This window comes from Rattus norvegicus, chromosome 11 (genome assembly GCF_021556685.1).
Source record: "Rattus norvegicus strain SHRSP/BbbUtx chromosome 11, alternate assembly SHRSP_T2T, whole genome shotgun sequence".
NCBI classification, from domain to species: domain Eukaryota; kingdom Metazoa; phylum Chordata; class Mammalia; order Rodentia; family Muridae; genus Rattus; species Rattus norvegicus.
In genome coordinates this window covers 30,616,408-30,760,586 of record NC_141544.1, presented here as the reverse complement: position 1 = coordinate 30,760,586, position 144,179 = coordinate 30,616,408, and the positions used below count along the sequence as shown (strand labels likewise).

Here is a 144,179-nt window from a genome sequence, read left to right as displayed (position 1 = left end):
GGAGTCAAAAGAGATTCTCTCTCCCTCCCTCCCTCCCTCCCTCCCTCTCTCCTTCCCTCCCTCCCTCCCTCCCTTCCTCTCAATCCCTCCTTCTCTCTCTTTCTCTCCCTCTCTCTCCTTCCCTCTCCCTCTCTCTCCCTCCCCCTCCACCTCCCTCTCTCGTGTGTGTGTGTGTGTGTGTGTGTGTGTGTGTGAGTGTACATGTCTGTCTAGTGTCTGTTTGTCTCTTTCCCTTCCTCCCTCCTTCCCCTCCTCCCCTCACCCCTTCCTCTCTTTCCTTGGCTTATATGCATTAAACATTTGACTACATGCTACATGCTACAAGAGTCATGGCTGACACCCCTAAATACATGTACCAGAGTTTCTATCTTGAATGTCCCCCAAAGTTCTATTTCTTAAATGTTGGATCCCCAGATAGTTCTTCTTGGAATGGTAGAAGTATAAGCTCTTAAAAATGAGGCCTAATGAGCTTGTGCCTTTGAAAAGGGTTTCTGGTCCCTAGCCCCTTTGGTTTTGCTTGCCAATGGTGAGGTAGGCAGTTTCGCTGTGCTTTCACTGCTGCTATGATATGCCCCCTTGACACTGGCCTAAAATATGGGGACCATCAGACCACGCACTGAAACCTCCAAGACTGTGAGCCAAAATAAGTCTTTTCCCTTAAGGTCATTGTCCTTGTTATAGTAACATAAAATTAATATACAAGTCTATAAAAGAAAAAATAACACATTTATTTCATCACAATTTTTTATGGCAAAGAACCATCAGAGAAGAAAACCCAAAGCATGGTTTGGTCCATGATGAAGCATGAACACCTTCGTGGAAATATAATTGTACCCTAAGGAAATAGTAATCAACTCTGAGGGAAACTTAGCAAGCTTCATGGGTTCAAATTCTTCTTGCTACTTTTTACATCAGTCTTTTTTCCAGACATAGGACAGGATCTCTTCAGAACATAGAGATCTTTGGAGAGAAGGGGTGAGGTATTGTGACTTGTTTTCATGGGACAAGTTCCTATCTCAGAGGAGAAGAATTCTGGTTCCAATGACTTGCCTTGAAGGGAGAAAGTGAACATCCAGAAAGGATGGGAAAGGATCCTAGAGACATTGCTTCACAGACCCTTTGGATCTCATTCAGTTCAAACATTCCACATACCAATACAATTCAAACTCTCTGCATACCAATACCTTCCTTTGGGGTGACAGATTCTTAGCCCCAGAAATGGCTAACCATAAGATTTTATTTTACCTTAATCACTCCATGTTGCCATTTGAGTTTCCTGAAAGACATATTTTGAGCACTTCCTCCTCAGTTGGTGACAGTATTTTGAGAAGTTATATAAACCTCAGGGATTAGAACCTAGGTGGAGGAATGTCAGTGGGGATATGTCTTTGATGGTTATATAGTTTTCTCGATCCCTTCTGCTCTCTAGTTCCTGTCTGCAGTAAGGTGAACAGGGTTTCTCACCCATACACTGCCTTGAGGTTCTGCACAAGTGTATATTTAGAAGTAAGACCTAGTGGGAGGAATGAACCTTCTGAAACTGTAAATAAAACTCCCCACCTCTTATCATATAACTTTACTATCACATCTGTAAATTGAGAATCACTCTCCTATCTAGAAGATACGATATGAGCCAATTCATGCAAATGTTATCAGTTTTACTATAATTAGCCTTTCTCAGGAACTATATATAGTATTACATTATATATAGTAGGTATAGTATATACATATATTTGTATTGTATATCTTAGGCCTTTAAGCTTTGGTTTATGTGCCCTATCTTTTTTTTTTGTTTTGTTTTTTTTTGTTTTTTTTTTATTAACTTGAGTATTTCTTATATACATTTCGAGTGTTATTCCCTTTCCCGGTTTCCGGGCCAACATCCCCCTCCCCCCTCCCCTTCCTTATGGGTGTTCCCCTCCCAACCCTCCCCCCATTGCCGCCCTCCCCCCATAGACTAGTTCACTGGGGGTTCAGTCTTAGCAGGACCAAGGGCTTCCCCTTCCACTGGTGCTCTTACTAGGATATTCATTGCTACCTATGGGGTCAGAGTCCAGGGTCAGTCCATGTATAGTCTTTAGGTAGTGGCTTAGTCCCTGGAAGCTCTGGTTGCTTGGCATTGTTGTACTTTTGGGGTCTCGAGCCCCTGTGCCCTATCTTTTTATTCAATCCCATGGACTATAAATCATTAGCTCCAGCATCATAGTATCCCACTGCCCCTTGAGATACTGAGTACAAATCCCATGGGAAAACTCATAAGGACGTACAATTTGCAACTGACAGAGCAATTAAAAATCTGACTTCCCCTTCTTAGATTGTGCATTCTATCCTTGAACACCCGATCTTCTAGTACAGTTCCTATGACAATATCTCTGCGATGCTTCTCTGCTCTTTCCAAATATCAATAGTACTGTGTTTCTTCCTGTTCCCAAATAAAAAAAAATATATCAAGTAAGCACACAAGTGAAAGGCTGCCTATCTTTAGTAATGGCAAATTTCAAAACGGATCTGCAACACTTCATGAACCAAGACAGCAAATTTCCTTTGGTGTGTTTCCTTAAGTGTTAGAAAGCCTCATCTGCACACACTCAGTTGCCAGCACAGCTATTGGTAACGTGTACAAAGATTAGGCACAGCTCAATGCAACAGTGACAGGTCCATTTGAATGCTGAAGCTCAAAATCTTTTTCTTGACATGTCTTTTCTCTTTACTATCTGGTGTAATTTTCATAACCATATTGTAACATGTCAACAGTGGGAACTTTCTGTGTACAAATGAACTCTAATTTATGGTCAAGGGATGAAATGGCATTTGAAATGTGCTAATAGAATTAGTATTCTAAGAACTGACTAGATAGTATTAAAAGTTAATTTTCAGAATGTAGATTTCATATCTAGTACATACACAGAGAGAGAGGGGGAGGGAGAGAGAGAGAGAGAGAGGGAGAGAGAGAGACAGAGAGAGGGAGAGAGAGAGAGAGGGAGAGGGAGAGGGAGAGAGAAAGGTTCTAGCATTTAGATTTTTTTCTGGTTCTTTTTTGTTTTTTCATCTTTACTAACTTGAATATTTCTTATTTACATTTCAATTGTTATTCCCCTTCCCGGTTTCCGGGCCAACATCCCCCTAACTCCTCCCCCTCCCCTTCTATATGGACGTTCCCCTCCCCATCCTCCCCCATTACCGCCCTCCCCACAACAATCACATTCACTGGGGTTTCAGTCATGGCAGGACCAAGGACTTCCCCTTCCACTGGTGCTCTTACTAGGCTATTCATTGCTACCTATGAGGTTGGAGCCCAGGGTCACTCCATGTATAGTCTTTGGGTAGTGGCTTAGTCCCTGGAAGCTCTGGTTGCTTGGCATTGTTGTTCATATGGGGTCTCCAGCCCCTTCAAGCTCTTCCAGTTCTTTCTCTGATTCCTTCAATGAGGGTCCCGGTCTCAGTTCAGTGCTTTAATGATGGCATTCACCTCTGTATTTGCTGTATTCTAGCTGTGTCTCTCAGGAGCGATCTACATCCAGCTCCTGTCGGTCTGCACTTCTTTGCTTCATCCATCTTGTCTAATTGGGTGGATGTATAAGTATGGGCCACATGTGGGGCAGGCTCTGAATGGGTGTTCCTTCTGTCTCTGTTTTAATCTTTGCCTCTCTCTTCCCTGCCAAGGGTATTCTTGTTCCCCTTTTAAAGAAAAAGTGAAGCATTCGCATTTTGGTCATCCCTCTTAAATTTCATGTGTTCTGTGCATCTAGGGTAATTCAAGCATTTGGGCTAATAGCCACTGATCAATGAGTGCATACCATGTGTGTTTTTCTGTGGTTGGGTTACCTGACTCAGGATGATATTTTCCAGTTCCATCCATTTGCCTATGAATTTCATAAAGTCATTGTTTTTGATAGCTGAGTAATATTCCATTGTGTAGATGTACCACATTTTCTGTATCCATTCCTCTGTTGAAGGGCATCTGGATTCTTTCCAGCTTCTGGCTATTATAAATAAGGCTGCTATGAACATAGTGGAGCACGTGTCTTTGTTATATATTGGGGCATCTTTTGGGTGTATGCCTAGGAGAGGTATAGCTGGGTCCTCAGGTAGAATTTTTAAATTGGAAAAATGACTGGGGCCTAAGTTATGTAACATAAGAAACTAGGTGCCTCTATTTTTGCAGAAGTAGCATAAGCAAACACCCGCCTGGTGCCGTTGTCCAGAGGGGATGTGTGATCTGTCCCTCGGAATGCACCTGTCTCTTTAGGGAGATCCCTTCAGAAAGATTCTGCTCAAGGTTTCAAATGAAAGGTCTCCAAGTATTTAGGATATATGACGGTGGTCCACCTGCTTCCTAGTGACACCTGTTTGCTTAATGATACAGCCTGGGATGCATCTTCTCTGTCACTTCCTGCTAGTAATGATGACAGGTAACCATGCAGCAGTCTCGGTGACTAGAGCATCCCAATGCTGTCCACACCTAATGACATTTGCAGAGCAGTCACTGCCGATTCTCACTCTGCTCTTTAGCACACTTGTACGGAGAAGTGTACCTAAGTGTCCTTCTGCCACACTGGTGTGTGTCTTTATTGATGTGCTCATGGATATGTAGGCAAATATTCGTGCTAACTTCCAGACCCACCCCCCAATGTTGAATAGACTTGAATTTTTTAGGGCAGTTTAAAGCTCACATTCAAACTGGGTAGAAAGTACATTGTTCACATATGTCCCTAACTTTCCTATTTCCCATTATCTATATTCTATTGTGTATGTGTGTGTGTGTATATATATATATATATATATATATTCTACTATCTATATTTTGCCTAGAACATAGAATATAGAGCTATCTATATTCTACTATAAAGAGGTATACTTGTTAAAACTGGTGAGTCTCATTGTTCACTTAAACTCCTGGTCATAAAAACTCCTGTGATCACCACAAATCAAAGACATTGTGGGCATTCAACTGAATTTTCATAACTGGGTAATGCCCCATTCTATAAAACAGAATGCCGTGGTAAATAGAGAAGTGGGGATTGTCTTCATCTGCAGAAAGGTATTAAAGAAAGAAGAAGCAGGGACTGAGAAGAGTAAATATGAAAATCACCTTCTTAATAGCAGATCTCTTCGTCATGCTGACTCCCAGTGACTAAAACGTATTGTTATTAGGGAAAATTGCATCATTTTAAAATTCAGTTTGATTATGTTAAGCACTCGTGCTGATCTCTGGTTTGATCTGATCTGCTTGGGCTTAGGAAACTCATCAAAACAATATTTCTTTTAAACTTATATATGACCCACTGTCTATGGCTTACAAGAGGGTCCATTCGATGGGTGTGCACTCTGAGTGTTTTATGACCTAAATCCAAGAGTAATGCCAAACCAAAAGTTTTCTCTGCTTTGCTACAAATTCTGTGTGCTTTTCCGAATCTACTCTTTTCCCCATCTCCTGGCAACCCCTGATCTTTCTATTACTTCCTTTATAATTTTACAGAATTAATATGCAGACAGCACCCTACTTTTGATGGTTTAACTCACAATTTTTGAATTTACAGTATTCTGAAAATATGTGCATTCAATAAAGACAGAATTCTGACCTTTTCCTGGGCTACTAAGTATCAGGACACGTTCTCTTGCTGTGGTAGGGAGCTCATGGGCAGGCACACATCGTTAAATAAAACAACTGATACTCTTCAGTGTGCTATGATTATAAATGAAGTTACTTGTTGGTGAGGTACAGTAAAGACACTTTCGTTGTTTATCTTCAACTCACAAGGGTCTTATTGGGCCATAACTCATCACAAAGCAAGGAGCACTTACAGTTAGAGTCATACAGGATGGAACATCTTCCAATTTGTTCATTTTGCTTAATAATACACATCTGCTTTCTCTGTGTCTTTCCATAGCTGGATAACTCTTTTTCTCCAAATAATAATTCCATTGTTTTGACATATCACAGTTTGCCTTTCAACTCATTGTTCTCTGAGTCTTGTTTATTATGAATAAAGCTGCTACTAACATCTGTGTGGAGTTATGATGTGGACAAAAGTTTTTGACCCAAGTAGAAATGCAAAAGCATGACCATTGTACTATACAGAAGGAACTGTTCCTTCAAAGATTTCTGTGCCATTCTTCACACACACCCCAGCCCTGCAGCAATGATCAATAGCTCTTGTTGCTCCAATTCTGTTATTAGTGTTCTGGGGTTTGGCCATCCTAGTAGATAACCAGTGGCATCTCACATTTAACTTCGCATTTTCCTAATCTCAAGAAAAATCAACATTTCCAAAGATTGTGGTGTCTGTCCTACACATTTGCTTTTTTAATAGAGTAATGTGTTGTCTCATTTATTCTTACAATCATTTGTCTGAGATAATAGGCCTTTATAAGGTCTATCTTTTGCAAAGATTTCCTGATAGTCTAGTTTCTCATTCTTTTCTTTGTGTTTGGCTTCGTCTTTGATTTTTTAGATAGCATTTCTCTTTGTAGCTCTGGATGTCCTGGAATTCACTCTGTAGACCAGGCTGGCCTCTAACTTGGAGATCCACTTGCCTCTCTGTCTCCCAGAATTAAAGGCATGTACCACTGCAGCCCGGCAGTTTCTCATTCTTGTTGACCAGATTCATGCTTTTTCCCCAGTGTCTGAGTGATCTTCTCACAATGTACTATGTGTGCACCACCTGTGCCTGTTGCCTACAGATGCCAAGAACGGACATCTTGAAACTAGAGCTACAGATGGTTGTGAGCTGCCACTTAGCTACTGGGAACTGAATCCAGGTCTTCTGCAAGAGGCCCAGACTGGATCCATTTCTAATGTAAGAACTTGCGGCCACTTGTGTATCAGAATTATTCATTTATTTACATTTTCATTTATTAAATGTGTCTTTATTGGGGAGCTGGTAATACCAAGGACCGTGCACGAAATGTAGACTACAGCATGAGAGGTGTGCATTGGCCTCCAAGCCACATGGCCAGAAGTGTCATGTCACCTGCCTTCTCTGGAGTCACTGAACTGCACTAGGTCTGACTGGGGCAAAGCAATGAGTGTTTCCTCAATGTTGAGTTCACTTTCCTGTTGCTAGGATAAAATACTCCAAACAAAAGCAACTTGGGAAGGAGAGGATTTTGGTTTTGTTTTTGTTTTTGTTTGTTTTATTTTCAGCTTATACATCTAGGTCAGAGTCAACCACTGAGGGAGATCAAAGAAGGAACTCAAGTAGGAACAAAAGCAGAAAACATGGAGGAACACTGCTTACTGGCTTGTACCCTGGCTGATGCTCACTACCTTTCCTATACAACCCAGGACAACATGCCCGTGGATGGTGCCACCTCCAGTGGGCTGGACGCTCCCACATCAATCATCAAGACAACCCCTCACATACAAGGCCACAGGCCATTCTGATTTGAATAACGTGTCAACTGAGATTCCCTCTTCTCTTTAACCTTTTCCTGAGCTATTAAGCATCAGGACTTGTCTTGGCCCTGATAAGGGAGAGACAACCTCCTTCCCTCCCTCACTCCTTGCTGCATATGGCAGGCAAGAGGGCTGATCCCTGGGGCTGGGGTCACGAGATTGGAAGAACTGGACCTGTTCCTCACCAGCTATAGCACATGGGAGAGCAAGCCCTGCACCTTGCCTGGACAATAGGATAGAAATTACCTTGACTGTGGGGGTTTCCAGTGAGCCAGCCCCTAGGAAGTAAAAGTAGGAGAGTCATCAAGCTGATACCCCTCAAACCCAAATACAGAGCTTTGAGCTGGTCTACCCAACATCTACTCCATCAGTGAACTGCTGGAGTACATGAAGAATCCAGTCCTACAGATCCAAAACTGTAGAACTGACAAAAGAGCAGAAGCAGAGGCCTTGTACCAGACCAACAAGTCATTGCAATGAACATTTGCAAGCAAAGACAAATGGACAAAAGGGTATATGGTGGGACACACTGTGACACACTACAGCTTCCACTCGTGGCTTTTTTTTCCTCTGTTATGGAGGAGGTTGTAAGGGTAGAGGGAGGCTATAGGGGAAGAGGGAGATGAGTGGGATTGGAGTGTATGATGTGAAATTCACCAAGAAACAAGAAAACTTTTTTAAAAGAATACTTTGAGATTCATAGCACTATTAAACAGAATATTCAAGAATAGCTCTCTCCTGTTATGCTACAATGTACCCTCTTATTTTTTGCCTTGACCATATCCATACGGCTCTATAAAGAAAGATGAATAGAAATATTTGAGAATTGCTCAGAAGAAAAAAATTAGAGAACCAAGATATGGGGTTGGACAGATAGCTCAGCACTGGCTGCTCTTTCAGAGGACCTAGGTTCAATTCCCAGCACCCACATGACAGCTCATAGCATTCTAGAACTCCAGTTCCAGAGGCTCTGACATCCTTACACAGCCCTATATGAATATACAACACCAATGCACACAAAATAGAAATAAATAAATCATTAAAAATGGTTTTTAAAGATCCTAAGATACAGAAAAATAAAAGTTAGGAACCTTTTAATGAGTAAAATAAAAATATGTAAACAGTAAAACAAAATCACTAATTAGTATTTCAAGTTTTCCTGCTTTGTGCAGTGATCCCAAATTCCTTGGCATGGCTACTTAGACATAGCTGTACTTCTTAGTTTTGCTGCTCTGTTGTCTGCTGCAGACAGTTCCTCTGACTCTTACGAGGTAGGCACTGAGTTTTTAGAGCCACTTTTTAGATGGAGCTATTATGAAAAACGAAATGATATAAATGTCCCCTGCTGGTCTGGCATGGCGCTGCACACCTTTAATCTCAGCCCTCAGGAGGTAAATGCAGGCTGATCTCTGTGAGTATGAGGTTAGCCTGGTCCACATTTTGAGTGACTGGCCAGCTAAGGCTGCACAGTGAATAAAGCCCTGTCTCGAAGAACCAAAATGAAAAAAATAATAAGCTGCCATCATTCTCCTTCATCTTACTGAAGAAATCCTACCCCTACTTGGGATTCCAAAGCATTTGCAAGCAGGTGTGGTGATGCAGTGAATCAGCCACGGCTTCTGCTTGGTGGCCTCACCCCAGTACTGTCCAGCCTATGAGCTCGTCAATAAGGTTTCTTCTTCTCCTTCGCTGCTCTTGCTAGTTGAAGGCTTGGCCCGGGGTAGGGATTCAATAATAATTTTGTAAGTGAATGGAGGCGAAAACATTTTCCCTTTCCGATCTCTTTACATCATCCCTCTACCCAGAAGCACTCGATTTTTTTTCCATGCTTCACCCCCACCACCATCCCCAAATCTTTATACTCCTAGAAACCTGAGCCCTTCTGTCCTTGGATCAATCACCATCATGATGGTTTTGGTTCCCTCCCAAAGGGGTCCAGCTTTCATTATCCAGGGCTCTTTACTGGAGAAAGTCTTTGAAATGCAGACAAAAATAGAATAAGGAGAAGTGGCCTGGAGAGCTGGTTCACTGGGTTAAGGCACCAGCTGCCAAGTCCAACGACCCAAGTTCAATCTTGGGACCCACACAGTGAAGTAAAGAGCAACACCCAAAGTTATCCTCTGACCTACACACACACACACACACACACGCACGCACACGCACACGCACGCACACGCACACGCACACACACACGCACACGCACACACACACGCACACACACACGCACACGCACACGCACGCACACGCACACACACACGCACACGCACACACACACACGCACACACACACGCACACGCACACACACACACGTACACACACGCACACACACGCACACACACACACGCACACGCACGCACACGCACACGCACACGCACGCACACGCACACACGCACACACCATACACACACACGCACACACACACACGCACACGCACGCACACACACACACGCACACGCACATGCACGCACACACACACGCACACGCACGCACACGCACGCACACACACACACGCACACACCATACACACACGCACACGCACACGCACGCACACACACGCACACACACGCACACACACACACGCACACACACACGCACACGCACGCACACGCACGCACACGCACACGCACACACCATACACACACACACGCACACACCATACACACACACACGCACACACACACACGCACACACACACGCACACGCACACACACACACACACGCACACGCACGCACACGCAGGGTATGTGTGTGTATAATTGTGTAATTAAAACGTCTTAAATGCAAGAAGTTTAGAAAGAAAGGAAGTTACAAATTTCCTCATGTATAGAAATCGAATGGATTACAATGAACTGGAGGTTAGGCAGTTAACAGTGATGCACTTTGATACACGAGCCTGAAAGGGAAGGTCCACTGGTAGGAAAACCCACAGAGGGCTCTTTTCACTTCAGTTGGCATTTTAAATAAGTAGTGCTTATGGGAACGGATGACGTGTTTCATTGTTAACTGAGTTGCTTAATGGAAAATTGGCCAGGAGAGTTGCCCATCGCCTGCATACACCTGGAAAATATTTTTTTTAATACCTTTAGAATGTTCTGGGTGATTCATGACATAAATGTACCAAGCACTGGAAAAACAAAACAAAACAAAGGTTGAAACCCATTCCTTTTGATTTCAGACTATCCAACCTCAGACAGAGAGCTACTTGACCTAACTTCTGATTCCACAGACAGCTTTGGGGAAATAGCTATTGCTTTGCCCTAGTCTTCCTAGAACAAGAACCAAATGTCCCAAAGGGCACCAAATGACACCACCACCCCACTGCCAAGCTGGCATCAGCAAAGAGATAGGCTATTTGCAGAGCGTGCCCGCCTCTGCTGTGAGTGGGTAGAAAGCTACCAGGAAGACGAGTGCGCCTGCCTGGAGACAGGGTTGCTAGGTGCCTCTGAAGTAGTGAGGCGGAGAGGTGTGCAGTATTGCCCCCACGCTTCTTATTTTACACAGTGACAGTTGCAGCCTGCAAACAAAGGTGAGAGCAGTGTTTACGGGTTGTTCGGAATAATGGCCAGCCAAGGGCCCCGTGGGGCCGAGGGAGTGGGGTTGAAGCTTTCATTGGATGGAGCAGGAGAAAGAAATGACATTTGGTTTCACCATAATTGCTTTCAGCAGCCTGTGTGAGAACTAATTATGAGGTCATCTGGCTCCAGAGAAACCCCACCTCTTCCCTTCTCTAGAATGCTACTAAAATATCAGCATTGCGTCACCACACTCACTCCCGTTGGCAGCCTTTCTTAAAGAAGTCGGCATGGTCTGTCTCTCAGTGCCGCAGAGATCTTCATAGACCTAGGAATTCACATCTTTCCGTTACACACAAAATATCCCTGACACTCATTTCATTGGAAACTCGGTGCTGGTCTATTATTTTATCATTATTATTTTGTTATTTTTATGTCTCTCATTGGTGATTTTAAAATGAGTGATGAATTACAGAGAAAGAAATGAAACATAAGTTATAAGCTCTGCTCTATGACATTATAAGACTCCTGCTATTGGAAGATCCAGGAAGGGTTCTAGATTTCAGAGAAAATGCTTACCATGTTAATGCCCCTAAAGAGACAGATACTGTTGCCCAGCAAGTTGAATGCATACTTCTCAAACGGACAGAATTATCATTGCAAGTCATCAGGATAAGACTGGGATTCCATGACAATTTTTAATTCAAATTGAAAACTCTATGTGAAAATTAGATAAGATACTTGCTGTGTATGCCTGCAATGCACAGGCTCAACATCAGGTCCGAGAAGGAGGTAAGTTGGCGGATGGTGGTAGAGGGAGCAGGACTTCAGACTGGACATTCAGACTGGCCTCAGGTCCTGATTCTGATGCTTAGTATGCAATATAGATCAGAGAATATACAGTAGTTGCATGAATTGGCCTCTCTATCTCAGATTTAACCAGCGAGTCAGGGGGGAATAATAAATGAGGAGTTTCTCTGTCAGGATGAGGAGCAGGTAAATGTTTACACGGTACTTGCCGGAAGTGACACAAGATGAAGGTTGGCAAGTGTCCTAGAGGTGCCTCTGTGCTCAGCGTCTCAGAGCCTCCATAAGCAGCACCATGGGGGGTGGGGGTGGTTACAAAGAGGTACACTGCGTGACTTTCCTTTTTTACGCCATCATAATTTGGTGAAATGGAGGCGGTGAGGAGTGTGGGGGTGGGGGGAGTGGTTAGTACTGTCTGAAAGAAACAGCAATAAAAATGACACTACTTAATGAAATCACAGCTCTCTCTGTGCAACTGTTAGTTGGGGTAGGGACTCAGGAGAAGGGAAAAACAATGAGACCCAAACAATAGCTTAGGCCACTAGGGAAACACCATGAGACCAAACAACAGCTTAGGCCACTAGAGAGAAAAATAAACACTGGTCACAAGTGTGACCTGGCCACTGTGAAGATTTACCCAGAACTCAGACTTAACAAACTAATACACTGAAAAGAAGCTTGTCATATTTGACACAGATTTCTGATTGTTCCTGGAGGGATGGATTCTAAAATAGTTGGGGGATCGCCATAGGTCAGATCTGAGATGTCCCCCAAAGATGCATGTGTTCACAGCTCACTGTCTAATAGGCAGTCCTCTAGTCAGTGGAACGCGGCTTAGAGGAAGATGGTCCTCACGTCTTTCTCTGCCTTTCCTTCTGGGTCACAGGAAGTAAGTAACTCTCTCCCACCATAAATTGCTCCTGGCTCAAAGGCTGAGGCCTCCAAAACTGAGCCAAAATAAAAAACGTTCTCTTTCAACCATCAGTGGGCCCAAGACTCCTGTAGGTCTGCAGTTTTCCAATAAGATAGGCAGGCCCACGTGGAATAAGAATAAATGAAAAAATTCTAGCTGGGTGTGGTTCTCATATAAATAATCTCAGAATGCAGGAAGCGAAGGCAGAAGGATGTAAAATTGAAAGCCAGGCTGGGCTACATAGTAAGTTCCAGACCATCTTGGGTAATGGAGAAAGAGGGGGTTGGGGGGAGACGGAGAGACTGTGTCAGGAGCAAAAGCAAATAAAGCAACAAAAACAGAAAAAGGAAAAAGAAATTCTCTTTCTCAGATGATTATCTCTGGTATTTGTTTTAAAGACAGATACATCAAAGGTTATTTATTTGCATCAACTTAAGAAGTACGATACTACAGGGTTACCTCTGAAAAGTCATAAGCATGGAGTCATGTGAGGCAGGGGGCGGGAGGGGAGAAAGTTAATTATGGCACAAAAATGACTGACTGGACATACTTGATTTTTCAAATCCCATTAAACATAAGGGAAATTTTAGCAAACAAATCATAACAATAGTGTGGAAAGACGTGGGTGAAAGCCTATAAATGCAGCTGATTGAAGAGGGCTTAATCCAAGAAGATGGGCGCAAAAGGTGGGATGACACTAGCGACACCGGAGTCTTGAGAATCGTTGGCGCTGGGTACAGCGAGACTTAAAGCAAACACAAGGCCAGTGAATTAGAGCTTTGGCTCCCCTGTGTGTTCTCTAAAACACAGTACAGAGGTCTGTTTTGGAGGACAGCTAAAACAGAGGACTCTAGGAGACAGGAGAGTAGAAAAGCAAACAGAAAAAATGACATGCTCAAGACGAAACTCATTCTTGCTCCCTGACTCCTCCCCTGACTTTCAGCATACTAGGAACTACAGCTGGCTTTCAGAGAGGGGCTCAAAGCTCTTTCTCCAGTGAATTCACCCCAATTGGATTAAAGAAATGTCAATGCTTTTGTAACACATATGGCAAGTAATCTGATCTTAATCTTCCTGCCTGGGCCAAGAAGCCTTATGACAGCCTGTTCGTGTGGTATACGGACTGACCAAGCTTCAGTTTCTTCTTCTATAGGCGTGGCAGAACTGTCTCCCGAACTCCTTCTTCAAAGAATGTCTGTAAAGTAAGTGAAAGTGTCAAAGATCAACAATGATTTATATGCCTATAATCTGTATTTTATGGCCTAAGGTATACTTTTCATACTGGACTCCAAGATACCTACCACAGAGATACTTCAGTGTCTCAGAGATTCTCACTACAACATTATTCACAGCAGAAAAGCTATGGAATCAGCCTAGGCATACAACAACAGAGGAGAAGATAAAGAAATGTGATACAGTATACAATGGGCTTTTTCAGCCATAAGGAAAAAAGCAAACTCAATTTGCAGGAAAATGACTGCAGCAGGAGATGATGACATTAAATGAATTAAGGCAGTCTAAGGGGGACAAAGTTCATCTTTCTGCTCAACTATTGATTGTAAACTTTTTATGTATACATAATGCATGCCTGCATAACATATGAAAGTAGAAGAGAAAGTCTCCTGTCTAGGAAATAAAGAGGTCTGATTTAAAAAAAAGGGGGGGGGATGGAAGGGAATATTTTCAATGTGCATTGTATACTGGAATGAAAATAACCTAATGCAACACAGTATAATAAAAATGTTACAGCCCAAATCATACAGTATGTATACCCAAATACTCATGAGCCAATGAGAGATAAACTGTTGTGTAATAAATGTGGAACTATATAGTAAGTAATCAAAAGGAACAAACAATCAAATAAATAATCAACCATAAAAATAATAGGTTTCAGAATATAGTCTAGTGGTAGACCATGAGGAGAGCATTGTAAAGCCCTTAAAAAAATACAATAATTATTTTTAAGATTTCAAAACCTATGCAACCAAAAAGGTGGGTCAGCAGTTAAAAGTACTCCCAAAGGACACAAGTTCATCTCCCACGAGACTCACGACTGTCAGTAACTACAGCTCCAGGGGTCCTATACCTGTGTTCACCTGCAGTCATGGACAAAGGCAAGCACGCACACACGCACACACACACACACATACACACACACACACACACACACACATACACACACATACACACTTTAAAATAAAATAAATACTTAGCATTTCAAAAAATAATAAAAGAAATTAAAATATAATGGCATACATTAAAATTAGACAGCAGGTCTGGAGAGTTGGCTCTGCATTAAGAGCACTCGTTGCTCTTACTGAGGACCTGAGTTCCAGTCCTACCACCCATCCGGTGCCTTACATCCATGTGTAACTCTAATTCTAGGAGATTGGATACTCTCCTCTGAACCTCTCAGGCACTAGGCACGCATGTGGTTCACAAACACATGTGAGCAAAACTCTCACACATAAAAAAAATGAATAAAATTTTAAAATTCTCAAATACCAATGTAAAAAATAAAATTAGAAAAATAATCTTCTGGGGGGGATAAGAAAAAGAAAAAGATACAGAAGTAGAAAAGATGGGGATGAAAATCAGAAAACTAGAAGATAAATTCACAAACTGAACAAACAAATAGAAAGAATGAGGAGGCAAAATTACTAAGAAACATGACCAGTAAATTTTTCAGAGCAAAATAACCAAAATTGAAGGAGTTCAGGGTACTTGGCTGATGGCTCACAATGAATCACACTTAATCACAGTCCTGTCACACTGGGACATGCACAGGCTGGGAGAGGGTGGACGCTACGGCTGCAGATAGATATCAGAATAATGTTTTAAAGCTTCTGAAAGGAAAGTATTTCCTAAGACAGATGTCTGTATTTTGGCTTGAAGGTGAGGAACTAAGGACATTTTCATCATTCACAACACTGAAAATTCTATGTCCTTTTCAGATACCCGAAGAAGTAGTAAAATAAAATTTTTCAATTAAAAAAAAAATGTGAGAGTCCGGTGACACTGAGAAGGGTGGAAAGGTTATACCATGTGCAAGAGCAAACTCATGGCCAGCGCTCTGGAGAAGAATCTGAGGTCAGACTTTCCGCACTAAAGCACTTATCCTTTCTTCTTGGGGATCTGCAATGGCCGATTACATGTTTGACCACGTGCACTGAGAAGACCAGAAGATAATTAGCAAATGTTGGAATAGATAGAAAAACAATGAAAAAAATCCCAAAGATTCAACCCAAGAAGGACATGGCTGTGATGGAAAGAATAATACTTATACAAATAATTGTTCTATAGGCCTTGGCTATACATAACACTAATATCATCACCATAATTCAGTAATTCTGCTCAGTCAGATTATGATATAGCTTCACTAGAAGAAGCACACAGATGAATTCAGGAGATAAGGTATGAGTAGGATATAGGGATGAGAGATAGAGAAAATCATCCTGTTCTGAAGGAGGAAGTAAGTTGTAATAGATAATGACTGGGGGGGGGTAGTAAAACACAAACATAGTAGTTGGTGTAGAGGTATTTTAATCCAGCATCGTGGCTGCTTTGATCACATCCAAGGGCTGGATTGGCTGGAATGCAGACATGCCCTTGGTACAACACACCTTTAATCTCAAACAATGAGAATAAAGCTAGTTTGTAGAGGGAGCACCCACATTTGAAAGTGATGTCTAATTGAAAGGTAAACAAAGTGATGAATCAGAGAAAGATTTAACAAAACAGGATATGGCCCAACTCTCACAGAAACAGAGAGGCAACACAAGAGGGAGCAGGGCAGAGGGAGGTAGGGAGAAGACAGTTTTACTGGGACAGTTGTACAGAGACAGGTTCCAGAACTTGAACAAGCCTGACACAGGTGAAGACAAAAATGAGCCAGAGAATGAGAGGGAGCCAGAAGATTAGAACATATTGCCAAAGTTAGTTTGAGGCCAAGCAGAGCAATTTGATCAGAAACTGAGAGAAGCCATATTGAATCAGTCAGCTTAGAGACTAATATTAATTTAATATTCATATTCTGGGGGGAGGGGTTGCCCACTTTTATCCCTTAATATCTATAGGGGACTCTCTACCCTACTTTTGTTCATATAATTCCCAAGTAATCGACACAGAAACACTATAAATGTATTTATAAGCCTAGACTGGGCAGGTTCTGAGCTATTGTGACCTACACCCAAGCCACCGGCCTTGTGATACTTGCAGTTTATGACGCGCCCAGCATGATCTGTTCCATTGTCCTTAGGACCAGCGTCTCTGGTTTACATGTTCATCATCCATCCATTCTTCTGGCTACCTCTGTCCTCCATCATCTTCCCCTCCTTCCTCTCACGTTCTCCCCCCACCTCTCTCTCAGACCAGGGATTACTGGGGAACATTCTGCACTACAGTACATAGGTTCATATAGCATATGCCCCGGGTTGCAGTCTGGACCGGGGCACAGACCTCAGCTTCTGAATACATAGCACACAAGACCCACCCTAACAGAAATGAGTTTGGGTCAGAACAGCTGAGTTCAAACAGCCAACAGCATTCAGAAAGAACTAGAAAGTGTGAACGTCTTTAGCAGCAAGTCTCAGAGGAGGATTGTGTGAAGGTTAGAGGCTTCCGGGTCTAGGCCTAGGTTAGCAATGGAGGCAGTAATTCTTGGAGACAACAACCGCTACAGGAGAATAAAAGTTCCATTTACAATTTGGAATCGCAACTTTGACGTGTCTTAGGGAAGAGCATCAGAAGGTGGAAAGGGGTTGGTTCTGAGAAGAGACTAATGGATGAGAGCAACTGAACGGACTTATTATTTTATAGCAGTCTGTATTTTATTCTTTAAACTCTGTGTGCCTTTAATTTCAATTTTTGAAAATATTCAGTGGGATGGGGAAAAAGCATAACGGAAAAACCTTGCTGTCCAAATTCTGCATGAGTGTCTACTTACTGCTTGGAGAAAATTCTCTGATGGTGGTAGCATCTTACTCCAGTTCCTCCCAGTCCTCAAGTTCTCATCTCAACTCCATGACTCTCCATTGCACAATGGGACATAAAATTCTTGAGCACTGAAGGCATGTCTTGTGTTATTTGAAAACCTCTAACACCGGATTCCATTCTTCTTTAGTATTTTTTTTTAACCATGCACGTATGCTTTGAGAGTGACGGGTATGTGCATGTACGTAGTAAGCTGAAGAGTTCAGATGAGAGTATCAGATCTCCTGAACCTAGAGTTACAGGCAGTGGGTGGCAGGAATTGAACTTGAGTCCTCTGAAAGAGCAGTAAGCACTGTTAACTACTGAGCCATCTCCCCAGGCCTCTGATTTCGATCTTGCAGCAGTATGGATGCATTCCCGTGTTCACTTGTGACCATGTGCAACGTGAGTCAACGTAATTAACAGTAAAATGACTCTACAAGATGACTGTTTTTCCACATGGTGAGGAAAAGAGAAAACAGTGAAAATTCCACCTTAGCTTTGGCTAAGAAGAAGTATCACATTTTTCTCATGCATGCAGGCAGCCTGAAGTGGTAATTAGCCGGCTTTAAATTCTACTTCAGTCATTTGTGAATGCCCCTCCTCCCCTACCATTTCCAAATGAAAGAAGACAAAACCAAAGAACAACAAGAAAAACAGAGATGGTAATGTCTCCTGCAGTTTCAGACACTTAATGGAATCTAAAGCCCAGCTGGTCCCACTGATGTCCACATTGTTGCCGAGATCACTGGTGCTCAGACAGCAGCCTTGTCCTGGAGGCTCCCCAGGCAGCCTTGACTACATTCTAAGGACAACTCAGCACCTCTCTGGACAAATGCATACCGCCCGGCATCACACCCACAGCACAGGCAGATTATTCATTCCTAGGAGTAGAAAGAGTATTAAGTCTCTAAACTTATCAGACTGAACTGGGACGGTAGGAGCACATTGGCATGTAAAATCCTATCACAAGAACATATCAGACATAAAATTGAAAGGGTGTATTCCTTCACCTGGGCCCCATAAAGACACGGTCTCTCTCAGACCCCACTGAGATGTCATCTGACCTGGGTGTGTGTAACAATAAATCCCAAAGGAGAGAACTCCTCAATGTCCCTTCCCAGGGCCTTAATCTGAGTTCAGTCCCTGCTGTTGACAAGGTCTACCCGACTAATGTCTGTCCTTCCTGCTATTCATCTGTCTATACCTTCCATTCACCTTTATGCTGTTCAAATATCTGGACCTCGTCCTACGCTTTGCTGTATCTCGCTCTCGCAGCTTGCGTCTGCGCCTGCATCCTGACCATGTGTAGCCAGCGAAGGCAGTCAGATTACCTTCCCCAGCCTCTGCAGCTCACCCATGTTCACCATCTTATCAGGACAGACTCGATTTGCATTTCTATCCGCTTCTCTGACTTCTGAGCCCGTCAATTCCCTTTCATTGTGAATGTGTGGTGTGAAAACTAATATTAATAATTAAGATAAGAATAAAAGAATTGGTACTCATCTCAAGAAAAGCGAGACTGTCTGCCAAATTGCTGCCGCTGCAACCCCCCTCGTCTATTTAGCGTTGTGACATTGCAGAAAGACACAAATGCATGCCTCCCACAAGAGCTGATTCTTGAAGAGAGCAGTGCTTCCAATCGTCTTAGAGAAGAGTTGTGGGCTTTGTCACAGAAGACACCATAGCCACTAGAGTACTTGTTTTCTAAGAGACTGGGGCAAGTCACTGCCAAGGGAGAAGAGACAGGACCTTGTCAGTGCCCTCTCCAGAAACTACCCAAATCCCTGTCAAATGCTCTCCTTTCCTGTCTGAAGGAATGGCCACCTGGACTTGTTGCTGCTATCACTTCTTGGTGTCTGGCCAAAGTTGCTTCTCCTCCACTCTCTGGGCTCACAAGAAATAGTCACCACCAAGATCCTAATCTCTCAAAACAAAATAAGAGAAAAACTTTTCTATGGCAACCCTTTGCTTTCTGTTTAGCAACCCAAAGCCCCTGGGGCAAAGAACACAATGGCTGGGCTTCTTTCTTGGAAGGGGAAGGGGAAAACACCATTTAGCAGTGAAAACAAAGCACAGATCTGTCCCACAGAGCAGGGGGAAAAGAGAGCATTTGAGTATTGGGGCAGGGGGAGAAAGTTAATCAAAGGGTGTACAGTACAATTGGGAGGAATAAGCTTCGAGATCTGTGACACAGCAACAAGATATGGCAGCCAATAACAGAAAATAATGTATTTCATATTTCAAAATACTTAGCAAATTTCAAGTGTGTCACTACAAAAAAGGGCAAAAAGTGAACAGATATGCTAATTAGCTAACCATTCCATACTGTATATAAATATAGGCATCACATAGTACCATAAAATACATAATTATAGCATCAATTATAAATATTTGTACTTCTATACTCCAATACAGACATGCACGTACATATGCATACAAGCATAAAGATGGAAAGTATATATACGTATATAAAATTATATTTATGAAACAATTTAAAGAGTGCTGTGAAAAGTGAGGTTTCTTTGTTGTAACAGAGCTTTTATTAAAAGAACCTACTGCTTCCTCTAATCCAGTACCATTGCCTTTGAACTGCATTCCAAACACAGGGAAAAACATGTTTATGAAACTGCTAAGGTCAAGGCCAGTAATGGAAATTGATTTTACATGCTCAGCAAAGTGTTTTTAAAAACCATGGAACAGTACAAGGAGAAAAAGAAATCTATTTAATTACTCGACGGTCTTTTGTTGTCCATTAAAAAGGCTCCATGATTGTCTACTACTCTGAATCAACTTAATATAAATCCTTCCCGTTAAAGAAGTGCTTCTTAGAGATGGCACAGGATGACCTCTCTGAAGAGGTGGAAACTCCAGAGGATGAACTCAAACAGAGAAAAATGATTCCTGCACTGAGATAAGCTCTTTCCTTTAAATGTTTTTAATCAGCCAGAAATTTTCATTTGAAGTTCCTGCCTGCTACCTGAGTACCAGGCCCTTTGAACTTGTATTTTTTGTTCCTTCATTTTTCTCTTTGATGAGATAATGGAGAAAAAAATCAATAGCCTCTGCTCCAGGAGCAATTATAGTCTATTTTTTTACCTATAATTTTTGTCTATCGTATTCAACACTAAATTTTTCTCTATATTAAAAAGTCATGTTTTAAAATAAGATTTTACGGTTAAGAACTTACTGCATTTTAAATTCTTACCGTCTTAGACGGGATCTAAGTACACACATTAGTTTTAAGGAGCTGTGGTTGTGAATGACCAGTTGGCTATACAAGAAAGGATATGTCCCGTGACAGATCAATATGCAAAACAGTCCCCAGGGGTAGCATCCTAGGGAAGTCAGACTGTATGCTCTTCGACAGATCACTGTACTCATGCAACCTTTATTCAGTTAATTCCATTTCATTAAAATGTCCGAAGTGCCTGCCTAGTCAGGTACTACACATATGAATTTTAGTCATGTGTCCAAATCAGCCCCCATTCATTAATCATGCATGAACTGTAATATGTAATACCTGGTCAAGGACAGTAACATGGAGACCATGACGAATGGCTTCTGCTGCCACTATTAGTTTGAAAGACATAACAGTTGCAGGTTGATGGATAAGAGTCAAAGACTACTTTCATAACGACTTCGCCAAACTGTCATACCAAAATGAGTTTTTACCTAAACACACTGGAATGACATCTACTTCCTGTTCATCATCCCAAGCCTGAGAGTTACCATGTATTCTTCTGGAGGACAGTTTCCAGCCATTTTTATTTAAGCACCCTCAAAACTTTATACTGCTCTTTTCAGATTCATTAATCAGGGCTTTCAGCTCGCACAGCTTCCAGGAAAGCTCTGAATTTCTTTGGTACTTTCATTCTTCAATGTGAAGATGAAAACTGCTATGCCAGAAGACAACAGAAGGCTTCCTGTCCCAGAAGCCTTGCTACCGTTACCTATCTGACCAGACTGGGGCTCTTAAGCTGAAATGACTCGCCTGGATTAGCTACGTAGACCTTAAGGCAGGCACGTGTGTCCTCATAAGTAAAAGGCAAAGAGAGTTCTGACACATGTGGAGGTGGTACCAGGGAGACAAAATGAAAGGAGACAGGAACATGTTGCCCTTGGTGATTGAAGTAAGCCGGGCAACAGTGTCAACTGCCAACGGTGGACAACAGCAAGAACAGACTCTTGCCAGCAGCCTGTAGAGAAAGCTGACATTTTTGACTGCAGCCCACTGATACTAACTCTTGACTTCTGGCCTTCAAAACCACTACAGAATAAACTGTCAAATCACATAGAACAACACACACCATCAACCTTAAAGCTATCACAGAGTGAGAATTCTTTATCTTTGGTTTTGTTTTTGTTTCTTATCCAGGAGGGCTGGAGCTCAAGAATTTGTCTAGAGTTGAAGGTGATCAGTATAGACGTATAGGATGGGGTGTGGGCTGGAAGTCAAAAGTGGTGAAGTTCACGCGGGCAGGAGCCTGATAGAGCTGTCTCCTAAGAGGTTCTGCCAGAGCCTGACAAATACAGAGAGGCAAATGCTCGCAGCCAACCACTGAACTGAGAACAGGGTCCCCAATGGAGGGGTTAGAGAAAGGATTAAAGGAGCTGAAGGGGCTTGCAACCCCATAAGAACAACAATACCAGCCAACCAGAGCACCCAGGGACTAAACCACTATCCAAAGATTGCACATGGACAGACCCATGGCTCCAGCTGAATATGTAGCAGAGGATGGCCTTCCTGGGCATCAATGGGAGGAGAATCCCTTGGTCCTGCCAAGGCTTGATGCCCCAATGTAAGGGAATGTCAGGGCAAGGAGGCAGGAAGGAGTGGATGGGTGGTTGGGTGGATGGGGAAACACCCTCATAGAAGCAGGGAGAGGGGGATGGGATAGCAGGTTTATGGACTGGAATGGGGATAACACTTGAAATGTAAATAAATGGGGAGGGAGAGCTAAACCTTCAGAGAGGTAGACACACCTGGGAAGCCAGAAGAGACTACACTCTGCCCCCATTTCTGACTCCAGAGGAAAACACCAAATGCCATCTGGGACCCTGGTTCACGGGGGCTCCTGGAAAACGCAGCGCAGTTCCCCTTGGTTGCTGCCCTCACGGAGAGCTCATAAGCAACACCCAACGAGCAAACTTGAGCCTCGGGACCACAGGTAAGACGAACTTTTCTGCTCCAAGTGACCTGCCTGGTGAACTCAGGACACAAGCCCACAGGAACAGCTGAAGACCTGTAGACAGGAAAATCTACACGCCCGAAAGCAGAACACTCTGTTCCCATAACTGGCTGAAAGAAAACAGGAAAACAGGTCTACAGCACTCCTGAAACACAGGCCTATAGGACAGTCTAGCCACTGTCGGAAATAGCAGAACAAAGTAACACTAGAGATAATCTGATGCCGAGAGGCAAGCACAGGAACCAAAGCAACAGAAACCAAGACTCCATGGCATCATCAGAGCCCAATTCTCCCACCAAAGCAAACACTGAATATCCAAACACACCAGAAAAGCAAGATCTAGATTTAAAATCATATTTGATCATGATGCTGGAGGACTTCAAGAAAACATGAAGAACTCCCTTAGAGAAACACAGGAAAACATAAATAAACAAATAGAAGCCTACCGAGAGGAATCACAAAAATCCCTGAAAGATTTCCAGGAAAATACAATCAAACAGTTAAAAGAATTAAAAATGGAAACAGAAGCAATCAAGAAAGAATACAGGGAAACAACCCTGGATTTAGAAAACCAAAGGAAAAGACAAGGAGCAGTAGATACAAGCATCACCAACAGAATACAAGAGATGGAAGAGAGAATCTCAGGAGCAGAAGATTCCATAGAAATCATTGACACAACTGTCAAAGATAATGTAAAGCAGAAAAAACTACTGGTCCAAAACATACAGGAAATCCAGGACTCAATGAGAAGATCAAACCTAAGGATAATAGGTATAGAAGAGAGTGAAGACTCCCAGCTCAAAGGACCAGTAAATATCTTCAACAAAATCATAGAAGAAAACTTCCCTAACCTAAAGAAAGAGATGCCCATAGGCATACAAGAAGCCTACAGAACTCCAAATAGATTGGACCAGAAAAGAAACACCTCCCGTCACATAATAGTCAAAACACCAAATGCACAAAATAAAGAAAGAATATTAAAAGCAGTAAGAGAAAAAGGTCGAGCAGCTCTCTGCTCCCAGACCGCGTGGGAAAGAGACCTCACCGCCTGGTCAGGTGGGCACTCCTGAGGCTGCAGAGCGGAAGAGACCACCAACACTGCCCACCCCTGCCCACATCCCTGGCCCAAGAGGAAACTGTATAAGGCCTCTGGGCTCCCGTGGGGGAGGGCCCAGGAGCGGCAGGACTCCTTCCTGAGACACCGCAGGAACCTGAAGGAAACAGACCGGATAAACACTTCTCTGCACCCAAATCCCGTGGGAGGGAGAGCTAAACCTTCAGAGAGGCAGACACGCCTGGGAAACCAGAAGAGACTGCTCTCTGCATACACATCTCGGAAGCCAGAGGAAAACACCAAAGGCCATCTGGAACCCTGTTGCACTGAAGCTCCCAGAAGGGGCGGCACAGGTCTTCCTGGTTGCTGCCAATGCAAAGAGCCCGTGGGCAGCACCCCGCGAGCGAACTTGAGCCTCGGGACCACAGGTAAGACCAACTTGTATGCTGCAAGTGACCTGCCTGGTGAACTCAAGACACAGGCCCACAGGAACAGCTGAAGACCGGTACAGAGGAAAAACTACACGCACGAAAGCAGAACACTCTGTCCCCATAACTGGCTGAAAGAAAACAGAAAACAGGTCTACAACACTCCTGACACACAGGCTTATAGGGACAGTCTAGCCACTGTCAGAAATAGCAGAACAAAGTAACACTAGAGATAATCTGATGGCGAGAGGCAAGCGCAGGAACCCAAGCAACAGAAACCAAGACTCCATGGCATCATCGGAGCCCAATTCTCCCACCAAAACAAACATGTAATGTCCAAACACACCGGAAAAGCAAGATCTAGTTTCAAAATCATATTTGATCATGATGCTGGAGGACTTCAAGAAAGACGTGAAGAACTCCCTTAGAGAAACACAGGAAAACATTAATAAACAAGTAGAAGCCTACAGAGAGGAATCGCAAAAATGCCTGAAAGAATTCCAGGAAAACATAAATAAACAAGTAGAAGCCCATAGAGAGGAGACACAAAAATCCCTGAAAGAATATCAGGAAATCATAAATAAACAAGTAGAAGCCCATAGAGAGGAGTCACAAAAGTCCCTGAAAGAATTCCAGGAAAACACAATCAAACAGTTGAAGGAATTAAAAATGGAAATAGAAGCAATCAAGAAAGAACACATGGAAACAACCCTGGATATAGAAAATAAAAAGAAGAGACAAGGAGCTGTAGATAGAAGCCTCACCAACAGAATACAAGAGATGGAAGAGAGAATCTCAGGAGCAGAAGATTCCCTAGAAATCATTGACTCAACTGTCAAAGATAATGTAAAGCGGAAAAAGCTACTGGTCCAAAACACACAGGAAATCCAGGACTCAATGAGAAGATCAAACCTAAGGATAATAGGTATAGAAGAGAGTGAAGACTCCCAGCTCAAAGGACCAGTAAATATCTTCAACAAAATCATAGAAGAAAACTTCCCTAACCTAAAAAAAGAGATACCCATAGGCATACAAGAAGCCTACAGAACTCCAAATAGATTGGACCAGAAAAGAAACACCTCCCGTCACATAATAGTCAAAACACCAAACGCACAAAATAAAGAAAGAATATTAAAAGCAGTAAGGGAAAAAGGTCAAGTAACATATAAAGGCAGACCTATCAGAATCACACCAGACTTCTCGCCAGAAACTATGAAGGCCAGAAGATCCTGGACTGATGTCATACAGACCCTAAGAGAACACAAATGCCAGCCCAGGTTACTGTATCCTGTAAAACTCTCAATTAACATAGATGGAGAAAGCAAGATATTCCATGACAAAACCAAATTTACACAATATCTTTCTACAAATCCAGCACTACAAAGGATAATAAATGGTAAAGCCCAACATAACGAGGCAAGCTATACGTTAGAAGAAGCAAGAAACTAATCGTCTTGGCAACAAAACAAAGAGAATGAAAGCATACAAACATAACCTCACATCCAAATATGAATATAACGGGAAGCAATAATCACTATTCCTTAATATCTCTCAACATCAATGGCCTCAACTCCCCAATAAAAAGACATAGATTAACAAACTGGATACGCAACGAGGACCCTGCATTCTGCTGCCTACAGGAAACACATCTCAGACACAAAGACAGACATTACCTCAGAGTGAAAGGCTGGAAAACAACTTTCCAAGCAAATGGTCAGAAGAAGCAAGCTGGAGTAGCCATTCTAATATCAAATAAAATCAATTTTCAACTAAAAGTCATCAAAAAAGATAAGGGAGGACACTTCATATTCATCAAAGGAAAAATCCACCAAGATGAACTCTCAGTCCTAAATATCTATGCCCCAAATACAAGGGCACCTACATACGTAAAAGAAACCTTACTAAAGCTCAAAACACACATTGCACCTCACACAATAATAGTGGGAGATTGCAACACCCCACTCTCATCAATGGACAGATGATGGAAACAGAAATTAAACAGAGATGTAGACAGACTGAGAGAAGTCATGAGCCAAATGGACTTAATGGATATTTATAGAACATTCTATCCTAAAGCAAAAGGATATACCTTCTTCTCAGCTCCTCATGGTACTTTCTCCAAAATTGACCATATACTTGGTCAAAAAACGGACCTCAACAGGTACAGAAAGATAGAAATAATCCCATGCGTGCTATCGGACCACCACGGCCTAAAACTGGTCTTCAATAACAATAAGGGAAGAATGCCCACATATACGTGGAAATTGAACAATGCTCTACTCAATGATAACCTGGTCAAGGAAGAAATAAAGAAAGAAATTAAAAACTTTTTAGAATTTAATGAAAATGAAGGTACAACATACCCACACTTATGGGACACAATGAAAGCTGTGCTAAGAGGAAAACTCATAGCGCTGAGTGCCTGCAGAAAGAAACAGGAAAGAGCATATGTCAGCAGCTTGACAGCAAACCTAAAAGCTCTAGAACAAAAAGAAGCAAATACACCCAGGAGGAGTAGAAGGCAGGAAATAATCAAACTCAGAGCTGAAATCAACCAAGTAGAAACAAAAAGGACCATAGAAAGAATCAACAGAACCAAAAGTTGGTTCTTTGAGAAAATCAACAGGAGAGATAAACCCTTAGCCAGACTAACGAGAGGACACAGAGAGTGCGTCCAAATTAGCAAAATCAGAAATGAAAAGGGAGACATAACAACAGATTCAGAGGAAATTCAAAAAAATCATCAGATCTTACTATAAAAACCTATATTCAACAAAACTTGAAAATCTTCAGGAAATGGACAATTTCCTAGACAGATACCAGATACTGAAGTTAAATCAGGAACAGATAAACCAGTTAAACAACCCCATAACTCCTAAGGAAATAGAAGCAGTCATTAAAGGTCTCCCAACCAAAAAAGAGCCCAGGTCCAGACGGGTTTAGTGCAGAATTCTATCAAACCTTCATAGAAGACCTCATACCTATATTATCCAAACTATTCCACAAAATTGAAACAGATGGATCACTACCGAATACCTTCTACGAAGCCACAATTACTCTTATACCTAAACCACACAAAGACACAACAAAGAAAGAGAACTTCAGACCAATTTCCCTTATGAATATCGAAGCAAAAATACTCAATAAAATTCTGGCAAACCGAATCAAAGAGCACATCAAAACAATCATCCACCATGACCAAGTAGGCCTCATCCCAGGCACGCAGGGATGGTTTAATATACGGAAAACCATCAACGTGATCCATTATATAAACAAACTGAAAGAACAAAACCACATAATCATTTCATTAGACGCTGAGAAAGCATTTGACAAAATTCAACACCCCTTCATGATAAAAGTCCTGGAAAGAATAGGAATTCAAGGCCCATACCTGAACATAGTAAAAGCCATATACAGCAAACCAGTTGCTAACATTAAACTAAATGGAGAGAAACTTGAAGCAATCCCACTAAAATCAGGGACTAGACAAGGCTGCCCACTCTCTCCCTACTTATTCAATATAGTTCTTGAAGTTCTAGCCAGAGCAATCAGACAACAAAAGGATGTCAAGGGGATACAGATCAGAAAAGAAGAAGTCAAAATATCACTATTTGCAGATGATATGATAGTATATTTAAGTGATCCCAAAAGTTCCACCAGAGAACTACTAGCGCTGATAAACAACTTCAGCAAAGTGGCTGGGTATAAAATTAACTCAAATAAATCAGTTGCCTTCCTCTACACAAAAGAGAAACAAGCCGAGAAAGAAATTAGGGAAACGACACCCTTCATAATAGACCCAAATAATATAAAGTACCTCGGTGTGACTTTAACCAAGCAAGTAAAAGATCTGTACAATAAGAACTTCAAGACACTGAAGAAGGAAATTGAAGAAGACCTCAGAAGATGGAAAGATCTCCCATGCTCATGGATTGGCAGGATTAATATAGTAAAAATGGCCATTTTACCAAAAGCAATCTACAGATTCAATGCAATCCCCATCAAAATACCAATCCAATTCTTCAAAGAGTTAGACAGAAAAATTTGCAAATTCATCTGGAATAACAAAAAACCCAGGATAGCTAAAGCTATCCTCAACAATAAAAGGACTTCAGGGGGAATCGCTATCCCTGAACTCAAGCAGTATTACAGAGCAATAGTGATAAAAACTGCATTGTATTGGTACAGAGACAGACAGATAGACCAATGGAACAGAATTGAAGACCCAGAAATGAACCCACACACCTATGGTCACTTGATTTTTGACAAAGGAGCCAAAACCATCAAATGGAAAAAAGATAGCATTTTCAGCAAATGGTGCTGGTTCAACTGGAGGTCAACATGTAGAAGAATGCAGATCGATCCATGCTTATCACCTGTACAAAGCTTAAGTCCAAGTGGATCAAGGACCTCCACATCAAACCAGACACACTCAAACTAATAGAAGAAAAACTAGGGCAGCATCTCGAACTCATGGGCACTGGAAAAAATTTCCTAAACAAAACACCAATGGGTTACGCTCTAAGATCAAGAATCGACAAATGGGATCTCATAAAACTGCAAAGCTTCTGTAAGGCAAAGGACACTGTGGTTAGGACAAAACGGCAACCAACAGATTGGGAAAAGATCTTTACCAATCCTACAACAGATAGAGGGCTTATTTCCAAAATATACAAAGAACTCAAGAAGTTAGACTGCAGGGAGACAAATAACCCTATTAAAAAATGGGGTTCAGAGCTAAACAAAGAATTCACAGCTGAGGAATGCCGAACGGCTGAGAAACACCTAAAGAAATGTTCAACATCTTTAGTCATAAGGGAAATGCAAATCAAAACAACCCTGAGATTTACCTCACACCAGTGAGAATGGCTAAGATCAAAAACTCAAGTGACAGCAGATGCTGGCGAGGATGCGGAGAAAGAGGAACACTCCTCCATTGTTGGTGGGATTGCAGACTGGTAAAACCATTCTGGAAATCAGTCTGGAGGTTCCTCAGAAAATTGGACATTGAACTGCCTGAGGATCCAGCTATACCTCTCTTGGGCATATACCCAAAAGATGCCCCAACATATAAAAAAGTCACGTGCTCCACTATGTTCATCGCAGCCTTATTTATAATAGCCAGAAGCTGGAAAGAACCCAGATGCCCTTCAACAGAGGAATGGATACAGAAAATGTGGTACATCTACACAATGGAATATTACTCAGCTATCAAAAACAATGACTTTATGAAATTCGTAGGCAAATGGTTGGAACTGGAAAATATCATCCTGAGTGAGCTAACCCAATCACAGAAAGACATACATGGTATGTACTCATTGATAAGTGTCTGAGATTAGCCCAAATGCTTGAATTACCCTAGATGCCTAGAACAAATGAAACTCAAGACAGATGATCAAAATGTGAATGCTTCACTCCTTCTTTAAAAGGGGAACAAGAATACCCTTGGCAGGGAATAGAGAGGCAAAGATTAAAACAGAGAATTAAGGAACACCCATTCAGAGCCTGCCCCACATGTGGCCCATACATATACAGCCACCCAATTAGACAAGATGGATGAAGCAAAGAAGTGCAGGCAGACAGGAGCCGGATGTAGATCGCTCCTGAGAGACACAGCCAGAATACAGCAAATACAGAGGCGAATGCCAGCAGCAAACCACTGAACTGAGAATAGGACCCCCGTTGAAGGAATCAGAGAAAGAACTGGAAGAGCTTGAAGGGTCCCGAGACCCCATATGTACAACAATGCCAAGCAACCAGAGCTTCCAGGGACTAAGCCACTACCTAAAGACTATACATGGACTGACCCTGGACTCTGACCTCATAGGTAGCAATGAATATCCTAGTAAGAGCACCAGTGGAAGGGGAAGCCCTGGGTCCTGCTAAGACTGAACCCCCAGTGAACTAGACTGGTGGGGGGAGGGCGGCAATGGGGGGAGGGTTGGGAGGGGAACACCCATAAGGAAGGGAAGGGGGGAGGGGGATGTTTGTCCGGATACCGGGAAAGGGAATAACACTCGAAATATATATAAGAAATACTCAAGTTAATAAAAAAAAAATAAAATGTAAAAAAAAAAAAGAAATACTCAAGTTAATAAAAAAAAAGAAGAAAAGAAAATGGTCAAGTAACATATAAAGGCAGACCTATCAGAATCACACCAGACTTCTCACCAGAGACTATGAAAGCCAGAAGATCCTGGACAGATGTCATACAGACCCTAAGAGAACACAAATGCCAGCCCAGGTTACTGTATCCTGCAAAACTCTCAATTAACATAGATGGAGAAACCAAGATATTCCATGACAAAACCAAATTTACACAATATCTTTCTACAAATCCAGCACTACAAAGGATAATAAACGGTAAAGCCCAACATAACGAGGCAAGCTATACCCTAGAAGAAGCAAGAAACTAATCGTCTTGGCAACAAACCAAAGAGAAGAAAAGCACACAAACATAACCTCACATCCAAATATGAATATAACAGGAAGCGATGATCACTATTCCTTAATATCTCTCAACATCAATGGCCTCAACTCCCCAATAAAAAGACATAGATTACCAAACTGGATATGCAATGAGGACCCTGCATTCTGCTGCCTACAGGAAACACACCTCAGACACAAAGACAGACACTCCCTCAGAGTGAAAGGCTGGAAAACAACTTTCCAAGCAAATGGTCAGAAGAAGCAAGCTGGAGTAGCCATTCTAATATCAAATAAAATCAATTTCCAACTAAAAGTCATCAAAAAGGATAAGGGAGGACATATCATATTCATCAAAGGAAAAATCCACCAAGATGAACTCTCAATCCTAAATATCTATGCTACAAATACAAGGGAGCCTACATACATAAAAGAAATCTTACTAAAGCTCAAAGCACATACTGCACCTCACACAATAATAGTGGGAGATTTCAACACCCCACTCTCATCAATGGACAGGTCATGGAAACAGAAATTAAACAGAGATGTAGACAGACTAAGAGAAGTCATGAACCAGATGGACTTAACAGATATTTATACAACATTCTATCCTAAAGCAAAAGGATATACATTCTTCTCAGCTCCTCATGGTACTTTCTCCAAAATTGACCATATAATTGGTCAAAAAACAGGCCTCAACAGATATAGAAGGATAGAAATAATCCCATGTATCCTATCAGACCACCACTGGCTAAAGCTGGTCTTCAATAACAATAAGGGAAGAACGCACTCACATACATGGAAGTTGAACAATGTTCTACTCAATGATAACCTGGTCAAGGAAGAAATAAAGAAAGAAATTAAAGACTTCTTAGAATTTAATGAAAATGAAGGTACAACATACCCACACTTATGGGACACAATGAAAGCTGTACTAAGAGGAAAACTCATAGCTCTGAGTGCCTGCAGAAAGAAACAGGAGAGAGCATATGTCAGCAGTTTGACAGCAAACCTAAAAGCTCTAGAACAAAAGAAGCAAATACACCCAGGAGGAGTAGAAGGCAGGAAATAATCAAACTCAGAGCTGAAATCAACCAAGTAGAAACAAAAAGGACCATAGAAAGAATCAAAAGAACCAAAAGTTGGTTCTTTGAGAAAATCAACAAAATAGATAAACCCTTAGCCAGACTAACTAGAGGACACAGAGAGTGTGTCCAAATTAACAAAATCAGAAATGCAAAAAGAATAACTACAGAATAAGAGGAAATTCAAAAAGTCATCAGATCCTACTACGAAAGCCTATATTCAAAAAAACTTGAAAATCTTCAGGAAATGGACAATTTCCTAGACAGATACCAGATACTGAAGTTAAATCAGGAACAGATAAACCAGTTAAACAACCCCATAACTCCTAAGGAAATAGAAGCAGTCATTAAAGGTCTCCCAACCAAAAAAGAGCCCAGGTCCAGACGGGTTTAGTGCAGAATTCTATCAGACCTTCATAGAAGACCTCATACCAATACTATCCAAACTATTCCACAAAATTGAAACAGATGGAGCACTACCGAATTCCTTCTATGAAGCCACAATTACTTTTATACCTAAACCACACAAAGACACAACAAAGAAAGAGAACTTCAGACCAATTTCCCTTATGAATATCGATGCAAAAATACTCAATAAAATTCTGGCAAACTGAATCCAAGAGCACATCAAAACAATCATCCACCATGATCAAGTAGGCTTCATCCCAGGCATGCAGGGATGGTTTAATATACGGAAAACCATCAACGTGATCCATTATATAAACAAACTGAAAGAACAAAACCACATGATCATTTCATTAGATGCTGAGAATGCATTTGACAAAATTCAACACCCCTTCATGATGAAAGTCCTGGAAAGTATAGGAATTCAAGGCCCATACCTAAACATAGTAAAAGCCATATACAGCAAACCAGTTGCTAACATTAAACTAAATGGAGAGAAACTTGAAGCAATCCCACTAAAATCAGGGACTAGACAAAGCTGCCCACTCTCTCCCTACTTATTCAATATAGTTCTTGAAGTTCTAGCCAGAGCAATCAGACAACAAAAGGATGTCAAGGGGATACAGATCAGAAAAGAAGAAGTCAAAATATCACTATTTGCAGATGATATGATAGTATATTTAAGTGATCCCAAAAGTTCCACCAGAGAACTACTAAAGCTGATAAACAACTTCAGCAAAGTGGCTGGGTATAAAATTAACTCAAATAAATCAGTTGCCTTCCTCTATACAAAAGAGAAACAAGCCGAGAAAGAAATTAGGGAAACGACACCCTTCATAATAGACCCAAATATAAAGTACCTTGGTGTGACTTTAACCAAGCAAGTAAAAGATCTGTACAATAAGAACTTCAAGACTCTGAAGAAAGAAATTGAAGAAGACCCCAGAAGATGGAAAGATCTCCCATGCTCATGGATTGGCAGGATTAATATAGTAAAAATGGCCATTTTACCAAAAGCAATCTACAGATTCAATGCAATCCCCATCAAAATACCAATCCAATTCTTCTAAGAGTTAGACAGAAAAATTTGCAAATTCATCTGGAATAACAAAAAACCCAGGATAGCTAAAACTATCCTCAACAATAAAAGGACTTCAGGGGGAGTCACTATCCCTGAACTCAAGCAGTATTACAGAGCAATAGTGATAAAAACTGCATGGTATTGGAATAGAGACAGACAGATAGACCAATGGAACAGAATTGAAGACCCAGAAATGAACCCACACACCTATGGGCACTTGAATTTTGACAAAGGAGCCAAAACCATCAAATGGAAAAAAGATAGCATTTTCAGCAAATGGTGCTGGTTCAACTGGAGGTCAAAATGTAGAAGAATGCAGATCAATCCATCCTTATCACCCTGTACAAAGCTTAAGTCCAAGTGGATCAAGGACCTCCACATCAAACCAGATACACTCAGACTAATAGAAGAAAAACTAGGGCAGCATCTCGAACACATGGGCACTGGAAAAAATTTCCTGAACAAAACACCAATGGCTTATGCTCTAAGATCAAGAATCGACAAATGGGATCTCATAACACTGCAAAGCTTCTGTAAGGCAAAGGACACTGTGGTTAGGACAAAATGGCAACCAACAGATTGGGAAAAGATCTTTACCAATCCTACAACAGATAGAGACCTTATATCCAAAATATACAAAGCACTCAAGAAGTTAGACTGCAGGGAGACAAATAACCCTATTAAAAATGGGGTTCAGAACTAAACAAAGAATTCACAGCTGAGGAATGCCGAATGGCTGAGAAACACCTAATAAATGTTCAACATCTTTAGTCATAAGGGAAATGCAAATCAAAACAACCCTGAGATTTTACCTCACACCAATGAGAATGGCTAAGATCAAAAACTCAGGTGACAGCAAATGCTGGCGAGGATGCAGAGAAAGAGGAACACTCCTCCATTGTTGGTGAGATTGTAGACTGGTACAACCATTCTGGAAATCAGTCTGGAGGTTCCTCAGAAAATTGGATATTGAACTACCTGAGGACCCAGCTATACCTATCTTGGGCATATACCCAAAAGATGCCCCAACATATAAAAAAGACACGTGCTCCATTATGTTCATAGCAGCCTTATTTATAATAGCCAGAAGCTGGAAAGAACCTCGATGCCCTTCAACAGAGGAATGGATACAGAAAATGTGGTACATCTACACAATGGGATATTACTCAGCTATCAAAAACAATGACTTTATGAAATTCGTAGGCAAATGGTTGGACCTGGAAAATATTATCCTGAGTGAGGTAACCCAATCACAGAAAAACACACATGGTATGCACTCATTGATAAGTAGATATTAGCCCAAATGCTTGAATTACCCTAGATGCCTAGAACAAATGAACCTCAAGACGGATGATCAAAATGTGAATGCTTCATTCCTTCTTTAAAAGGGGAATAAGAATACCCTTGGCAGGGAATAGAGAGGCAAAGATTAAAACAGAGACTTAAGAAACAGCCATTCAGAGCCTGCCCCACATGTGGCCCATACATATACAGCCACCCAATTAGACAAGATGGATGAAGCAAAGAAGTGCAGGCAGACAGGAGCCGGATGTAGATCGCTCCTGAGAGACACAGCCAGAATACAGCAAATACAGAGGCGTATGCCAGCAGCAAACCACTGAATTGAGAATAGGACCCCCGTTGAAGGAATCAGAGAAAGAACTGGAAAGCTGAAGGGTCTCGAGACCCCATATGTACAACAATGCCAAGCAACCAGAGCTTCCAGGGACTAAGCCACTACCTAAAGACTACACATGGACTGACCCTGGACTCTGACCTCATAGGTAGCAATGAATATCCTAGTAAGAGCACCAGTGGAAGGGGAAGCCCTTGGTCCTGCTAAGACTGAACCCCCAGTGAACGTGATTGTTGGGGGGAGGGCGGTAACGGGGGGAGAGTGGGGAGGGGGAGAGGTTAGGGGGATGTTGGCCCATAAACAGGGAAAGGGAATAACAATCGAAATGCAAATAAGAAATAACCAAGTTAATAAAGGGGAAAAAAAGCACTGGCTGTTCTTCCAGGGGACCCAGATTTTTAAAAATGTAAATAAATAAATATTCAATTCAATAGCTAGGAGCAGGGCTGTGAGACACTGTAAATATATTAAGGTCAGAGCACAAAGTTTCTAGGGCTCATAAAGACAAGAAAAGGTATCCCTAGTGTCTTAGTTACAGACACCATGACCAAGGTAACACTTATAAGAACAACACTTAATTGGGGCTGGTTTACAGGTTCAGAGGTTCAGTCCATTATCATTAAGGCAGTAACGTGGCAGCATCTAGGCAGGCATAGCTGAGAGTTCTATATCTTCATCTGAAAGCTGCAGGGCAGAATAGTGACTTCCAGGAAGCAAGGATGAGAGTCTTAGAGCCCAAGCCCTCACTGACACATCTACTCCAACAAGGACACGCCTCCAAATAGTGCCATGAGTCAAGCATACTCAAACCATGATGTCTAGGGTTAATGAAAGTCTTGTGACTCTGCCTTGGGAAAAGGCAACAGGAGACAAAAAGGCAGCACGGAAGAGAGAGGTCTTTAAGAAAGTCTTATGAGCTGATAGCAAGACGAAGAAAGCATAAACCTAGAGATTGAGGTAAGCAAAGGAGAATGGAAGCTCACGATTGCAGAAATGGAACAAGTTTAGACAGTGATGACTTCTGCGGATGAGCTTATGAGAGGCGTGAATCCAAATGGTGGAGAAAAGGAAGTAATACTGGGTATGGGAACACCGGAGTGATCTCGCATGGTACCATGAACTAAAAGACCAGGATTCCAAACGGACCAAAACGTAACAAAAACATAATGTGCACAAATACTGGAACTTCTTGAATAAACAAAAATTTTAAAATTTACCCCAAAATAAGGAAAATACAAAATATTACATAAAATTACCAGTAGCAAAATCAAAAGACTGATAAACTCCAATAAACAAGAGGGAAAAATGACACTTATTTCAGTAGAGGTAAATTTTCTCTACTGTATCGGGATTTCTGATTGGAAAATGGGCCAAAAAAAAAAAAAAATAAGAAGATAGCAATAGGAATGGCCCTCATTCACAGAAAAGGACATACTGTTAGCAATCAGGCACCTCCATGGCCAGCCTGGAGTCACCTAGAGACAAGAAAACACCTCATTACTAGCTGCTCAGAAGCGACACATTCCCATTGCCGCCTCTGCCCCTTGTCTTCCTGCAAGAACCCCATACAAAGTCGCATTTTTCCTCCCCCTCCCTTTCCTCTTCCCAGAGGCAGCCTCTGTGCCTCTTACCCCCTCCCTCCCTTTAATAAACCTTCCATGTGAGGCAGGCTGCACGGTGTGATTTTGTCGGAATTCACAGCTCAGTGCCATCACATACGATGTTAAGCATTTTAAAAGATGTTCACTCTCATTCAGAGCAAGCAAACAATAAGTTGTTAAATTATATGTTGGACTAACATAAGCGTTCAATCAATCACGATGAAGAATACCGAGTGTTGATGACTAGGCAACTCGCGGTTTAGGACTGATGGCAAAGTTGGGAGAACATCCTTCCGTGAGATAGTAAACGCTACCTAGAAATACTTTTCTGGCAAGACACATTTTTTTTAAAAAACCCTCCTTCCGTCGGGAACTTTGTGCTAAGAGTCTAAACGAAATGCTATATCCCCGCCAGTGAATAGCACGGTGACCAGAAGTGCTAACTTCAGCATTAGAAAGATGGGGCTAATGCTAATTATTGGCTTCTCAGGGGTCTGAGGGCCGAGCTGATACTGAATAAACCCACAGAACCCTTTAGCTGCCAACTCCTCCCATATGCCTTCTTCCTTAGACACTTGTTTTATTTTCTTCCTTATTCTGCTACGGACTCTCTCATTCATAACATTGCTTTTCACTTCTCTCCCAACTCTTAAATTATCCCAACTTCAGTTGGAAGCAAGAGCAATGTTAGGGGAGACCTGGGGTTTTGGGGGCAATTGAGGGGAGTAGGTATGACCATATTTCATTGTATACATGTAAGTATCAGATAGCGGTGGGGGCCGAGAAAACTTACTGAAAGCTTTCTTTTCTGCGCGGGCAGGGAGGTGGCCAATTCGGGAACCGGATGTCCCCGAAGGAAGATTGTACATTTTGATAGGACTGGAACGCAGAGCAAAGGGGATGGGGGTGGGCTGTTGCATCGACCAATCATATTTTGACACAGGGGTTAAGCAAGGAAGTTAACTCTCTGGGCCTTTTCCTTCTCTGGGCCTTTTCCGGGTCACCTGGTTTCAGAGACCCTGAGTCAGCTTTTGCAGCCTGGTCCTCTCCTGGAATCTGGTCCGGAATTTAGACTGATAAGAGAACAAAGGAGTTGGCAGGCTGCACGTAGTCAACGAAATCAAGACTGGCAACACATTTGCCGCTCTTGTGCCTTAGTTTAGATAAGGGAATAACACCATCTTTCCTCTTTACATCCCTTACTGGTTAACAGACGAAAGTGAAACAGCAGAAGAATCAGGATAGGAGTTGAGTTCCAGAACCTGGGAAGTGTGAACTCAGGTGGACCTCATTCCTGAGATAGCTGAGCTCAGGAAACTACCTCCTAACATACAATATTTGTAAGGATATTTTAAAAGCCTAAAAAGTATATATGATTATAAGATCCTGTTGTCTAATGACGGTAAGGTGGGTGAGTTTGTCGTTGGATGTTTTGTTTTGTATCGAGCTGGGTTACAGCCCAAACCAAAGCCTTGCTCCAGCTATACCCAGCCCTTGCAGGCAAGTTTAAACGGGACAATACTAGTAAAGTTCTTAGTGTATGTGGCTCATAATTCACTTTTATATATTTGGGGTGTGTGCATGTGTGTGTATGTGTGTGTGTATGAGTGTGGTGCATGTAAGTGTGTTGTGCGTGCGTGCGTGCATTCGTATGTGCAAGTTTGTGTTTGTGTGTGTGCGTGTGTGTGAGTGTGGTGTGTGTGTATGCATGTGTGTGAGTATGTGTGTGTGACTGTGTATGTATGAGTGTGGTGTGTGTCAGTGTGGTGTGTGTTGTATGAGTGTGGTGTTTGTGAGTGTGTATGAGTGTGGTGCATGTGAGTGTGCTGTGCATGTGTGCATGTTTGTATATGTGTGTGTGAGTATGTGTGAGTGTGGTGTGTGTGTATGTGTGTGTGAGTATGTGTATGTGAGTGTGTGTGTATGAGCGTGGTGTGTGTGAGTGTGGTATATGTGTGAGTGTGGTGTGTGTGTATGAGTGTGGTGCATGTGAGTGTGCTGTGCGTATGTGTGTGTGTGCGTGCATGTGTGCATGTTTGTGTATGTGTGTGTGAGTATGTGTGTGTGTGAGTGTGGTGTGTGTGTGAGTATGGTGTGTGTGTATGAATGTGGTATGTGTGTGGATGTGTGTGTATGTGTGTGTGAGTATGTGTATGTGAGTGTGTGTGTATGAGCGTGGTGTGTGTGAGTGTGGTGTATGTGTGAGTATGGTGTGTGTGTATGAGTGTGGTGCATGTGAGTGTGCTGTGCGTGTGTGTGTGCGTGCGTGTGTGCATGTTTGTGTATGTGTGTGTGAGTATGTATGTGTGTGTGAGTGTGGTGTGTGTGTGAGTGTGTTTGTATGAGTGTGGTGCATGTGAGTGTGGTGTGTGTGTGTGTCTGTCTGTGTGTCTGTGTGTATGAGTGTGGTGTGTGTGTGTGTATGTGTGTGGCCACCTTGCACTGCTATCAGTCATCTGTTTATTCTGACTTCCTGTCCACTGCTGTTTGCTATGTAACAGAAATGCACAGGACATTGAAAGACACAACCAAGAAAGATCACATGCTTTGTCATTTAAAGGTCAGTTTCAGAGGAAAGGCAATGTTAACATCAAAAGTGTTAACTCAGGGCACCTTAGATGCTCCACTGAGATGGAGAAGAAAGGAGAGCTTCAGGGGAGATTACGTTTCCTTTGGATGTGATGTCAGAGTAAGAGACCTCCCCAATGGGCACGGGTATTTGATTACTCGGTCTCTGACTTCTAGTGAGGAAGTATGTCAGGAGGGACAGGCTCTAGAGTTTGTACCCTTGCCTTCCTGTACGCCCTGCCTCCTGAACATGCTTGAAATATCTCTCAGCTTCCTTCTTCTGCCACCTGCTGCCATTCCTATCTTGCCATTAGGGACTCTCCCTCTACAACCATAAGCCAAAATAAATTCTTTTTTCTCTCAACTGCTCTTGGATATGTTGTTTTACTGAGTAACAGAAGAGGAATTAATACAGTGCACATTAAAAAACCAGAGAAGGGGGGAGGGCGGCAATGGGGGGAGGATGGGGAGGGGAACACCCATAAGGAAGGGGAGGGGGGAGGGGGATGTTTGCCAGAAACCGGGAAAGGGAATAACACTCGAAATGTATATAAGAAATACTCAAGTTAATAAAATAAAAAAATAAAGAAAAAATAAAAAACCAGAGAAGATATTGAAAGGCTTATTGAAAATAGTAACACTGTGTAAAGACAGAAAGATCCTGTGGCCAAATGAACAGGTTTGTGTTCCTTAGGATGTTTACTTGAAGATTTGGATAAGATCATCAAGAATGGGGCGGGGAGGTGTCAAAACAGTTTAAAAGCATTAGAGAAAATGGCCAAGAGCAGACCTTCAAGCAGTGCTTCTTGAGCTTTATGTATGTGAGAATCACTGGCCATGTTATGAACCTGCAGGTTCTCACTGGGTGAGCCTGAGAGTGCATGTTTCTTAGAAGCTCTGAGATCACACCACTTGTTTATGGCCCTTACGTAGGTAGTATCCTTACTTTAGTCTATCCCAAGTTCCCAGTCCCCACCTACTACCCTCCGTTTCCACCATCCCCATCCCAGCTAAATCCTTTAATCTTGAGTATTCCCCTACTCTTCTTCCTTTTCACATATGTTCTGATGACCCTCTGGGGTGGTTTGAATATGCTTGGTCCAGGGAGTAGCACTATTTGGAGGTGTGAACTTGTTGGAGTAATGGTAGCCTTACTAGAGGAAGTCTATCACTGTGGGCTTTAAGACCCTTTTCCTAGCTACCTGGAAACCAGTATTCTCCTAGCTGCCTTCAGATGAAGATGTAGAACTCTCAGCTCTGCCTGCACCATGCCTGCCTAGATGCTGCCATGATGATGGACTAAACCTCTGAACCTGAAGCCAGCCCTAATTAGATGTTGTCCTTACAAGAGTTGCCTTGGTCATGGTGTCTGTTCACAGTAGTAAAGCCCCAACTAAGGCACCCTCTGTTTGTTTAATAGGGGTTGTGAGACTGCAGGCTTCCATGTGGCTTTTTAGAGTCTCTTCTTCTAGGCTAGTTTTCCATTTCACCTTCTGATTATCCTGTATCCCTTCCTGCTTAAGCTATTCTGCATCCCCCTCCTCAAATTCTACCTCTTGGCTTTCATTTTACCTCTAACCTCCCAGCATCCTCACCTAGTTTCCTGGCTTCTGCTTGTGCTTCAAGTTTAACACCCAAAATAAACAAAGAAATGAGCGAGCCAACAATGAATTGAGGCTAGAGTGTGCCCGTGAGAGAGAGCACGGCTTGGCTTCTAGAGCTGCGCTATCTCCATCTTCAGACTTTGACATCTTCAGACTTCAGCCTTTGCTTATCTGGCTATGCTGTTCCCCAGCTATTCTGGTTGCCCACTTGCTTTTATGATACCCCTACCCCAGAACCATGAAGTAATGCTGTTTTGAAACTCCCAGTGATTGAATAGAGCTCAACTGTACAGACTACGTTCACATGCATCATGTGACTTAAACCCTTACTTTAAAAAAGCCATGACCATGGATTTATTTGTGTGCTCACTTTACAAACAAAACAAGACCCTAAGTGCTTATATGATGTGTTCAATGCCAATAGCTCATTCCTTGCTCTTGTCTTGGGCAGCTTTATTTCCCTAAAGCACAGAGAGTCTCCAACCTGCCTTTCCAGTTCCAACTCCCCCACACCCCGTTCTACATTACACATCACCAGAACGTACCAGTGCTTTCATATTATTCACACTGCTCGCACCGCCTACAGTGTCTTCTTCTTCCCATTATTATCATTCAGGAGACTATTTCTAGCATCCGTACTCCTGTTGAATGGCCTGGCATCTATGAAGTTCTCTCCTATGACAAACTTAATTACTGCAGCGTTCCGCTTTTGCCTACATGGTAAACAAAAGTATCGCTTATAGAATCTATCTACCGTCTATGCATCTTGGGCTTCAGTTCCTTTCGGTTAAATGGGAAGGATAGTAGTTTCTAACTCATTAGCTTATGATGAAACCCCATACAAGCAGCAAGTTGATAATAGTGGTGGCCCTGGAGAGGTTTCCGAAGCTATATGGGCTTTCGTTTCAGGTGAAAAAATAAACAGCAGATAAGGGAAAATAATGGGGATATCTCACATTAGCTGATTGGTTATTTAAAGGCCCCCGAGAAGTGAAGAATGATGGGGGGGTCTGTTCCATTTACTAAAGAAATGGAGTCTTAGAAAGGGGGGAAACGTTTGCACAAAAACCTGGAAGAATAAAACAAGCAGTCATGCTTGTATAGCCTTCATAGCCAAAGAAAGGAAGAAAAGAATGAGATGAAACTGGAGAGACCGGGTACTTCACAAACCATGAATCAAAGAAGTCTGAATGAATTTGAACTATAATGGGAGGGCTGAGATATTTCAAACAAGCAACCAACGTGGTTCTTCCTCCTCTTCTTCCTCCTTTTCCTCCTCCTCTTCCCCTTCTCCTTCTCCTCCTCCTCCTTCTTCCTCTTCTCCTTTGATAGCCCAATTTTAGGGAGGCCATGAAATAAAAACCTCAAGTGTAACAGCAATTGAACTACACAGTGATACTGTTTCAAAAATAATAAAAATGATAGGAAGAAAGAAAAATAAAAGAAAGAAGGGATGCTAGTGTTTGTAGAAATGAAGTAATTTATGCTCCAACATCAGCATATGAGCAGAAAAAGAAATTATCCCAAATGTGCCAAGACCAAAACAACGAACACAGCCCTCATGTTCTTCTTCCAGTTAGCATCCTCTTGCTGACTGCTGGGGTCTAAGTCTCAGAACTACAGGGTGTGGGGGGGGGTGATGACTATAGCATTAGTGATAACATACGAGTTCCCAAATTCATCCACTGTCTTGTGGGGAAGCCAAGAAGCGACAGAGAACCACCTGGAGGCATTCCAACCACTGTCTCAGCAGAGGCTCTGGCTGCCAAAGTGAACCCCTAGATATTTAAGTAAAATTTCAAATGATTTAAGCCTTCAGCTGAACTGCGGCACTGGAGACTGCAGATCTCTGCCAAAATATAGACTTATCAGCAAATTAAATGTTGCCATTACTTTAAGTCACTACTTTGGCATGCTTTGTGCATAGCATTGGATGAAAAAAACAGTCAGTCTGCTAATTGCCAGCACAACAGACTCTCTGCTTTTCCTTTCTGTGTCCAACTTTCTTTGGAACAGCAAAACTCCCAGTTAGGAAAATATATTCCTCAGATAGGTTGGCAAGTGAATTGCTTCTGGCTAATAAAATCTGCATGAATAGTATTGGTCACGGCTTCCAGGAAAACTATTTCATCAACACACACACACACACACACACACACACACACACTCACACACACACACTCACACACACACACCAATAACAACAAAAAGAAAGAAAGAAGAAAAGAAGGAAATAAAAAGAATCTACCGGCACATGGATGGGTCTGGAGACATCTTGCATGCATGAACATAAGGATCTGCCTTCATCGATATGTAGCCTGTGAGGCCACGCAGGACTCTGCAGTGTGACTTGATTCTCTGCTGTCACCATGTTCAAATTTTTTTCTTTTTCTTTCTTTCTTTCTTTATTCATTCATTCATTCATTCATTCATTCATTCATTTATTTAGTGTATTGTGTGTGTGTGTGTGTGTCTGTGTCTGTGTGTGTGTCTGTGTCTGTGTGTGCATCAGTGTGTACAGATAAGAGAATAACTTGTAGAGGTCACTTCTCTCCTTCCACTTTGTAGATCCAGGAATTAAACTCAGCCATCAGACTTGTTGGCATGTGTTTTTTACCTCATCAACCATTTTCCAGGCCATAGGAGTTCTTAATGACTAATGAAAGTTTCCTCATTTTCATAGTTCATTGGGGGGCCACCAACTTACTTTGACTTCTTCCTTGTACCATTCCACCTCTCTTCCTTTCTTTCTTGTGATAGAGATTGAACTCAGAGACTCATATACACAATGCTGACATCCAATCACTGAGCCTTATCGCCAGCTCTAAATAACTATTTTTAAAGTCAGTCAGTGTGGCAGAAGGTTAAGGTACCCTTCTTGGTACTTTCCTAGATTACATAGCTGTTACTGATGTTATCCTTGTTAGATAACAATAATCTGTGTAGAGCTAAGACATCGTTTACTGGTCTGTGCTCACCCTGGATCTTTAGAGGGCCTTCAGTCATGTGGGTCTACAGAGTCTACAGATAGGACTTTGCCTCAAAGAATTTACCATTCACCAGGAGCTTTAGAAACATGAGGGTTAATTCATTAATTAACGCTGCATTTAGAGAAAGTGGATGCTGGAAATTAGTCAATAAACATTTAGTAAGGGTAACTGTTGAACAAATAACTGTCCAAAGAAGTCGGTATTCCACCGATTTCACGTCTTCATAGCTGGTTTAGAAGAGCAGGCCTACACACGCTTTCTTTTCCTAAATTCAAGGACAGAACTAGCACTTCTTTCATTATTTGTTTTCTTCCGAGTACATGAATGACAAAGTACAGCCATAAGCACGGATACAGAAACACAATGAGCACCATGGGATAAAAAATGATGTATAGGCAGATGCCAGACTTCAGGAGACACAGATATTCTGCATGACGCTCTGAAGCAGATACATGTCATACATTTGTTAAAACCCATATAACACATAATACCAGGAAGGAACTCTAATGTGAAATATGGATATTCAGTGACGATGGTGTGTGGTGCATCAATGCAACTTATTTATTTGTAATAATAATAATTATAATATCCTAGGTTGGATGTCAAGATGAAGACTTAGCATGATAGGGAAACATACAAGAGCTGTGCATTTTCTGCTCTTTTGTTCTGTGTATCCAAAACTTCTCTAAAAATAGTGATTAAAATAATAAAAATCTATCTAAAAGAAAAGTAGGAAACTCAGTTTTCACATTTCTGAACTTGAGAATTATTATAGCCCTATCTTGTGTCAAGAAGCAATTTTGAGAAGAAATGACTAAGGAGATGTAAAGTGTTATATTCACACCTTGTGCTGAATAATGTTAATACAAGAGTTCTGGGAATTCATAATATGTTGCCTCCAGGTGTAGTGATCATGTTTCTAGTTCTTTTTAGGACATTAGCATCCTTCCCAGTCACTCATACCATATGGCTTAGTGGGCCCTGGCCCCATCCTACCTCCTTGTGGTACAATGAATACAGTCCTTACCCAATTAACCCCTTACTTCCAAGGTCATAGCGACTTTCTTCAGCATATGCAACTCAGGCCTATTCCAACTTAGGTTAAGGAAATCAGCAAGACTTTTGTGTAGACTTCCAAGACAGAAGTAGATACTCTTTTCTGATAGACTTAGAGCTAAGAAGATGCAAAGATTAAGGCTGGTGTTGTTATCGCAAAAGCAGGTGTTATCTTCCTTAGCTTTCTAATGATGTAAAACACACACACACACACACACACACACACACACACACAATTATACTTCCAGGTGACTGTCCATCATCAGAGGAAGCCATGACAGCCACTCAAGGCAATAACCTGGAGGCCCCACAGGAGTGCTGCTTACTGCCCCGCTCACCTTACTATTTTATAGCACCCAAGATTATCAGTCCAAGGGTGGCACCACCCTCAGTGAGCAGACCCCTGGCACATCAATCATCAATCAAGAAAATGCACCACAGACTTGCCCACAGGCTAATCTGGTGAGGACATGTTCACCACTGAGGTTTCCTCTTCCAAAATGATTCTAGCTTATGTCAAGTTGTCATCAAACGAGCCAGCACACTATCCAAGGACAACGGTAGGCCAAAGGTGAAGAATGGAATCTGGGAAAAAGAAATTGGCCCTCGTGGCATCACCGTAGTCACCCGAGACTGACATCAGTTGGAGGATCAAATAATCCTTATTCCTTGAGGCAGTGTAGGTTGAGATTTTTATTCAAAAAAGAAGAGTTCTAATTGACTCAGTTATGTACAATTGATAAAAAAATTTCATTATAATTTACATCAAAAGAAGAGACTGGACCAGTGAGATGGCTCACCTGATGAAGGTGTTTGCTGCCATGCTTAATAACCTAAATTCAATTCCCTCTGCCCCACACAGTGTAAGAAGAGAATCAACTCCCCCAAGTTGTTGTTTGTTCCACACACAATATTCCGGCATACAAGGGCTTGTGTACAATTGCTCCTGTGTGTAAGCGTACATGTGTGTGCTTATGTGTATACACACATACAATGAAAAAGAAAAGTAAAAATTAAAAAACAATTAGATTGAAGAAATTAACATATTTTAATTACCTATAGTCATACCAACCTACCAACTACTTTTATAGTTTGCAATATACAATTGGCCCAATTGCATATTGCCTCAGAGAAATAGAGATATACTTCAACTACCTCAACCCAAAAAGAGGCATATATGAAAATCTGCTATAGGCTGGAAATGGTAAAAGACTGAATTTATTCAATCCAACTCTTTCATATCGATAACAATTCTCCAGTGAAGCAGGTATAATAGGATATAAACACACATGTATATGTATGTATACATATGGAGCAAAGAATTGACTCTTAGGATTATAAATGCCGAAAAATCCCATCATCTGCAGGCTGGAGGACCAAAAAGCACAGCCTGGGTCTGAAGACTCAGTCTCAAGGCTGAGAACCAACTGAACTGATTATGTAAAGTCCAGTACAAAAGAAGAGATAAGATGTTCCAGCTCCAGCAGCCAGGCAGGACGGAGAGGAGGAATGGGAGTGAATTCTTCCTTTCTTTGTTCTTTGTTCTTTTTGAGCCCTCAACAGATTAGATGCCCTCCCACATCCAAAAGACTCATCTACTGTACTCAGTCCATTGATGCAAATGCTAGTCTCATCCACAAACAGAACACACGCATACAAATATTGTTTAAGTTCCTTGTGGCCCAGTTAAATTGATACAAAGTTAATCATCCCAGATACCCATGCTAACTATCTCTAGTCAAGGCAAGAGAAAGAAATTATAAGCAAACAGATTGGGGGAAAAAAGACTTAAGTCTCTCTTTATGCATAGAAAGAATGTTTATCCATGTTAAAATTCTAAAGGGTTTACAACTATGATTATTAGCACTAAAAGTGAGTTTAGTTAAATATCAGTCTATTAATATAAAAGAATGGTCACTGTGCTAGGGGTATAGCACTTAATGCATGAGGTCATCTACCATCACCACACACACACACACACACACACACACACACACACACACACACACACACATACTCAAACTCAACGAGAGAGACATGGACACAGTAGTTTTGAATGTTAGCTATGAAAGAAACACTAAATTTTTATTTTTATGAGCATCAAAAATATGCTACACTGAGAATGGCAAAATATTGCTCAGAAATTTAAAAAAACTCATAAAGAAACATATACAATCTTCCATTATGAAAGATTACTTGTTGTTAAGATGCCATTTCTTTCCAGTTTGATCTATAGGTTCAAGATTTCCCAATTAAAAAAAACAAACAGCAGGTTACTTTACAGAAGTAACAAGCTGATTTGAAAATGTAGAACAGATCTAAAACAGAAAAAACCATTAAGGGAAGTAAACAGGCAAAGGCAGAAGCTGTGTGTGTGTGTGTGTGTGTGTGTGTGTGTGTGTGTGTGTGTGTGTGTAAAATGCTTTTCTTAGAAAATAGTTTCTAGCACTAGTTTTAGAGTGTGAAATAAATATATTTATTAAAATAATATATTAAGGCAAACCTTAAACTAAATACCTTTTAGATTTGAAATGTTTTTAAAGTAAATTAGAAGTTCTCATGAACATGAGAAATGCCGAGTGACTCGACCCTGTGGAGGCCAAGTGAGGATGAAAGGTGGCAGCATCAAATTCTAGTAACATAAATGATGGACAGGAAAATTTTCATTCGTAATAAGAAAATTAATAGAGTGGTAAGTAGAAAACTTACTGATCAATACTAGTAAAGTACCGTTTTTAATGCATCTTGCAAATATTTGATAGTTATAATTGTGTTTTAATGGCATAAAGAATAACTAACCAAACGCTTATTAAGAGAGGTTCCAGAAGATGCCTTGAGATGAGAATCTGCTAATATAATCTGCCTTCTTGGGTCTGTTCCAACCAGGAAGTTAAGTTTGAACTAGTGACTTCATAGCTCTATATGTTAGCATTGGTATTTTCAAACTTAGATTAAGGAATGGCTGTGGGGTTTCCCCCCTTTTCTTCTTTTCCTATCCACATGGGTATGTGTGTGTGTGTGCACATACCCTGTGGCATCTGAAGGCCTGAGGCTGATGCAGGAATCTTCCGCTATCATGCTCCGCTTTGTTCATTTTGAAGCAGAATCTCTCGGTGAAACCCAGCGCTCCTGCCTTTCAAGACTAGAATTACCAGCAAGCCTCCACACCCAGTGTTTCGAGCTGGTTTGGGGGACCCAACTCCAGTGCTCTTGCCTGCAGGGCAAGGGCTTTAATTGCTGAGCCCTCCCATTAGCCCTGTTTGAAAATACCTGCCACATGCCGAGTGTGGTGATGCGGGCCTTTAATCCCAGCACTCTGCAGGAAGAAGCAGGCAGATCTCTGAATTCGAGGCCAGCCTGGTCTACAGAGTGAGTTCGAGGCCAGCCTGGTCTACAGAGTGAGTTCTACTACACAAAGAAACCCAGTCTCCAAAAACCAAAATCTGCCACAGATTCTGTTTACTACTTAAGTGTTACTATAATTTGAGCTTTTATAGATCCCATGTCTTCATGTCTATAAAATCCAGTACCATAAAATCATTGTGTCTGAGTCCAAAGAACTGATGTTCTAAAATACTCTTCTTTTCACAAGCAAGACCCAAGAAAAAGGATTTCACAATCTCTCCTATTGGTTATGGAGTCTTCTGTTGTTGGTCTTTTTCAAGAATCTGTCTCCAAAATATAATCTTTGTTACCTTATATACATGGAACACCTACATTATTTAACTCTACTCATTTTCAGAGAACTCTAGAATAGTATAACATGCATAAGTAAACTAAGAGTGGTCTATGATTTAAAAAGAAATAACTAGTTCAAAGCCCAGTTGCCCTTTCTCTAATAACAGCTGCAATCCCTCCTTTCCTTACTTTTACAAGCCTCCTTCTGTGCTTAAAGAAAGGGCTACTTAGTTTATAGTGATTTAAATCCAGAGAGAGTCCTGGTTAAGAGACCTCTTATAGCATAATCCAAAATCCAAGACTGTAAGCAACAGGAACCATTTCACAACCTTTGAAAACATCTGTGTCTTGTAGGGCTGCTGTTGGTTACTTTATTCACCCAGGACCAGTCTCAGGTCTGCTCTGAACAGCAGGCCCCAAGATTCGAAACTTTGGGAGATGTTCTTTCTTTCTGTTATCGTAGAACATGCCATTGGTGTGAGTGACTTGGTAATCTTTACCACTCAGTTCACATGAAGCCACTCTAAGGTGTATGCTTCAAGTTGTTGAGGGTAAAATCAAGTAAAATACAAAGTTACCTTTAGTATACCTTTTTAAAAAGCAAAAACTGACAAGCAAGCAAACAAAAAAAACCCCACATAATCCTCGAGACTGTCTAGCCTGAATGCTGAGCCAGAATCTTCTCTCCAGCCTGCAAATCCTTCAAAAGCCATAGATTCACACTTTGACATAATCTAACCCAACTCAGTTTTTCTGGTATTGATTTTTGTGAGTTAGGTTTTTTAGGACAAGGTATCACATATCCCGGGCTGGCCTCTAGCTGGCTATGTAGTTGAACTTGAACGGCAGCTTCCACCTCCAAATGCTGGGATTACAAGCATGTAGCACCCTGCCCCCGTCCGCCTTAAGTACAAACTAAACTCTAACAACTGCCTGAACTGCCAGCTTGGCTCGTGTATCTTAAAGACTGCCTCGTTCTAATTCATTTTAGCAGAGCCTCCTTGTAGATATGCAATTCTGTTATCCTGAGTATCCCCCTTCTGTGTTCTTTTAATAGCTCTTCCTCTCCTCGATCTTTCCAAAGAAAATGTTAACTCATACTGTTGTCTCTGAAGTTTTTCCCACTGGGCCCTTAGTCTTTGCATTTTGCATATAGTTAATCCAATCATAACTACAGATTGCAAATGCCTTCGTGCTCTTGAAGGGTGTGAATTTTGTCCACCACACACCTTCTCTGACTCTTTCCTTTTTGTGGTCCTCAAACCAGAAGTAAATGAGTCAATTATCAGGTCCAAGTTCACACACACACACACACACACACACACACACACACACACACACACACACTTTGCTTTCTGTTGAACTGGCTGGTACTCCTCACTGTCCGGAGGGAACAAGGGTACCTAGTGTACCACACTAAGGGAGACTGAGCGGATGAGCAAAGGTCCACAGGGTACAGCAGACTTAGATGCCAAGGATGTGCAAGGATGGACACAGCGACAGTTTGTAGAAGTGTGAAAACTAAAATGGCACAAAGAGACACAAAGTCATTAATCCTGCCATGGCAGCTTCCGGTGAGAAGGAACAGTCGATGTATTTGGAGTGTCACTGGAGTCTGCACTGATCGCTATGATACAATAGATTTTCAAAAGGATCCTGAAAATGTCTTAATACATTTTGAATTCATAAAATGGCTTCACCTAAAAAGATGACAGAGTTTGGTGTCTGTGAGAGCTACCCACACTTAAAACAGCCAGTGGCGTGGCTGTACTTCTATTTGACACTTTGAAATATTTGTCTTAAACTCATGCACTAAGCCACAAAGAAGCAACAGGGTTATTAAAAAACAAAAACAGAAACAAAAACAAAAACAAAACAGCAAGGACGTAGGATTGGGAAAGAGTGAGATATTTTCCGTCCAACTTTTAAATTTTATGGTCTAACACTATAAAAGCAAAAGAAATTGTAAAACTATGTTGTACTAAACGTTTTACTGCCACTGGGCTTGATGTGACTCTACAGTAAAGTCACAACCTATCTGAATGAAGGAGGGCGTGGCTACTCCACGGTATGGTTGGGAAGGTTTACTATAGAGGTGAGGTAGAGAATAGCTACAGACATGTGGAAGAATCCAGACTGAACAGGGCCGGCTGACTGAATCGGGCGTGAGAGGAGAGGCGGTGGGAGAGCGGAGGAGAGGAGAGATTTGGGCAAAGAGTGCTTAGGAACAGAACTAAGAGTTACTTACAAACCGACTGAGTAAAAGGACAGAGAAGCTGGGGGAAGGGAAGCTGGGCCAGCCCCTGAGTTGGAGAGGTTTGGGGTTAGGGGCAGGGTGAGACGCGCTGGGAGGAGACTCGGACACTGAGTCAGACCTAACACTACCATATAGGCTCCATATTCATGAGAAAGAACCCACAACGCTAAGTGATGACAAATTAGTGGATAAGAACAATTTATCCTCGATTCTCAGTTTTCCTAGCCAAGACTGACTTTTCTACAAGCATCGTGGAGTTTTGACACTTGGTGTGTCTGTTAAGGCTTAAAAAGCTATGTCTCAGGGCATGACACTTTGACAAGTTACAACTTCAAATCGGGAGAAATTAAAGGTCTTAACTTTGCTGTCTCAGAGCCTGGGCTTTTCTAACCTCTTTCTTCTCCCAAGACATGGAGAAGGGCTTTTCTGAAAACTCCTTCGGCATGAAGACCTGACCTGCCAAAAAGGACAACATTGTCTTCATTGTCTTTCCCTTGGGATTCCACTAACCAGAAAAGATTAAACTCCTATCACAGTAAAAAAGAATGGGAATGTCACTACACCCACACGAACGGTGTCACAAGTTAACAAGGCCCTTCAATGCATTTAGTTCTGAGACCACAGACCAGGCTTCTTCTTTGGACCCATTGAAATCCTTGAACAATAATTTATTACCCTCCACGCACAGAAACGTCTCTCACATTACACCTCTGTTTTCACAAATTTCATTCATTTCTTTGCCTGGTTTCAGGTGGACAGGAATGCACTAATACCCTCCTCCTCTCCGCTCCTCCATTCTCTTAACCTATGTCCTGCATTTCAAAACTGCTCTTCTCTTGTGCTCAAATTAGCACCCATCTGGAAAGATCTCTGATTTTTGTGCACCTATGGCACCCTCTAATTCAAAGTTGGGTCATTTTAAGTGAGAGCAGATGCGACTTCTTCAACAAGAGAATCACAATAGGAAAGTAAGCTTGTCTCAAGACTTTAGAGACGGGATATTTAAGGCTATCTAGGACCTTGAATTATTCAATTCGTCAACTGTGTGCCGGAGTTTGGGAGGCCATTATGGCTATTTCAGGGGGCTGCATCCATGAATATATCAAAATTGCATAAACAAATATTTTTTAGGGATTAAATGGCATTAAAATGTGGTGTTTTTAAAGTTTTTATTTGGGAGACAAGTTATGTGGACATGACATGGAAGGATTTCTCAGGTTTGTTTCCAATACGTAGCCAAGAAAGAAAAAGAAGATGTGGCAGCAGGTATGTGCTCTCTATTTGCATGTGTGTCTAACTTTTTTCATTGCATTTTTCACAATTAAAGATTTAGGGATAGAGAGATAGTTCAGGTGTGAGGAATACTTGTCGCTCTTGAAGAGGATCCAAGTTCAGTTCCCAGCAGCCAAATGGTGGTTCATAAATATCTATAACTCCAGTTCCAGAGGGCCTGACACCCTCTCTGGACCTCAGTGGACAACAGACACGACCATGTTATACTTACCTACATTCAGCCACACACAAATTTTTTAAAAAAGTAATAAGAATAAACAGTTTTGTTCTTAGGACTGTAGACAAATCATGACTCCTAGAAATTTCCATTTAGATGTATTGTCCAGTAAGAACCACCCAGCATATTCCGGGCAGTTTTGGTTTCTCCCTCAACTCTCTCTCTTCAGGATGATAATGCTCTTATCTTCAAATGCCCGATAACTTCCCGTGCAGAATTTGGAGATATCCTAGCTGCTCTCACACTGGTCAGAGACCTAATATCCATAAAGAAAATGGCACACCCGTGTTTTCCTGAAAATACTGTTTTTTCTTGTGACTACATTGACTTTGCCTTTCACTTTCACCCTAATCATTCTTCTATTTATATCATAACATTTGTGATAACTGTACTGGGGCAAAATGAGGGGGGGATCTAAGATATTCTAAACCGAATGACAAAGAGCTAGGATAAGGCAGAAGGAAGGGTTTGGAGAAGTTTATCACTAGCAAGCTACAGGTTTAAAATCTTTAGTTGAGTGTGTGTTGAAACTTTAACTCAAATGCAAATGTGGTGCTGTGTCTCCTGCTCTAACCAGTCCAGAAGCAATAGGGACATCCATTTGTAGATGGTCCTCCTGTGCCAAAGTGTTCTCCTGAAGAGGCCTCCCATCTAGTCAACAAGAAAATGTAGGCTCATTGTAACCAAGTTGCTGTTTCCTACTCAAGTGTTCATTTTCAGGTATTGCTAGCAGCTCTGGGAACTTGGTCCCAGGGTTCTTTCTTTCTTTCCCTGGATATCATCTCTGATGTCTCAACATACGTCTTCTGGTCTCAGGGGTTGGGTTTAACATCTTTAAATGTGTTACCCCCTTTTCTTTCCCATGTACTCTAGTAGATTATAAACTCCTTGAAGACAGAAACGGTGATGACTAAATGTAGGTATATACCTGACTGAGCTCTCAGATAACTAGTCAAATATTTTTATGGGTATTCCTGTGCAGGTAGTTTGGATGAGCCTAACATTTGATTCTAGAGTTAACAAGAGTTAACAAAGATTCAAGAGTTAACAAAGCTCAAATGTGGACGTGGATCATCTAATTAGCTAAGGCCTGGAGGAGAGAAAAGGGCTAACCTTTATCTGACTGAGAGGGAACCCTCCTTTTCTGACAGTCTCTAAACTCGGACACTTGGTTTTTGCCAGACTTCCAATTCTAACAGAACCATCAGGTCTTGCCAATGGCAACAGGACAGAGACCCACTGTCTTAGTTAGGGTTTTATTGCAATGAAGAGACACCACGACCAAGACAACTGTTATAAAGGCAAGCATTTAATTGGGGCTGGCTTACAGTTTCAGAGGTTCAGTCCATTATCATCAGTCATGGTGGGAAGCATGGCATCATGTAATCAGACTTGGTGCTGGAAGAGCCTAGAGTTCTACATCTTGATCCAAAGGCAGCCAGGAGGAAGTTAATATATCACAGTGGCCAGATTTGAGCATATGTATGAGATCTCAAAGCTCTGCTTGTACAGTGACACACTTTCTCTAACAAGGCCACACCTCCTAATAGTGCTACTCCCCCTGGGCCAGATGTATTCAAACCACCACACCCACTATGGGTTCTCCTGGAAGCCAAGAGTTTGGATACAAACAAGATCCACCTCATTGGCTGTCCTAGAACTCATTTTCCTGGCTCATCCTGAAGCTGCCATCACTGAACAAGCCAACTTTTGAAATGAGTGGTTTGTACACACTTCCTCAAATCTTACGGGTCCTTTGTCTCTGCAGAACTCTGACACAAAATCATGTAATTCTAAGAACCCAGAACCTGGCATAAAGTCTCACAAAGAGCAGATAATTCTCTTTCAAAGTACAATAAATAAATCGGTATTTCAAAACAGCACTTTTTTATAATCTCCTAAGTTATAAATTTGATTTAATTTTTTTTTGTTTATTAAAACAGGAAAAAAACTACACAGAGAGTTGGGGAAAGTTTAATTAAGCATTGATGTGAGGAAAGGCAAATTTTTGCTTTCAAAAATAATGCGACTAGAAAGTTACTTATCTCAAAGGAGCCGAGAGCTGTGGAGCTTGAGTAGAACTAAGCGTGTTACATATTTGATTGATCCAAACTTTGAGTTTGTATACACACACACCCCACACACACACACACACTTTCATCAGTCCGGGTCTTGTTTTGTGTTCACAGACAATGGAGCCTGTTCCTCCTCTTGTGCCTCCTGACTATCATCCCTCTCTCATTTCAGCCTGCCGTATAGAGGCTGCAATCTAATGTACCTCTTATGTCATTCCAAAGACTTTATTGGAGCTATGTGTTGTCTGCTATTGGAGCCACTCACGGTTTGATCACCATCCATTTCTCGGGCTTGTCTTTCTTCCATCTCTCGAATGCTCTGATCTCCCTACAGTGTGGAAGTGAATGTAGAACTACACTTACCTCTGTTATCTGAATGCCTCCCCCGACTCTCACCGAGGACAATTATCTCATGGACTGGTAGAAAAAAAGCACTACAGAGTGAAGTTGGAGACCTTGGTTTTAGAGTTTTCCTATACCCCTGGGATTGGGGACTAGGGCAATTTTGTCAGTTGACATCGTTGAAGTTCAATTTCCTTATCCGTCTGATAGAAAACAATAGAGTTTCAGTCAAAGGAAGACATGTTCCCTTTTTGGGAATGGCTTTCATCGTCAATGTAACAAATGGCTCCCTGGTGCTTCTTATGAGCAATAAACATCTGGCTCTCATTTCTACTGTGCATGTTCCAAGGATCTAACTCAGGTGGTCAGGTTTGGCAGTACGCAGCCTTACCTGATGTCCCTATAATAGCTCCTTACATTTAGACTTCTGCATTTATGTGCCAAAAAGAAATTCTCAGACTTTGAAAGTGTAACCTGACATATTTGCTGGGGATAAAAATTCTCAAGCTGGTATCCCATTTCATTCTGATCCAGTAATTAGCAGCCTGTGTCATAATAACTCGCTCTCTGACCCATAGTTCTGCTCCACCAACTGCATTCTAAGATGAAAATGAGTGATCCTTTTAGAAACAGCAGGTTCTTTTCATAGTTATATAGACTCCAATTTTATTTTTTAAGCAATTATGTTTCAATCTGAGGAATGGTAACACTTGCATTGATGAAAATAGCAAGTGAATGACAAGAAACAGACAGACATGATCAAAAATAATAGTCAGGAAGGGAAAGAGAAAATGCTAAGGACACCAAGTGCATTGGACAAAGTGCTAACTGACAGGTCAGCTACAAGGACGAAAGGTATTGATTGAAACCTATGACAGTGATGTCACGAGACAAAATGTCACACAGAGCTAGTTTGTCACAGAAGTTGCCCAACCAGGTTTATACCGGACACAAGCAAACCCTTCAGGCTTTCATTCCCTTCATTCTTAAGTCCAAGGAAAGCCAACATTGTGAGCCACAGAACCAATATCCTACAGAGTGCAGCTTTTGTTTTTATTTTTTAAAGTAGAATAACTTTGAGGGGCTATTACTGTAGCTTGAGTTTTTGTAAATCTTCAGCACATAATTCTAACCTCTGAGGGAACATTTTTTTTAAAGTATCGAGAATTGGCAAATATGTTCATTCCTGACTTTAAAAGAAAGGAAAATGTGGATTCTGAAACCTGCAGACATGATTGTTAGTTCTGTCAGGATTTTAGCATATTGTACTGCAAACCTGTGGCTCTTGTGATGGACGGAAACCTTACGTTAGTGTTGGACATAGAATTGTTTCAACCCTCAAGATAAGAGATAACCTGAGATTATCCAGATGGGCCTAATGTATTCACATGAACCCTTAAAAACAGGAACAATTCTCCAACTATGGCAAGAATCATTTAACTCAGAAGGAAATCCTGAGACTGTAAGTATGAGGAGGATACCGCACGCTGCTGCTAACTTGGAGACCTAGGGAACCTTCAGTAAAAGTTTGGAGATCCTCTGGGATGTAAGGACAGACTATACGACAGCCAGCAAGGAAAGAGAGACCTTGTCTACACCAATTGAAGGCTCTGATTTTGCCCACAAGCAGAGAAAATACCCAAGCCAGCTCCAACTTCCAGCGCAGAACTTCCAGACAATGGATGTATGTTGTTTTAAGCTGCACAGCGGGGTCACTCTGTGATCATTTGTTGTGACAGCCATAAAGCAAAGTCATAAAGGCTATGACTAGACTGAAATGTAAGAGGACCATGCGAAGAGATCAGGAAAGAGAGTAGAGGGTATGGGGCAGGATGCAAGGACAAGTGAGGAGGATGCTACCATGGGGCTTTGTGAACCACTACTGTTGTGTTTTATGGAAAAGACAGAGAAATAATGTTTGGTGGATGTACAGTCAGAGGTCGGGGATGGGATGTCTCTGCAGGCTCGTGCTGACGCATCCCTTCCCCCGAGGGACCAGTCACATGGTGGTATAGTATAGAATAGAGTTATTTTCAGGGCATAGGAAGGGGAGTTAAAGGGGTAGTAGAGACCGAGAAAGGCAGAGAGAGAAAGAGAGTAGATGAGTAGAGGCCGGCCATAAGCACATGGCGGGGGGGGGGGGGGGTGAGGATTGGGAGAGAGTTGGGGAGAGGAATGCGAAGAGAGGGGGTAAGGAGTGGGAGCAAGAGCAGGAGAGCAAGAGAGAGGAGAGGGCAAGTCATCCCTTTTATAGAGAGTCAGGCACAGCTGGCTGTTGCCAGGTAACTGTGGGGCGGAGCCTAGATAAATGCCAACAACTACAAAGCCTTTGTCTTTATTGGAGGGATATACGGAGCCAATAAGTGTTGGGAGCAGAAGTCTGGGATTCTTACACTTACATTATAAAGAGACCATTTTGAATGACCATTAGAATGATCCAGCTAAACGGATGTCACCATAGTTTGTGCAACGGGAAATCTTAGTGGAGCCTGAGTTAGCTGAAGCATATTTAGTGGGTCCAAACTGGAAAACAAAATGATAAGCCAAGAGATACCATGATGTGGGGTAGGGGGGAAGCTTGTGGGGTGTCACAGAAAGAGAGGAGTCATTGATGGCACCAAGGTGTTAGGCCTGAGCCATGGGTAGACCAGTTACACTGAGGTAACAAAGAATGTAGAGGATCGAGTTGCATGGAAGCAAGGGGCAGAGACAGACACAGGTTCATCTTGGGACTTGTTCTGTAGGAAATGACTGTCAGACAGCCCTGAGGAGAAGAACATTCATCAAGCTGCAAAGATACACAGTCTGGATTTCAGAGGATTATCTGGAACTGGAGTTGTTAATGGTGGAGTTCTTTAAAAGTCATGAGGTGAGCAGTTCAGAGAAAATTGGCTCCTCCCAGCTGACTCCTTTGTGAAAGTCTTTTATAGAATGTATTTCATTATTGCTGACTTGTGACTACAAGTGTGTGTGTGTGTGTGTGTGTGTGTGTGTGTGTAAGGGGGAGAGAGTTAGTCTCGCTATGTAGCTCTAAGGTTGGCTTCAATTATGACTGCTGAGCTTACAGATGCATGCTACTATGCCCAGTTTCAACCAGAGTATTACTCTTTTCATATTCATTTTCTGTGTGTGTGTTTGCATGTTTGAGTATGTACACACATACCATACCCATATGTGGAGGTTAGAGGTTAGAGGTTGGTTCTCTCCTCCACCATGTGGGCTCTGGGGACTGAATCCAGGTCACGGTCACGAGACTTGGCAGCATGCATAGTTACCATCTCATTGGCCCAAAGCAAAGTATATTTTAAATTATTTATATTTGTATATATATTTCTATATACTATATTTATATATTTTAATTATTTATATATTTACTGAATTACTTTTTAAAATAGTACAATTAAATAAGTCTTATTGTGTCAAAAAATGAAAATACTTATCACTTTTTCTAGGAGTCTTAGAATTAAGATTGCACCGTTGAAAAGGCTCGTATGGTCCACAGCTACATTAAAGACATAGTGAACTGTATTCCTCCAACTGCTGCCAGTCTGGGACCTTCTAATGTCTCCAGATGGGCACTTTTTGTGTAAAATTTTTGTTAAGCACATGATAAGAAATAGTACTACTCGTTTTACTTCTTTAGCGCCACAGGAATTCAGTTTTTACATGTGTGCAATTCAAAACACAGCGAGTGCATTGAACAACTGAGTTTTCCAGCCTCTCTCCCTCTCCTCCACAGTGTCACAGGTAGCTGACTGCCTTCACTGACTGATGGTCTGCTGGGGAACAGAAGCAGGGGGAGATCTGTGAGCCCTTGAGTATCAGACCAGATAAAAATAAAGCACACACAACACACACACACACACACACACACACACACACACACACACACACACACAGTCTTGAGTGGAAAGGCTCCTGCTGTTTCAGAGAAAACCCCGTCTTGGTGCAATTACCTCCTAAAGCGCTCCTATAAGCATGCCATTAGAAAATATTTTTGCTAACCACATCACAAACAATTATTCATGCGCTAACTTTAGTCCATGCTTTAGGTTCCTGCTGGATGGGGGTGGGGTGGGAACATGCTCATTATGGGAACGTCTCATTGGCTCATCTGCTGACAAAGCACCTCTGTAAAGCCTACCCATAATCATTCTAATTAGGCCGTCAAGTGTCAGCACTTGCTGTGTGAATTTCATTAATTCTAGCCATCTCTGTGGTGCAACTGATAATGTCTGCATTAAAGGAGTGACTCTGCCTGGGAAGCAATTTCCTCATGTTTATGGCTGTTCCTGGCTACCTGCTGGTACTGAGGAAGGCTTACAAAGATGTCCCCCCAAGCCTGCAAAACTTCCTTTTCTCTGGAAGCCTAATCCTCTCCAGACACACTGATATACCTTTACTACCATTATGAGACTACATCTTTATGTGGCCCTTAAGGAATAATTGAACCTATAAAACGTGAAGTAGAGTGTCTGCATGTATTTTCTTTGTGCTGCTTTGGCAAAATCTCAGAGACTGAGTAACTTATAAAAAATTGAAATTTATTTATCTTGGTCCTGGAGACAGGAACTATCAAGATCAAGACATCCGCAGAAGGAGTTGTCTGGTGAGGGCTCCTCTCTGCATCCAATATGGCACCTAGGAAAGCAGCACCCTCCCTCTGGAAGACAAAAGGTTAAAGGAGACCAACTCCATTAAGTCATTTATCTGCTGGGATCTGAAGTTGCAGGGTAAGGGTCGCTCCTACGTTAAAGACTCTGCAAGGCTGATTGGCCGATTAGAACTTCTTGACTGTAGAAAGCATATCCTGAGCCAAACTATCTTAGACTATCTGCAGTTCCCTTAATAGTCTCTCATATCTTATCTTTGCCTCTGTCCTAACATCCCCTCAGCTCTCAGGTGAAACTTTTTAGAATGTATTAAATGAACTAGCATCCACCAACCCGAAAGCTAAGAATGCCATCAGATAGCATCTGGGACTTAGAGCTGAGATCTCTCATTTTGCTGAAACTCACCTACCAATGTCTCCACTAATGCGTCTGGGAAAATGTGTTTATTTGTGGCTTTCTGTTCTTTAACTAGAAAACTTCATGAAGTTGTTTCCATGTAGAAAACAACCTAGTCTTAGGTACTGGGACAACCTTGTCTCAGGTACTGTCCTATTGCTGTGAAGAGACACCATGCCCAAGGCAACTCTTACAAAAGAAAGTACTGGACTGGGGACTTGCTTACAGTTTTGGAGGATTAGTCCATGATCCTCATGGAAGGAAACAGACCAGGCAAGGAGTTAGAGCAGTAGCTAAGAGCTTTATATCCTCGGCCATAGTCAGCAGACAAGAACAGAGAGACTGGGCCTGGCATGGGCTTCTGAACCCTCAAAGGTCACTTGCAGTAACATACCTTCTCCAACAAAGGCCTGCCTACCTCTCAATACTATCCCTTGGGTAACATCAGAGTTTTGGAGGGGACACACTGAAACCACATTAGCATATCTCTACCTTAGAAGAGGCAGTCAGCCATTTATTAGTTCAGCTTTTGTTCTTAACAGCTGCACTGTCCCCAGTACTGTAGCAAATCTTTGGTTACGGAGAAGATTGCTTCTAAGAACAGACATCTAATCTTCCCTCCCACACCTCTAATGTGACCGTTGACATGAGGAATGGCCCCCAGCACCTCCCCCCTATAATCTGGGACATATGAAGACTTGGTTACCAGTTCATGACCCAGTTTGAGGAGGTAGAGAAGGTGGAGTCTCCTGTAGGAAGTATGTTACTGGGGTCTGGCTTTGAGAGCTTAAAACCCTACCCCACTCCCTTGTTCTCTCTGCTTCATTTAAGATATGAGCCCTAGAATTTCTGCTCCTGCTGCCATGTTTGACTCTTGTTGCTGTGGAACCGTAAATCAAGTAAATGCTTCCTCTATGACTTGCCCGGATCATGGTGTTTCTTTAGAGCTGCAGACAAGTAACTCGTACATTTGTCCACCCTTGCTACCACAAAAATGCCTACAATAGGTCAAAGTTAAAAAAAATAGAAACAAAAAAAAGAGAAGGAATTTGTTTTTGTTGTGGATTTGTATGATTTTGCTGGGGAGGGGCATGCATCCTATGTATGTGCACAGAAGACAAAGGATAATTTGGGTGGTCGATCTCAGGTACCATCCACCTTGCTTATTGAAACAGGCTCTTTCATTGGTTTGGAACTGAACAAATAGGGTAGGCCAGTTGAGAGGAACTTTTTGCTAAACTGCTTTGGCTCCCACAAGAACACGTGCACATCCGTCCAGGAGATATCTTTGGATCCTCGAATGAAAGATACACACATTAGCTTATTTTAAAAATGTCTTGGCTACCTCAAAGGCTCTCACCTGGGGATCCAGCCCATATACACACAGCCACCAAACCTAGACAATATTGCTGAAGCCAAGAAGTACATGCTGACAGGACCTGATATAGCTGTCTCCTGAGAGGCTCAGCCAGAGCGTGACAAATACAGAGGTGAATGCTAGCAGCAAACCATTGAAGTGAGAATGGGGTCCTCATTGGAGGAGTTAGAGAAAGGTTTGAAGGAACTGAAGGGGCTTGCTACCCCATTAGAACAACAATACCAACCAATCAGAACTCCCAGGGACTAAACCACTACCCAAAGAGTACACATGGACTGACCCATGGCTCCAGCTGTATATGTAGCAGAGGATGGCCTTGTCGGGCACCAATGGGAGGAGAAGTTCTTGGTCCTGCCAAGGTTGGACATGCCCCTGCCACAGTGTAGGGAAATGTCAGGGTGGGAGGCAGGAAGGGGTGGGTGGGTGGGTGGGGGAATACACTTATATAAGAAGGGGGAGGGGTGGAATGGGGAGTTATGGACAGGAAAACGGGAAAGGGGATAACAGTTGAAATGTAAATAAAAAGTATTTGATAAAAAAAAAAATAGAGACAAGGACCTTCAGCGTCTGGACACTTAGATTCCCAATTGAATCAAAGCATTAGAACCAATATCCATCAGCCGGCTGGCCAGTGACCCACCCTCACTACCACAAAAACACCTACAGCAGGGTTTTTGTTTTGTTTTGTTTTGTTTTGTTTTGTTTTGTTTTGTTTTAAACCTCGACTCTGGGTGCAGAGCTTGGGTTGGCCAAATGCACAGCACATTTTATAACTGAGCTATCTCCCCAGCCCATATGAGTGGTGCGTGTGGCTCAGTTAAAAACGTATACTTCAAACCTACTTATCAGCACGTCTTTGAAGGGATCGTATCAGTTAGCAGTTGTTTTGGTTACTGATTTTACGTGTCAGCTTGCTAATATAGTTCTCAGTTTGCTCAAACACTAGTCTATGCTGGTGTGAAGGATGTTTTCCAAATGCGACCAACATTCACAGTCAGCCGCATTAAGCAAAGCACTTATTCTCAATGACGGATCTGAGTCTCAATCAGGTGAAGGCCCAAAATGCAAACACTTAAGTTTCTCAAATAAGAAATTGTGCCTTGATCCTCCTGCTCAACAACTGCACCAGGGGGCAGATCAGGTGCTCCAGCAACAACCCCATACCCACAGTCCCAGGAGGTCTATCACAAGCAGGCTCACCCCATGGGGACAAGGGATGAAGGACCTATCCACCCTGCTGGAGACACATCATCCTTCCAGTCACCAACTGCATGGGGAAGGGGTAGATGAGGGGTTCCAGCACATACACATCCCGTGCCCACACTCAGACACAGCTTGACGGTCTGTTATAACCAGTCCTCCCATCACAGCAAGCCCTGGATACCCCCAACACACCTGAAAATCAAGATTCTCACCTAAAATTCCATCTCATGAAGACCTTAAAGGGGTCATAAATAACTCCTTAAAGAAATACAAGAGAACCCAGGTAAACGAGTAGAAACCCCTAAAGAGGAAACTCATAAACCCTTTAAAGAAATACAGGAAAACACAATCAAATAGGTGAAGGAATGGAATGAAACCGTCCAGGATATGAAAATGGAAATAGAAACAATGAAGAAATCACAAAGGGAGGCAAACTTGGAAATGGAAAACCTAGGAAAGAGAGCAGGAGTTACAGATGCAGGCATTACCAACAGAATAAAAGAGATAGAACACAGAATCTCAGGCATAGACAATACTATAGAAGACATCAATGCAACAGTTAAAGAAATACAAAGTACAAAAAGCTCTGAATCCAAAAATTCCAAGAAATTCAGGAAAAAATGAAAAGACCTAACCTAAGAATAAGTTGGAATAGAAGAGAACAAAGATTCCCAACTCAAAGGGCCAGCGAACATCTTCAGCAAAATCATAGAAGAAAACTTCCCTAACCTAAAGAAAGAGATGGCCAAAAGCATTCAAGAAGTCAACACAACACCAAAAAGAAATTCCTCCCATTACATAATCAAAACACTAAATACACAGAACAAAGAAAGAATATTAAAACAATAAGGGGAAAAGGTCAAGTAACATATAAAGGTAGGCCTATCAGAATTACACCAGACTTTTCAACAGAAACTCTAAAAGCTAGAGGATCTTGGACAGATGTCATGTGGACCCTAAGAGAGCACAAATGCCAGCCCAGAACATTAACTATACCCAGCAAAACTGTCAATCACAATAGATGGAGAAACCAAGATATTCCACAAGATCAAACTTAAACAATATCTTTCCACCAATCCAGCCCTACAGAAGATAATAGAAGGAAAACTCGAACACAAGGAGGGAAACTACACCCAAGGAAAACCAAGAAATTAATCTTCTTTCAACAAACCCAAAAGAAGAGAACCACACAAACATAATTCCACCTGTAACAAGAAAAGTAACAATCAGTAATCTTTAATATCTCTTAACACTGATGGACTCAATTCCCCCAATAAAAGACATAGGCTAACATACTGGATATGTAAACAAGACCCAGTATTTTCTTCCATACAGGAAACACACTTCAGTAACAAAAACAGCACTACCTCAGACTAAAAGGGTGGACAAACTTTTCCAAGCTAATAGTCTCAAGAAACAATCTAGAGTAGCTATTCTAATATCCAATAAATAGACTTTTAACCAAAAGTTATCAAAAGAGATGGAAAGGCCACTTCATACTCATCAAAGGTAAAAATCCACCAAGATGAACTCTCAATTTTGAACATCTATGCTCCAAATGCAAGGGTACCCACATTTGTAAAAGAAATTTTACTAAAGCTCAAAATACATTGCACCTCACACTATAATAGTGCAAGACTTCAACACTCAACTCTCACCAATGGATAGATCATAGAAACAGAAGCTAAATAGAGACACAGTGAAAGTAACAAGTTATGAACCAAATATATTTAACAGCTATCTACAGAACAATTCACCATTAAAAAAAAAAACAGAATGTATCTTCTTCTCAGCACCTCATGGTACCTTCTCCAAAACTGATCATATAATCGGACATAAAACAAGCCTCAACAGATACAAGAAGATCAGAATAATACATTCTATCAGATCACCGTACATTCTATCAGATCACCACTAACTAAAGCTGGACTTCAATAACAACCAAAAGCCCACATACTCATGGAAACGGAATGACTCTCTACTCAATGATAACTTGGCTAGAGAAGAGATTAAAAAGGAATTAAAGGCTTTCTAGAATTCAATGAAAATGAAGGCACAACATACCCAAACTTATGGAACCCAATGAAAGCAGTGCTAAGAGGAAAACTCACAGCTCTGAGTGCCTCCAAAAAGAAACTGGAGAGAACATACACTACCAGCTTGACAGCACACCTAAAAGCTCTAGAACAAAAGAAGCAAATACATGCAAAAGGACTAGATAGCAGGAAATAATCAAACTTGGGGCTGAAATCAACCAAGTAGAAACAAAAGGAACTATATAAAGAATCAACAAAACCAGGAGCTGGTTCTTTGAAAAAATCAATAAGATAGATAAATCCTTAGACTAACCAGAGGGCACAGAGAAATTATTCAAATTAACAAAATCAGAAATGAAAAGTGAGACATAACAACAGAATCTGAGGAAATTCAAAAAATCATCAGATCCTACTACAAAAGGGTATAGGCACCAAAAGTGGAAGATCTAGATTAAATGGATGGTTTTCTAGAGAGATAACATATACCAAAGTTAAATTAGGACCAGATAAACTATCTAAACAGTTCTATAACCCCTAAAGAAATAGAAGCAGTCATTAAAAGTCTCCTAACCAAAAGAAGCCCAGGGCCAGAAGATTTTAGTGCAGAATTTATCAAACATTCAAAGAAGACTTAACATCAGTTCTTCTCAAACTATAGTTAATACTTCCACAAAATAGAAACAGAAAGAATACTTTCATTCTATGAAGCCACAGTTATGCTGATACCTAAACCACACAAAGAGCCAAAAAAAAGAAAGAGAACTTCGGACCACTTATGGAATATCAATGCAAAAATATTGAATAAAATTCTCACAAATCGAACACATCAAAACCATCATTCACCACAATCAAGTAGGCTTCATTCCAGGGATGGTTCAATATACAGAAATCCATCAACACAATCTACTATATAAACTAACTTAGTGAAAAGAAATCACATGATTATCTCATTAGATGCTGAGAAACCGTTTGACAAACCGCTTGACAAAACACAACATCCCTTCATGCTAAAGTCTTGGAAAGATCAGGAATTCAAGGTCTATACCTTGAATAATAATAGTACATAATAAAAGCCATATGCAGCAAACCAACAGCCAGCATAGATTAAGTGGCGAGAAACTTGAAACAATCCCATTAAAATCAGGAACAAGATAAGGCTGCCCACTCTCTCCCTATGTATTCATTATAGTACTTGAAGTTCTAGGGAAAGCAATTAGACAACAAAGGGGAATGAAATGGATATCAATTAGAAAGGAAGAGGTCAAAGTATTACTATTTGAAGATGATATGATAGTATATAATATAAGCATAACATAAGCAGCCCCAAAACTTCTACCAGAGAACTCCTACACCTGATAAACAAATTTAACAAAGTGGCTGGATATAAAATTAACTCAAACAAATCAATAGCCTTCTCTACACAAATGATAACTAGGCTGAGAAAGAAATTAGGGAAATGCCCCCCCTCACAATAGTCACAAATAATATATAATACTTCAGTGTGACTTTAACCAAACAAGTGAAAGAAATCTGTATGACAAGAATTTTAAGTCTCTAAAGAAAGAAATCGAAGAAGATCTCAGAAGATGGAAAGATCTCCCATGCTCATGGATTGGCAGGATTAATATAGTAAAAATGGTCATTTTACCAAAAGCAATTTACAGATTCAATGCAATCCCCATCAAAATTCCAACTCAATTCTTCACAGAGATAGAAAGAGCAATTCTCAAATTCATATGGAATAACCAAAAACCCAGGATACCAAAACTTTCCTCGACAATAAAAGAATTCCTGGGGAATCACTATCCCTGACCTCAAGCTGTATTACAGAGCAATAGTCATAAAAACTACATGGTATTCGTACAGAGACAGACAGGTAAATCAATGGAATAGAATTGAAGACCCAGAAATGAACCCACACACCTATGGTCACTTGATCTTTGACAAAGGAGCTAAAACTATCCAGTGGGTAGAAAAAAGAGCATTTTCAACAAATGGTGCTGGTTCGACTTGAGGTCAGGATGTAAAAAAAAATACAAATGGATACATTTAAACCTCTTGTACAAAACTCAAGTGCAAGTGGATCAAGGACCTCCACATCAAACCAGATACACTCAAACTAATAGAATAGAAAATGGGGAAGAGCCTTGAACACATTGGCACAGAGGAAAATTTCCTGAACAGGACATCATTGGCTCAGGTTCTAATATCAACAATTGACAAATCAGATCTCATGAAACTGAAAAGCTTCTGTAAGGTAAAGGACACTGTCAATAGTACAAAATGGAAACCTATGGTTGGAAGAAGATCTTTACCAACCCTACATCCGATAGAGGGCTAATATACAAAATTTACAAAGATCTCAAGAAGTTAGACTCCAGAGAACCAAATAACCCAATTAAGAAATGTGGTACAGAGTGAAACAGAGAGTTCTCAACTAAGGAATCTCTAATGGTCGAGGAGCACCAAAAGAAATGTTCAACATCTTTAGTCATAAGGGAAATGCAAATCAAAACAACACTGAGATTCCACCTCATACCAGTCACCATGGCCAAGATCAAAAACTCAGGTGACAGCAGATGCTGGTGAGGATGTGGAGAAAGAGGAACCCTCCTCCATTGTTGGTGGGATTGCAGACTGGTACAACCACTCTGGAAATCAGTCTGAGGTTCCTCAGAAAACTGGAGATAGTTCTATCTGAGGACCCACCTATACCTCTCCTGGGCATATACCCAAAAGATGCTCCAATATATAACAAGAACACGTGCTCCACTATGTTTTTAGCAGCCTTATTTATAATAGCCAGAAGCTGGAAACAACCTAGATGTCTCTCAGCTGAAGAATGGATAAAAAAAAAAAGTAGTATATTTACACCATGGAATACCAATCAACTATTAAAAACAACAACTTCACAAATTTTGTAGGCAAATGGATGGAACTAGAAAATGTCATCCTGAGTGAGATAACCCAGACCCAAAAAGACACACATGGTATGAACTCACTGATAAGTGGATGTTAGCCCAAAAGCTCAGACTACCCAAGATACAACTCAGACCATATGAAGCTTAACAATAAGGAAGGAAAAGGTGTGGATGTTTCAATCCCACTTAGGAGAGGGGAACAAAATAATCACAGGAGGCAGAGGAAGGGAGGGAACTGGGTGGGGGAGGGGAGGGGAGGGGAAAAGGAGGAGAAGGACCAGGTATGGGAAGAGACAGGAGAGAAGTCCCGAGGCCCAGGAGAATGAATAGAAATAAGTAGCAGTGGGGGTTGGGGGGTGGGAGGAACCACTAGAAAGTCTCAAAGCCAACAATATGAGAATCTCCCAGTTCCCAGTGGGGATGACATTTGCAGAAATACCCAACAGTGGGAAGAAAGAACCTGAAGAGACCATCTCCAATAGATAGACATGGCCCCCAGTTAAGGGATGGGGCCACTCATCCATCTCAACATTTTTAAAGCAGAATTGTTCCTGTCTAAAGGAACCCCAGGGATAAAAAATGGAGCAGAGACTGAAGAAAAGGACTGCCCCACCATGGCTTCTATCCCATCTGCAGACACCAAACTCCAACACTATTGCTTATGCCAAGAAGTGCTTGCAGACAGGAGTCTGATACAGCTGTTTCTGAGAGGGTCTCCTAGCACCTGACTAAGATAGATGCAGATACTCACAGCCAACCATTGAGCCCCGGGACCCCAATGGAGGAGTTAGAGGAAGAACTGAAGGAGCCAAAGGGGTTTGCAACCCTATAGGAAGAACAATAGTATCAACCAACCAGACTCTCAGAGCTCCCAGGGACTAAATCCCCAACCAAAGAGTACACATGGGTGGGTCCATGGCTCCACCTGCATATGTAGCAGAGAATGGCCTTACTGACATCAGTGGGAGGGGAGGTGCTTGGTCCTGTGGAGGCTCTTTGCTGCAGCCAAGGGGAATGTTGGAGGGGTTAGTGGGAGTGGGTGGTTGGGCAGGAGAGCACCCTCTTAGAGGCAAAGGGGAGAAGGAGTGGGGAGGGGGGTTGAGGAGGGGAGACCCGGAAAGGGGACAACCGTTGAAATGTAAAATAATTAATAAAAAAATCAAAAAAATGTTTCTTAAGACCTTAAAATAGGAATATTAGATATAAATTTCAGACTCAAATGATAATTTCAATTATTGATGACTTTCAGATTGATGGCCTTATAGATCTTGAATTTTCCATGTCCTATAACCATTCAAACCAATTCTTAAAGCTCTTTCTCTCTCTTCCCTCTTTTTTTAAAAATATGAATGTATGCATGGGTGATATGTACAAGTAGGCTAAGCTAAGAAAACTCAGTTTTGTTCATGAATTCGAAAATGGGTGGGTCCTACCGAAGAAAGCCAACAGCGAAAGAACAACCACTCCTGTTAGAAAGGGCAATTTTGCTCTTAACAACTGAGCTTTCTTTTTTTTTTTTTTTTTTTTTTTTTTCCTTTTCTTTTTTTCGGAGCTGGGGACCGAGCCCAGGGCCTTGCGCTTGCTAGGCAAATGCTCTACCACTGAGGTAAATCCCCAACCCACCACTGAGCCTTCTTGACAGCCTCCATGGACAAGTTTTGGAAAGCACGAAGGGGTCATGTGAGAGAAGAGTAAATGAGAGAGGACAGGGGTGTTTCAGGTTTGTTTAGTACTATTGCATGTGTGAGATTGCGGCGCGTCACCTTTTAACGATGGTACCGCTATCTGAACCACAGTCTTCTCACACAGGGATCCCAACTGGGCATGCGAGCCACCTGAGTTTATCATTGAGCCGTCGTAGGGGGGCGGTGATCCAGCACTTGAGAGGCAGAGGCAGGCAGATCTCTATAAGCTTGAGACTAGACCGCTCTACAGAATGAGTTCCAGGATAGCCAGGGTTACACAGAGCAACCTTGTCACAAAAAAGCAAAGAAAAAACTTACACTAGTCATGAGATTTTGAAATTTCTTGGTAATTAAAAACATTTGTAATTACCTGTTTTATGAAACTACAGTTAAAAGCCTGTGTCAGTAAAACAACATCTATGTGATTTTTTGTTTTAAATGAAAGCACATCTCCTGGAATAGTCCCACGTAGGATGTCACAGCATCCTCTTCAAACTGAGAAATAGCCCTACTTTCCCAATAGTAGGAATGCTTCTCACAAAATAAAGGCGTATTACATTAGTTTTATAATGGTTCGAGGGTTATATATTTCTGTTAAAAATTATTACTTTTTGGGTGCACAAGGATATAATCACCAACATCAGTAATTTAGTCAAACTAAAGCCTTAATAATGATTTCTTAAGTGATTTGTATTTTTAATTCTCTTTTAATGAGTATCTTGTGTTTTTCTGGCCTGACTTATCAGCTGCTTTCACAACACTAACACTTCGCTGCCAGTTCAGCCTAAGGGCTGGAAAGATGTTCCTTTCTTCATAAAGTTTATGTTCCCTTTTCTTAGGTGTGTTTAGTCAAGGCTTAAGCTTTATTCCCGGGAAGTCCTCGAGTTAGAAGTGTCTGAGAAACACAAAGCTTGGCCTCTCAACTCCTCTGTTGAGCCATCCGTGCTGGCAGCAGCACAATACTCAACAAGGAGCCGGCCATGCTCGAATGGAGACACCAGCACTTCCAGCCAAGTGTCCAGGTAAGAGTTTTACACAAGTTGTCTCACGTACAGGCAGCTAGTGGTTTCCTAGCAGGAAGGAGGTGGCGAGCCTTGGGTGCCAATCTCCCCTCCGCAGCCGCTTCATGACGGGTGGAAGGTCGGGGGAGAGAGACCCTCGAAGCAAGGTGGGGAGATCTGGATTGAACTTGCCCTCAGGCAACAGGGAGGCGGGTCGGTCCAGAGGACAAAGCCCCGCGTGAGGAGGAGTGGCCGAATTGCCTAGAGGAAGCGTCCCGCCCACTCCACCACGGGAGGCAAGGCCCTCGGGGCTCGCGCGGGAGGTTCTGCAACCTCGTGCCAGCACGGCCGTCGGAGCCCAGGCTCTGCGCGCGGCCGGAGGCAGGAGCGGGCCACGCGCACCAGCTGATGGGGGGGCGGATCCGAGAGAAGCCCCGCCCCCAGAGCGCGCGAATTGGTTCCGCGCGGCGCCGGGCCTCTCCCAGCCATCGCCCCTCCCTTCTTCCGGGCCCTGAGCCCCCCGTGCGCCGCGTCGGGACCGCGCTCGCTCTCTCGGCCACGCGCTCCGCCGCCCGCCAGTCTGGTCGGCGCGCGCTCGGCAGCGGCCCGACGACGCAGCAGCAGCGCTCGCCGGACGATACTCGGGGCGCTCGCGCTCGGCTCCCCGGCCACGGAACGCGGTCGCAGCCGGCGAGGGTGCAGCCCCGGAGCGGCGGCGGTGAGGAGAGCGGGCCGGTGGGGAACGCGGTGGCGGTGAAGAGAGCGGGCCTGGAATGGGTGGACGCGGCGGGGCCCCAGGCATCGCGGAGGGAGGTTGGGACGCGCCCGCCGCCACGTCGAAAGCGGAGCGGCGGAGGGATGCGCGGCGGCCGCGGGTCTTCGGTGGGAAGGGACGCCTCCTCGGGCGCGTGCCACGTCGCCTACCGTCCCCGGGGAGGCGACAGTGGGCGACCGGCCGGCCGGCGGGCTGAGGCGAGCCGGTTTGCACAGGTTAGACGCGGCGCGCAGGCCGTCCAGTCGCTGCGCGTGGGGGGCTCTCCACCCGCGCCGGTCTGCGGGGCCCCGTTCCGGCCGCATCTGGATCCGGCTGGCCCACGCCGCCCGGGCGGTCAGGGCCTCTCGGCGCGACCACGCTTGTCGCCCCCTCCACCTTGGCAGCGTCCACCTGAGTTGTGGTTTCTAGAAATTGCGACTGGCTTTTTCGTTACTGGGGGGGGGGTCGGGGGGGTACTGCAAAGTTAGAAACTCCTAGAAGGCCGGGCTCGTGGAACAAAGTAAGAACTTGAGGAGCTGCCGCCGCGGTGACGACGTCCTGAGGTGACGTCACCAAGCGGTGTTTAAAATGGGAGCTTTGGGGGGAGTGTGGGTGGCATTGGACGCCTAAGGTCTAATGCCCCCCCCCATCCCCGTCCCCTGTGGTGTTCATCCCCGGGGCTTTAAACCATCTGCCTTTGGTACTCCTGGAACACTGAAAAGAAGGGGTTAATTTTTCAGCTATTCCAGTCATCATTCCTTCAAAGAGAAAAATAAATACGTCCGTATGACTCATCTTCTGTTACAAACCAAAAAGCAACCACTAAGTGGTTCTTTCCTTCCTTTATTTTTTGATATGAAGTTGAGCAAACAAGCAAATCCCCAAACTGTTATGTAGCACATATTGGCCCAATGGGTGAATGGAGATGCTCTAGGAATCAGTACATTTCTGTAGTGTGAGCCCTTTTTATCTTGTTTGGAGTGGAGCATATGCGGGTCCATCAGCAACTTTCTCACCCAAATTGCCGATTTCCGTGGGTTTTCTGTTGCATCCTAAGGTGCTATACATGAAGTATAACTGAAGCTTCATAAAGTGGAAAATGCCTCACGTGTTTCAGGAGGAGGGAGGTGGTACAGCAGTAGTAGACTGAAGTTGTGTGTGCCCACATACTGGTCTGTGAGGATTCTATCCACCACTTGACGGTAGAAGTAGAAGGTATATTCTAAGAGTCCGAGAGGACAGTTTGGGTATCTTTCCATCCAGGATCAGAGTGAGTAGGACACATCTCATAGCTACAGAATTTGTTTTACTCCGAGGACCCTTGTTTGCATTTGCACACAGAGTAAAAATCACAATAGACAAAACTTAAAGAGTAGTTTGAGAAATGAGATCTTTAAAAAACAGGTGTTTCTTTTTTCTTTTAAAAAATTTTAAGACCAGACTGCCAGACTGTTGTCAAGCTAGTTCACTGTTACAATCAATACAGTAGGGCCTGACCTTGGCGCCCAGAAAGATGACGTTACATAGTAAATGTTGGATCAGAATATCTCCAAGTTACATTCAGCCAAATGAATGAGCTCATCTCAAAACATTATATATATATATATATATATATATATATATATATATATATATATATATTTCAGAAAAACGCCTGAACAGCCTTTGTGGATTAATCAATGATCAATCCAATTTTCTATTTTAAAAGTCCTTTGATGCAGCTCCAAAATGTAACTGATTATTTCATTTAATCTTTCTGTGAGTGATCCCAAATTGATGTTCTGTAATATGTTTTAATGCTCACTATTTTCTGTCTTAGCTTTTTAGGAAAATATACCTAAGCCTGAAAGAAATGTACAGAAAGCTCAGAGCTGAAAACTTTTCATGTGTAACAGCTTTATTCAAGAGTAATAGTTTGATCACAGCAGAAAAATAACCTTGGCCTCACTAGATCTTTGCTCCTTTTCTTCTACTCCTGCCTTTAGGCCACCTACCCTATTTTCTGCCTGTGTAGACTTACTGTTCTGGACAGTCACGTGTGTGGCAGAGATTTCAATGTGTGGTTGTTTGTGGCCTCTCCACCTTTGCTTGCTGTGTTTGATGCTCTCCTATCTCGTGGTACAGCTAGCGCTTCCTTTCTTGTAGTTGCCAGTTCTGTTGTGTGTGTGTGTGCCATGCTCTACCTGTCCAGGCAGCATTCGGGGGTATCTGGAGCCTTTTTACTTTGTCAGGAAGAAAGCTGTCCTGGACATACATGTACTTTCTCCTTTTTCATGGAGACATGTGTTTTAGATTTCTTGGGCTCATAGCTGGAATTACTGGAAATGTCATAGCTGTTTAACCTTTTGGGGTAAAAAAAACTACAAAATTTCTCCAAAATGGAACTACAGTACTTGATTTATTTTTTACTTTTTATATGTATGGGTGCTTTGCCTGCATGTGTGTGTGGCCACCACATCTGTACCTGGTACCATCAAAGGTCAGAAGAGAGCCTTCTGGAACTAGAGTTACAGGTGGTCATTAACTATCATGTGGATTTTGGGAACTAAACCCAAGTCCTCTGCAAGAGTAGGACGTGGAGCCATCTCTTCAGCCCTGAGTGCTAGACTCTTGTGTTTTAAATTTCAGGTCCTTTCACAACACTTTACATTTTACTTAGAATTTGACTCGTTTAGTGTAATATTTATTACAAATTCTTTCTGATTGGGATCTGAATTTATTTTAGTTGTCAGGAGCAATATGTTTCCTCACTGAACTACTGCTGAAAGCCAAGTAGTAAGAATCCCAGGAATCTTTCCTAATAGGTCTCTGAGGACTAAAAATCATTGGTAATGATTACTGGCAATGAAAGACCAGTTAATTGAAAGGAAGGGGAAAGCTGTAAAGGGGCATATTTTACAGAACTTTTATTTTCCTGTATGTAGTTGCTGTTGTTGTTTGGATTGATTTGTGTTTTGTTTCTAAGAAAAAAATTTATCTTTACAGGGGCAAAATGAAGAACGAAATTGCTGCTGTTGTCTTCTTTTTCACAAGGCTGGTTCGAAAGCATGATAAGTTGAAAAAAGAAGCAGTTGAGAGGTTTGCTGAGAAATTGACTCAAATACTTCAAGAGAAATACAAAAATCACTGGTATCCAGAAAAACCCTCAAAAGGACAAGCCTACAGGTAAGGAATTCAATTGGATGAAGATGTTTGTATATTGACTACAAGGCCAGAGGGCTGAAGGATTTAGTGACATTCTCACTTGGTGCAGATGTATTTATTGAGAAGGCAAATAGGTCATTTCCTAAAAGTAGCTGTCATACCACATTGAGGATTGTGGACATGCCTTCATATTTAAACTGGCACACTGGTTAACTTGCGACAATTACAGAAATTCCCCTTCATGTGAGCATGTTGTTATCTCTACACAACTACTAGGATTCTATCTGAAAAGCACACAACTCTGGGGTGTCATGGTATTTTGTTCTTGCTCATTTTAAAATGTGTATTTGTTGATAAAGCCCTACTGTTTAGCCTTGGGAGGCCAGAGCTATAGAGACACCAGTTCATTTCTTGTAAGTAGCTTGGCTCCTGCTTGAGTAGATTTTGCTGTTATCATGGGTACTTAGGGTTCTTCATGAATCTAGAGGACCCTAATTGCTCCAAAATGAGCATGGTAATTAAGAATTGAGAGAAAGTAGTCTTTTTGTATCTAAGGTTAAAGTACATGCTTTTGTGTTTGTGTGGAAGAGGGCAGTGGTGGCACAGATCTTAATCCGAGCACTCGGGAGACAGGCAGGCAGATCTGTGAGTTTGAGGCCAGACTGGTCCTCAGCAAGTTCCAGGACAGCTAGGACCCTGTCTCAATAAACCAAAAGGAAGAGAAAATGGTAAAGTAAGATAACTAGGCAGAGGTGGACAGAGTGGTCTGCCTTTAATTCTAGCTCTCTGGGCACAGAGGCTGGTGGATTTCTGTCATTTTTGAGGGTAGCCTAGTTTACATAGTGAGCTCCATGACAGCCAGGGCTATGGAGAAACAAACGGAGAAAGATCATAAAACAACAGCCTAACATGTTCTTAACCCTCACGGTGATGATCTCACTCACATTATGAACCTCCTTTGTGGTATAAGTTGAGGGTAACTCAGCTATGTACCTCAAGTGGTTAAGTACTGGCTTGGGGATTTTAAATCAAGTCTTGAATAACTCCACATTTCCACGAGCTTATGTTCACCACAGACTCGGCACTGAGAAGGAAGAGAGTATTTACTTGCAGTTGACTTGTATTTTGATTTGTAAGTTAAAATAAAGTAGTCTTTACTAAGCTGTACAAGATCAACATGCCCTGACATGCTCACTTGGTACAGATGTATTTATTGAGAAGGCAAATAGGTCATTTCCTAAAAGTAGCTGTCATACCACATTGGGGATTGTGGACATGCCTTCGTATTTAAACTGGCACACTGGTTAACTTGTGACAATTACAGAAATTCCGCTCCATGCGAGCATGTTGTTATCCGTACTCTGTGTTCTACAAGCCAATACTTACATGTGTTGTTGTAAAAAAGGTCTTCGTTTTAGCATTTAAAAGTATAGGACTATTTGAGAAATCTAAGACTGAAGTGGAAATATAATTTTGTTGTTTCTCATTAGCCAGTTGAGTACAGTACACTATTCTGATAACTTCTGTATTTTTCATAATTTTTACTCAAAATTTCCCAGTAAGTTGGTCAATATTATGAATATAAGTAATTTTTTAGTTTTTCATTTGATTGTCTTTTTTCCCCTGTACATCTTCACTTCTGATAGTGAATAGCTTTTATGCTAGAATCTTTGAGGCTTTCTATACATGTCTAATTGATGTTGGTTGGATAGGTTCTTTTGGAAGTGCCACACTACTGAAAAATGGAAGCACTGTCAAGTTAGTTCAGCAAGGTCAGAGAGAGCCATTTCATTTCCATTAATTCTTACAACCTGGGAAAACCTCAAGTAAGACTAACTTGACATGCGATCAGCAGTGTCATTGAGTCATTTTGAAGCTTTTTAAAATAGTTTTTTAAAAAAATAATTAGACTTCATGGTAGATTGGGAGAAAATGAGTATGTTTAAAATGTTTTCTACTTTTTATGCAAATATATTTGTAAGACAATTTGGCAATATAAGATATGTGAAAATACTCATATTTTGAACATTGTCTCAGAATCTTATCTGGAAACAACCAGAAATGCAGACAAATATGGGTGAATACAGAGAAGTCTCTTACATGTTATAATTGCAAAAAAAAAAAAAAATCAGCATTAAGTAATATACTATATTTGTGCAACTTTTTATAATCTTACATTTGAAGAACAGTTAATAAAAAAAGTAGTTCCAGTACGCTAAAAAGAATAGCATAAAGATATGTGGTATATCTAAATTTGCTACAGAAATAAGTCGCATCTAATTTAAAAGCTTAACATCATCATTACTGTGGGGTGAGAACAAAGTGTAAAACATGAATTGCACTGATCTTAACTGCTTTTGATGGTGTGGTGCATGGGACTTGAATTGCTCTGTGTAACATTACAGTCTGTAGGGTAGGTCAAAGAATCAAGCAACATCGTATAGATAATAAAATAAATTTTTACTCTGAATTTGCTATTTCTCATAGTGCCATTAAGAAGTGATAGGGAACTGTGGTTGAGCTTTGGTAAGAGGGTTATGTATGCTGTAGATACAATGTTGATCATACACTTTAGATAAGCTTGCTATTTCTAAGCTATATATGAAATTTGGAGTCTAGGTTAACTGGTGTGTGATAGTAGGCAAATTTATCAAACTGACTCCTTTTTTCTCCCTACAAAGTGAAAATAATATCTAGTTATGAAATTTTAAAAAAGTTAATATGACACTATTGTATAGTACATGATCAAAAATAATTACTATATTTTAGAAACACTTTTAGTTGTTGACAATTTCTTTTTTCAGTGAAGAATAAAGTCAGCTAATGAAACAATGTAACTATCACATTGGTACTATACCAGAATTGAAACACTGGTTCAGAAGTCTTCTGCTGGTTAGATTATCACTGTTACTATTGGGTGCTTGACATTGAGCCTGGGAGCATAGAAACTCAAGGCAGTTGCTGTACATCCTAAATAGTACATTACAATGGACACTGTCATTGCCAGTTGACTCGTATTTCCATATTTATATCTTCAGACGTGGTAGAGAAGTGAAACAATTCAAGCTCACCCAGTGAATACATTCCATAAGTAATACTAATTCCAGATTGTCTTAGTTGAGTCTTGGTTGAATGCAGTAAATATATTTCATATTTTCCACTGTAGCTACTGTTTCTCTACTTAAGCAGAACATATGTGTGGAGTTGCAGTGTTGCATTCATGCTGTTTATTCACTTGGAGAGAATACATTTTTATTTTGAGTATAAGGGGCAACAGATTAGGCTCTGAGTATGTCGTGACTAAAGCCGCTGGCTATATTTTCTGCATTCCATTGGTTGAACATGGCATTTCTTAAATTAACTTGTAATAGGCTTTATTAATTTACATTTTTTTTTCTTATTTTGGCAACTTAGATAAAAGAAAGTCCTGTATAACACAGCACATACCAAATGAAACAATGTTTTTTCAGGATTACATGTTAGTCATGAATATACAATGTTCATGGTCCTTGGGTTCCTTATTTATAGATGAAGTTAAAAGCTGTCTCCTTTAAGATTTAACTTTATTGCCAGGGATGTAAAAACATGCTAGTGGCAATAAAACTAGTCCCACAAAATTCCAATAGTATTTGAGGCATTGGCTGCAGTCTCTTAAAGTTACAGATTTTGTCAATTGGTCTATAACATTCTGTGATGTCAGGGCGGGAGTGTGGCTGGGTTCACGCAGTACTTGCCTGAATACACGAAGCTTAGGACTGGCTCCATGGCGTTGCAGTAAACCAAGTGTGAGAGTTTACACCTCTAATGCGGGCACTGGAGAGGGGGAGGCAAGCATCTCACAGGTTCCAGTAACATCCTCAGCTCCATGGCAAGCTTGAGTCAGTCTGGGATACATGAAACTCCTATCTCTCTGGCCCCCCAAAGCTGTCAAGAGTTTTTGGTCTCTGTGCTTATTTGATGTCCATGTGCAGTTTAGTGGTCTCTGGTAAATTAGGAGACTGGTGATTGCTCCAGGCTCGCATGGGTTCTCTTTTTTCTGTTTTACTAGGCTAGGCAGCCTTCACGTCACCTTTCTTGCCTGAAGTTCACACTTAAGAACCCCCGGTTCTCTGTCAGGGGATTCTGTTAGTGCTCGCTTTCACATATATTGATAGTAAGATTTACGACTGAGATTCGATTACAGCTGTTACTCTAATTCTGTTTTGTTGTAGATGCATTCGTGTCAATAAGTTTCAGAGAGTTGATCCCGACGTCCTGAAAGCCTGTGAGAACAGCTGCATCCTGTACAGTGACCTGGGCTTGCCAAAGGAGCTTACACTCTGGGTGGATCCGTGTGAGGTGTGCTGCCGGTGAGTCTTCCTGGTTAGCAGCTGAACGGATTTTACTAAGTTTTCTCATGTGTCCCACCTGTGTCTCTTGGGTATTCTTGGAAGAGGTTTATGAAATTACCCTCTTACAGTGAAGAACTCTGAGACAGGTTTCCTAGAACTTTGCCAAGGATTTAATTATGTACCAAAAGATAGAATGTAGAACGTATGGACCTTGTCCTCTGCCACCGTGCTTCATGCATGTGACACATCCTTTCTTCAGATAAGGAAAAGCTGAGTCCAAGTCAAGTAGCAATGTGACCTTTAGTGGGTCTCCATCGCTGCCTCTTATGTCTGCTCTCGGTAGCTTAGTGTGTTAAAGATGGTGATAGAAATCGCTTCTGTCTCAAACAACGTTAAAAGAGTTACATGTGAAATCTATTTAAACTTTGAATAAAAGCATGTAAACTAGACATTTGTAGAGTTTTCAAAATTTAGATCAACATTCTTTAGGTGGTTCTCAGGATAATAAGAGAAGAAATAGTAAGCAGATTACAACATGGTATTATTTGTGCTGTAATAGAAATAAAATAGAGTTATACGTGACACAAGAGAAAAAGACGACTGACTGTGTGGACCTCACTTGAGCTGCTATGTGAAGATCACTAGTAACAAGGCAGGGAAGATGGTTTCTCCAGGAAGAAGAAACGGGATAAACTAGTAGCATGAACTCCCATATTTTCCTATGGTGCACCCATAGGGAGTTTCTCTTTGTTTGGAGGGTGTAATTTTCTTGGCCTCTCTATTGATTGTAGGGAAATTCCTTTTTTATATCAGTCTAGGTATATACTGTAGTGATAGTCACTTAAAGATAATATCTTACAAACTTTATTCCTAATATCAGATGTTACAAACTTTAGACCTAGTTTTTGAGATGAAGGTTCCTTGTATGTTAATTCAGTTTCTTTCCACAAAGATCTGTGGTAGACATAGTTCTCACACAAGTTGCATTGTGTATCATTGTTTTGGCTGAATGTCTGTCTGTACATGCTGTGCAGGTCTGGTGCCTGAGAAAGCCAGACTAGGGCAGGAGGACCTGTGAACTGGAGTTAGAGAATAGTAAGCCTATGGCTGCTGAGAATTGAACTCGCATTCTCTGGAAGAGCAGCAAATGATCTTAATTGCTGAACCATCTCTCCTACCCATGCATTTCTTCTCCTTCCTTCTCCATTTTTTTTCCCTAAAAGGCAAGGCCTATGTTGACCTGGCTGTGCTGAAATTCACTATGTAGACCAGGCTAACCTCAAAATCACATAGCTACCTGGCTCCAAGATACAGTTCGTACAGGGTACTTTTTTTTTTTTAAGATTTATTTATTATATATAAGTACACTGTAGCTGTCTTCAGACACAACAGAAGAGGGCATCAATCTCATTATGGATGATTGTGAGCCACCATGTGGTTGCTGGGACTTGAACTCAGGACCTCTGGAAGAGTAGTCGGTGCTCTTAACCACTAAGCCATCTCTCCAGCCCTGTACAGGGTACCTTATAAAGGTTTTCCATTGGAATGATCAGATCCTTACTGCTCCTTGCTAGATTGTACTATGATTGTACCTCTTCTCAACACACTGTGTAAGTTCTGTGATCTGTGAGGCAAGTAACAGCCATTACCAACTTGATCCTCTGTACCACAGGAGCCACAGCCCAGACATACTTAGTTCAGTATTTAAGTTTGGTGCCCAGAGATGAAGGCTTTTTGGTTGTATGGCATACTACGTAACTAGGTAGTTCATTCTTAATGATGCCAGATAGTAAAAACCAGCTGTGTACCTATTCATAGGGTTTTATATGATGACACATTTTTTTCTTCCAACTGGCCACTATAAAGATGTTTTGTTGTTTTCTGAGATAAGGCCACATACCGATATATACACTATGTAGATCAAGATAGTCTCAAGCTCTAGCAGCCAACATGCCTCCACCCCCTCGGGGCCGTAATGGAAGGCATGCACCACCATGCCTGGTGTGTTACTGCTTCCTTTTGGTTTTGTTTGTTTGTAATGGCTTAACATTGTAGTATGTACACTCGGATAACAGAACACTTCCAAAGAAAATATAACTGCATGAATTATGTAAGTTAACAGAGAACCCTGAGAAAAGGAAACATGTTTTTTAATCCAAATTGGAAAAATAAATGTTCTGGAAATTAGAACAATACTGATATAGTAGATATATAATTGAAAAATATCCATCTTTGAAAACAGTAACATGGAGCTGAAGAAGAGGTTAAGAGCATGGGCTGCTCTCTCAGAGGCCTTATGTTTGGTTCCTGGCACCCATGCAGGGCTGCTCACAACCAACTACCAAGAACTTAAGCTCCAGAGGATGTAATGCTTCCGGCATTCAAAGATAACACTACTCAGTATATTCGTACCCACAAAGAGAAGCATAATTAAAATTAAATAAACTTTAAAAAATAACCCATTGGTATACTTGAGACCAAGATGCTATAATAAAAATTGAGATGTATTTAGACAAAGCAGTCTTCCTTGTCATATAGAATAACAGAATAACACAGCATTCTTTTTCTACTAAAGGAGCATTAGATAAGTATTGATTTGTATTAATTAAATTATCCTTGATGTCTTAGCAACACATTATTGAGAATGGAAAGTGTAAAAGTTGTCCATTATTAATTCTTATAAGGAGTTAACTGTATGTTTTTAATATTACAGTTATACAGTCTGTGGTTTTATTTAGCATGAAGCCCTCATTCTAAAGTACTACAGAGGCAAAGATGTGCAAATTAATTGGCTGTCAAAGAGATCTGAGCAACTACCTCAGGCTCTCAGTTACTAAATGCCTACCTTTGTGATGTTTATTTCTACAAAGGCAGTAGTTTGTTTTCCGGGAAATTCCTTGACTTTCTGCTTTCCTTGAATTTTAACTCCATTCGTTGGCTAAAATGAAGATATACTATATATATTCTGTGTTATGAATAACTCATTCAAACTGCTAGGCATTGTAAGGATGGCTGGATTGAGCTGGAGAGGTGGCTCTGAAGTTAAACCTACCTCTGGATAGGAAGCAGAGGCCCAAGGAGATGAGGGTGTTTGCCTTTGGTCATGCTGGTTTCAACACTAAGGATTTTCCTGCTTCAGCCTGTGAAGTATTAGGATCACTGGCCTCTTAAAACTTTTTTTTAAAGGTGATCAGTTTTTCTAGAAATCTCAGGAATATAATATATAATTCAAGCAAAACCATCCTCATCCTCATCACTTTTCCCTTTAATCTTAGTAATTATCAGAAATCTTCTGTAACTATAACACAGGCCCTGTCAAAATAAATACAAGATTTTTCTAGTTGTTTTGAATAGTGGCCATTTAGAAATACAGTAGAAAAATCTTAGAAAAAATACCATTAATACCTAGCAAACATAATCAGAAGGTGGATTGCTTGTGATGCTTCAAACAATTTGATGTCAGTAGAGAAGAAAGTAGCCACTTTCCTTTATCCTTCAGTAGAGCAGACGGAGGAAAATTACACCCTACTCATGCTTTGGATGTTAAACGTGCACAGTCCAGTTCTGGGACGCTTCCTTTATTGCCTTGGAACATTGGCATGAACAGACCTGTTTAATGGTTTTTATAAACATTTCTTGCTTTTTATATGATTGGTAAGTTTTTTATGTATACCTAGGTATGGAGAGAAAAACAATGCATTCATTGTTGCCAGCTTTGAAAATGAGGATGAGAACAAGGATGAGATCTCCAAGAAAGTTAGCAGGGCTCTTGATAAGGTGACCTCTGATTATCATTCAGGGTCCTCCTCCTCAGATGAAGACACAAGCAAGGAAGTAGAAGTGAAACCGAGTGCAGTGGCTACAACGCCAAGCCCCGTGTACCAGGTAAGACCTACGACGGCCTGTCACTGCATGTGCAAACCACAGGCGTCAGTGCTCTGGCCAGCGTCTCCAGCTAGTCAGTTACACTGCCCATGATTCGGGAATATTTTCAGTCTCAGCTCTTCTTTTCCACACACACTAGTAGAAAGCTGCTTATCAAACATCAAGTTGGCGTTCTGGGTCTTTCTCAAAAGTGAATAGGACAAGTATTTTTAAAAGAAATACGGTATCCTCCAAAAAGAGAAGTTTAAGTTTTTTATTACTTCATTTATATCTTTAGGTTATTTTTCTTATTATTCTTCCTCCTTTTTCATCATGAAAGAGAAATTTAACTGAATTATATTTTGGCTAGTTTCTTACGTAAAAATCAAAAGATTTCCCTGTTGCTCTGACCATGAAAACATCTCATAGCAAACATTTATTTACTTTGAAGGAATTTGATTAGCAGTATTTTTTAAAATGCCTTACAGACTTGCCTAAAGCCTTATTATTTTTTTTATTTGATTTATTTTATGTTTATGAGTACACTGTTGCTATCCTCAAACACACCAGAAGAGGGTGTCAGATCCTGTTACAGATGATTGTGAGCCACAGTGTGGTTGCTGAGAATTGAACTCACGGCTTCTGCTCAGCCAGTGCTCTTAACCACTGAGCCATCTCCCCAGCCCCCTAGCAGTATTCTTAAACAGAAAGTAATTGTTTTACTTTTGTATTTTTTTTATATATTTGAAAGTTTACCTTCAATCATTAGTCTAAACTAGATGTACTTTAATGTGACAAGTTTATGGTGAGATCAAAGAATGGTTAAAAACTTTGTTCTTAATGATTAAGAAGTTTTTGAGTATGAAAAACTATTAACTTTCAAATTTATATAATGAATATTTTGCCATTGAAGTGTAGTTTTTTTCCTTTTGCTTATGTAATTGTCCTTCCTTAGGTTAATACAAAGATTATAAAGGTTATTGCATATTAGACGTATAGGTCTAAGTTTACATAGGTTTCCTTTTTATAAAACTGCAGACTGGTCTCAAACTCACAGAGACCACCTGCCTCTCTCCTTAGATGATAGGATTAAAGGCACGCACAACAGTCTTAATAAAAAGTAATTTATTAAAACAAAAACCTCCAAAACTTGTAAATAAACTAGTGGAATGTTGTACAGTAGAATTGTGACATTCCCTCCATCTCCAGCTCCTTCCTGTGCCTTTCTATGGCTGTTTATTACTGGGCTTGGCTTTCTCTTTTGCTTTGTTTTAAAGAGTGGTTGCTTTCTAGACTGTTTTTCAAGTCTATGGCATAAATACTTAGGACATTTTTATCTGTATGTTGAGTTATACAGTACAAATTACCTTTATTGAATTTCCCAGAAATCACCTAAATGTGATTTTAACTCAATTTTGTTTTTACTCATCAAGAACGCAAGTCCCAAATAACTGTTCTTAATTGTAAGTAAACTGACCTTTAAGTTTAAAATCAGTTTACGTTTTCTTTTAAACCAATTGACATTTATCTTTGCCCATCACAAAAGAACATTAGAATAAAAGTGTGGAAATTAAGGTAGCTTACATGTTTTTTTCAAAATCATTTCTCTTTGGCAGTCCACTCCACAAGAAAACATTTCACAGTAAAAGAAATTACTGCTGTCTAAGCCCTGTGTAGAAAGTTGATATAGTTCTACTATTAATGTTTTGGATTTTTTTTTTCCTTCTTTTTGTAGTAAGAGTAGTTTTTAAAGTATGTTCTGGAAACAAGTCCTTAATACATAGATGTAATGAGAATATATACCTTCTGTGATTTAATCTTTGATGATAAGAATCTAAAGGGGGATTGTCAAATACAGACAAAAGCATTCAGAGCTCCTGTCAGGGGAATCTTTATTCTGTAGTGTTTCCAGAAATTACTTAGAGTCAGCTCTCAATCTTCCCCAAGTTGGTCTGTGGACTCAGCTTAACACACTGATTCTAAAGTTTTAAGAAACTAAATTTTGAGGGCTAACAAATATAAAACTACTGTACATCAAAATTACTAATAGTTTAAGGATACACAATATATCATTGGAAAAAATAAATTATGAAATAAGCTCACTTTTATACATTTGCCCTACTCACCAGTCCACAGCAGAATACCAAAGCAGTTAGGGTGGAAAGTCTTGAATAGGTTTGAAAAGGAGGAGAAAGGCCAAAGTGGGTCTAAGTGTTGCCTGATGGATTTGGGATGATCACAGCTCCACATATAAGAAAACTTAATTTTTAAAGGTATATGTATGAAGAAATGTGAAGTATCTTGAAAATGTCTCCAAAGAGTTACAAAAATTGATTTCTATCTAAACTAAATGCTTTTAATCACAAAAAGGAAACTTTAGAAAGTGAATGACTAAATCCCAGAAAGTATATTCCCATTATACTATGTGTTACGAACTTGTTTTGAGAACATAAAAACACTCCAAAAAATTAATAGGCCTGGTGGAACAGCAGGAGGATCTCAGTGCCAGCTTGGGCAGATGAGAGAGAATAAATCTCAAAATAAAAACTGGAAAGGGGAACTGGGCAGTAGCTAAGGGAACAACAGTTGCCTCATACGCACTCTGTCCCCAGCATTCCAACAACAGCCACAGGAATGGCAATAGTAGTAAAACACGAATAACCTAAATAGGAAGTAGGCAGAAGTTATAAATACTGTACAAATGGCCAGTGAACACAGGAAAAGGTGTTAGATTCCTGTGTCTTCGGTGAAACACAGATTAAAACAGTGAGACATGACTTTTTCCAAGTTAAACCATCTAGCAACTCCTCTTTTCGTCAAGAACAGAAGCAGCCAGATCTCGTAATGAGTAGAAACTGCTGTGACCATTTGAAAAAAACTGACATCCCCATCTATTCTACTAGTCACCACACTACTGCTACATGTTAAGGAAAATGAAAATAAGGATCTTTAAAGCCAAATGTAAAAAAGTTCTAGTGAGGGGCTGGAGAGAAGATGGCTTAGTGGTTAAGAGCACTGACTGCTCTTCCAGAAGTCCTGAGTTCAATTCCCAGCAACCACATGGTGGTTCACAACCATCTGTAATGGGATCCGATGCTGCCTTCTGGTGTCTTTGAAGAGAGCAACAGTGTCCGCACATAAATAAATCTTTAAAAATAAAAAGCGTTCCAGTTGTGTTCACAGGCACAAACAGAACCTCCTTTTCAAAATATACATAGAGTCGGTTCATGTCATCGTACCATCTGAATTAAACGCTCTACAGAATCTTAACTATTGAAAGCATCCCACACTTGAAGAACAGATTAGAGCTAGAGAATTGCAAACTTAGAGTGCACTGTTCCAAGCAAAGAATTTGAAAACTGCTGCTGAGATTTAAATAATGTGAACTTGGTGTCACCTACCTGACGTCCAGCATATTTTTAAGATTGTTGGGCCAAGGGCTAAACAACTTACAGCAGAATGGTCTGGAAAGCTTTTATCAAGTAGACCACAGCAGGGGTGTGAAAAATTTGTGCTTCAAAGCTCCCTGAGTGACTTCTTGCTTAAACCTATCGTGTTCTTAGGAGTGACTGTTATTCTGTGTTTGCATCTTCGATGCTCAGAAGATTGTTTTTTATTAGTCTTTTTTCTTCATTTCAGAAAGTACATGGGAGGTATTAATGGGATGTGGGCTTTTGTATCTTAACATTTAAATGTAACCATAGGGATGTTCTCTTAGGGTATGTGGTAGGTTTGTGCTTAGTAAGTGGCCGGAAATGACTTAGTCTTTACTGACAAGTAGATTATTGTTTTCCTCTCAATTTATGCAATGCTTTCTCTTCCTACAGATTTCAGAACTGATATTCCCACCTCTTCCAATGTGGCACCCTTTGCCCAGAAAAAAGCCAGGAATGTACCGAGGGGGTGGCCATCAGAGTCACTACCCTCCTCCTGTTCCATTTGCTTATCCAAGTCCAGGAAGGAAGAATAAAGCGTTCCGCCCAATTCCAGTGACATGGGTACCTCCTCCTGGAATGCATTGTGACCGGAATCACTGGATTAATCCTCACATGTTAGCACCTCACTAGCTCATTTGATTGTGCTGATGTTATGTTGATAGAAAGGAAGAAATACCTTCCTAGATACTAAGAGTTCATACTTGTAGTGAAGTCAGATGGACAAAACCATCAGGCTTATTTTTATAGAAAAGCTATTGAGAATAATCTTTCTTAAAGTATATATATATATATGCACTTTAGATATATTGATATAGTTTGAGAAACTTTATTAAAGTTAGTCAAGTGCCTGAGTTTTTAATATTGGACTTGAGTATTTATATATTGTGCATTGACTCTGTTGGATACAAAACACTGTAGGAGGGCGATATGTTCTAGCACCTTTGAGCATTTACTTTATGGAGAATATGTAAGTTATTTATACAGAAGGACATCTATTTTATGTCACATAGAAGAATTGTGTGAAATCATGTAGTTGCAAATAAAAAGTAGTTTGAGGCATGACAGTGTGTGGTTCTGTTCTGTATATAAGAAAAGGAGAAGGTAGAAGAGATACTTAGGAAAGAAAATAATCTGAAATGTTCCTTTAAAAAAACTTTATTGAACACGGGATCCCCCAAAGGCCACATATCAAAATATACATGTAAAAAATTTTAATTTACTGGCAGTAGCTAATTGAAAATATAAATACAACAAAAAAACCTTTCAGCTATCAAAGTCAGTATAAATGGGACCTTTGTCACCATGATTTTGACCCAAAATCATTTTATAGGATATCTGACATACTTGCCTTCTGCCATTAAAGAAAGCAGAAGTGCTCCTGTAGCTGCTGTAAACTGGGTGTAGTGGGAGTTCCTGAAATCCCATAATTTGAGGCTGAGGCAGACAACAGGATCCCAGGGCTCCTCAGCTGTGTGTCAGCTTTGATGCTGACCAGGGCAAGGTGATGTCCTAGCTCAAAAATGAAAAACGAAAGAAGTGCTGTACTTTTTCAAAACAGCATTAGTCTAGTAAAGTTCTAAAGGAAGGAGTATGGAACTTGAGATTCTTCAGTAGTCCTTCATATTTATACCACTGCAATGCCATCGGTCAGGTAAGCGTACTTGAACTACAAAGAAAGGAGAAGGCATCCTATGAGTTTGGATATTGTAAAGGTAAACTTACAGATCAGCGATACTTCTTCCCATAGCACCCTACCCTTCCTAGTTTTCCTCGGGAGTTCTTCAGCTTAGCCAAGAGTGACCACGGCTATTAAAAAGGACTCGCTATTCCAGACATTCCTACTGTCAGGTTTCTTCGTTTCATTTAGGCTACGGGTTTTTAAGATAGTGTCTCAAGTTGTGTTGGAACTCACTATGTAGAATGGGCAGGCTCTGAACTTTCAGTTCTGCCTGACTCTGCTTCCTGAGGACTGACATTAAAGGTGTTTGCTACCATGCCCAACTCTGTTATCAGGTTTTTTTCCTTAAATTTACTATGTAAGTACTGAAGAGAGCAAGAATGAAGTTACAGCTCAGTGCTATAAAATCCATAGTTTTATATGTCATTGTATTCTCACTTAAGCTATAACAATTTTGTATTATTTCTAAAGCATAGTATCAATTTTTCCCGAGTATTTTCCTACTGGTAATTGGCATCTTAATTTTAAAATGAGAAGGGAGCAAAAGAGTACTTCGAGGTGGGAGTCTTGTCTCCCACCTACTGATTTCCTCAGCATGAGTTAGTACAGGGCTGCAGGCACGTGTCGTCATGCCCCACAGAAAAACACGTTTAACTCCTAAGGCCATTGCTTGTTCCGCTGTAGGTATCGGAGGATTTGATAGAGAAAACAGATTTTGGGCAATTAGAGTTGGGAGTTTGAAATATTTTTGTCAGCTAAGAGCATTCTATTAGTTTGCTCTGTTACAGGTTTATAAATGTCTTGGGAAATTTGAAGTATAATAGCCAACCAGGAAGAGAAGTGGTAATTTAGCACTCACCAAATAACTGGAACTCTGCAGATTACTACAAAATATGAATCCCTAGTCAACAAGATGGCTCAGAGAATAAAGGCACTTGCCCCCAAGCCACATGACTTGGACTTTGGTCTGTAGGATCCAATGGTAGTAGGAGAGCGCCAACTACAGCAAGCTTCCTGACTTCAAATGCATGTATGTATGTATGTATGTATGTATGTATGTATGTATGTATGTATGTATGTACACACACAAAGTACATACTTGTAAATCTATCATATCATTCAAGTATGATAGAAGTAAATGGTGAATCCTGGGGAGAGCTGATTTTATATTTGTTTTTATTTTATGTTGAATGGGTGTTTTGCCTGCGCTTTTATGTGCCATGCCTGGGGAAGCCAGAAGAGGGCATCGGATCTCTGGAACTCGAGTTCTAGATGGTTCTTCACCATCACGTGAATGTTCTAGAAACCAAAGCTGGGTCCTCTGCACGAGCAGCAAGTGCTGTTAACACTAAGCTGTCTCTCCAGCCCCCAGAAAGCTCATGTCTAATTTAACTGCATTTTAGATTATTTTCTGTATAAGACTATGAACTTTATTCATCTATTTGGTTTTAAAGGTTCAGTTCACCTACTAGTAAAGCTTCCAACAGTAAAACTTTTCCAGGCTATAACTATTGAAAACAAATTACCACTCAGCTATTGGCTCTTTAAGTTTTGGTAGGTATTGGGTTCTCTTTAATGGAATTTAAGACTAAGTTAATGTGGTCCTTACAGGATTGATCTAAATGATCTCAAGATTTATGTCTGACAACAGCTGCATAATTTCATCTTAAAACCTTTATTAGAGTTTGAAGCAGAAGTGGTTCAAGAATGAATAACGATAATTTGTTTTAATTTCCTATTCTGTATTTGTAGACAGAACAGAGGTTAAGTTTGACATGGATGTTTAAAAAATTCAAATTCTTTGGTAAGTTCTACAGTGTTATTAATAAAGTGCTTACTTATGTTGTATACTTTTTAACTGTATCAAGACATTTTGTCTATAGTACAGTATATTTTAAGACAAGATAAATCATTTATGTTGACTTCTGACCTGAAGGCTTTGTGATAATTTAGCCCTCATAATCATCTCGTGATTTGTACCATTTTTATTTCAGTGAAATAAAGGCTCTGAGGGAAAGGTGTCCAAGGTGACAGCAAGCTATTTTAAGCCTTGACTTAAAACCAGCAGGACTGTGCTCCGTGGTACCTATGTAAAGTCTACCAACTCCTGCAACTTGGGAGGTTAGACCAAGATTTGACAGAAGGAAACTCAGGCAGAGATTATGTCCTATATTATATAATATCTAAATTATATTCTATATTCTATAATCTTAGTTCCTTGTTATAGACGATAGTTATGTCTGAAAAGAAATACTAAAAACTTGGCTGATTTTATTTGTTTGAACTGTAAATCTAATTTCAATAGCAGTATGGCCTAATGGACAAGAAAGGTACTGGCCAAGAAGACCCAGATAAGAGAAATAATATAGCAATGCCCAAGATGGGCATTCTCTTGTTTTTTTTTTTTTTTTTTTGTTTGTTTTTTGTTTTTTGTTTTTTAATTATCAACTTGTTTGGTTATTTAACCTGGAACACAATGTTAACAATTACTTTTGCCAAATTACCCCACGTTTCTTCTGGCATGAGAGTCTTGTTAGTGAGGCTATAACTAGGATGCTCCCTGGGAAACACAATATCACCTCTGTGTTATATAGGCCACTGGACATTGGTTATCCAAGGCAAATCAGGAGAAGCTCCTGTAGTTCCCTTGTAAAATGTGTATACTCTAAACTACAGAAATTGCTGCCTGCTTCCCAGTGTATAGCAGAAGGCCATCTCTAATGTAAGGACTAAAACAAATATTTAATACTTCTCAAAATCATGAGGACTTGGAGCAGGGAATCTACTCTCACTGGTGTGGTTTGCTGTTTATTGCATACAACAAGTTATAAAAAATAATTGTTTCTACCCTCAAAATGGAGTAGCTACAGAAAGAACTTAATGAAGATTACAGATAATCATAGGAACTTAAGAATTTCGTGCGACTCAGTAGAGCTCATAACATGTCAGTGAGACGTACGGACAGGCTATTAGTACATTAGCTGTCACTATTGTAGTGCTGAGTAAATGTATCAGCTTCACTAGTAATGGTTAGAAGATTAAAGATATTGGGCAAAATTATTTGCTTAACCAATTAGGCAGTCAGGATTAATAATCCCCATTAATGTGTAAACACTGTACAGTATATGCATGTATTGGAATATCATAGATCCCTACATAGTACCCTACAGACACACTTTTGAGATGTATCGGTTAAAAAAAATATAATTTAAAAGGTAATGTCCCTTGTTTAGAACATGTCAAAATAGAGATTTAAGGGAATACAGCCTTTTGGAAGTCAGTTATACTTTTGAAGTGTGTATGGTTTCATCTAGCAGCTGTACTTCAAGAAATTTATGTACAGAAATACTTAAATGGGGTTTAAATTTACCATGTAAATTTAAGCCTATGTAAATTTACCTATGTACTTAAATTTACCTATGTAAAAGTGTTTACTATATTTTGGGTGACAAAAAAAATAGCCATAGCAAAACTATGAAAAATGCTATGTGGCTATGGAATAAAGAATGGATAGATTTATAATGATGTAAACTATTATAGGTGGGAACGTGAAAATAGAGTATCTAAAATGAGGTGTGTGTTGTCTGGGTCAAGCAGTTTTTATGGTATATTCAGAAGAAGGAGGAAGGGGCTAATACAATCTTATTTTTCTACTCTGCATCTTTCTTTTGATTTTTCTGGTAAACATTAATACTCTATAACCTTTTTTTTTTAAACTGGGGTTTTTTTATTTTATTTTAAAGGGATATTATGATATGATACGACAACAACTAATAGGATAAATAAATAGAAGGAAAGAGCCTGAGAGAGAGAACAAGAGTCAGAGACCCACTCTCTCACACACTCAGAAATTCCATGAAAGCACTGAACTGGAAGCCATAACTCCATAACCTTTTCACTGGAGGAGTAAAACCATTTATAAAAAAAAACTTTTAAGGTCACTTTATTTATTTTTAGCTAATAGAAGATGAGAGACAGCCTGTGGACATACTTGTAGAAATACAGAATTGATACACAAAATGCTCTGTTGAAATCTTTGCAGTAGTGGGGGATTGTGACTCACGCTGTGCAAGAGGGGAAAGCCAGTAAAACATGACCAGTCTTCGGAAGAGAAAAGGCTCAGTGTTAGGACAGGCTGGAATAACGTACGGAATGAGAAAAGACTGGCATAGAGGGTTTGCTTGTTCTTGACACAGGTCTGTTGTAGACAGTCCTCATGCTCACCCTATTGCTGAGAAGGATGTTAAACTCCCAGTTCCCTTGTCTCTACCTCCAGGGCACTGGGATTATAGGCAGGAGCCACCAGGCTTGGCTTAGAACTTGCTCATTATGAAATGAGAAACGTAAGACACTGGTACCTGGCGAGTATTAAAGCTGTGCTCCCATGAGGTGCCTGAAAGGTGAGTATAGAAAATAGGACTGATGAATAGGACCTGCTAGTTAGCTGTCCAGGATGGCGTACACATGAACGGCTCAGCACATGGGTGCCTGAGGCTGGAGGATTTCAAGTTCAAGGCCAGCCTACACTATACAGCTAGGCTCTGTCTAAAACAAAACACAACACCTAATAATCAAGATTATCTATGGTAGTTCGTGTATGTGTATACACACAATGAATTTTACCTAACCTGTTGGGAATTAATACATTCCACGACAATCCTGTGTGTGTCCTAACCCTGTCTACTTTACAGCAGAGAAAACTGAGTATTTAAACTGCCTCAGGTGCTGTATGCAACTAGAGAACTTTGAAGTTGGGCATTGTAACTCTATGATGCATACTTTTAAGAGCTGGGTAACAGAAGTTTACACATTGTCTTGCACTGTTAATAATATGTGATTTTATTTTACTTTTTTTTTTTTTAAGGAAACAATGAGGTGTTATTTCTGGTAGATCTGTTAGGCTAGATTTTAATAAAAAATAGGTTCCATTTTAATGAGTAGTAAAACCCTTCTAAACGTTGTTGACCACAAGAGGGCATCAGATGATCTTTCTATTGTCAAACCCAAGGTTGGAGTCTAACAAGACTACAAGTTGCAGTTACCTGTCTCCACTCCTCTGTCCTATTATTCCCTGGAAATGTTCTTATAGCTGATAGTTCCGGGACTATGTGAGAGGGAAACTGTCCTATTTAACATTAAAAGAATACACTGCCAGTGGCCAAAATCCATCTAGGAATAGCTAAACTAGTTTGTCACTTAATCATATTTTCAAGGGCGAAATCATTCATTCATTTAGTTTATGCTGATTCCATAAAAACTGTTCCTTGTAGAAATTCCAGCAACTTGAAGAAACTAAATATAGGCTGAGAAATTCTGTTAGAAATGTATTTGGCAGTGGCTTACCGTGAACAAAATGAGAGCAGTTAGAAATTATCTACAACTAAGACCACTGGGAATCTGCTCCATTGTGCTTTCTGATTTACGAGTGTATGTGACTCTGACATGAGCCATGACATGCTGTTTTCCTTCCCTCTTCTGTACTGCCTGGCAGCACTGCATCCTAAATCCCAACTCAGACACCTGAACATACACACACTCACTTCCCTGCTTCCCGTTAGACTGCCAACAGGATGTGGTCCCTCACCGTCCTCTGCACAGAAGTGTGAGCACCACACCTCTCAGTCCCAGCCTTTATCTCCAATCCAGCTCTCGCTCATGCTCCAGATGAACAGGCATTTCAACCTTGCCAGTTCCACATTCAAGGAGGTTCCTTCCACTCATGTTCAGAACACAGTTCCATGGCTCTGTCTCCAGCATTTACAAGGCACCTCCCACTCCCCCAAACTGTCTGCCATGGTTATATGCACCGTGGTCTACCATCTTGCTGCAAACTTTCTGTCTCCAGTAATGATTGTTTTGTTCCAGGTGTGTAACTCAGTCGCCAATTGTTATTTTGCCCATAATAAAAACAAACCAAAAGCCCCCATGACCTTTCTGCCTACAACAGAACTGTTCTCAACACAAGTCAAATAGTAAGTGTTCCGTTTTCTACTCCGCCTCAGTCTTCCCCTAAGTCGCTTCAACCTAAAACCTAGTATTTCTTCCCTTGTGACCAATCCTGACAGTACTCACTTCAAAAAATAAATAGGATGCGCTTTAAAAACACATAAATTAGCAAGCTGGTATATAGAGGATATTCTGGAACAAGACAAGAAACTGATCATACTTTTTATTATCTACTTAGACTTCCTTTTGCTTGGGAGTGCAGCTTTTTGGAGAACTGGGAATAGGAACCCCGGTGAGGTTTGTCTTGTGCCTCACACTGTATCTATCACCTTCATTATTACTGTCTGAAATGCAATTTAAAAAAAACCTAAAAACTAAAGCTATTCAGACCCAGTTATTAGCTTAAAAATACACACTGTTTAGTTCTGCTTCCCTGAAAATCACTGCATCTTCTCAGCAAGATTCAAAGACACACGGATTGGCAGCTCATCTACTTGCACTTGGCAAGCGCGGAAGTTTAAATCGTATTACCATCCCACTTTGGTTTTGAAAGGTAGCAAGATTCTGGAGAAAGGATGAGGCAAGTGGGGTATCACTTTTGTCCATGTTAAGTCACTATAAACTAAAGCTGGGCAGTGGAACGAAGTTTGAGACCAGCCTGATGGTGTAGAGTTGGTTTCAGTATAGCCAGAGCAGGAAGCCCTGTCTTGAAAAGCAAAATCATTGCATATAAGCAGGGACCCCCCTATGCACATATCCCATATAAACTCCGACTGGTTAGGGCCTTCCTCTCTAGTTTGCACCCACTGCCGTCAAGATATTAACCTGTCCCCACCGCCCTAAATCCTTATGTGGAAAGGTGATTCTTACTGCATGAGTTGGGAGCTGCTATGAATACAGATGCTACAGTTACGTCAGATGGGGTCTCCGTTGGGTGTAAATGCAGTTATGACTGATGTCCACGAACAGAGGAAATACGGACAGAGATAGGTATTTATAGAGGAAAAACAGTGTGTAGGAAACGGAGAAAAAGACCCATGGAAAGGCCAGAAGCAGATGCTTGAAATAGTCCATGTCACAGCTCCTAGAGGGAGGAGTCCCTGCCATTGCCTTGACTGTGGCCCTCTGACGTCCAGAACGTGGAGACATCAATTCTCTGTCACTTAAGCCTCACTATTTGTGGTAGTCTGTTATGAAAGGAAGCCCTAGCAAACAAATACAACTTGTAAATAACTGGTTTCAGAAGACCAATCATTTAAAGAAGTCGACTGACACGGTACTATAAGGTTTTTGTGAAAACTACAAAGTCTAAAGAAAGTGATGTTTTAGGTATCTTAGCAGGTCTCCCTAGATTTTTACACTAAAAAGTATGAGGACATCAAAACGAGGCAACGTGCCACCTAGAGTAGCATTTATTTCTCAGCCTTTCATTAGCGTGTTAAATCAGCACAACCAAGGCCAGCTTCCTTGCTGTCTCTTCTGTACAATACTTAACGACATTGAAAAGCCACTGTGTTAACTTGGCCTCCACTTCAGAAACAGCAGCAGAAACCCTTAAAGCCCGAGCTTGAGCGAGGCTGGCCTGTGGTCTGCCGCCATGGCGTCATTTCGAAGTTACGTCCAGTTAGGACACACGAGAGCACTTAGATCTAGTAACAGTTGCTTTACCTTCGGTGTTGTAGTGTTTACTCAGCCAGGGCTGTCATCTGGTCTTTAGAGTTATTATGGTTTAAATAATGGTCTATGTTAAGGTCATTCAATTATGCACATGCTTTCCCCTGACATTTTATTGTAATGTGAACTTTAAGATTCAGACTTGAAGTTCCGTGTGTCCTTATGAGCATCTCAAGTAAAGGATGCCTACAAACAACTGTCATGAGGGCAATGCTCTAAAACCTCCCCACATTTCGAGACATAGGGAATGGCCACCAGTTCACGCTCATAAAATTATGGTTAAGTGAAGCAACCAGTAATCATCAGCGTTCACCTTGACTTCCTTCATGTCCTGTGTTCTTCACCTTAGCCCGACAGGAAATCCCCTATTTTCTGTCAGCCATTGGTTCTCAAGTGGACCTGATGAGTCTTCTACCCTAGGCAGTGCGGGGACAGTAAGCAATGTTTAAAGACACTTTTCATTTTAACTGGGGTAGAGGCAAGGGTCCTCCTGACATCCAGTGAGTAGAAGCCAGACATGCCACTCCCACTCCACAGTGCGCAGGACAGTTGCCCATAGTAACTGTCCAGCCCAAAATGCTGACACTGTCGAGGCTGAGACAACTTAGTGAGTAACCACAGCATTCTTCAACATGTACTCTTACGAAACTTCACTGCCCAATTTTCTTGAAATCGACATTTCAAGCCCATGAAAATAGCTTTACACCATGAGATGACTTGCTGTGATCGGAGTGGACATGCTCTCCTGAAATTCTCATCTTGAACGCTCAGTGGCTAATGTGATAGACGGGGCAGCACTTGGGAAAATGGCTGTTATGGGGGATCTACCCTCTTGACTGGAATCAATGAAAGGCATGAATGATCTTGTCTCCCCCATTCCACTTTAGGAAGATGCCACAGAACAAGCTCTGTCAGACTCTTCTGGTGCTGTGGGCTTGGGTTTCCCAGCTTCTAGAACTGTAAGCAGTTTGTTTATAAATGATCCAGAAGAGGAGATTCTGTTTAAGCAGCAGGAAGGGACCTGAACATGTTTACGTGTTTAATATGTATTTATAAACACTCACTTTAAATTCACCTGAGAAGTGTGAGTTGATTTCTAAAATTACGGAACTCCAGAAGCTTCAAACTCCACATCGTACACTGGCATATACATGGCGTGCAAACAATATATATATGTGCTTAACTAACGCATGATGATTCTCTCTTTACTCTTCTTGTTCAGGATGAGAGAGGCTCGATACAGGAAAGCAGGGAGGAAAGAATACTGAAGCTTTGGCAGGCGTCTGTCAAAGCAAAATAAAGCCACACCACAAGGCAGGGGACGACTTTCTTCGTTTTATTTCAAAAGTACACGGTCACAAAGCTAAGAGCAAGTTTCTGTTTTTAAACAAAGTTGTTCTTACAAACTTTAAAATCTGCATCGTTGGGTATGTAAGCCAGATATCTGAAATACAAGATCTGAAACTGACACTATCAATACTTTGCAAATGTGGGTGTCAAATTAGTATTCTTAATACAACTGTGTTTATTGCCAAAATTCACAATTAGGAACAAGAAAGGTCAATTGGTGAATTGTGGTCCTCTTAGCACCTGTGTCATTAGACAAATTAGCAGAACTCCCAAAGCTCAACTTCGGCAGACTTGTTAGTGTCTGAATAAATGCCAAGCTCAACGGATGGCCTCTATCTCTAAATTACAAACTGGGACATATTTTTTAAGCTTGAACTTAGAGCTTAGGGTCAAGTTCTGGAAGGTAAACAAATGGCTGGCCTTCCTAAAGGAGAAAAAAACCACAATTCACAAATGTATTTATTCCCTCTTTCTGTAATATTTTCAAAAGGAACCTTGCTCAAATACAGATTATTTTAGTGTCAAAAGTAGGCAAACGAGAAATTTGACTGCAGAACATTTTGCCTTTATTGCTGGAATATCCAGAGGCATTTGAAATATTAAAACTTGCCCTGAACATTTATACTATGAAACACAAGAATGTTATAAACATATATGTACATATATAATAATGTTGCAAACCACTTAAAATTGTGCCAGCCTTTTCCTACACACTATTCTGTAAGTGACACATTTAAAGCATTCACCACATAAAGTAGGAACATTTTCTGTTCACACTGAAATAAGGCAGCTGAGAGCACTCTAAACACTGTTGAAAATATTTTAGAAAAAAACAGAACCCTACGAACATTCACATAGCTTCAAATTTACATGCTGTACACAGAGACAGTAGTTATTTAATAAGTCACACAGGAAAGAACAGCCAACTCCATGCACTGAGCTCTTGTTAGTCAAAAAGTTCACTTGCCTCTCCACATAGTCGAATCCCCAGGGCACAGGCTCAAGTTCATTTCTTAAAAGAACTTAGAGTCAAACCTCAGTCAAATTACTGTACTACTGAGGTCAATGTCCAGGTCTTGGAGCTCTCAGTGCAGCCTTGTTTTGAACTGGCTACTGGCCTCAAATCCATGATCTTCCTGTGCCTGTGAGTTCTGGGATCATACATGTGCACAGTCACATGTAACAGAAACTAGGCATCTCCATAATCTATATGGATTCTCCTAGTAAACACACTCGGTCTGTGTTTCCATACTAACAAATCCTTGGTCGGTAACTCGAAGTTAAGGAAGTGTTTGTCTATTTAACTGGGAATGATGGAACTCAACAGCAGACTGAGCAGCAGGGGAGGCTTTCGAACAGGAAAATGCTACTGACGTTATCAATAATAATAAAACTCATAGCTGTTCTGTATTCAGAACACAGACTATGGAATCTGTGGTGGCACTTCTCTCCAGATTACCCCGGGGAACATTAACATGTGTGTTAAGTCTCACGTAGAGAGTGGGATCCAAACCTCTGCTGTGAGGACAGAGCTGGCCCTGAACTGGATCTCTAGATAAGATTACACCAACCAAGTCCATGAGCTGTTGACTAGTTGACTTCTAGAGCAAATACTTGCTCCCTGGTTCAACTACAATCAGTGAGAATTGTTGGGGAAATTACTAGTACTTGTCTGACCTTTGGGTAAACTGAGACTTCAATGAGAAGAGCTGCAGACCAAAGCCTAAAATTTAACTATGTCGCTAATTGTATACCCTCCAGGCCTGTTGGTTTTCACAGTGTTTTGTTTTGTTTTGTTTGTTTTTAAACAAGTTTCTCTTTCAGATTATAGTTGCTACAAATCTGGACTAAAGATAGTTGGATACTCTGGGTTTTGTTTGCCTTTCAATAAATACAAAGTCTATGGAAAGGAAAAGATTCCACACATCTGCCTTTGTAGTAATTTCTACCTAGCATCTTCTTCATTACCTAAAAACCATTAAGCTCTACATTCCAATTTATTCTTGTAATATCTTATAAAAATGCCAAACATCTAAGAGTCAAACGTGGCTATGGTTATAAACGAGAAACACGGGCAAAGTGTACTGAGGGTGTGAATGTCTTTTCAATCCTAATAAACAATGATATCGCTTAAGTGACATCAAAAAGAGCAGAGGAGAAAAGGCAAGACTGAGACTTGGGGGAGAAGGGAGCCACAGTGATGTGCTTTTGAAAACAGTACCCTCACCTCTAAGCACCTTTCAGGTAGGTGATAGCTAGCTCATAGGCACCATAAAGTCACTGTAGAAATTAAATTACCTAAAAAGGCACAGATGAGAACAACACAAATATAAAAAGTAGTTTTATGTGAGGTTTAAACCTACTTTTAAAAAATGCCTCCGAATATGTAAAACTGTACACTAATCCATTACATGGACATTCGGTTTAAACTCACCATTAAAAAGGATACACAACATTCTGCCTAACCGTAAATGCATGCCAACGTTAATTTATAATGTAGCATTTACAAGCACAGCACCTGAAGAGATTAACAGAGACCAGTTCCCTAGGGGAAAGGCTTTGTAGTTAGTTAATGAAATCTTTTATAACAGACCTTATCTACTATAAAGAAAATGCTGGCTCATTACACTCTACACACACTCCCTCACAATCTTAAGGGATATACAATAAATTCACTTTTTTTTCCTACGAAAACTATATTTAATACATTTGGCAGATAGGAGTATTCCCTTTACTCCTTTTTAAATTTCTTTTAAGAGTAAGTCACTTTCACAAAACTAAGACTCAAACTTGATTTCTGACCACTAGAGGGAGGCAGGTTTGGCCGCAGGTCACCAAGCACACTGCCCAAGTCCGGAATTCAGGACTAGTGGAAGACACTTAACTTGCCTCAAATATATTTGTTCATTGACTCTGAGAAAAATAGCCTCCAGGAACCGCACTCCAAATCAAAAGTCTAGATTATATGTTTCTATAACTTAAACTATGCAGTACGGTCTACGACAAAACAAAAACACAAATTTAAAAATAATTTAAGAATTCTCATCCATTACTGTCAGATAAGAGAATTAACAGTTTTCCTTCCTTCCCTACCTCCTTCCTTCCTTGTTTCCTTCCTTCCTTCCCAATTGCAAAAACATCACCTAAAATAGAAGGCCAGTGTTTAGCTGCAGACTGACAAACCTGGCACTCCCACTCTGCCTGGTCAGTTCTGCTGAGGTCCACAGGCCCCGAGGCGCAGACCTCCGCGTCGCTCCTCCTCCTCCTCCTCCTCCCCCGACCCGTGGAGCATCGAGTGTTTCACCTCTGTGTGTAGCAGAGGCAAATGCTACCGAAGCTGAAAGGTGCTTCTTTTTGTAGTGCACAAAAGGTTACTACTTTCTGTGGCTGCTGTAGTCTCTAGGTTAAATACTTAAGGAACTGATACAGACTAGTCAGCCCAGCATTCAAGAAGCTGAAGCAGGAGGATCATGATTTGAGGCCAGCCTAGGCAACGAACACACTGAGGCCCAATCTCAAAACAACAAAAGAAAAAAAGAAAGAAAAGAAATCGTGTCATCAGTGATCGTGAAAGACTTAGAAATAAAACTAGGCATTTTTAAAACAGTCAGGTCTCCTACTCTTACAAATAATGGAATACACTTCAGACTATAAAAACAAATTCTTACATTAAGTAGGTTTTTCCATGGATTTCTTTTTGAGAGACATAAATAAATGAGACAGATACCCTAAAAATAATGGTAGGAACTACAAAGTATTGTTTTCAGATGGTTCAAGAATCAACTTGGTACGTCTGTAAATTCACAAATTTCTTGACCCATGACATCATACTCAAAGTGCTATATCTTTCTCAGGATATAAGGGCATTATTGTTTAGGTGCCCTTAGAAATCAACTTGGTAAAATTTCCAGTTGGTCAATGTCATTACTCTTCAGCCTTTATTATTTACTATAACCAAAAATTCTTACGGAGCATGTTCCTTATAAATTTCTTCACGTGTGTGTGTGTGTGTGTGTGTGTGTTTATGTATATATGTGTGTGTATATATGTGTATGTATGTATACATACTTATACATATATACACACACATACATATACATGGGCTACTGTTAACAAAATTTAGAATAAGTACTGATATGTCAAGAGAAGAATCGAACCATGGAAAGCGGAGAAGAGAGGTGCAGAATTCTATACTATAGACCCATCCTTGCTCTGTGCTGGGATCATCACAGGAACCGCTCCCATTCGACTTAGATTAGGGGCAGCTACCTTAGCGGGTGCCAGAGTCGGACTCTGAGGAGCACGTTCAAAGTCTTCACTGGGGACTTGGTTATACTGGGTCTTGGAATACCCTTCCATGTTGGAAGGGGACATGGACCCCAGGGAGGAATGGTTGCTGCCGATGTAGCTCCTGGCGGTGGATGTCCGACTCTTCGGAGGAGGCACATCTTCCCTGGAAAACAAAGCGCCCAGTACATGCTAAAAATGAACGCTCACCTCTAAAACCTTACAGTTATGTAAGCTACAAAGCATGGGTAAGGACAATGCAAACAGTGAGCGGAGTGAGACTTCACCTCGTTAACTGTGTGCCTGTCTCAATTCATTACCGTGGTCAGACCATAAGGAGCAGTAATTGAGCTGTGGCTTTTGTACAAATGCATGTTTTGTAATGTATGATGAGGAAGACATTTCAGTTTCATCTCCTAGCATTGATGATTATGTTAAGCCATATCATTAATACTTAAAGCATTGACACATAAACATACCCCCAAAGGAAAGAAAGAATTCCTTTTTGCTGTAAAAGCCCTCTTAAGATGTCAGCCAAAAACTACATATTTTGTTTTCAAAACCTGAAAATTGGTGCCTGAGAATTTTCATCAAGCATGGACACAGAATATAAATAAACCTGAATAACTTTGGGTGCATCTTAAACAACAAGCGTTCAGGTCTCCAATCTCCTGACCTAACTAACAACAATTTCCAAGTTGTTAAGCTGTGTAAGTCATGTGTTCTTATTTTTTAAAGTATAACCCTAGTTAAAATCTTCCCATTTAGAATATTTAAGAAAATAAAGCTATGTCTGGTAGTGACACCCGAGACCCCACCACTTAGCAGAACTCTATGATTATGACTTCAAGGGCAGTTTGGGCAACACGGTGAGACTGTCCCAAGAAGAAAAACTAAAACTCCATTACCAGTTCCACAAACTACCCATGCCACTTAGTGACCACGAGGTCTTTTCACAGGAAACAGCAGGTCTTCCTGAGACACACACTTGGCTGTGATTCTAAAAACAGGACAAGAAACTGTGAAGGTTTCACAGTGCTGCTGGAAGTGGTCAGACATCTGAACACACATGCTTGGCGGGGATTTGAAGGGAGGAATCAAAGCGTTCGCGCACTTTTCACAATACCTTAGTTCACCAGAGTGCCTCGGAACGGAGGTTCTGGGGATGGAACTGTTACACACCTGTCCAGTCTAGTTTCACTTGATTACCTGATGTCGTGATGCACTTCCTTCTCGTACTTCTCTTCTCTGCGTTTTTTATGACAGCAGAAGAGGATGGCCCCGATGAGCACAAGGGCAAGCAGCGTCCCTATGACAGCTCCCGCGATCGTTCCAGCTCTGTTGGAGGCTAGCGTGAGATTGCAACAGAATTAGAAGGAGTAAGAAAACCCACCACATGGGGGCTTAGTACTGAAAGAGTGTGTGTGTGTGTGTGTGTGTGTGTGTAGAAAGAGACCGACAGAATCATTGCATATATTAATTTTTAAAAGAGATCATCAAAGCTTTTGTCTAGCAAGGAAAATGTATAAAAGTTATTTTCTTTTGAATGACACATATCACCAAAATTTAAAAACTGATGGAATCTGAGTGCAACCTGTCTAGATTAGCACACAGAAATGTCATAAGCTTCATAACTTTAATGGCTAAATAGTGGACCAAAGCTGATTTGACAACTTTCATCTCCTAAGTGATGGTTTTATTGATAAAACCATCATATCTTCTCTTCTGCATGAACGAGGAAAATGAGCAAACGCCTAGAGTGTCCAATGAGGGAGAGCATCCTTGCCATCAGAGACCCTCACTGGGTATGCTGAACAAGGCCATGAGAGCTAACAGAGGTGAAGCATGTGAGAGAATGTACTTACGAGGGACAACATCTAGTCGTAGCATACACTGATCAGAGCCCACTCTGTTTTGGACTGTGCAACTGTAGGTCCCAGAATACTCAGAACTGGCATTTTTCACAGATATAACCGGTGAAGTCATTTCTATGAAAGAAAAGCAGGGGGAGAGTAGATTTGCTTTTACAGGATGGATTGCTGTCAGTTTTTAATAACACTAATTTGTGTGAAGTTTACTTCACATAAGTTTGGCAATGTAGTTAAAAGACAGATAATTCTGGGTGCAGAAAAACTGCCAGGAGCAGATGATGCACATCTCCAGAATTCATACAACCATCTTGCAGGTCCTATAAGCAAGCTTACAGTTACTATATCCCCTCGGGCACAGCCTCAGCTAAAGCAAGGTGGTTGGTCTGCTGCACAGCAGCTACAATGATCACATGAATGGTTACATTTAGCCAAGTTGTAACTTTTTAGCTCATGTCCCATTACGTAGGTTTGGTTTAAACTTACATGGGTAAGTTACTGGAACAACAGTAAGAACCCAGGCAGAACCACCATGATTACACTCTGGTACTTTCCCCACTGACTTGTGACCGTGCCTAGTTCTCAACATTACGAAAGATTTACCACAGTCACCAATTACAAAATGCGTAAGGTGAAATCTTTATAGAAATATTTCTTCTTTGAGGAGACTTGGTTATAATTATAAGATACTGAATAATTTTTGGGGCTGGGGATTTAGCTCAGTGGTAGAGCACTTACCTAGGAAGTGCAAGGCCCTGGGTTCGGTCCCCAGCTCCAAAAAAAAGAACCAAAAAAAAAAAAAAAAAAAAAAAAAGATACTGAATAATTTTCATGGTAATCTGGATTATTCTATATAGAACAGGGAATTTAAACACCACTAGGTTTAAATGTAAGTCAGCAACACAGGGGCACCATTTTGGTACCTAAACGAGAGCAGTACCTGCTAGCCATGGAGTAGGCATTTTCTGGGAATCTGACAATTTCTGCCATTCATACTGCAGTGGGAGGGAACCTTCTTTGGGTTCACACTTTAGCTTGAAGTCATTTCCAATCTCTCCCGAGCCATCCACGAAGCACCTTGTACCTGAAGGCTTAACTGAGAGGAAAGGAAAGAAATTACAGCTCTGCCCAAGAGAATGGATTTGTCTCTCTAATGGACTACGTAAGCCCCTTAAGCACAGAGGATGACGCATAGCCACTCACCCTTTATCAGCCAGCATGGGGCTCAGAATGGACAAGGGAAAGGAGAATGGTATATTGTCAAACCAGCTTACACAGCCTCGTCAAACACAAACAGGACATGAGCTCAGGCAAGCAGCCACTGCATAAAGTTCGGTGCATCTCAGATGCAGCTCAGCTTGGCCATTCCATAGGCACATGTCAAAAAAGCGGGGATGATGCGGCTGGTGATGATGCTCCCAGAAAGCTCCCCTCCGTTCCTTACCCAGTCTCTGTCCTTGAAATGCAGCCAAGTCATGTCTCTCTAGGTGTCGTTACTGGACAATCAGGACACTTATCAATTACTGATCCCCGGGACGATCCGCTCAGTGCAGCACAGACCACTTAACACTATGCACTTACATGAATTCAATCCGTTCAGACAGCAGAGTCATAAAAGGTAAATGGGAGGTTATCTTCCAGACCTCTGAGCGATGATTTAGAGAAACAACTAACCTCATTACCTGCAACTCACCCCAACTCTGGCCTACTACCGTGGCAGGCTGTTCTGCACCTCATGAGGCATGCCGTTTACGGGATAAAATTAAGATGTCAGTCAAGTGGGTTTAACAAATGTGTTTATATTGTCGTTGTTCAGTACTTTAGTAGGTAATTGGTTTCAGGCCCTATGGGTACATAAATATGAGGCTTCTCAATGCCTTACATAAAGTGACATAGTATTTCACTTGACCGACCATTCCTGGTTAGGCTTGAAATTCCCTATCGATTGCTTGTAATATTTATTACAATGTAAATGATACATAGTTGTAATAATGATTATAACTGGGGGAAAATCATTAAGTCTGTATGTACATTATACAAAGATGTTTCCAAATGTTTTTTGATCTGTGGTCTGCTCAGTGTGAGGATGTGAAACCCAAGGATAGGAAGGGTTAACTGGATACCCAGTAAGCAGGAGTCATAACTTTTCTCAAGTTCTCTCCTGGTGGCCGCAGACGCCTCGCTTCAAACTGGCTCATCAGATTTCTATCACTGGTCCACGATCTTTTCTCTTTCTGGAATCATGACTTGAATAGTAAGGTTAGTTCCTTTCTCTTTGGTCTTTTATTCCTTGAGTTTTTGAGAATAAAGCACAATGTGTGTATCAGTAATCATGCGTGCTAAACGCTGCTCACTGTTCCGCTGCCATCAGCACGAGCCAAGTGTGCCTTCCCTTTCATCTACTGATGAGCCCGTGCTTGGTCTCCTTACCCAAGCTCTCCGGGACCCAGTGTGTGGTCTTTAAAGTCAGAAGGGAGAGCCAGGGAACTGTGATCACCACACACAAGAGGCAAACATCCATAAAGGATTTGGAGATACTCTCAAAAAAAGCAGACATCGGCCCCCAGGTAGCTACTTCTGAAGGGAGAGGAGGAGAGTGGGGACTGAACATGGAGTAAGGGTCTGTCAGGAGGAAGGACCCATGAGTAGTTAGTACCCTAGTGAAGGAGGGATGTGCAATGCTGGCCAAACACTAAGTCATTATTTTCACTTTCCTCTAAGACCTTGGGGAAAACAATGCTTCCTATGAACTCTGTGGCTGGCTTTACCATCTGTCTTCCCGGACTGATAAATGCCAATGTTATTGATTTTCCCCCAGTCTAAGTTCATTCTCACGCTTTCTGTCCTATGTGAGTTTTCCACCATTATGAATAAAAGTGAGAGCTGGAACACACACACACACACACACACACACACACACACACACACACTCACACACACACACTCACTAGATTTTAAGGGCCATTCCTGCCGAGACCGTGATTGTGCTTAGCCGCCTGGCCATCAGCGCTGTTCCGTCCACTCGTTCTGGGAACAGCAATGCAAATCCCATCGGCCCCACTGTACCTTTTCCCAAAGTTTGATAGACAGCTGTCAGTCACTTCACGAAGCATATGCATACCAGTGGGAAACACTCTCCATGGACCTGGACTCCGAAAGATGTCCAGGTAAGTAGGTGGTCCCCAGAGTCACAGAGCCACATCAGGGTCTGAATAAGAGTTCGGACCACTGTTTAAAGAAACAGTCGCCAGCTTACGCAGTTTACAAACATAAAGAGGTCAGTCCATGTTTCCGTGAGAGAAACATAGCTAGTGTTTCCTATGACACCATATTCCCTTCTATGGGTCCTTTTACATCATAAAGAATACTTTTAGCTAAAGCCAATTTAAGACGGAATGTTAATATGGATCCGATTTAAGATGGGGACCCCTTGCGTGCCAAGACGGGGACCCCTTGCGTGCCAAGTCAGTGAAGTGACCAACAGCCAAGCCAACCTCTGCAGTTACTTTTGGAATGCAAAGCAATTGCAGTCACTCCTTCTAGCCCGTCTGCTCACACAGGAGGCTCTAGAGGAGGCCCTGGCCAGCAACACTTGCTCTTCCTAAACCAAAACAAGTCTAGAGCCTGCCAAGAGGTAAAAATGTCTTGCTTCATTATTTCCAAGAGTGTCTTAAGTAATGCTCGCAACCCACATTTCCGACAAAAAGCGAGTCTCCCTGACACACACAAGACAGGCACATCAGTACCGCAATACAGAGAGCTGACAGCCGTGTTTACGTCACGAAGTTAGCGCACATTGTGTACAATCTATCACAAGGAAGTTTTGGACATAGAGTTATAGAAAGCTTTAGACACAGAGTCACAGCCTTTCAGAGCCTCCTAATTTGAGAAGATTAACTGCACACACTGTTTCAGATTCTAAAGATGGACGACCGAGTTTTGAGTGTGACAGCTTACTAAGATGTTGAAGCATCACCTTTATAAGTCTCCAAGGAAAGCTACCAGGCACCCCAGCAACGGTCTAATCCTCTCAGTGGAAGAACCAAAGCAGCGGTAACAAGGAGGTAAATAATCTGAGTTTGTATTCCAATCATTCTACCACAGCACATCTCCGCCAGCCGAAACATCCCAGTATGTGGGGCTGGAGAGGTGGCTCAGTGGACAGGCGTATGTGTTACAGCTCTTACAGACAACCCAAGTTCCATACCCAGCATGCACCTCTCACAGTCACTAACTGCCCGTAACTCCAACTGCATGGGGATCTGATGCCTCTGGCCTACACGGGCATTGGCACGTACGTACGCTGCACACACAGACATCCGCATACACATAATTTAAGTCTTAAAAATTACAAATAAATAAATACTCTGAGTAACTAATCATAGAAATCTCATCTATCCTTAAGAAAGAAAAGGGTTAAAGCACAAAAGCATCTTAAAGCTGAATGAGGTCTTAGGCTTAATGATAATTAAGTCTTTGTTTCACCATGATAGGCTGAAGTCAAAGGAATTGCAAAGGTTTAATTCTCAGAGAAATTTCTGAAGAGGAAAAAAATATCTCACACTAGTTAAGGAAACTCCTGGCTTGGTCAACTTCATTTTAGTTTTCTCTTGCTGTAACAAAATATCTGAAGGGGAAGCTCGATCACTATTTTAAAGGAAGGTTGTCTTTGTCCTATAGTTCTGTAGGTCCAAAAACATAGTAACAACTGGGTCTGCTTGTCTCCCAGTAAGCTCTTCAGGACCAACCAAACTGGCATTTGAAGAAGAAAGCCCTGAAGCAGTGAAGGAAGCTCATCGACTACCACACCGACTACCACACGGGACTGACCTAGCATCACTGAAGCACAGCATCCCTCAGAGTGGAAGCTCCCCCACCTAATTACCTAAACGCTCCACCTGCTTCCTAAGCCTCAGGGAGTTCTTTGTCCACAGCACACTCAAACCATAGCAGGGGGTCTGTCTACTTCCTAACCTTTACAAAGTAGGCAGTCCTCATCCTTTCTCCATCCGAAAAAAGAGAGACTAGCTGTTCTCTGCTGTCCAAGAATATCAGAAGTACTTCTGTGTGAAGCCAGCTTTGTGCTCCATGAGCACTACTCCTATAAGTGGTAGCCACTTTCCCTGTCACCAAGGATCCCCCATGGACAATGTGGAACGATAACTTACCAAGAACTGTCAGCAGAAATTTTCTATTTGCAACCCCAGGAGCTTTCTTCACTTTGCACTGGTAAGTGCCAATATCGGACAACTGCAGATTGGTCACATTTATCGATGCGTCACCAGACTTGACGTCGTTACTCGTAAAGTGTACTCGTCCTTTCAGATCCGGATAGTAGTTATCATAAATTTTGTCTCCAGAATACAAAATGATCTGAAAGCAAAATAAGAAAAGGAGATTAAAAAAAAAAAAAAACCCACCTCATTTCATATTGTTCTCATTTCGCAATAAGATCCTTTGTTCTTATCCTGAGACTCAAAGGCCAAAGAATGGTAACCAGACACAAACAACAGGGTCACAGCTGGGCCAGCTCCAGGTGACTCTCTTATCTGAGTAGTACGGGCGGAAAGTAACATACAAGAATATCTTTTTCTCCCCAGTGTTAATTTGAAATGCAAAAGCAGGGAAACCGTGTGTTAGGAAGACAGCGACTCTCCAAGCACACAAGGGAGGAGAAACTTAAGGGATACTGGGCTGAGGTGTAGCTCTTTGCCCCATTTCTAGTGGGAAACAAAAGAGGAACAGGGTCACAGGATGTGCCCTCTCCACAAACAGAAACAAAAAACCCAACACAACTACAATCGACACAAATTTCTTGACTCAGATGCCAATTATGTGCAGTATAACTGGAAAATGTCTCCCAAGGATCTTCTTTTCTGAAGGAACCTCTGGGTTTTTCTGTATTTGACTCCTCTAGCAAGTCCACCCCACCCTGAGTCCACACACCCTTTTTATGTATGGTAGGTGCCTGTCACCAGGTCCCATTCAAGGTCAGTTTGTTGAGTACACGTAGGAGGGTGCCCGCACTTGGCCTGAACACACTGCCCATTACCTAGCTTCCGTCTGGCCACACCCACTTTCAACATCAATCAACATTCACCAACTTCACAACATTCACAAACAAGATGCCAATGTCCTGTCTATCAAACTTGTCACTCGTGTTCAAATAACTGTACCTCAGAAGCTCATTTAGTCATACACAGCTCACCAGACACGAGTGTGCCCACAGTGAGCGGCCTTGTAAACCTTGGTGTTTTCCTAAGGACTGGTTAAGAAATGTACAAGTAGCACTTACCTGATGATTTTACTTGTCTTCACTGATCTCTCCTTGCAACGTGACTGTCCCCCTTTAACAGTTAGCCTAAAACAGTGCTGACTCTTGTCGCAGCTTCACATCAGTCAGACCTGTTTTCCCTTGGCACAGTATGTGACTAATGTTTCTATATTATTTCCAAGATGACAAGTATCTTGTGCATGCAGTATTTCATTAAATTCTCCTAAGAGGTGGCTATGACATATGTCCCTTCTCTGCCATGTGAGGAAATGTTTTTATGGGACATGGGAGACAAGGAAGGACAGTGTAAAGGAAAACAAAAGTCACAGCTGGGACAGCCCCAGGGGACTCTCTTATCTGAATAATATGGGGGAAATAACATACAAGAGTATCTTCCTCGCCCAATGTTAAAATAAAATGCAAAAAGAACATTAAAATAACACTGGATAAAAAAAGAGGTATGAGGGGGTTGGGGATTTAGCTCAGTGGTAGAGCGCTTGCCTAGCAAGCGCAAGGCCCTGGGTTCAGTCCCCAGCTCCGAAAAAAGAGAAAAGAAAAAGAAAAAAAAAAAGAGGTATGAGAACTGCAGAATTCTGGGTTCAAATTCCAACTACTAGCTGTGTGACACTGGGCTTGTTCCTTCACATCTCTGAGCCTGTTTCCTCACGTTCATAAGCATAACCATGCTCATCTTAGAGTCTGATTAAAGCTTAAGTACACACAGTCATGAGCTGCATAGAGAAGCTTCTGTCAAGCCAGGACTGTATATATACAATGGTGACGCCGTAAGACTACTCCACAGCGCTTGTGTTTGTGTGTACATTAAATACTGCCCAAATGATTGTAAAAGTCATCTGATGGTCTTCTCAGAAAATATCCTTCATGCAGAAGCAGGCATGACTGTGTAACTAAGGACCACCAACAGTGGTCAGGATGGGGTACATGGTACAGTGTCACACAGGATAAAAGTAGACGGTTCTCCGGCCCAGTTCTCCAACTTCAAGTCCTTAGCCGCCATCTAGTAGGTTAACTATCTCAACAGGAGTCCAGCTGATGCATGGTACAGCTCGACTTCCACGGAGCCATTCTCTTTTGCAGAGAGCTCCCCATACCTGCCATCTTCCTTTTCATTGGAGTTTGCTGTGTACTAAATCTGAGGCCAGGTTTTTAGTCCAGAAATGAACTCCAGACCAAGTGCCCAGTGTCATACTTGGGTCCCAATTCTTGTGCTTCATCCTTAGCTTGTGAGACTTGGAACCCTCTTTCCGTGAGCAGACGGGCTATGGGCTTGGGGCACACTAGGCTTCCTGGTCTCTACATACCCTCCCCATACGTCACCATCCTATATGTTACCTGCAGGCTTAGACTCCTGAGCAGGACAAGGAAAGGGAGTGCCAGCCATTATTAGAAATGAGTGTTCAGGGTGCAGACATCTTCAGAGCGAGAGGCAGGGGGTGGGGTAAGAGTGAGAATGGAGAAGCCCAGGGAACCTATCGGACAGATGAGAGTAAAGGGACTAAAGGAGGAAACTGTTCTTTGGGGTTTTGTTTGGGGTGTGTGTGTGGGGGGGGTGTGGTTTATGGTTTGGTTTTGTTTCCTTTGGGAACAGGTCTGATCACACAACCAGACCAATCGGAATGGAGGAAATCCATAGCCCTGGTCACTGACAGCTAAGGACACTGAGAGCTGCTTTACCTCCTCCACAAATGTCTGGGTTTATCAGAAACTACTCATGTCCGGGATGCACTTCATTCCGTCGTTTAAAAGGAAGACTTGCATTTTCAGTTTTAAAATAACCCCTTCCTTTTCTCTTCTCTGGACAATGAGTAAACTTAAGTCTTTCTCAGAGTCACGGTATGTGGTGCAGGCTGTCTTTACCCTCAGCGTTCTTCTGCCTTGCTTTCCCGATGAGGGAGTGGCAGGCGTACATCCCCGTGCTCAGGTCTTACAGCTAAACAGTGCATCTTCATACTCATAACCTCAGCTTACTTCCCTACCTCTGCTCCAATATCCCGTTAAGTGAAATCTATCAAATGAAGTCAATACATGATGCTCCATAGAAACTGAATGTGAAACTTGTCAGTAGATATGGTCTGGTGTTTCTGCTCTTGTCTCCCACTCTCTATCGGTTCTGTGTGTCTTACGAAAAGGTTCTGGGGAGAGGAACCTATCACCGAGAATGAGCTCTTCAGCTCCACAGGATGCAAGGAAAGACTCAGCTTCCAAAGCTGCTCTCTAACCACCACTGAATCATCAGTGTGCTATATGCATGTGCACGGACACGCAAATCAATAAGAGACAAGGCAAAACAGCAACAAAGATCTCATTTCCCTCTTAGGTAATTCATCAGGTATTTAAAGTCTGAGCTCAATTCTGGGTTTATTTATTTATTTATTTATTTATTTATTTATTTATTTATTTATTTTATATATGAGTACACTGTAGCTGTCTTCACACACACCAGAAGAGGGCATCAGATCCCATTACAGACGGTTGTGAGCCACCATGTGGTTGCTGGAATTTGAACTCGGGACTTCTGGAAGAGCAGCCAGTGCTGTTAACCACTGAGCCATCTCTCCAGCTCCAGGACATTTAACCTGATGAATTATGGAAACTAGGCTCTAACAACAATACTATATACCTTCCTTACAGTATATTATATCTTACACTTCTTTGACAAACGTGCTTTACTCAAGTCCCTAACAGCACGTACGCTGCTGTGCGCCTGCTCCAGCAATTCCCTGCTCTGCCCTCACGTGCACGCCCAGACTTTCAGAGGCTTCCCTTGGTCCTCCAAGCCCCTTAATGCATTACATATGCAGTGTCTTCTGGGTGTGTCAACACAGTATAACAGTGTTCCTCACTTACACCACACCTGAGCATCGGGCTGACTGCTTTCTCCTAGGCCCCTGCACCCAGTCTATGTGAGGGCACACCCGAGAACCTCACTGGCCTGTATGGAGTGACCAGCATTGATCAAACTCACCACTTGATCCACTTTCTGGTTATCGGACGGGGATATCAGCCATTCAATGTCCAGTGGTCCCTGGTCTTCGGGTTCAAGAGTAAACTTGCAGGGTAGATAGGCAGTTTCCCCTTTAGCTTTTTCGATCCTCTGTTCAGGTGTAGTGATACTCAAACTGCTGGTGAAATCTGCAAAAAGAACCATATACATGGGACTCAGCCTCTGTTACTGCCCTGGCACATGGCCCTGGGGCTACTCATGGGAGCACAGTGATATGGGGTTTGGGTTCCAAGCAATAGAAGTCAATGTCTGTAGTGCTTTTGTAATGAGCCCACTGATGCTACAATATCCAAGCAATTCCCTTTAAAAGCACTGTGGACTTCCCACATGCAAAAAACACTCTGTACGTTCATGGGCTGCAGCCTGGAACTCATAGTCTGTTCCCACTGACCAAGTACTAGGATCGTAAAGGCGCACTACAAGCCTGACTATGAAACTAGTTTGACGATGCAGCTTAGTTGCCTAGTTCATTCCTAGCCCTCCACTGAAATCGCAGGCCAGTGAAGAGCTGGCCTTTGCTGTGTTAGGTTTTTGGTTTTTTGGTTTTGTCCCTGAGCATGTGGCAAACATCTTTAGGTACAGCAGCAGAGAGGCAGAGGCAGGAGAATCAAAAGTTAGAGGCTAGCTTAGGATACACGGCAAGACTCTCAGAAACAGGAGGGGGAAGGTTTGCCAACTGTAGTAGCACATTCCTGAATCCCAGCACTAAGGAACCAGACAGGAGGACTGAGAGTTTGAGCACCCACCCCAGCTCCATAGCAAGACCCTTTCTCAAAACAGGCGGAGGAAGCCAACACCGAGTTAGGGCACTTGCCTAGCGTTTGAAGGGCTCTGTGGGATTGTTCCATGGGCACCATTTAAAAAAAAAAAAAAGCCAATGTTGGTTTTCGAATCAAGATTTAAAGTGAATTATCTAATCATTAGCTTGATTCACAACAGTAATTCATCAGATCCGTCTTTAAAACTATTTACAACATCAAAGTTTCTTCAGCTCTAGTTTGTCTGCTTTTAGTTTTCTTTTGTTATTCTGAGTGGGGTCTGACTCCTTAAGCCAGCCTGGTCTGGAACTCACTTTGAACTCAGCAGTCCTCTCACCTCAGGGTGCTAAGTTGCGGACCCTTCACAGGCATGAGCAACCAGCTCCAATAGAGCTCCGGTGTATAACTCAATCTTCTCCTTGTCCAGGGCGTGAGGCGTCACCATTTTGGGCCCAGAGCAGCAGCTTTACTGCTTGAACCCCCCTGCCCTTCCAGATGTGGATGCTCAGTGTCGGACAATTACACAACAAAGTCTGAACTCTGGGATTATGAACGGTACCCAGGGTCTGCCTCTCCTCATCCCCACACTCTGTCCACCCCACCCCCACTTCATCCTGTGCTCATCCTTAACACACTGACCAAAACTAGGAGTCAGTCAATCCCAAGTCCTCACTCTCCACAGTGACTATTTGATGATGTTCCTCAATAATGTGTATTATAATTTCTATTAGGTGAAAATTAATCTTAATACATTACCTACCAGAAATAGTAGAGTATTGGAGAAGTTGAAGAATAGAACTAAAGAGAAGCCACCATCCTAAGGTTGTAACAGTATCTAGGGACATTCCTCAAATGGAATAAGAACTACGTACAAATCCTCTGCATTCTTAAGTCAGATCACTGAAATGTAACCAGTATCCACTGGGCAAGATCCAGGTGAGGGCCCCTGATGCCCTGCTAAACCCATTCTCAACTTCTTCGGAACCACCGTGCAAACAAATCCCATGGGAAATAAGTGGGGTGTCTGACCAGGAGTTAGGACTGTCCAGATCAGCTTCTGCAGGACCTTGGGTGAGGCCAGAACGTCCTTTCTCAGCCTAGCCTATCCCAACATCCACGGATTTCTGGGTCTCTAGAGTTGGGGTTGGCTTTTCACACAGCGAAGGCTGACGATCCGCCATCTAAACCTATTGGCTCAGACCAAGCAACTGCTTATCCTTGTCCTGAGAGTCTTCTGGCCTTTGGTCTGTCTCATGTCCACGTATTTATTTTATTTAAATAGGGTTTGACACTGGCATCTCTAGAGTCCTTGCTGAAGAGATATTGGAACTTTGTGTTTAATTTCTCATAGATTCAGTCCTGTGCCTATGCCACCTTCCTGTAAGTTTTCTGTCCTTCCGTTTAGGTGCATGACCTCACCTGTTTCCATGTGTCACAACTGTGCCATTAGCTCATGCTGGCGTTAGAGTTTGTTTTCCTTTAGACATCTATGGCACAGCTGACTAGGCAGCCACATTCCATTTCCCTAGTACCGGACTGCTTTTCCTCCCAGTGCTGCCTTGGAGTTTCAGGACCCGATAAGGCAGAAATCCTGACTTACCATTACAGGATTAGTTTCTTTAATGGGGAGGGAACCTGGAAGTGCCTCAGTCTCTTAAAATAGCCCCTTGTTAATTACTGAAAAGACTTTGAGATTCAATTATATTCTGTCCACTTTTAGAACTGTCAGGGAGATACACAATCTGCCTGAAGAAAGCCTCACATTTCAAGGGGTCTGTCTTCTCCTTCCCTTTGCTGCTGGGCTACGTGCTGTACGCAAATACTCCTGGACTGTACATGTCTCCTCAGATACAGGAGATACTGGTCTGCTGCGTGAGATATTTTAAGCAGCGTTCTAAATGACTTTCAGTATTTCTTTTTTGAAATCTGTTTGCTCCTTACTGGGTTGTACTAAAAATGAACTGAAATCTCAAGGCCCTCACAAAGAGTTCTTGGGTTTCCTAGCAACACTGAGCTCTCTCCAAAGGCATCTTTATTTTATTTTAAAGTGCTGAAGCGCACCAGTCAGAACTGTATAAAACAAAAGGCAGATGTACTTGGTCTCAGGCAGGGACTCTGTAAGGTGCACACACTGCAGTAAACTGCAGTGATGACGCAACTCAAAAACTACTTGTAGGTTTAAACAGCGTTTGAAAACTAAATCAAATATAATTTTATTTAAATTGAGTTTCAGGGTTGAATACAATACATGGCACAAAAATTCAAGCCACAAGGTCTTCCAGAGGCCAGTTGTAAGTGCTGCGAACCGGAGTATATAAACAAGCAGTGAGGCCCAGCCCGCATGGACACTAATTGGAATAACATCTTCCAACCTTCTGCTTGCTTTTCTTATCTCCAATTTCTAAATCAATTGGGTCTTTGGAGATTCTCTGCTGCCCAGGCCAACTGAACATCAAAGTGATGAGACCTCATCAAAGAGTATTTTTCAGCCCTTGATGTCACCTCCTACTAGGTCCTTAGGAGACCTAGATTCTACAAAGAAAGGCCCATAGACAAATGGGAGAAGCTATGGCTCCATGGGGAGGCGGCCCTCTTCATAGAGGGCAATGCACAGTCTGGGAACCAGCTAACTTTTCAATATGGATGGTCCTCAATCATGCAAAGTTAGAAAATGTTAAGGAAACTTAATGTTGGTTTGATTTTTTTTTTCTTTCTCTACTTTTTTTTTAAGAGAAGTCAAGGTGAGAACTTTAAATTATTTTGACTAGGGATGCTTAGAGAAAGGTTTTTTCTTTTTTAAAAGAAATTGGAGGGAGGAGATGGCTATGATGGGAAAGAAAATATTTACTATAAACACTTGAAGTTGGAAATCATCACTTTGCAAAACGACAGAAGAGCTTCAAACAAGAGACTGAAAGTGAGAAACCGAGTATCTCACGTGGTGTCATGAATAACAGAGAGGAATGGCGAGTTTGCAATGTAGTATATATAATACACCGCTTTAACCAAATGACCAAAGGAACTTTCACTATACCACTGAGCAAAGCATGCGGCTCCTGATTCAAAATACAGCCTCAGTCGTGTAACACCCAGCAAGTTAAAGATGCATTAGCTTACCATGAAGTCAGAAAACCCTTTAAAGTCTATTTGTAGGGCCAGGAATGGGGGTGCCCACCTTCAACAAGTCCAGGTTATTTGGGAGGCAAACTCTGTGAGTTCAAGGCCACCCTGATCTACATATAACAATGGTCAGGCCACCAAAGCTATGAGACCTATGTCACAAACCGAAACAAAATACCAAGTATAATGAGAAAAGAAGTCAGTGAGAAGGGTGATCTGCTAGATTGCAGCCATCTGACTTTCTACAAAAGGGACAATTTAGCCAGTGAGGGGATGATTAGACAGGAGGGAGGGCTGGAGGTGTGGAGCAGGTTTCTTAGCGCCATCCCGCTCAGTGCTACAATAGCTAACAAATCATTGTGTGGTTGTCCATTATCTGTACAATAAACAGAACCACAGACTTTGGGTGACAGAAATATGTCACAGGTTCAAGCCTTAGCGACGGATGTCTTGGGCAGGGAACGCTGAGCAGAGTGTCTCGGCTGTGCAAACCCACCCCAGGGGTGCAGGCAGTCCCTGTACGCCACACTCAATTTTGCTAAGTATTTCAAACAGTTCTGAACTACAGGAATACAAATTAAAGCAATGTGATACAGTATTCCACATATAAAACTGATAGTGTTTAAAGTGCAAATATTCCAAACAAGAAGGCTCACACCTATAATCCCAGCACTTGGAAGCTCACAGGTCTGAGGCTCGCCTGAACTACATAGGGAGGGAGATTCTGTCTCAAACACCAGGGGCCGGAATTGTAACTCACTGCGGAGCAATCACTTGCCTTTCAAAACAAAAACAAAAAAAAAAAAGGAAACAAAAAAGTCTTTGAGATGGTAAAATTGAATATCGCTCACACTAATAAAAGTATAGCTAAATATCATCCTTTTGGTTTCATTTCATTTACGTGATGATTTAGTCAAATCATAGCATCCAAAAGGGGCACGGCCTTAGGCAGACAATCTATAATACAGCACATTAATACTAAGTTCTGGAGAACTAGGCTATGATTGAATGTTCCCAAAATCCATGTGGGAAAGTCCCTTTTGTGACAGGGAGCCACTGCCGTAAAGTAAGGTCTGACTGGGCATTGGAGAAGACCCATCAGGACCTCCATATGGTGTGGACAGAGAAAAGATCTCCACCTACAAGGCAGGGAGGCCTCTCGCCAGAAACCACAATGGCTGCCACCCTGGCCCTGATGCTCATAGCCTGCAGATTTGTGAGAACGCTCGTTTCTTTACTTAAGCCACCCTTCTCTGCTGTTCTGTCAGCATCCTGGAGAAACAAATACAGGGTCAGAAAGCTCCATGGACCTGGTGAGCTTTTTATTACAACGAATCTCCCAAGGATGAGCTAAACTGAGAAGTCACCTCATCAATGCACATCAGCACTTATGAGAGAGACTGTCTAAGCAGGAAATAATTTATGCCCAGGAAGATACAGAAACTATTAATTTTATTTCATTGATCCTCATTAAATTATTTAATTAAACTGTATTAATTTCTTATGAGTCAGGCATCATTCTGAGGCTGTAAATTCGCTTACAGACCCTGCCTGATGGACAGGACAAACAGCACTAGACAACTGTTTCACTGATGGAATATACTGTCACCTTACCAACGATGGGGTGGAGGGCATAACAGAGGATGGTGGGAGGAAGCAGGGGTAGAGGAGCTGGGACTACAGGTATTCAACATCACAGCCCGTGTCCCAGGGCCTTGCACACGTTACGTAAGTATCCTGCCACCTCTCCACTGAGATGCAGAGCGACGTGCATGTGGTCGTAGTGACTGTTTATATCTTCTGACACTACAGCTGAAAATACTATTTTTAAATCAGGTTTTGTAACAGTCAAGAATCCTGTTTTACGGGCTCAGTGGTTAAGGGCACTGACCGCTCTTGCAGAGGTCCTGAGTTCAAATCCCAGCAACCACATGGTGGCTCACAACCATCTGTAATGAGATCTGATACCCTCTTCTGTTGTTCCTGTAGACAGCTACAGTGTATTTATATATAATAAATAAATCTTAAAAAAAAAAAAAGAATCCTGTTTTACTTTTTTTTTTTAAGGCCACCTTGTTAGTGTACAGACTTTCTTGTCTTTAAAATTTAGGGATGTCACTAACAGAATGCCTCCCAAGCCAGAAAATTGTGTTAAGATTCTCACTCTCAGGACTGTCTGGAGCTGAGTCACCAGGTCACCTTGACATAGCGTATCCTGGAGTACGGGAGACCTCAAACTGTATCTTCAGTCCTTCCTTCCTCCGTCCGCTCACTTGAATCTGAACTGGGTTTGTGCATCATACAATGTGTGACTCTGGTGGCACCAGGGAGATAGCATTCCTCAGAAGAGCAGCAGTCCCCTCTCTGAAAGATTGTGGAGCTTCAGATTGATAATTCTGGCGTTTTCTTTTCACTTCGTGAAAGTCAAGGTCTGCTTTTGAAAACTGCTACACAACATGTTTATGTGAAAGGTCGGCCATCACCTGACACCTCCCATTTATAGCACACTATAAAAACTACATTGGATTATATAGTAACTTTAAAGAAGGGGGCAGAGGAGTTTCTAGCCAAATATCAAGAAGTAAATTAGACAAAGCAGCAACCCATACATGAAGAGGATCAGTAAGGACAAACACAAGTTTGTAGTTTAATCACAAATACTACAGATTTGCTACTGGTGACCACATCACAGATGAGTCAGGCCTGAGCCAAAAGAAAGCTGTTATCTATGCATGCTATTTTCATCGATCCCTTCCTGTTTCACTAACCCATGCCAACCTTCTAGCCAGAAACTTCCTCTACGATTAGTAATGCTTAGAGAAGTCACCTGACTCTCTCTGTTTCTCTCAGGGAAGGGGGAGCCAGGAGGCACTGGGCTGGGCTGACCATAGTGGTACACACATGTAATCCCAGCATGAGAGCTGAGATGGGGGATGGGGAGTTTGGGGTGAGCCTGGGCAACAGCAGGAATTTCAAGCCATATTGAACTCAACAGAGACCGCTCCTGAGGAAGAAGAAGGGAGAAGGTAGGTAGAGAGCCAGGGGAGTAGTTAAATGTTAATATAATTACTTCAATTATTCTCTTATGTGTTGCTGTGTGGAAGAAGAAATCAGTCAGAGGGAATAGAAATTACAGAGGTGGGGTTGCTATAGTTTAGCTGTTCAATTATCACTTACATCTGCTATGGTAAGGATAGTCAGATAAATTAGCAGCAATAAGAATCAGCCCAAGGGCACTTATGTATTTTATAAATAGCTAGAATTGATGCCTACACCAAAGAGAATGCAGGAAATAAGCAGGGACGGAAAGCGGAGGAAGGTGACTTTCTGAGACAGGGTCTCACTGTGTAGCTCAAAGGGACTTCAACCTTGAGGCCTCGTACTGTAGCCTCCTGGGTGCTAAGATTATACAGCTATGGACAGCATCCAGCTTGAAAGCATTTTAATAAACTCGAAGAGTACTCATTAATCCCCTTGTGCTTTTCAAAATGCTCTATAGACATTAACTCTGAATTCCCACTTACAACTCCATGGCAGAGGTATTCACAGCATCCCAAATTTGTAAAGCAGAGACACCAAGAGATGGACTAACTTCTAATGGAACACAACCAGATCAATCTGGTTGATTACACCTCAGCCACAGTCAACCTGTATGGAGGTGGGGACGGGACAGGGCTCCTCAGGCATGAGCATCCTGCAGGTAGACAACGAAAGGTTTCACCTCCCAAGTCATCGGAAAATGCAGTGAGTCTGCCATAAGAAACCCATCTGACCTGTACGGGGAAGGTGGGTTAAGTCTACACAAATCTTGTACACTAAGCTTTGCACCTAAGTGCAATGCCCACAAAGGCCAGAAGAGGGCATCGAGTCCCTTGGAGCTGCAGTTCCAGGTAGTCGTGAGCCAGCCACACAACATGGGTGCTAAAATCTGAAGTTGGGATTTCTACAACAGCAGTAACTACCGAGCCATCTGTCCAACCCCCACACCAAAGCAGTGTTTCGGGCAATCACATGATTCAGAGGTATGGGTGGATTGTTCTTTTTAGCAGAGAATTAAGTATCAGACTAGGAATCAGCCGTCAAATTTGGTGCACACCTACACGTAGACACAGCCCTGTGTCACTTTAGACAAGCTGCCTCTCTCTGGGCTCAAGCATAGACTGAAGGTGTGGAAGTGCATTTTCTATTTCAGAATTAAATGTCTTCAAATTGAGGTTCATGTGTCAACCAAAAGGATGTCTTTGTCCTCCACCGTCCTCCCCAGTCCTCTCAGCAGCATTTCACAGACAGCTCTGCAGCCCCGAGCCCACCTCTCAGGAAGTCGAAATCATTCACAGCTTGGACTGTGGAAACAAGTCACCCAGTGAATAGCAGGGCTGTAAGGTCAGGTCTGAGTTCAACCTTACAGTTGATAAAATTGTCCACGAGAACTCTGTAGTCTCGTGCTGACTAGATGTTTTCACATTTAAGATGAAAATTAATCATCAAAATGCCATCTAGGTAGTGTGGTGCATTACTAGATCTAAGCACTCTGGAGGCTGATGCAGAAGGATCTCCGTGTCTGAGACTAGCCTAGGCTATATTTGAGAGTTCAAGGCCAATCTGGGTTGTGCAGTTAAGACCTTGTACTGACAAGTAAATAAACTGTAATGAAGCCTGCATCACTGTAGGATCAAGTGCAACAGTGCACGTAAGTCTGAGTAGTCCCGGGTCTAGAGAGGGTCTCAGTGGTTAGGAAAAGTGTTCTTCCAGAGGCCACAGTTCTATTCCCAGAACTGTCAAACGCTTACACTACCTATAACTTTGCCTCCAGGCATCCATCCTAAGCTGCCCAACTGTGAGGCGCACACATACAGAGAGACAGTCTGGCTAGCATGTTTTTAAAGGACAAGCTCAAGCACACACCAGTATTCTCTCTTCAATAAACAGTAGACAGTGGGGGACACACTGCCACCTCAATAGCCCACCCCAGGCAGGCATTATAGCTTACTTAGTAGAGACCTTGTCTAGCATACAGAAGGCCTGGGTTAGATCTCTACCATGGCACGATTCAGACAAGGCAGTGCATGCCTATATGTCTTAGAGGTTCTGTTGCTGTGATAAAACACCATGACCAAAAAGCAAGCTGGGGAGAAAAGGGTTTGTTTGACTTATACTTCCACATCACTGTTCAACACTGAAGGAAGTCAGGACAGGAACTCAAATAGGGCAGGATCCTGGAGGCAGGAGCTGATGCAGAGGCCATGGAGGGGTGTTGGTTACTGGCTTCCTCCTTATGGCTTGCTCAGCCTGCTTTTTTAGAGAATCCAGGACCACCAACCCAGGAATGGAACCACCCACAATGGGCTGCGTCTTTCCCTATCAATCACTAATTGAGAAAATGCCTCCATAAGATTTGGCTGTAAGGCGTTTTCTCAGTTGAAGTTCCCTCCTTTCAGATGACTCTAGTTTGTGTGACAAGTTGACACAAGACTCTCTGAGTTGACACACTATATAATAAATAACTATACCAAACCAATCCCTCCTGATAGGATGTAGACCTCTTGGGGTCTTTTAACTATAACACTTAGTAATAATGTTTTCCAAACAAAAAGAACTCAAAACTTGCTATGAAAGGAAGCAACGCTGTCCTGTTATCTACTAGGGTTTATGATCACTAAGTGACCTGGGTCAACTCCAACTTAGTGACACTGTTTGGCTACAGAATGGGACGTATCTCACTAGAGAGATGGGGGAACAGAAGTGACTACTCTATTAGGGTACGTGACCTTCAGGAACAGGACAAAAACGCAGACAGATTGAGATCCTGTCCAGGCAAGGGCTGTTTGAAATGAGGAATGTCGAGCATGCTTATAGGTCGATAGGAAAGAAAGAAAAATTAAATAAAACGGGAATGCATGCAATAGAACATTCACACTTAGCACGAAAACCTCAGAGAAATAAAACCCTGGAAACAAAGGATAAGACCCCTAGAGATGGAACTAGTTAGCACAACTATGACGGGTTTACATCGGGGTGTAAGAAACTCAGCTAAAGAAACTTGTACCTGCTGGCCTGTATTTCCTCCGTGACAAAGAAGGAGTATACTCACTTAGAATAAAAGTCACTCAGAAAAAAGACAGCAAACCTATGTCTAACTTGGCCCCGGACTGTGCCTTCTAGTTTCTGTCTCCTGAAGCCCAGGACAACGCCTGACTCAAAAACACGCACTATTTCCCTCAAACTTCCGCGGGACTAGAGATGGATTGGAATGAATATGAATCTAGAATTTAGAAGGCATTTACTAAGGAAAATAGAGTCACGAGAAGGCAGGCAAGGCACATGCAGATACAGCAGCACTGGAGTGGACCGAGACCCTCCCTCCCCCACAGCCCTGCAAACATCCTCTCTTGAAAGGCAGCATTCACTGTCCAACTCTGACCAGTCCCCCTCGTCCTTCCCTATCTGCTCCTTTAAAACGAGGCTGCTAACGTCTAATGTCTCTGACAAAAACAATGCAAATGGGTTGTTTTGCGTAATGCATACAAGTAGACTGGTTGCCTTGGTGAATATTTTCATCACCTTCAGAAAATGCTATGAAACACCGCGTCTTAGGAAATGTCCTTTGCTGACTGCTTTTCCCTCTTCCTTACCGCAAGCCTGGAATGAAGGCACTTGGCAAAAGCAGTAAGGAAACACTCAAGGGGAATGAGCGTCAAGTAGACACACTCATACCAAAATCAGTAGATAGCGTTTCACCTTATATAAAAAATGTTCTATCCTACAGAGGAGGTCACTTACATCCGGGGTGCCTAAACCGGCTGCTTTAATTATAGTGGAAATGCCTTCCTAATGTCCCGAAACTCCTCCTCATCCATTAGCAGGGTCATTGTACCCAGTTATTTGGCACCCCTCCATGACTGCATTTATTGCCCCTATGAGCAAGTGTAAGACAATAATTTTTAAGCAACATTTTTCTATCTTCTCTATAAAATGTGCAATGTTCATAATTATCAAATAACAAGGGTGCTGACATAGTTTTGTACACTCAAAAATTGCTCTAAGGAATAAAAATAAAAACTAAATAAGAAACAGGAGACTTTCTTTAGCTCACTGCCAACAGAAAATGCTGTGTGACAGGGATAATTATTTGAAAGGTAAAACCCTCCAAGAATAATAGGGAGCCGTAGTCCATTAGTTTTGAGGACACACTGCTTCTGTGCATTTCCATAGTAGGTGTTTGTTCTAGGGCTGACAACAGCACAAGCATTGCTTTGAACGCTACATCTCCGTTGGCTAGTACGGCATCTGCCAGCCACGGACAAGTGGCTGCTGCGAGCCAAACTGAGCTATTTATCAATAGAAACACTAACCAAATTTCAAAGGCTCCATGGAAAATATTTAATCTCAGTATGTTTAACTTGATCACATATGGAAATGTGTTTGATATAAACCAAGTTAAATCCAAGTTACATGATTAACTTTTCTCATGAGGTACGTCTGGAAGAAAGTGTCTAATGGCCTGTGTCGACAGCATTTACATTTATTTCTGTTGCATAGCCCTGTGTGACATCATGGCCACAGTTTACTGGATACAGGCTTTGATTCCTGCGATTCTGAATGATGGAGGTCCTTCTTATCCCAAAGCTATTAAGAGAATAGATTCAAATACAACAGTTTTTCAGAAACAATGAACCCTGAGTGGCAGCCTGTCCCTACAATCACAGAGCTCCAGGGTTATAACTGAGGGGGAGACTGCAGGAACATCAACTCCAGCATGGTCTACACACAACATCAAAGAGACAAAACAAATCCAATGGGCTATATTCATTTTCCTACCTCAGACTTTACTCTTTCAAGCTTGTTTTTGCTTTTTAGATTTACTTATTTTATATATGTAAGTACACTGTAGCTGTCTTCAGACACATCAGAAGAGGGCATCAGATCCCATTACAGATGGTCGTGAGCCACCATGTGGTTGCTGGGAATTGAACTCAGGACCTCTCGAAGAGCAGTCAGTGCTCTTAACCACTGAGCCATCTCTCCAGCCCCCAAGATTCATTTCAATTGATCCTGTTTGCAATGAACAAGTTAAAGTCTTCTCTCTTTTTACTGCAACTCTACTCTGGTTCAAAACAAGGTATAAAGTTTCTATCTAGTCCAAAAACATGGGAACTTTTCTGGTTTTCACATTCAAAACTTTCTTTACTGGCAAGTCTGAAGACGTTGGTGACAGTCATCCACCTAAGGACTTAGCAGAGATATGACTGGCTTCCTGTTTCCAGACAGCCCTTCGGAGTCCTTGACAGACGTTCACCTGTGCATTCCAAAGTTCCTTAGGAATCCTGGAAGCCTAGAAAGCTCATGGAGAAAGCATCCCTGTGTCGTATCCAGAAGTCTCCTTCCTTCTTGTAGTCTAAGCATCTAAACATCACATCCAGGAAACGGACTTGTTTCCAAAGAGATCTGTACTTCCGCAGTATGTGCATGTTAGTGCATTTAACTGTGCCAGGCCTTTTCTCAAATACTAAAGAACAAACATTGACTCCTGACACTGGTCTCGTATAACAGACTCTCCAAAAAACAGACCACCAGGGTTTTCCTGTCTTTTCCTACCACCTTCCTGCAACAGAGCAGGAAACAGTCTTCTCGGAGCAGCCTGCCAATTACAATCAACTGGGAACACTGCTGACTCTAGGTGAGACCTTTACGCCTCAAAACTAGCTAAGCTCTCATTCCAAATCACCCTGGGTTCTCGAGATGATACAGTGGAGGAAGGTTCCAGAAGCACAAGTGGGAAAACATGGGAGATACCTTACCCTCTCCGCCTCATCAAATAATCGCCTGCTGTTACTAAATGGGAACCGTGTTTCACTTTGTCCCCCATCAGCCAGAAGTCAGTTAATGGACCGGGAAAAGTGAATCAGCAGAAAAATATAATAACAAAGTCCCCAAAGAAGCATGAAGCAGGTTCTAGTTTTCGGAAGAAATCCTATCACTGTGCCAGGGGATCACCCACTCAGCATTCCTTCATCTGTAATTTCAAACCAAATTTAGAAATTTAGAAAAGAAAGGACTCAGAAAGGTCATGCCTCCTCCAGCGTCTAGGAATCAGTGACTCCAGAGCCAGGAGGTAGGATTCCTGTAACCCCATCTTCAGGAAAGGTGAGACCCAAGGAACCCAGGTTCTCACGCAGACTGAGATACAGAACAAGACACTAGATATGGAAAAAACATCCTTTCAACTACACGTTCATATGTGCCTATGCGTGTACACATGCATGTAGAGGTCTAAGGACAACCTTGGGTCTCATTCACCAGATATCATGAACCTTAACTTCTTTTGACACAATCTCCTGTCTGGGAACTCAGGAACTGGGCTAGGCCAGCAGCCAAGGAGTCACAGAGATCCATCCTGTCCTAGAATCCTCAATGCTGTGATTCTAAGCATGAGCCACTACATCTAACTTTTCTTTTATTCTTTTATCTTTTTTTACACTCTGGTCTTTATCCCCCTCCTGGTCTGCCCTCTGACTGACTGTTCCTCATCTCATACCTCCCCTCCCTCCCCCGTCTCAAAGGCGATGCCCCAATCCCCAACCCCCACCCCACCAGACCTTCCCACTCCCTGGGGCCTCCCGTCTCTTGGGGGTTAGTTGCATCTTCTCTCATTGAGTCAAGAACTGACAGTCCTCTGTGTTGGGGGCCTCCTATCAGCTGGTGTACGTTGCCTGGTTGGTGGCTTAGTGTCTGAGCAATCTCCTGGGTCCAGGTTAATTAAGACTGCTGTCCTCCTATAGGATTGCCCTCCTCCTCAGCTTCTTCTAGCTTTTCCTTAATTCAACCACAAGGGTCACCAGCTTCTGTCCACTGGTTGGGTGCAAATATCTGCATCTGACTCAGTTTCTTGTTGGGGCAATGGGCAACCTCAGGAGGTAGGATGTGTGTGTGGTGTGTGTGTTGTATGGGTGGGTGGGGGGGAATCCTCTAGAATGTACCAGAGACCTGAGAGGCGAGGGACTCTCAGGACTCAAAGGGAGGGACCTTAGATGAAATGCCCTACAGTAGGGAGAGGGAACTTGTTGAGCCCTCCTCCAGCAGAAAGACAGGGCATCAAGTCAGGGATGGAGTTGTTATCCCACAGTCAAAATTCTAACCCAGAATTGTTCTGTCTGAAAAAAATGCAGGGTCAAAAATGAAGAAGAGCCTAAGGGAAAGGAGGTCCAGCAACAGGCCAAAATTGGAATCCAGGTAGGGGGAGGCCCAAAGCCTGACACCATTACTGACACTATGGTGTGCTTACACATCTGACTTTTTACATGAGTTAGGCAAATCACTTTCCTGACTCTGGTCAAAGAGGAAAACCAGCTACCTAGTAACCATTTTAGAGCAGTGGTTCTCAACCTTCCTAATCCTGAGACCCTTCAAAACAGTGCCTCATATTGTGGTAACTCCTCCAACTCCAAAATTATTTAGTTGCTACTTCGCGTAACTGCAAGTGTGGTGCTGTTATGAATTGTAACCTAGATATCTGTATGCGACTCCCAAAGGCGTCGTGACCCACATGTTGAGAAATATTTGTTTTACACTATTATTTTTATTTTCTTGAAGAGTGTAAGTCAGATGAAAACCAGGAAGCCAGGGCTCTAAGGTCATTCTGGTTAGACGCCATTTGTTTCCTGGCTTACTGTAATAATTATTTCAGAGTTCGCATGCATGAGTTGCTGACCACCGAATAAACAGTCAAAATGGCCAGCTTCAATATTTCCTTGACTTACTCACAGAAGGATCCGTTCTCACCTGATGGCTTGTGTGCTGACTGGGGAAATGTGGAACCAGTGGAAGAGAAGAACAACTAGAAACGGAACACTAAAGCATGGGCAGGAGTGGAAACAGGCTCTTCCATTTCTGAATACCCAGCTGACACAGAGCTGCCCAGTTGGTAAGACACAGTCCAGCCTTGCTCCAGTCTGCCACTGCACCATCTCTGACCTTCAAATGCTCTCTCCATTCTAGACCCGGCCCAGGCTCCTACAGGCCATTCTGCACATATACAGTGAATGCACAGCCTCAGTGTAAGCCTGGAGGGTAGATACAGACCCTCACCTCACCAAAGAGTCTCCCAAGAAAACCAATTATTTAAGATGTGCTCAGTATGAAAGGGATGGACCTGGAGCACCAGGAAAACCTCACCTACCCAAGGCCAGATGTAAAGTTAGGTCAACAAGGCTAACAGATAGTGTGACACTATGATCTGAACAGCTCATAGCTGGAGGGACACACATGTCTTAGAAGAACAGGATGTGAACATATGGAGAGTCAAGTCAAATCCCGCACAGTTCTGCCTGAGATTTTCTTGGGTGGCTGAAAAACAGACTTTCATGTCAGAAGGAATGGTGCTCAGTGAAGTGTGAAGTCTCAGTAGAGGCGGCAGGGGACTGGTGTGATACGATGGGGAAAGGTTGTGAGTGAGGAGACATAGACCAGAGGCTGAGGCACAGGACTGGGAGCTTCACTCAAGGCGCAAAGCTTGAGAAATTAGCACTTAGGGTCCAAGGTGAAAAGAGCACAGCATGCCAGAGTGAAGGACGATATTAACAAGGAGACGGGAAAGAGACTGACTGAGATCGGGGCGGAAAGTAAGAAACGGTTCAAGAGGAGAAGGCTGTTTAATGTGGTTCTCTTTTTTTTTCCATTTATATATATGGCTATTTTCCTGCATATGTCTGTGCATTATACGCATGCTATGCCCTTAGTGTCTAAAGAGGGTGTTAGATCCCCCGAGACTAGAGCTACAAATTGTTGCGAGCTTCCATATAGGTGCTGGAAATAGAACCTGGATCCTCCAGAAGAGCAGCCACTGCTCTTAGGCACTGAGCCAACGCTGTGGCCCCAACAGAGCTATTTCTGCCACGAGATTTAAGAGGCTGGAGGTGTGATTTAGCCAGAGGTAACATGTCACATCACAGCAATGATGAAGGAGAGATGCGGGGTTGAAGGCATACAGAGGAACATGCTTGACCCTGCTAAGGTCCAGAAGGTAGAGATGAGAAAGGACCATCATCCCTGGGCAACCAGAGGATTCAAGAGTTAGTTTGCAGGAGGAATGATGTTCGAAGGAGGTTTTCGAGATTTTTAATCTGCAGCAAGAAAAGACAAGGTCTGCTTGCTTCTTTCTGGTTTGGGTTCAAGGGGGCAATGGTCAAAGTCCAGTTTCTGTTCTCTACTAAGCCAGTGCCCAGTCAACCTATTAAAACCCAGCTTTCCTCTCACCACTACAGATAAGGTCCTTGTGGAATTCACTGACCCCAATTTCACAATCGTTTGCTGGCAGTAGGACTGGCCACATTGCTCTGTGGATCTTTAGGACGACCTCACCCTGTCTACCTCTCCACACCTCACCTTCTTGCGTCCATGTTCCAATCTTGTGATGCTTATTCCAGACTGATGCTTCCTCAGCCCTACACGGCCCCTTACCTGTTACTCATGGCTGACATCCCTCAGCATTCATCCTCAATTCAAGATTGCTGGTCTTTGCCTCTCTCCCGGGATCATTCACTCATTCATTCATTCATTCATTCATTCATTCATTCATTCATTTTTAAATCTCATCGCTGCATGGGTTTTGGTTTGGTTTTTGGTTTTTCTTCCCCTCTCATAGGCTTATTACCCTGGCCAAGGGCTAGAGAGATGGCTCAGAGGGTAAGACCACTTGCTCTTGCAGAGGATCGGGGTTCTGAGAACAGAACCCACACAGTGGCACACAGTAACTCCAGTTCCAGGGAATCTGACACCTTCTTTTGGCCACCCTAGGCACCAGGCATGGATACATACATCATAACTTACAGGCAAAAGACTTATACACATAAAGTAAAAATAATGAAGTATGTAGGAAACAAATTTTTAAAGCTGAAATTAATGTTCATTGCCCTCTCCTTAAAACTTGCACTTTGGGGGTTGGGGATTTAGCTCAGTGGTAGAGCGCTTGCCTAGCAAGCACAAGGCCCTGGGTTCAGTCCCCAGCTCCTAAAAAAAAAAAAAAAAAAAAAACTTGCACTTTTCAGTCTGGAGGGACGGCTCAGTGGTTAAGAGCACTGACTGCTCTCTCAGAGGTCCTGAGTTCAATTCCCAGCAACCTCATGGTGGTTCACAACCATCTGTAATGGGATACAATATCCTCTTCTGGTGTGTCTGAAGACAGTGACAGTATATATATATATATATATATATATATATATATATATATAATTTTAAAAAACAAACAAAACCTTGCACTTTTATTTCCCTCACAGATTGTGACATCACCACAAAATCAACCCAGAAGCTGTCCTGCTGCTCTCCAACTGCTGCCTCTCCCACAACAAACCAGATAGAACCTTACACATCACCCAACAGAGTCCAAAGACCCAAAAGAAGCCCAACGCTGCTGTGCAGGGAACAGCTGTTTACAAGGACCTCGCACGCTTAGACCAAGCCAGGCGTCCTGCTAAGAGCGAGCAGTTCTGCTCACCTCCAGATGACTGCATGTTACCATCAAGAACTTTTACAACCCCAACAGTTTCTTGGGGTCATGGGTGTGAGGGGCTAACTTGACCAACCTATAATTTTCTGCCAAGCTCTCAAAACACCCTTTACATCTTTCTCACTAATCAGAGTCAGCAGTGACACCATATGTCACTTGTTAACATTAAAAAAAAAAAACCTTCAGGCCCCACCCTAAGCCACCTTATGAGTCATATACAGTACAAGTCTCAAACAGTATTTGTTATTCACTGACCTTTCCAACCCCCAAGAAGTATCGCATACCTTTCACTGCAGATTCGCACATTGTGGGAATGCATTTTACAATTTGCAATGTCATAGACTAGTGTAGAAGCACCCAGCACCCAGCATAGTACACAGTGAGCCATAAGTACTTGAATGAATGGACCTTTGATGTATCAATTAATGGGAAAGTTTCCTTAGGGACTTGGAACATCTAAGGTACTCAAATGAAAAGGAAGCCCAGCATTGCTTGGGTCTTTGGACTCTGTTGGGTGACATCAGACAGTGAAATGGTAACGTAAGCACGTGGGGTGGCTTATGCCTATACTTCCTCTCCTGGGGCTGAGACAGAAAGATGACCATGAGTTCAAAGCCAGTCTGGGCTACACGATACAGTTCAGGCTAGCCCACTTAGCAACAGAGACTTCGGAAAGAATAAAAGAAAACTTGAGACGGGAGTGGGGCAAGACAATGAGGAGGAGGTAGAAAAGTAGGGAAGGAAAAAGAAGGAAATAGTAGTTCTGAAAATAGTAGTTCATCCAAAGTGGGCCGAACTGGAGATAATCTCCATGTCACATCAACAAGCTGAAGGTTACGGTGATGCTGTACGAGGTCACCCAGGTTTAGGACAGAGATTGTAAAAAGGACTGCATGCCAAAGCGCGGGACAGCTGACTTAGAAAGCAGGGAAGGACCAGTCAACCGCCTGGGAAGAACTCGAGGGCTGTCTTCACCCACAGTGACTTCAGAGGAGAAGTTAGAACAGGACGAAGAACTCCTGCTGTGGAGGCTCTCGCCCAGAATCCCACTACCTCGCCACTCAGGAGGCTGAAGCAAGAGGATGACTGCCTATGGAATGTACAAGTGACCTAACGAGAGAGAGCCAGAGATGGATGAAAGGAGGGAGCCGAGAAGAGGGGGTGGAGGGACGCATGCCAGGGTCCTCCAGAATAACTGTATCAAGCCAAGTAATTGACAATTACCTCACACTTTTTTTTTTTTTTTTGTGGTAAGAACAGTTAAATCATCAGCAGTTTTCAAGATGGTTATCAATTATGGTCAGCATGTTCAGGAAGAGATCTCTTAACACTACTCTCTGATCCAATGGAAACCATGCACCCTTTGACCACCACCACCTTCTCCATCCCTTAGTCAGTACACCTATTCTGGACACACAAAGCAACTGAGGTATACTAAGGACTTGGCCACCATTACATGGCTAATGAGTCAAATTTCCACCACAGATCAGAAGGACCACATAAAGCTTCACTCCAGCTAAGGAGCTTTGAAAGTCAGAGTTATTTTCGGGAACTGACCGGTATGTTGTCCATGTTCCAATGGATGGTTCCACTCTGATGCTTATATAGACAACACTGACTGAACTCGCTGGGCTATGAAAGGACATGAAGTAACCAGCGGGGGCGGGGAGGGCTCATCTGGGAAGAGTTGAAGACAAAATTGGAGGCTAGTAAGATGAGAAGGAGCCATAAACATGTATGAAACCCTCAAAGGATTAGGTTTTTTTTTTTTTGGTGATTTGCTTTTTGTTTGTTTATTGTGTTTTGTTCTTTAGACAGGGTCTTTCTACATAACCGTGGCTGTCCTGAAACTCACAACTCACTATGTAGATCAGGCTGGCCTTGAACTCGTAGAGATTCACCTGTCTCTGCTTCCCGATGGCTGGGATTAATGGCTGGTTTGGGCTAGGCATGGTAGTGCATACCTATAACCCCACTACTTGGGAAGCGGAAGCAGAAGAATCAGGAATTCAAGGCCCATCCTTGGTTAGAGGTCAGCTTGGTCTACCTGAGGCTCTCTCTGAGAAGAAAACTTGAGGTACGTGGGGTTCCCTCAGGCAGATTAGTTTCCGACAGTGTCCTAAGCGTGAAAAAGTCTTGGATTCCTTGAAGTGACTCAAAAGCACTCAATCAAGACCATGAAATTAAAGGGCTAAGTCATAAAAGCCTTCAGAGTTTGCCACAAGGTCAAACGGACAGCAGGTTCTTCCTAAGTGACCAGCGGCAGATGGGAGGATGTCAATTACAGGCAATCAAAGAGAAAAGTGTCTGTTCCAAAGGTATAATCTCACGGTGACATGTGCACAATGAACAGCAAACCTGTGGCCGCTGGATGTTAATTTGCACACTCCTCCGTGCCTCAGTTTCTCTACTCATACAATAGAAATGACTATAATACACAGCTTGGAGAGTGTTGCTCGAGAGATTAAAGGAACGCAGGGACAGCCCATGGAGCCGGGTGTGGGCAGTACACCTGTAAATCCAGCAAGTAGCAGGGAGAGGCTGAAGGAGCCCTGTTGCTAAATTCGCTGTCTACACATCAGAGTTCCAGACAAGCCTTGGACTACAGAGACCCTTAAGAAAAACCACTAGCCATTAGAGAAGTAGCTCTTACAGCATGGGGATGTGGGTAGTTCAGTCGGTAGAATGTTTGAACTGAGTTCCTAACCTAGCATGAGAAAGCAAGAGGATCATGTGTTCAAGGTCATCCACCCAGTGTCCAAGGTCATGCTCCAACATAAGTTGGAGGCCAGGCATGCTCGCACAGTGGGGGGAGAGCAAGCATGCCTTACAACTGTTTAATCAAAGGTTTAATTTTACTACTACATCTTACTGCTCCCCTGCCACTCCTAATCATATGATTTTGAACTACATAGGCAGTAACTATGCCTCGAGAGTCCCATCAGCATCCAGGACATCATACAAAACTCTTAAACTAGCAAACAAAGTCTGTAGCAGTGCAGTATTTAATGAGTAAACCTTACTTTGCAAATAGAAGAGTTGATGGCATTAACACTGGACTCGATTTCTCACCACTACACTAAGAGCCTGATCTACAAAACACTCAAAGCCATATACACCAATTAGTTTCTGTGATATTTGAATTTGGGGCTTTGGATTTATTTTATTTGTTGGTTGGTTGGGTTGTTAGGGGCGGGAAATGGGAAATTTGAGTTCTTAAGCAGAAAAACTGGAGTGGAGTTGTCCTGTTTCGACAAGCAATTGTCCTTCAATGGTATGTTGACTACACCCTAACGCACACTATATGAACTGAATAGCTAAGTATATTAAAATAGCCTTAATGGAAAGAGTGACTACCAGAGGGGTATTTCAGAAGAGGAAAAAAAAAATACCCCATTGCTTCACAAGAAGAAAAAAAAAGAGGAAGATAGGTAGTCTGTCTCCTACACCGTTCATTCCTCCTCTTTCTGCTTTACACTATTCAACTTTGGTTTGTTTTACCAAAGGTGGGATTCACCAAGTAGACTGGTTCAACGACCCTTTCTGTTTTCCAGAAGATTTACTTTCAAAATTTCAGCCAAGCCTAAAAGATCTGTATCAAAAAAAAAAAAAAAAGGTGGAGGTGGTGTGGTAGCCTCAGATCCACAGATTAGACAGACTTGTTAATAGAATGTTGATCCCATGAGTAATGTTCACAGCTGTGGCATCCAACAATGGAATTAACATTTCAGCAGGAAGCAGAGGGCCATCCCTACAGATCTAACAACCTTCCCAACTCCCGGGACCCTAACCAACCATCTTCGGAGGCTACACTGTGTGTGCGTGTGCCTCCTAGAGTTGAATGTGTAAATCTTTTTTATGACTCATTTGGTTTCAAAATTCCTCCAAATGCTTAGTATAGGAAATGAGATCAACTTCTTAAAACACACTTAGAAAAAGGATTAATTTCTAAGTGTTAAAATGCTTACGCGTCTCGGAGTCCAGGCATTTTTTAAACGCCTTGTTTCCCGAAAAAGACGCTCTGCAGCTGAAGGATGTACTAGGCGATTTCTAACACAACACACCTCACCACCTGAACGTCAATCGTCATCCAAAAAAAAAAAAAATCAACTTATTACAAACCCGGTTAACTCCTCCCCAGCACGGATTTCAGACAGTCGGTTCCTAATCCCTCGTCTCGGGGCTGCTCGGTCGAGCCAGCCTGTTTTCTGAGACTAAAAACCCAGCAGCTTCAGTGCTTCTTTCCTAGAGGTAGCCAGGACGATTGACACCGAACGTCTCAGTCTTCTCTCAAATAATGGCGTTTGTAATTCAGCCTCCCCGCTTGGACTACCCGATACGTAAAAACTCGCAGCCTGGAGCTTGGAAATCGGGGAAGGCTGGCGGCACACAACACCCAGGGAGACGCGGGAAACAGACAAGGTCAGATAAAGCGAAGTGGTCCCTAGGGTAAGCTGCCCTGGAGGCGCGCCCCACACGCCGCTCGGTGAGCCTCCGCCACCGCCACCGCCACCGCCACCGCCACCGCCACCGCCACCGCCACCGCCACCGCCACCGGACGATCCGGTCCTGGCTCCGCTGCCTCCCAGGCGCCTCACACCCCCTGCGCGGCTCCCGGGGACAGATGCATTCTCCCGGCTGGCGCGCGTGGTCTGATCGCCCCGTGCATGGGTGCCCACTCGCCACCTCCACAGCAGCGCCCCCAAATTGAGCCTCCCCCTCCCCCCACGCCCCATTGTTCCCGGGAGGCCGCGAGCTGGGAGCGCAAAGGATTGGGACGACAGAGAGGTGCCGCAACTCACCCGCGACACCGCACAGGAGCACGAAGCACAGTAGGAGCGCCATGGGAGCTGCCGGGCCGTAGCTTGCAGGTAAACGCTCTCAGCTCGGGTAGCCCTGCTTTTTCCAGAGCCTGGTACACTCCCGACTGGCTCCCGGCGGTGGCAGCAGCGAAGGCACCTCTGCGCCCCGCCCCAGCTCGGCAGGTGAACGCGTCACTTCCGGCAGCAATCGGGAGCCCCAAGGAGCCCACAGTGTTGGCGCCCTGGGGTTGCCATGGAAACTGGCTCAGCGCAAGCCCCCTTCCCCTCCCCACGCCTCCACCCCCCTCCAGGGAACCTTCCAGCTCCAGCAATCCTTGCGCCCTACACCTGCTTGCTCCGAGAGCCACCTCCAGCTCTCCCGAGCTTTCTTCCCCTGGTTCAATCGCTGCTTTGTGAACTGGGAACCAGCGAGCCAGTCTCAAAGCCGAAACCGCAGTCACACCCTCCCCCGGAGCCCGGCTCCAGGCCAGAATTGTTCCCTCTCCCTAGACCCTGAGCTAGGTTTCTACACACCACCAGCCGGTCCCCCACAGCCGTCACTGTATCCTGTGGTCAGGGGTGAGGACCTCCCGGCACCCGTTTTTCCATGTGCGAGTGTGCGATCAGAAGGCTCCACGAATATCATGCCTTCTTTTTGAAAGGCTAGGTTCCTGTAGAAGGCTCAGGGGAGGCTCTTCTTCCGCCCCTGCATACACTAGACCTATAAAATAAGGCTACGGGTTTAAATACTTGGGGCTGTTCTCCTTGCGATTTTGAATCTCCTGGCCCTGAATTTAGCCCACAAGGACAAGAGAACTTTAAAAGTGAGACTGGTTGGGGGTGGCTAAATGAACGGGAGTGGCTCTTGGAAATTAGGGATTTGAAGAGACTGTTCAATCCCGCCCTGCAGCTCTCCCATGCTGTTATCCTCAGACTTGTCCTTGCTGCCTGCTCTTGGTTGCTCTTCCCAGGTCATTTTTTTTTTTTTAATTGTAGAGATGTTGAAATTCACAAGAGCCCCTTATTAGGAGATAGAAAACAGAAGAAACCAGCTTAATGGCCAAGAACTAGGGGTCTGGGTGGGCAAGTTGTTTAGAAGTGGAAGTGAAATCATGCATTTAAAAATGCTTGGCAGGGGGTTGGGGATTTAGCTCAGTGATAGAGCGCTTGCCTAGCAAGTGTAAGGCCCTGGGTTCGGTCCCCAGCTCCGGAAAAAAAAAAGAAAAAAGAAAAAATGCTTGGCAGGGCTGAAGAGATGGCTCAACAGTTAAGACCAATGGCTACTCAGAGGTCCTGAGTTCAATTCCCAGCAACCCCCTGGTGGCTCACAACCATTTGTAATGGGATCCGGTACCCTCTTTTGGTGAGTCTGAAGACAGAGACAGTGTGTTCAAATAAAACTTTTTTTAAAAGAGGCTTAGCACCCGGCAAAGCACATAGGAAGTGCTCAGCGAGTAGCAGCTAGTAATGGAATATTGGGAATGGCTTATTGAACCAGAAGAGACAAGGCAGGTGTGCAGGGTTGCGTAGGAATAGCCCCCACAGGCTCATATATCTAAATGCTTAGCCATCAGGGAGTGGCACTCTTTGGAAGGATTAGAAGTATTGGGGACTGCATCCTTTTGCAGTAGGTGTGGCCTTATTGGAAGAGGTATATCCTTGGGTGCAGGCTTTGAAGTTTCAAAAAGCCCATAAGACCCTGTCTCTCTCTTGCCACCCCCCACCCCAACCCTACCCCCTCTCCTTACAGATCAAGATATAGCTCTCAGCTACTTCTGCATCATACCTGCCTGTCTGCAAGCTCCCTGCATTATGATTATGGACCGAAACTGTAGACAAGTCTCCAATTAAATGCCTTATTTTGTAAGAGTTGCCTTTGCCATGGTGTCTATTCATAGTAACAGAACAATAATTGAGACAGAAAAATAAACAGATTTAAGGCTAAGCAGGCTCCTACTCGGGAGGGAAAAAGTATAGTCCACGAGGAGGTGTGCTACCCTGCTCAAAGGCTTAAAGGGTTTGCCACTTCAGTCAAGCAGAAGTCTGGGAGTGGGTTTTAAGGGGGTGAGACAATGGTAGAAGGAACATGTAACTGGATTAGGCTGTTTATTGATACGGGCCCACTGAATGGGGATTCTGGGTTTAATATGGAAGCTTGGACAATTAACAAGGGTGTCCCGAGTCTGAATAGTTGGCTGAAGCAATTGTCAAAAGATGGCTTACTAAAAGGGAATTGGAGATGCCCGATACATGTTGACTTAGTGTTGATGAAGGGATTGTAAGGTTCAGGGAAATTGCAATGCTAGAGTGGGTAACCATGTAAAACCTAATGCTCCAGTTTCCTGAGACATAATCAGACTGATTTCCAGAGTGCTTGCACCAGCTTGCATTCCCACCAACAATGGAGTAGTTCTCCACATCCTCTCCAGCATCTATTTCTCCACATCCTCACCGGCATCTGCTGTCACCTGAGTTTTTGATCTTAGCCATTCTGACTGCTATGAGGTGGAATGCCACCCAACCCAGTCACAATTGCTGATGCCAAGAAGTGCTTGCTAACAGGAGTCAGATAAGGGTGTTTGAGAGGCTCTGCCAGAGCCCTACTGATACAGACGAAGATGTTTGCAGCTAACCATTGGAATGAACAAGGGGACCCCAATGGAGGAGATAGAGAAAAGACTAAAAGGAGCTGAAATGGTTTGCAACCCCATAGGAAGAGCAACAATATCAACCAACTAGACCCTACCAGAGCTCCCAAGGACAAAACCAGGAACCAATGAGTACACATGGAGGGACCCATGGCTCCAGCCACATATGTAGCAGAGGATGGCCTTGTCTGGCATCAGTAGAAGAAGAAGCCCTTGGTCCTGTGAAGGCTTGTTTCCTCAATATAGAGGGATGCTATGACGTTGAGGTGGGAGTAGGTGGGTGGGAGTGGGAGCATCCTCACAGAAGCAGGGGGAACAGGGAGGGGGCATGGGAGAGGAGTGAAAAGGGATAAGATTTGAACTGTAAGTACATAAAATATCCAAGGGAAAAAAAAAACTAATTTTCCACAGTGGGAAGGTCCAAAAGACATGTCCTTCAGTAATCCTTTAAGCTGCAAAATTGTGAAAGAGGCACCAGCCATTTGAAAAGCTTTGTTGAATAAAATGCAAGGGTTTATTAGGCTCCGAGGTAACAGAGGCCATGTGGCAGCACTGACTTTCCAGAAACAACGTGATCTTAGTCAGACAACATAGATGGACCAATGTCCGTAATGGCCTGACCCATAATGGTCAACACAGGGTTCATTGGGTACTGGTTCCGAACTGATGCTGATTTCAAAAGACACCCCAAAACACTGTGGCCCTTCGATTAAAGTAGGAGCTTAGGAAGATCAAGTGATTAATGGAGTTTTTGGAGAAGTCTGACTCATAGTAGGTCCAGTGGGTCATCCTGTGGTTATTTCCCCAGAATATCTAATTGGAATAAATATACTTAGAAAAAAGTCAGAATCCTCATGTTGGTTTCCTGACCAGTGAGAGGAGGGCTATTGTGGTTGGAAAGGCTAAATGGAAGCCTTTAGAGTTACCTCTGCCAGGAAAAATAGTGACTTAAAGAATGATATTTTATTCCAGGAGAAACCACAAAAATTAGTGTCACCATCAAGCAGTTAGAAGATGCGGGGGTAATGGATCCTACCATATCTCCTTTTGATGCTCTTATCTGGCCAGTGCAGGGACAGTGGATTGGCCAGATGTCAGGCACATGGAAAGAGCATCATTGGAAAACTGGTGAGAAAAACATCTGGGGAAGAAGCACGAGGATAGATCTCTCCAAAATGGGCAAAAGATGTGAAGAGACTGAGTCCTGTGTAAATGCTCATCAAAAGGTGACATCAGCTGAAGAGGAGTTCAAGAAGCAAGAAGATAGGATGGCCCCTTCTGTGGGCAGTCAGCCTCTTTGCCCAGCCATTCTTGTCATTACCCGATGGGCCTATGAACAATGCGGCCATGATGGCAGGGATAATGTATGTGCTCCATAGCATGGACTTCTTCTCACCAAAGCTGACACAGTTACAGCCGCAGCTGAGCATCAGATCTGCCAACAGCAAAGACCAACACTGAGCCCCAGATATAGTACTGATCCCTGGGGTACCAGCCAGTGATCAATCAGCCTGGTGCTAGGTTGGACCACTTCCTCCATGGAAAGGACAATACTCTGTCATTACCGGAGTAGGTACTTATTCTGGTTATAGATTTCCCTTTCCTGCATATGATACTTCTGCCAAAACCACCATCCATGCCTTATTCAGTGGTCATGGAATCCTCTTGTCTTACCATATCCCCACTGTCTTGAAGCAGCTGGCATGATAGAGAAAACGGCCTTTTGAAGATATAATTCCAGCCCCGGTTAGGTGACATTATCCTAGACGGCTGGGACAAGGTTCTCCAAAAGATTGTATATGCTTCCAATCAGTGTCCAAATCATATATGGTATGGTTTCTCCCATAGCCAGGATCCACAGGTGCAGGAATCAAGAGGTAGAAAATGGACTAGTTCCATTCACTATCACTCTACTGACCCACTAGGAAAATTTCCCTTTCCAATAACCTTAATTTCTGATAGCCTAGAATTTTGGTCCCGGAGTGTGGCGTACTCCCTCCAGGAACCACACCAAACATTCCATTGAACTAGAAGCTCCGACTTCCCTCAGGCCACTTTGAGCTTCTGATGCCCTTAAGCCAACAACAGGCTAAAAGGGGAATAACTGTGTTAGGAGGGATGATTGATTTGGATTACCAGGGGGAAGTTAGATTGCTTCTCCACATGAAGGTATGAAAGAATATGTCTGGAGTGTAAGTGATCTAGTAGAGAGTCTCTTGGTACTTAGACATCCTGTGATTAAAGCCAACCAGAAACTTCAACAACCTAATCCACACAGGATGACAAAGAGGACAGACATGTCAGGAATGAAGCCGTAGGTCACTCCTGAGGAAAAGTGTCCAGGAAGGAATAGAGACTGGAAAGTGGAGGAAGACAGTCAGAAACACCAGCTAAGGGTGTGTAACCAGTTGTAAAAACAAGGATTATAATTGACATTCGTGTTTTTGTGATATTTTCCTAATGGGTTTATATAGATAGATATTTGTGTTTTCTTTCCATGGTTTATTCGTCACGTAATTTAACATCAACTCAGAGAATATTAGTAGCTATCACATTTAAGTTTGGGATCCTAAAAGAATGTCCCTCAAGGGACATGGCCACCTATTCTAAACTTATAATGCCTTTGTGTTTGTATGTGGGATAGTCATATCATGTGAGGTGTAATTATGACATGGCTATTGTTTACATTTGGAAATTAAACCTGACACGAGGGGACATCGTTGTGCGCCAAGGTGACAAGGGGTGGACTTGTGATGGCTATTCTTGCTTGTTAGATTGACCTCATCTGGAATTAAACAAATGGCTGGACTACCTGTGAGGGAAGTTTTTTTTCAATTAAATCATTTGAAGTGGGAAGACCCACTTTTTTTTAATACAATATAATAAGATAAAAGGCAAAGCAACAGAAGAAAAAGAGTCCCAGAGATGGCTCAAGAATCTGGTCTGCATACTGCAAACTATCCACATAAACTGAAAGCTGTTATGTGTACGTAGAGGACCTGACCCCAAGCTTGCTGCCTCGGTCTGTGAGTTCATCCTGAGCTTTGCTCAGTTTGTTTAAAGGACTTTATTCTCCTGGTATCCACCATCCCCTCTGGCTTTTATACTCTTTCCTCCTCCTTTTCCCTGAGTTCCAAGGGGAGGAATTTGTTGAAAACACCCCACTTATAAAGACGTATGTTCCAAGGAAGAAGACCCACTTCTAATCCAGGTCTTAGAAGAGAGAAGATATCCCTTTAATCCAGACCTTTCGAGGTAGGAAGATACAACTTTGATCTGGACCACACTTTGTGCCATTGTGGGTGGTGCCATTCCCAGGCTGGTGGTCCTGGGTTCTGTAAGAAAGCGGGCTGAGCAAGCCATGGGGAGCAAGCCAGTAAGCAGCACCCTCCATGGCCTCTTTGTCAGCTCCTGCCTCCAGGTTCCTCCTGTTTGAGTTCCTGTCCTGATTCCCTTCAATGATGAACAGTAGTTTGGAAGAGTACTTGGAGGGAAAAGTCCTCCACAGTTGCTTTGCTCTTGGTGTTTTCTCACAGCAATAGTAACCTGACTATGACAGTGACACGCTTGAAATTCCAACCCTCCATTCGTTAGATAGGAGATTACGATGGCTTGCCCTCAGGAACCTAGCATTGCTTAAGACATGACCTGCTGACATGACCTGCGGGCCTCCAGGTGCAACAGCAGTGTGCTGTGATTAAAAGGACCTGCTCCCAGTGGAAGGGGAAGCCCTGGGTCCTGCTAAGACTGAACCCCCAGTGAACTAGTCTATGGGGGGAGGGCGGCAATGGTGGGAGGGTTGGGAGGGGAACACCCATAAGGAAGGGGAGGGGGGAGGGGGATGTTTGCCCGGAAACCGGGAAAGGGAATAACACTCGAAATGTATATAAGAAATACTCAAGTTAATAAAAAAAAAAAAAAAAAAAAAAAAAAATACTCAAATTAAAAAAAAAAAAAAAAAAGGACCTGCTCGCTCCCACCGGCTCTCTCTCTCTCTCCCCCTCCCTCCCTCCCTCTCTCTCTTTCCCCCGCCCCCCCCCCCCCTCTCTCTCTCTCTCTCTCTATGTGTTCCCTGTGTCCCCTGTATCTCTTCTCTGCTGCCAACCCCTTTTTCTCTGCCCCCTCTCTTTGCCCGTGCCCTGCATGCCGCTCTCTATTTTATAACACTGCAGTACTTACTACATTCCCTTCCCGATGCCCTGAGCCTTGGAAGCCCAGCTGAACTTTGTGGTTGTTTTCTGTGTGCTGCAGCTCTCTGCCTCTGCCACCAGGAGTTGTCACTGACCTCTGGGGACATATGTTTTACTCTTTTATAATCATTATGTAATGGTGTGGTGTGGTGGGATTTGGGGTGTGTGTGTGTGTGTGTGTCTGTATAGAAAAATGTATGCTCCAAGTTACTATTAGTAATTAACCTTGGATTAAAATAATCTGTGGTTGCTAACTAGCAATAAATTCTGATAAACTCTGACAGATTCTGCAAACGTGTCCATTTGGGCTCCAGGTGTGGTATATTCAAAGTGAGAGAGAGAAGTGGGGAAGAAAGAGAAAGGGGGTTCTGTAATAGTTTCCTCCCAGATTAAAACATTCCACTCTGCAAAAACTTTCAGAAGAAGGTTAACAACTGAAAGTAGCCTCAGGAAGTCCCTGAAACTGACCAGATTCACTGGGCCCCTCCCTGCCAGAGTAAGCAATAAAAGCTGAGAGCTCTCAAACAGAAGAAAGCTGAGCTGCAAAGAGGTTTCTCAGATGAGCCAATTTTGCCAAGATTCAGCTGAGCTTAACTGCAGACTCTCAGAGGAACAAAGCCCCAAGGCAGATTCTGAGACCAGATCAGCTGTGTGCAAGAGATTTAGATCAACTCAGCTGCCCCTCCGCCCCCAACAAATACTCTCTAACCTGTTGCGCTGCCTGCAGGCTGTGTGTGCAATGTGCTTCAGGTCTCCAGCTTTGTGAGCTGTGATCCACACTTGGGTGGGCTCTGATGATGCAGCCATCTTTGAGTCATTTCTGCTCCTGTAAGTAGCCCTCCTAAAATGCCTTCGTTTACTAAACTGTACCTTGGTGATATCTGTGCTTTGATCTAGTATCAGTACCCCATCTGGGGTGAGTAGACTTGTGTGTTGTATTTCCCTGGGGAAGGTTTTGTTACACAATGGCGTGCGTCTCTCCAAAGCCTGAGCTTCCCACCAATAACTCTAGTTTAACACGATTTGTATAGAATCCTAGCTTACCTAAAAAGGAGGTCAAGTACAATGGTGAGGCAGTGTGAATAGCATCTACCGACGACTATTAGCTGAGGACACAGAACTTCTACTGTAGAGGTGCCGATATGTGATTCTTGAATCTGAAATTTTTTTTTTATTAACTTGAGTATTTCTTATTTACATTTCGAGTGTTATTCCCTTTCCCGGTTTCCGGGCCAACATCCCCCTAACCCTTCCCCCTCCCCTTCTTTAGGGGTGTTCCCCTCCCCCTCCTCCCCTCATTGTGAATCTGAAATTTTTACTCACAGTCTCACACTTTGTGAAATTAAGCCACTAAGTGTAAGTGTGGAAGCCGTTTGGATCCATTTCACAGTTGTGGGAAGTTTTCTTAGGATTGACCTTTATGGTAGTTGTGCCAATTAATTTTATATCAACTTGGCACAATCTAGTGTCATCTGAGAGGACGGAAACCCGTTAGAGAGAGAAATGCCTCCATAAGACTAAGCTGTCGGCAAGCCTGTAGGACGTTTTCTTCATCGGTGACTGAGGGGCAGTGTCATCCCTGGGCTAGTGGTCCTGGGTTCTATAAGAAAGCAGGCTGAGCAAGCCAGGAAGCAGCACCCCCCATGGCCTCTGCATCAGCTCCTGCCTCTAGGTTCCTGCCTTGTTTGAGCTCTGTCCTGATTTCCCTCAGGGGTGAACAGTGATGTAGACGTAAAGTCAAAGAAACCCTTTCTTCCCCAAGCTTCTTTGGTCATGATGTTACGTCACACCATGGATAACCCTACTAAGCAGTCACTCGTTATAATGTTGTTGTCGTGTTACCTCCTGTGATAGAAATGGAAACCACTCTGCAGGAACCATGTTGGTCTCTTACTGCAGTAAATCTTAGAAATTAACTCAAAGGGACACTCACCTCTTTGATTCTCCTGATACTTTAAAAAAAAAGAAAAAGATAGTCATGTTCTGAACTACTGAGATGGGTATTTGCATACCTACTAATTATGTCTTCTGCTCTGAATATTTCTAGGAGTTAATGGATATCAGCTGAATACATAATTTATATGAATCTCATTTGTATCAGCTGAGTTCGCGTAGTAGGCTCCCTGTCACCTGAAGGGGACCCTTTCTATGTTGTGTTGATAACTCACATATTCAAACACATCATTGCACCTGGATATACCTTTAAGAATGTCTGTTTTAATTTTTGTTTATTTATTTTTATCTGTATGGGTGTTTCGCCTGCATGTATATCTGTATCTCATGTGGGCCTGGTGCCCTCCGATGCCGGAAGCCAGTTTCAGCTCCCCAGGGGCTGGAGTTACTAATGGTTGTGAGCCTCAGTGTGGGCGCTAGAAATCAAACCTGGATCCCCTGAACACACACCCAGTGTCCTTAACTGCCGAGCCATCTTGACAACCCCTAGAATTTTTTTCACACCAATGTTACCCATGATCAGGCAGACAATCCCAGTATGTGGGAGGTAGAGGCAGAAGAATCAAGAGTTCAAGGTCACCCTCAGTTACCTAGCAAGTTTGAAGCCACCCTTGTGCTACGTGAGACCTCGTATCAATCCCTCATCTCAAAATCCATTTTACAAAATCAGTTGTATACTTCTTTATATTAAAGAATACAAATATTTGAGAGCATTTAATTTTTTTAACCTAAATATTTAATTAAGAAAGAAAGGAGCAGTTTTACCTTATTTAGGGGACTAATGTTCTTCAAAAAGTTATATAAAGTAACTTTTAGACTCTGGATTGTGACTAAGTTTTCACATAAATATTAAGTAAAGTTGTGCTGGTAAGTGGATCCTGTTAACGATGCCTTAACCTGTCTTTCTGCCTGTCAGCTTAGAAATGATGCCTCCTGGAAAGTAGAGTGTAATAATCTCATTAATTTTGGAATGCGCAATTTACGCATTGTCTGGTATACTCAAACCAAACAAGCGAATGATACACAACCATTGTATGGGTTTCTGTCATCGAGTACGCCTTGCAATTCTGTATTGGGGAGCCCCTAAGCTAGCAAAAGATGAAGAGAAGGCAGTAATTAGACATACATCACTCTGCGGTTAATAAACCGTCCTTCCCCGGATTTCTCCATGGTAATGGACGTATCAACATACCTACAGGTGATTAAAATCATACAGCCAAGATTAACCTAGGATTTAAACGATTTCCATCTCTTTCCAGTTCCAGATATGTGGACCTAAATAGATACATTCTATAGTACCTGACTCCTGGCATTCATAGTTTCTGGAAAATGCAATTTTCCTCTTAAGAAATCAAGGCCTGTCTCTAGTATGTGGTATTTATATTACCAGTACGTTGGTTTAATACATAAATACCACTCAAAGACTGTCTATTAAGCCCTAAGCTACACACACACACACACACACACACACACACACACACACACAAGACAGAAATTAGTTTAGTTCTGGTGGCCCTGAGCATTTAAGTTCCTAATAAAATGGATGCATGAGTACTAGATTTATAGAGACCAAAATTCAGGATTTATTAATGGGATTTTAAAATATCCTTACCCAGGAAGAACCTGTTTCTTTCAGTTGCTTCCTTTTCTTTCTTAAGATATCCAGACTTTCATACCATTTTTTTCTTATTTTTCCAAGTTCTGGTACTTCATAGTTTTTGACTCAAATGTTAAACAGAGTTGTGTGTGTGT

At 42.2% G+C, this 144,179-nt stretch overlaps 2 protein-coding genes and 2 long non-coding RNA genes across 14 annotated transcripts in view; 3 read left to right on the top strand and 1 right to left on the bottom strand.

Moving 5' to 3' along the window:
• LOC120095596 (uncharacterized) overlaps positions 1–8,151 on the top strand; it is a 10,641-nt gene extending 2,490 nt beyond the window's left edge. For 2 of the 8 annotated variants that reach the window (XR_015632991.1, XR_015632990.1), the window contains 2 exons: positions 6,625–6,800; positions 7,148–8,151. This is a non-coding gene — a long non-coding RNA (uncharacterized LOC120095596). The remainder of the gene's footprint in view (positions 1–6,624; positions 6,801–7,147) is intronic. The other 6 variants (XR_015632992.1, XR_015632993.1, XR_015632995.1 and 3 more) reach the window with 3 other exon arrangements.
• A 2,626-nt stretch (positions 8,152–10,777) lies between these two features.
• On the top strand, positions 10,778–17,699 carry LOC148002479 (uncharacterized). Its single transcript, XR_015632998.1, has 3 exons — positions 10,778–10,925; positions 13,785–13,833; positions 15,586–17,699. It is a non-coding gene; the product is annotated as an uncharacterized LOC148002479 (long non-coding RNA).
• Positions 17,700–70,400: 52,701 nt separating this feature from the next.
• On the top strand, positions 70,401–86,415 carry Btg3 (BTG anti-proliferation factor 3). Of its 2 annotated transcripts, none has more exons than XR_015632856.1 (5): positions 70,401–70,541; positions 73,563–73,742; positions 77,933–78,070; positions 81,852–81,937; positions 85,744–86,412. XR_015632856.1 is itself a non-coding variant. In NM_019290.2 (5 exon segments), coding segments are annotated over 4 exon segments (759 nt in total). In that variant the 5' UTR covers positions 70,513–70,541; positions 73,563–73,569; the 3' UTR covers positions 85,984–86,415.
• Positions 86,416–86,492: 77 nt separating this feature from the next.
• Positions 86,493–133,799, bottom strand: Cxadr (CXADR cell adhesion molecule). 3 transcript variants are annotated; one of them, NM_053570.2, is given in 8 exon segments: positions 86,493–87,019; positions 100,271–100,454; positions 101,498–101,636; positions 102,154–102,276; positions 103,097–103,252; positions 107,325–107,529; positions 111,417–111,583; positions 133,637–133,799. In NM_053570.2, coding segments are annotated over 8 exon segments (1,059 nt in total). In that variant the 5' UTR covers positions 133,680–133,799; the 3' UTR covers positions 86,493–86,977.
• Between the last annotated feature and the right edge of the window lie 10,380 nt (positions 133,800–144,179).

Coding starts and splice junctions, on each gene's coding strand:
- Cxadr (XM_087577141.1), bottom strand. CDS start 103,118: ATGCCTACTCCATGGCTAGCAG. Junction 101,637..102,153: donor ACGACTAGATGTTGTCCCTC/GTAAGTACATTC, acceptor ATCTCACGCTAG/CCTCCAACAGAGCTGGAACG. Junction 100,455..101,497: donor GAAGTGCATCACGACATCAG/GTAATCAAGTGA, acceptor TTTGTTTTCCAG/GGAAGATGTGCCTCCTCCGA.